The 144,179-nt window shown below is 43.3% G+C and overlaps 2 protein-coding genes, 1 long non-coding RNA gene and 1 other non-coding gene across 5 annotated transcripts in view; 1 reads left to right on the top strand and 3 right to left on the bottom strand.

The window, feature by feature from the left end:
• LOC138982076 (PAT complex subunit CCDC47-like) overlaps positions 1–23,752 on the top strand; it is a 23,799-nt gene extending 47 nt beyond the window's left edge. The window contains exons 1-14 of one of the 2 annotated variants that reach the window (XM_070355298.1): positions 1–30; positions 822–964; positions 1,532–1,644; positions 2,654–2,776; positions 3,378–3,552; positions 4,406–4,590; positions 5,289–5,390; positions 6,034–6,138; positions 7,249–7,331; positions 8,404–8,462; positions 11,377–11,486; positions 18,881–19,048; positions 20,482–20,568; positions 21,590–23,752. The exon at positions 1–30 is cut by the window's left edge and continues 47 nt beyond it. In XM_070355298.1, the coding sequence (XP_070211399.1) occupies positions 835–964; positions 1,532–1,644; positions 2,654–2,776; positions 3,378–3,552; positions 4,406–4,590; positions 5,289–5,390; positions 6,034–6,138; positions 7,249–7,331; positions 8,404–8,462; positions 11,377–11,486; positions 18,881–19,048; positions 20,482–20,547 (1,419 nt within the window). In that variant the 5' untranslated portion in view covers positions 1–30; positions 822–834 and the 3' untranslated portion in view covers positions 20,548–20,568; positions 21,590–23,752. Of the gene's footprint in view, positions 31–821; positions 974–1,531; positions 1,645–2,653; positions 2,777–3,377; positions 3,553–4,405; positions 4,591–5,288; positions 5,391–6,033; positions 6,139–7,248; positions 7,332–8,403; positions 8,463–11,376; positions 11,487–18,880; positions 19,049–20,481; positions 20,569–21,589 lie in introns of both variants that reach the window. The other variant, XM_070355296.1, reaches the window with a different exon arrangement.
• A 9,392-nt stretch (positions 23,753–33,144) lies between these two features.
• On the bottom strand, positions 33,145–120,925 carry LOC138982075 (telomerase protein component 1-like). Its single transcript, XM_070355295.1, has 56 exons — positions 120,633–120,925; positions 117,952–118,132; positions 116,438–117,117; positions 115,829–115,963; positions 115,139–115,300; positions 114,010–114,106; positions 113,232–113,467; positions 112,253–112,389; positions 111,824–111,981; positions 110,903–111,012; positions 109,558–109,648; positions 108,663–108,813; positions 98,208–98,391; positions 97,488–97,688; positions 96,378–96,443; positions 90,682–90,827; positions 90,220–90,291; positions 89,305–89,472; positions 88,273–88,449; positions 87,380–87,622; positions 84,191–84,304; positions 83,154–83,274; positions 82,324–82,506; positions 81,611–81,786; positions 79,938–80,091; positions 77,675–77,851; positions 68,133–68,225; positions 67,409–67,541; positions 66,878–67,067; positions 65,596–65,705; positions 64,725–64,813; positions 64,266–64,380; positions 63,513–63,618; positions 62,544–62,718; positions 57,878–57,973; positions 56,816–56,940; positions 56,206–56,355; positions 55,058–55,163; positions 52,030–52,149; positions 51,116–51,214; positions 50,799–50,946; positions 50,200–50,306; positions 49,578–49,735; positions 48,790–48,889; positions 48,090–48,215; positions 47,398–47,505; positions 46,400–46,544; positions 45,771–45,973; positions 44,943–45,157; positions 44,157–44,220; positions 43,377–43,504; positions 42,374–42,532; positions 41,713–41,854; positions 41,120–41,290; positions 39,831–39,929; positions 33,145–38,035 (listed from the first exon to the last, which is right to left on the bottom strand). Exons 2-56 carry the CDS (start codon positions 118,061–118,063, stop codon positions 37,895–37,897), a joined length of 8,172 nt encoding a protein of 2,723 aa, XP_070211396.1. The 5' UTR covers positions 118,064–118,132; positions 120,633–120,925; the 3' UTR covers positions 33,145–37,894.
• Positions 74,752–74,870, bottom strand: LOC138983418 (5S ribosomal RNA). Its single transcript, XR_011461153.1, has one exon. It is a non-coding gene; the product is annotated as a 5S ribosomal RNA (ribosomal RNA).
• Positions 92,038–95,816, bottom strand: LOC138982074 (uncharacterized). The gene is made up of 2 exons (XR_011460775.1): positions 94,334–95,816; positions 92,038–93,534 (listed from the first exon to the last, which is right to left on the bottom strand). It is a non-coding gene; the product is annotated as an uncharacterized lncRNA (long non-coding RNA).
• Positions 120,926–144,179: the final 23,254 nt, after the last annotated feature.

Raw genomic sequence — 144,179 nt, 5'->3', positions numbered from 1 at the left:
GAAAGAAAGACAAATAGACTAAAGGACAAGGTAAGCGTGATCAAGGTTTGGTATTTATTCTGTTGAAAAGGTTTGCATCAATCTTGTTCAGATCGGATCTATTTTGGTCGAGATACTGATTTTCCACAACAATAACGGCGGATCGTTAATCTGGCCGCTCTCATTTGCTTGTTAATGAGAAATTCGATTGATTTCTGACGAACATTCTGTCATATTTTCTCCACCACTCTTTGCGTTGACACATTGGTCTGTTCACAGTGTACAGTCGGCTTAAAGCCATCCGTGTAGAGACTCAGTGGCAGTCCTTCTCATAGGACTGTAACTTCGTTTGAAAAGAATAGGCGCATTACGACATTGGTACATTGTAATTGTTATTGAGATTATCCTGCGTGGTCTACGTCTAGCTGCGGCCGTTCATTAGGCTAGCAAAATTTCACATGCAACAAAAACATCAAGCTGCGTAGTTTTCCAGCTCAGGTGGTACTGGCATAATGATAAAGAGGCAGGTCTCTTTGACTGGCAGGACAAGATGCAGACTCGAATCATACTCACAGACCTGTGAAGAGATGCAGTTTTGTGCACCTGCTCGATTCATTTAATTTCATTTTCAAACAACAGTTTTGCATAACATTTATTAGATAAATTTGTACAGGTCTGTACCTTGTTTAAACTTAATTATGAATAGGTTCATGGGAATTTGTTGCACAGGGGCATATACACACATAACATTAACAGCTATGCATTCATTCTTGGATAGAACATGTATATAAACCTGTACTTGTAATGTAAGTATGATTTGTAATGTGTGTTTTGAATTTCAGTGTAGGTGTCAAGATGAATCGCTTGTTGCTGCTGGGATTACTGTGTGGGCTGGCAGTTGTGCTGGTCAAGAGCGCTAACCCTCATGATGCGTTTGTGGAGGACAATGACTTTGCAGAGTTTGAAGAATTTGACGAGGAAGAAGGTACCGTCAGTAAGTCAGAGTTAGACTAAGTTTATGTCTGTTTGTATACTTGTAGCTTTGAGTTTGAAGCCCTCTCTCTGTGTCCTCTGTTGATCCTCTCTTTGTCTTTTTTCATACTTTCCTATTTTGTTGTGGAAGGAAAGCATAATTAAACATTGCTGTGTGTATACTATGGTTTTAGGTTAATTGCATGATGAATATTGGTGATTTTGCAGTTCTGTAGTTATTTAGTCTGTCAAGATTTGTTACACTTACAGCTGTTAACGGAATAAGGGTATGGCTTTCGTTCACTAACCCCAGAGCACATCACAACCTGGGTGTTTGGTTGTTGTTAACTATTACATGTATGATAAACTATACACGCACACAGTGTGAGTGTGATACACTCATTCACAAAGGAAACATAAAGACAAATTTTAACTTATAGGATCTACATTGGCAATACATTTGAATATTCTGTAATTAAAATAACATTGGTTCCTTTAAGTTTTAACCTTGTGAAACCCATTCACCACCTTGTACCAAATGGTTAAGTTATAGTTATAAAGTTATAACTTATATTCACAGTAACAGAGGAAGCGGTTAAACAGCCTGATGCTAGTCAGCCCCAAAGAGAAGCAGAGGCAGAACCAGCGGATGCAGGGTTTGAAGATGAGGAGGAAGAAGACGGAATCATTGAGGTCAGACAAGGATTTTCATTTGTTTGTCACTTCTTCTTTTAGAATGAGCTTAGCAGTGAACAGGATTGCATGAATCAAAAAACAAGAATTGTAGGTTAGGAACTTTTGTTTTGTCGATAAAAAAAGTTCCATTGGGCCACACAAAAAAATAGTCTGTTTACGGTAACCCGACCGACCCTATTTTTTTCGCGCGACCCTAGACTTTTTTTTGGCATTTTGGAGAAGAAAAAAAATCTTTTGGTTTTTTTGCAAAATAACGTAAAAATATGGTTTTTTGGAGAAAAAAAGAAAAAAAAAATTCCCGACCTACCGACCCTATTTTTTTGGCCTATGTTACCGTAAACAGACCTTTTTTTTTTGGCCTTACCTACAATTCTTGGTTTTTGATTCTGAATTTTGAAAGTTAGCAATCTATCTGTTTTTGGATGAGTAGATTGCATGATTAAATCTGTATAAAGATCAACCCTGTCCCCTTCTGGAAGTAAGCAAGGATCAAACAATGTTGTTCCCAGACTCAGAGGACAATAGGTCATTTGGACGTGGACTGGAAGTATTTATGGGCCCGACTCCAAATCTTTGGCTATTCAAAAAGGATTGTCTTTAAATTGTCATATGGCCTCCTTTATGTCAACACTTTATGTCGACCGTCCAGGTGTGGGAAGAATGTGTCGGATAAAAAAAAAGTCTATGTCCGAAGACAGGCCTGAGGACAACACTGGTCAAATATGCTGTAATGTTTGTTTTGGTTCTATTCTGATTCAGAAATCAATACACCAGAGAAAATGAGAGAATAATTTCAATTCACGGATTTATTCCCAATTACATTGCATACATGAGAGCATCTGATGGTAGACTTGTTTGTGTACTTGAGTTTAATTTGTACGTTTTTTGGTTTTTTTCACAAGACGATATTTTGTTCTCATAGTCATTTTTACAGCATTTTGCTGTTCTCTTAAAGAATTCTCTTCCATTTTAAGTTAAAGTCATTTTGTTTTTTTTCTCTCAACAGTCTGAAGATGATGAGTTTGAACACCTGCAAGATGAGGAGGAGTTTGAAAACTTTGACAAGGAGAAAGGTTCCAGTCCCAAAACAAAGGGGGGAGAGAAACTGCCGGATCTTCAGATGGCAAAGGTGTGTATCATAGACATTTACAATACCTGTAGTTGTGTGTTGTCCTTGAAGCCTTTTGTTTGTTCGTTCATGGGCTGAAACTCCCACGGCTTTTACGTGTATGACCGTTTTTACCCCGCCATTTAGGCAGCCATACGCCGCTTTCGGAGGAAGCATGCTGGGTATTTTCGTGTTTCTATAACCCACCGAACTCTGACATGGATTACAGGATCTTTTTTGTGCGCACTTGGTCTTGTGCTTGCGTGTACACACGGGGGTGTTCGGACACCGAGGAGAGTCTGCACACAAAGTTGACTCTGAGAAATAAATCTCTCGACAAACGTGGGGACGAACTCACGCTGACAGCGGCCAACTGGATACAAATCCAGCGTGCTACCGACTGAGCTACATCCCCGCCCCTTGAAGCCTTTCAGGTTTACATTTTACTTTTGACCGTAGTTGGTGTCTTGGAATTACGGTACAATCGCATGTCATTGTATGCAGATACCCACCTCTCTCTCTTTCTTCCTTCCCCCCTCCCCTCTAACCTATCTCTGCTGTTTTTCATAGTCATTCTGACCCGGTCGCATAGTGCTTCACCCCTCCTGTGTGTTTGCTTCAGGTTCCTTTGCACCTGCGTACCAACTGGGACAGTTTTTACCTGGAGATGCTGATGATTGCCGGGCTCGGGGTTTACTTCCTCAACTTCCTGGCAGGGAAGACAAAAAACAGCCGTCTGGCAACTGCCTGGCTGTCAGCACATAAGGATCTTCTGGAAGCAAATTTTGCCATTGTCGGTCAGTGTTCTTTTTCTTCTTTTTTTTTTTTTTAAAGCAGAGATCTGCTTTACAAGTTAGTGCTTTAAGATTTTGGGGGGCAAACTTAGAAATGGTGCTGGAGGGGAACAGTGACTTATGGATAAAAATAAGCACAGGAAGGCAAAATCAATTGCAGATCAGTGCAGTGTAAGTGTAATCATGATTTATGAGGCAAGTCTTTCGTTTGCCTTGTCCTTTGATGTCCAAAAAGTATTATTTTGGTTGTTGCATGTGCACCTACATGATGCTGTTATAATTATTATGTCTTTAAGTTTAAAATGGTCTGTGGTTCATACCTCCTCTACTGTTATTGCTTGGGGATTAAGGATAAGAGTTTTTTCAGATTTACAAAGATCTCTTAGTCTTGTACAGGGGAACCCCACTTTTGAGACCTCCAACAATCTGAGAAAGTCAGGCAGTCTTAAATTGGAGGTAAATTATCAGAGGTTATTAACAGAAATTCTTAAATTGGAGGTAAATTATCAGAGGTTATTAACAGAAATTCTTAAATTGGAGGTAAATTATCAGAGGTTATTAACAGAAATTCTTAAATTGGAGGTAAATTATCAGAGGTTATTAACAGAAATTCTTAAATTGGAGGTAAATTATCAGAGGTTATTAACAGAAATTCTTAAATTGGAGGTAAATTATCAGAGTTATTAACAGAAATTCTTAAATTGGAGGTAAATTATCAGAGGTTATTAACAGAAATTCTTAAAAAAGGAGGAGGTCTCAAAAGGGGGTTCCATTCTAATTTCTACACATCTACTGTCTGACCATGTGCTGGTTCTCCTCTCCTGTGTAACCTACAGCTTTGTTTTGTTTTCCCCAGGTGATGATGGGACGGGCAAAGAACCGAACCAGGGAGTTCTGATGAAGGAGTCTGAGAACATCTATGCCCTGTGGTGCAGCGGTCGCAGCTGTGTGGAAGGGATGCTGGTGGAACTGAAACTCTTGAAGCGTCAAGACCTGGTCAACGTTCTCCTGCGTGTCCTCAAGCCCGCTGCTGACCAGATTGTGAGTTAGCTTGTTGGACGAGAGAAGTTAAAGTTTTACACCCTCACAGCAAAACCAATAGGGATTGGGTTTTACCCCAACTTTAGATGAGATGCACAAAGTGTATGGGTGTTATGTTGGTAACAGCCATCTGCACTTACGGCAGAATGACCGAGGTCTTTTACGTGCCACTGTGGTGACATTGGGGTGGGACATGGATACCTTTTTTGGGTCTGCACATAAAGTTAACTCATGTCCGTCCCAGCTCGGATTCCAACCCGTGACTCTGGTATCACAAGTCCAGTGCTCTACCACCTGAGCTACCCGAGCCCTTCAAGTTTGTCGGACATTGTACATTTGTCAGTTACAATCCAACCTGCCCTGGCGACTACCTCTCGATCATGACCACCTGCCCATTTGCCTCCCATGACACAGGAAGAAACTCCATCAATTTCTAACTTTTAAAGATTAAAGCGAAGTAACCACTGTGGGTTTTCCAAAAATATAAACGCTCTAACCTCACAGGAAGCCTGTAAAACTGAAACATGTGTCATAGGTAGCATTCTGTGCAGGTGTTGTTTCCAGTAGTCGCTTTTCCCATAACCTTGACTGCATTCAAATGCCCATTGGCAGTAGTTCATCTGCTATTTTTTTACTGTTGACAGCTGATGCTTTGCAGCATAAACAGTCCTTTTTGAAACTTTGTTTTTTTTTCTCAGGTGGTCAATGTGACGATGGAGGATAAGAAGATGGATAAGTTTGTCTTCGCTGTGGCACTGAAGAAGGCAGCGGCCCGTTTGCACAAAGACATGTATGATTTGGTAAGTCTGCATGGATATGGTTGTGCATGGTTGTGTGGATAAACAGGAAAGAGAAATGCTTAACAATGAGATTTTCCTGAAATTTAAAATCCCCAGCTGAAGGGTTTTTGTGTTTTGTCAGTCGAAATCGACGCTGAAAAGTAACTGTAAACTACAGCTTTTTTCACTATTGATAATTTTAGTAAAAATGTAGATTTCACAATCACATGCCCGAATCCTCTTTTAAATATTGCTTTATTTTTTTATTTTTTTGTGTGGGACAAAGAATTGAGATCCTTACTGTTGTTTGTTTACCTCAGGGAATATGTTTATCTTGGATGTTTGCCTTGCAGATAAAGAAATCACCCTTTATTTTTATAGTTAATACATACTGACTTGACTTGAGTTAATTCTTACTTCTTCTTCTTCATTCGCTATTAATTCTTAATGATGAAAAAAATGAGACGGGCATATGATATTTGTTTAAACTTGAATCATATTCTTTAACAAAAAGACCTTCTATAGTTCACAATAATAATTTTTGAGCAAACGGCATAGAGGAAATCTAGAACTTCCTGATAGAAATTATTTTCTAACCATCACTGCTTTCACTTGTTGACACTTTCAAAAGAACAATGCTTACTGATTTCTTGTTTTTTCGCAGGGTCAGTTTACAGAAAAGAAAAACGTGGACAAGTACGATCTTCCCCCCTCCTATCAGATCCTCTCGGAGACCGGAGAAGCTACCCTCGCCATTTTGGACAAGAAAGTAAGTGATCGGTTCTTGTCCTCGTGTCTGTTATTCTTTTTTTTTTTTTCAATTGTCGATTTTTGGAAATAATTCGGGATTTGTAAGCGTTGTGGAAAAGTTGCACGCCACTTTTCGCTTACATACAGGAAACACGTGGTCGATCAGTTAAAACTTCGATCGCAGCGAATAACTGACTCCGATGTGTATGTAATGCAGTGTCGAATCAATATGATGTCTTTTTCTTCCAAAAATCTGCACATTGGAGCCACGCAATGTCGATGGCCTGCAGCTCACGTGTCAGTTTCCTAAGTTGTCATGATCTCAACCTCAAGCGAAACTCACGTTACCTCAGGCAAAACATGCTGTCAGCTATCACTCGGGGCAAGCGATCTGGCATCGCCACAACAAATCGTAAACTCCTATGCATATATTTTAAAATAAATGGGGTCATATCCAGCGGACACTGCATAACCTACACACCAGAGTTATAGTTATTTCCAGAAAATATTTTGTTAAATGGCAAGATTAGAAAAATAGATATTTGTTTCCTAAGGGGAGCAGTGCAGGGTTTGCGGTAATCTTCGTGTTGACTCTTTATTTTGCTTTGACGTTCAGTTGGCCATGGATGAAACAATGCATTATGGCATTTACACTACTGTATGAACTAGGATACTATTTATTGTAAACATGTATTGCATTGTTCAGTTTGATGTAAAGCGCGGAGAGCGTGGGTTAACCCCATGGTTCGCGCTATATAAGCTTGCCACTATTATTATTATTAAAGCTTATTCCTAAATGGTAAATTTGCTGAACCAGTGCTCTCTGATAATCATTGGTGTGAGTGATGAGAATTTGTATTGTATGTAGTTTCATGAGGCTGTGAATAATACACTCAAACAATTTGTATTGTTTTTATTGACTCACCTGAGTAATTGGTGAGTATTAGGATTAATATGTGTCCGGTTGTATGGATGGCTGGCCGGCTGTCCATGGGGAAAAAAACTTAACGTTGAGGTTATGTCGGAAGTTTTTAAAGCTAGACCTCTGAAACTTTACATGACAAAGAAGAGTCATATAAAGCATTTGCTTTTCTTTTCTTTTTTTTAATTTTTTTTTACTGTTTTTCAGGTGTGCCAGGTGCTGACGAAGTTTGATGGGCTGATTGAGTACATCCACCTGTCAGACCAGTTCTCCGGCCCCAAAAGCACAGAGTGAGTCTTATTTCTGTTTAGTTTTATTCGTTAATTTCCGTCTTCAACCGGTCGGTATTTTTCAGCTTCATTATAACTTGAAGCTTCAAATTTCTTTAAAATGTTCTTATCTCCAAAGTTATATATCAAATAACCAAAGGGAAGTAATCGCTCTTAATGCATACGACATGTGTTATAGAGTAAGCGAGCATAAAGAGCGTTTACTTCCCTTTGGTTATTTGATATCTTAACATCGCTCTGCCTCATTCTGTTTGAAATTCCAAAGTTATAGTTTACTTTTTATCGTGAGGAAGCTTGAAAAAGGTGTCAGGTTTTCTGTGATAAAATGTTTCTCCAGAAGGCTTTAGCTGTCACAAGTTGTTTGGTTTACACCGCTTTAATTGCATAACTAATTGGATCAGAATTAGCCAAAAGTGTCAAAGATTGTAACCAGCTCTACAGCTGAATTTAAAACGAGCAGAAGCAAAATAAAAAACACATACACACACTCACAGAGGTGCTACATACACATACACACTCTCTCTCTCTCTCTCTCTCTCTCTGTCTCTCTCTCCAGGGCGGGACTAGGCTAAGAGGAGGGGGGGGTTGCCAGTGGTGGTCCAGGGGGATGTTCCCCCTAGCGGAGGCAGAGCCCCTTGTGGGGGTCAGGGGGCGAAGCCCCCTGAAGCTTATGGGTAGGTCTTATTCTGAGTTTGGAAAATGGTCGCTCCTTGCATGAAACGGCAAAAATAAACAATAATAAAAAAAAAATTAAATAAGTGAGGTACATGTTTAGGCTAGGGGGGGGGGGGGGGGTTGCGCAACCCCCATAAACCCCCCGGTAGTCCGGCCCTGCTCTCTCTCTCACACACACACACACACACACACACACACTACTTTGTGTAGTGCTGTGTTTAAGACAAGACAGGAAGTAGTAAGTGTATTTTAATGTTGATTACATTTTGCTACAGTATTATTTTCATGTTATGAACTTGAAGAATTTGTATGTATGAGTGTATGACAACTAGTGTGCTTTTTTTCCGGTTCACTTGTGTTGTGTGTGGCGTTTCACGTTATTCAATTGTTATTGCAGAGACACTCAACCCACCAAGCTGCCAACTGTGAAACCATGCCTCATCTTCTGCTTCACTGGTAGGTTCTGTGGTTTCTGTTTTTCACTGAGCGTCATATTTCCATGAGAATTTGTGAGTTGCAAGCTTTGCCAAGAAAGGTTTTCTACTCAGGACTACCCCCCGCGGGTTAGGGGGAGTCCCATATTGGTTGGGACGAGAAAGAATTTGCCCGATGCTCCCCAGCATGTCGTAAGAGGCGACCAACGGATTCTGTTTCTCCGTTTACCCTTGTTAAGTGTTTCTTGTATAGAATATAGTCCATTTTTGTAAAGATTTTAGTCAAGCAGTATGTAAGAAATGTTAAGTCCTTTGTACTGGAAACTTGCATTCTCCCAGTAAGGTAATATATTGTACTACGTTGCAAGCCCCTGGAGCAAATTTTTGATTCGTGCTTTTGTGAACAAGAAACAATTGACAAGTGGCTCTATCCCATCTCCCCCCTTTCCCCGTCGCGATATAACCTTCGTGGTTGATAACGACGTACGGGTAGATTGAACTCGGCAGCCCGGTAAAGCAATCAATCTAGGAGAGCGAACACTCTGATATAAAAACAAGCTGAAGTCGGATGTGCTGGGCCTGACTTGTCAGGCGCGTAACGGCAGCACAACGCATCTACGCTCACATGACAGACAACAACTGAGCGAACGACGAAGAAGAAGAACTCAGGAGTGAAAACAGTTGAATATCACACCCTACCTGTCAAGTACTTTTGGCCTCTGACCATAGTAAATGGCACAAGAAACCATAGTTGGGGATCAAAAACCATAGTTAATGCGTGGATCAGGATGTGGTTAAACGCACAAATTCAACTTCTCACGCATACACACTAAACCAATCAGTTTGTTTTTTGCAAACTAAAAGTAAAACACATAAATTCCTTTCTACACAAACTGCTCTTTATTTACCACTACATGTAATACATTTACACTGCACTCTTGTTCGTTCATTTTTGTTCTCACTTGTCACTTGTCACTTGTGTTCTTTGTTGTATTCATCTGTGCAAATCTTTGCTTTGTCAATCATGCTGCCAGTCACCTTAAAATCATGGCAGCATGCATCAGAGTTAATTTTGATCTGCAAGAAGGCAGTCAGTGTGTCAGCTCCCAGACTGTGATCCAGCACTTGAAGGTGTTGCAGGGTTTCACTGCCGGGGCCAAATGGAAATTTATTCAACATTTTCCTTACACAGGCCACGAAGAACTGGCGCACATCATGCCAGAACTTCTGTTGTGTGGCTGGTGCAAGCTCTTCCTCAGAAATGAATGAACGGCAGTCCATGCCAGCAAAAAAACAAAAACAAAATTAAAAAAAAAAAATGCTCAAAATGCGTATGGTTTGAGGTGTAGGACCCAAAAAACACCGAATAACCGTAAGAATTACGCAGAATGCGTAGGACTTGACAGGTATGTGTCACACACATGCATGTACACACACACTCTCTCACCCACACACCTTTTGGGAAAGTAAGAAAAATAGAAACAAGGTTTTGCATCGGAAACAATAAAGAGAAGAATGGGGTTTTTTCTCACACTATAATGAATATAAAACAACAGAATATAGAATATAATATAATATATACAGTGGTACTCCCGACGAACGACCCCCCATCAGAGACCCTCTCCCTTCTCAGACCTCATTCTTGCTGACGGATTAGTTTTGCTATATAAATCAACCCCCATGGCCGACTCCCCCCAGAACCCGATTTGCGACCGACTAGTTGTTACAATTTGCGACCTTGTAACGACATTTTCAAATCAAAACCTAACAAAAAATCGTAACGTTTTGCTTGAATCTCTGAAAAAAGATCGCAAAAATCACTCGGCCGGAAATATAACAGACGACGCGTTTAGGTCTCGATTGCGCATGTCCGGCGTTCACAATTTTACGATCCCAACATGCCCTTTTCTTTGTCCACTTCCTTTCGAAAAATCAACAAACACACGCGCGAGCATCAACGATCTTCTTCTTCGACCATGGCTTCGAACTCTCCTTCAACTTCAAACGCTCAATCGCGCGGAAAGAAGAGGAAAATTTTGACTCTGGAACAGAGGATGGAAGTGGTGAAACGGAGCCGTAAGGGCGAAACGGCAATTTCGATCGCGCGGTCGTTTGAGGTAGGAAAAACTCAGATTCAATCGATCGTCAGCGACCAAAACACTTCTCATCGATAAGCATTATATAATTCTTTCACTAATACTAAAAATTAAAACTGTCTCGCGAATTAGATTATCAAATTAATTCACCAAACCACAACTGTAATTATGCCACAACTTCGACGGACCCTGAAGGTATTTCTCTCTTTCTCTCTGTCACTGACTTTTTCTCTCTCACTGTCTTTTTCTGACCTGACCTCACCCCCCATGTAAGACCCCCCCCTTTTAAGACCTAAATTTGTCAGATTTTGGGAGGTCTTACATGGGGAGTACCACTGTAATAGAATATAGGTTGATCTCTTTCTTCATTTTTGTTCCACAAACAACTTACAATACAATGCTCTAATGTGTATACAATTACAAATAACACTAAGAGTGTTCTATTTTGATTTTGATTATTTTTTAATTTTCTTGTTCGTAAGATTTTTGTTTGTATCTGCACACAGAATATATTAACTTGAATGTATGACGTAGCAACACAGTGGATGCAACCGTGTGTACTTCACGGAAGAAAACATTTGAGTGAATCACTCCATGTCCTGAAAAACATTGAAAAATAATGTTTGGCTGTTTTATAACATGCATATCTAACTGCTGAAGTCTGGACGCCATCTTGTGTGCGGTTTTTGAATACATGACAGGTTGGCATCCAACTTATTTGCAATCTACAGGCATCACAGAGTTTAAATTATTCAAAACATTTTCTGAGGTATTTTTATGGGGTTGAGGTCAAAATGGGGAAATGACAGCCTGATTCACTAATGTTTGTGTGTGTGTCAGTGCCTGGCAAGGGCAAGTCTCGTCCCGCAGACATGGAGTCCATGAGACCACTGCTGCAACTGGTCTTCTACATCACGGAGAAGGTGTCGCGCTTCCAGCTCAGCAGAGAGGTCAGTTGTTTGTGGGTTTGTGGATATCTCAATTTAGGACGCTTTGAGTCATTTAAAAAGGTTCAGTGAGTACTATACGACTGTAGTCAAGGGACTAGACCAAAAGTGGTCCTTATGGAAAGATGAATCATATAGGAAAGAACTTAATGTCGGGGATCAGGGGGCGGTCATAATATACAGATGGTCATTTTTCAGAGGTGGTCGCCAGGACAGGTTCAACAGTATAGTTGAACTCCCCCCATTAAGACACCCCATTAAATAACATATTCTTACTACAACTCACATAAATAGCATTAACTTCAGTTTGATGCGTAAGACATTGAAGTACTAACCCTGGAAACAGGGGGAGGTAACCCCCAAATCAAAACAAAACCTTGACAACAAGGCCCTGGTAGTTACCTCCCCTCACCGGTAGCCCGCGCATGCGCGGCACATATCACCGGCAAACGCATTCCCTTCTTCAACACCGTGCTGTACAGACGTGTTGGTACTTGCTGGGCTTTTCAGCCTTGGGTCTCCTGTGAGGACGACCTTTTGACCCTGGTTCATCTTGCTAGCTGTTGGTGAGATCTTTCTGGTTTACAACGTTTGTTTATGGTAACTGTTCACTTGTGAAAATGTCTTTCTCCGTTTCTCGGAGTTTGTTTTGGTTTTCACTTGGGCGGGAGAGAGCTGTTGCTCTCTCAGACATGTTTTGTCTCTCCCGCTGAGCAGTTATTTTGTTGTTCAAGCCTAGTCTAGTGACTTATCTGTACGTTTTCTTGTTATAGCTTGTGCCGCCATTTGCATTTGTTGGTAAATGGCGTCATACTTTGTGCTCCGTCTTACGGAGTCGTTCTGCTTACACGGATTTTACTGTAGTGCTGCCAGGCGGGTGACTTTCGTTTTCCCGCCTAGCAGTTATTTTGTTGTTCAAGCTTAGTCTAGTGACTTATCTGTAACGTTTTCTTGTTATAGCTTGTGCCGCCATTTGCATTTGTTGGTAAATGGCTTTGTACTTCGTGCTCCGTCTTACGGAGTTGTACTTTTAACTCGGCGACTATTACTGTAGTGCTGCCAGACAGGCGACTTTCGTTTCCCTGCTGAGCAGTGTGTTCTTTCGTTAAGCTTAAGTCTAGTGACTTACTCCTTACAGGCTTGGTTGAGCTTGCGCCGCCTTTGTTCGTGTTATGTTAAAGCTTGTTCTCCGTTCTCGGAGTTGTAGTTTCAACATGGCGGTCTTTAGCGTTAGCTCTGTCGGGCAGGGTACTTTGTTACCTGCTGAGCAGTTTGATCTGTTGTGTAAGCTTAGGTCTTATGACTTATCTTTTACAGATTATTTTGTCTTTACCTGTGCCGACCTTTGTGTGTTGGTATTCTGTTTTTTACTACATGTCTCCGTCTTGACGGAGTTCTAGTCGTCAACATGGCGGACTTGCATAGTGACGTGCCGCCATTTGCGTTATTTTTTCTGCCGGTTGTTGAACTTTTGGCTCCGTTTTCTGGAGTATTTTGTTGCTTCAACCTAGTGTTGGCAGTGCCCGGTGTTACGGGTGCATGCCGCCATTTGCATTTTAGTATTTTGTAATTATTTTTGCGAAATTTTCGATCCTGTGAGCAAGGAGTCGTTGCGTGTTTCGATTGATCCTCCTGCTAGCATGCCTGTGTTGTCGCCGCAGGAGAAAGAGACTCAGGCGGTCTCGCGCGATGAATTGTTTGCTCTTTTTATATTTAGTCAAGTTTTGACTAAATATTTTAACATCGAGGGGGAATCAAAACGAGGGTCGTGGTGTATGTGCGTGTGTGTGTCTGTGTGTCTGTGTGTCTGTGTGTGTGTGTGTGTGTGTGTGTGTAGAGCGATTCAGACTAAACTACTGGACCGATCTTTATGAAATTTGACATGAGAGTTCCTGGGTATGAAATCCCCGAACGTTTTTTTCATTTTTTTGATAAATGTCTTTGATGACGTCATATCCGGCTTTTCGTGAAAGTTGAGGCGGCACTGTCACGCCCTCATTTTTCAACCAAATTGGTTGAAATTTTGGTCAAGTAATCTTCGACGAAGCCCGGGGTTCGGTATTGCATTTCAGCTTGGTGGCTTAAAAATTAATTAATGACTTTGGTCATTAAAAATCGAAAAATTGTAAAAAAAAATAAAAATTTATAAAACGATCCAAATTTACGTTTATCTTATTCTCCATCATTTGCTGATTCCAAAAACATATAAATATGTTATATTCGGATTAAAAACAAGCTCTGAAAATTAAATATATAAAAATTAATATCAAAATTTTTTTTTCGAAATCAATTTAAAAACACTTTCATCTTATTCCTTGTCGGTTCCTGATTCCAAAAAAATATAGATATGATATGTTTGGATTAAAAACACGCGCAGAAAGTTAAAACGAAGAGAGGTACAGAAAAGCGTGCTATGCAGCATAGCGTAACCACTACCCCGCTCGCGCGCTCTTCTTGTCAATTTCACTGCCTATGCCGTGAGCGGTGGACCACGAGTATACGGTCTTGCTGCGTTGCATTGCGTTCAGTTTCATTCTGTGAGTTCGACAGCTACTTGACTAAATATTGTATTTTCGCCTTACGCGACTTGTTTTTTCTACTTTCAAGGATCAAATGAGGGAGATGCTGGCAACTGACAGGGGTGTGTCTTCCTCCACCATTCCAGCTTTGCCTCCAGGGGTTGGCAACGCTTCCTCTTTGTCGAGGATTGTTCTTTCCGCTACGATTACGTCGGCGGACGTTGCTGTTCCTCAGCTTTCGGCTTCGGCCGATCAGGTACGTGTTCATGGAAGTTCGGGGTGTTCGGCGCAAATGCGTGCTGCTCATCTCGACGGTTATTCCACCCTTGACGCTGGGGCCGGTACGTCCGGTCCCTCGTACTCGGGTTCAACTGCTTCGGCAAAGGGATTTCCGGCCACAGGATTTCTTCCGAGAGATCGTGGCACTTTCATTTTGTTACCATCGACTTCCGGTTCACAGCCTACGGGGGTTCCGGTCGTTGGTGGTAACGGCAATCTGTTTCCTGCCTACGCTTCCGCTGAGGCGGTTGCGGACGGTGGGGGACAGGTTGGGTCAGCTTCCGGGTAAAGCACAGGTGTGTTCCGGTCGCCTTCCCTTCCGGATTGCCAGCTACCGCTGGTTCCGGTCCGCCGGTTCCGGGGTAGACTTTTGGAAGTTCGGGGCACTCAGCACACGAGCGTGTTGTTTGTCTCGACGGTTATTCCACCCTTGACGCTGGGGCTGGTACGTCCGGTCCCTCGTACTCGGGTTCAACTGCTTCGGCAAAGGGATTTCCGGCCACAGGGTTTCTTTCGGGAGATCGTGGCACTTTCAAATCGTTACCATCGACTTCCGGTTCACAGCCTACGGGGGTTCCGGTCGTTGGTGGTAACGGCAATCCGTTTCCTGCCTACGCTTCCGCTCAGGCGGTTGCGTACGGTGGGGGACAGGATGGGTCAGCTTCCGGGCGGAGCACAGGTGTGTTTCCGGTCGCCTTCCCTTCCGAATTGCCAGCTACCTCTGGTTCCGGGCAATGGTAGCAGCTCGGCTTTGCCGGTCCTCCTTGGTGTGGTTACACAGGGTTCCGGTACGGCGAGTTCATCAGTTCCGTTGCGGGGCAATGATGGTTCCGGTCATGATCGGGCTTCATCAGACATCTTTGTTGATGATGTGGATGTTGTCGAGGATTGTGATGACTCTTCCGAGGCGGAACACAACTTTCGAGTTGAGAGGAGGTTCTTGCGCGCGCTGTATGCCGCCGCTGAGGTTACCTCTCGATACTTTGCAGAAGGGGTGACAACTTCGTCTTCTCGTTTAGCGGCACCACCTTTCGCATTTGGCGATTTCCAGGGTGACAATGAGACTAGCGTTCACTTCCGGTTTCGGGAGTCGCCCTCTGTAGCCTATGAGATGGCTAAGGTGTTGAGTTCCGGTGCTGTTAGCATCTTTCCTCTGTTCACTGCTCATGGGGATGTGTCGGAGTCTGTTCAGCCATGGCTGGCTTCTCCGAGCAATTGTTCTCGCACGTCGTCTTTCATGCTTCGTACCAAAGCTGAACGGGAAGCCCAATCATTCTTTTGATCCTTTTGCACTTCCGAGTTCCCCCCTTCAGGTCACTCCTGCGTTGGGGGACAATCATTTACGGCTTCGGCCAATGATGGTTCTGGGAACAAGGACTCTTTGCCTAGTAGGCTTCCATGTCAACCCTTTGGGTTTCAGGTTGTTGGTGGTTTTGGTATCCCGTCTCTCACTTCTGTTTTCGGAGTGAAGGACTGTACGCATTAGCATCAACCCACACTGTCAAGGTGTTGCGGGTGTTTTGTACTAGGGATTTTGCCTTTTTCTGGTTCGTTTTTTTTTGACGTTCCAGGTAATCGTAGCACTTTGTTCTTGCCTGTCCGCAACTTCTGATGTCAACCCTTTGGGGTCCAGGTTGTTGGGAGCAGTGATGCCGTGTATCTTACTTCCTGTTCTGCTGCGGCTGTTTAGGATGGTAAGGTTTTGTACGTGATGGCATCTATGATTACTGTTTGCGTAGGTCCCCGCGTCTGACTTTTAGTCTCTCAGCGGATCAGACGCGTTCTGGGTTTTCGGCCATATTCAGGGTGTTTCTTGATTGGCGGCGAAATTTATTCCGGATTTTTCTTAAGGATGCTCCTTAGTTCACGACAGCTGTCGGTTTTTGAGCGTTCATCGTTTTTGTCCTCTCGAGGAGGTTGTTCGGACTTTCTTGTGACTTCCTCTGTTTTGACAAGAAGCGTCTGAAGTCAGTTTGGGGGCAACATGACGGCCGGTTTCGGCGACTTTGTCTTACCTACGGGTAGCGACGGTCCAGTTCATAGTCATAGTCATTCATTGGTGCTTTCTGCCACGACCCACGAAGTTATGAGTGCTTGTCTTTGCTAGACTTGGACTCTTAACGCAGGAAGTTTTACTGCGTCATTCGCTCGGTCTTGATTGGGTAGTTGCTCAAGCAGGTCATGCACCAGCAGTAGCCTACTTTTGGCTAACCGTTTGGATCATGTTGGGTTCACAGCTTGGTTCATTAGAGGGTGAGTGTTCTGGTAGTTTGGGTACTTCAGGAACACGTTTGCTCGTTCTTGAGATTTTTCTCACCGATGAGGGCTTGATATCTTTTTCTCAGGTATCACTTGTTTACGGTAGGAGATCGGTCACGAACTGACGTCATCTCCTAGGCCTGGCGGGCTTCACACCCTCCCAGGGTGTAACATAGCGACATTATGTTTTAACGGTCGCTACAGGGTTTGTCCTATTCAGTTCTGTGTTGACAAACTTAGGCTCTGATCGTTCCACGTTCGGCACTACAGCTAGCTCCCACTGTATGCTTGCTTCCTTTCTTGTCGATTAAATTTCATAGCTTATTGCTAGTGAGTATTGAGTTAGACTTTTGCCTCTTTCGATTAAAGTCGCTTTGGTTTTGATGAGCAATCTCGGTTCATCTCTTGATGAGAGGTTGCATTCTCGCCGACCTGCAAATTGTTGCCTTTGTTTTCGGCTTTAAGTCATTTGACTCTTTTGTGGGAGAGTCTAGCAAGGCCAGATGTTTTCCGACATTTGTCTTGCTCTATCCTTTGAACAAGGGGCAAGTTATTGTCTCTGGTTCATTGCGAACATTTAGCGTTTCCTCTTGGACTATGGTGCTGTGGTTTACTCAAGCCTTAATCTTTTAGTGCTTCACTCCGTGGAGGGTGTTTCACTTGTGGTCGTTTGGAACTTCTTGTTCTCTTCGAGGGGAGACGCAAAGGTTCGTTTTTTATTACTCGCTCGCCTCGGAGGACATATCTGTTTGTCTTCCGAACTTGCACGGCTCTCTTTTGAGTTAAGAGCTGTCTTTCTGGTCTAGCCGTTTGTAAGAGATTGTTCTCTCTTTTCGTCAGTCACGACCAAGACAGCGTATTTTAGGCCTTTTCACTTAGCTTAGGTCTCAACAGGCTTTACGTGAAAGGGGTTATTTATCTAGGTTGATTTTTTCTGGTGGTTTCTTTGCCATCATTAACTTTCTATGAGTGCAAATAAAAGGGGGGGGGCAGTCAGCCCTTCCTCCAGCACCTGCATTAGTGCAAGTTCTAGATTCTGGGCATAGGCTTTAGCATTCTCCAGTTCAGGAGGATGTTAAGACTTTCCACGAACTGTTGTTATCGTAGGAAGTCTATGTTTCGTTATTCTGGAGGAACGTCGTCAGGTCTTGACAAGTGGTAAGGGCCCTGCGTCCAAGCTTTTGTCTTTTGAAAATTAATTCCAACTTGGGATTTCTTTTTGTTTTTAAGCTCTTTTTTAAGAGCCATAGATTTGGAGACATGCTAGCCTTTCTCGATAGGAAGGCTCTCAGACCCCTTTTTGTCAGTGTTCACTTCCCCTTAAGGGTGTAGCGTTTTACATACTTCTGGGTCTTGCTCAAGGTTTTGAGTATTTGACTTACTTGTCTTGCATGGCTCCTTTTGGTTCTTGCGTTTCAACGGATAGAACCAAATTATTGCTAGGCAGCCCTGACTAGATGGGCTTTTACACTCATTAACAGGCTTATGAGTGCGGCAGTCAAATGGGGGGAGCTTTCTTTCTTCCTCTGGGTTGTCTAGAATTCATGGGGCCTGAGCTTGGACCCTTTATCTGGTGGTTCTGTTGCCAGACAATTCTCGTATGGCACCTCAGTGGTGTTTGGACGTCATGTTTAGACGTCTTTCTTTACTACTTTTGTGCGTGTTTTAGTACCCACTGCAATGGTAGTAGTTGCTTACCAATTATGGTTGAAGCAGGCTGGTTTCTTATCATGTTAAGTGAGATTCCCGCCACCTTATGTAGCAATCTGCTATTTATGTGAGTTGTAGTAAGAATATGTTATTTAATCGAAAATTTCTTAATAAATTTTCATTTAATTAATATACTTACCAACTCACATAGTTAATGCCCTCCCATCCTACCCCGCAATCGTTTTTTTGTTAATGGTTGAAGGTGGTGTTTCATTGGGAATGAGTTTGCCGGTGATATGTGCCGCGCATGCGCGGGCTACCGGTGAGGGGAGGTAACTACCAGGGCCTTGTTGTCAAGGTTTTGTTTTGATTTGGGGGTTACCTCCCCCTGTTTCCAGGGTTAGTACTTCAATGTCTTACGCATCAAACTGAAGTTAATGCTATTTATGTGAGTTGGTAAGTATATTAATTAAATGAAAATTTATTAAGAAATTTTCGATTTTAAGACTCCCTCCCTGTTAAGATCCTCCTGCTTTCTCAGACTTGTTGCACATAACCTCTGTAAAATTACCCCCATTTTAAGACTTCCTTCTTTTTAAGAATTTGCTCATATTTTTGGAAGTCTTGAGAAGGGGGTTTCAACGGTAGTAGCAACCATTCACGTTACTATCTAAATTGTGTGCGGCATAGGCACGCCTGAAGGGGGAGAAGAGGCGTCAGAAGGTGGAGGAACAGTTCATGAAGGCGGCCCACAGCCAACGCCAGGAGGCGGCCCAGCTGCGACGCGAGGAGAAGATCCGTGCCGACAAAGAGCGACTCATGGCTGAGGAGGACCCGGACAAGGCGCGCAAGCTGGAGGTAGGAATTGTCTGAATTTTTTGGCTGGTTGGGGTGGATTGATGGATGAATAGTTTGACCAAGAAAGGAAGTTCCCATCTAGAAATAAGGAAAACCTAATTAAAAAAAAAAAAATCCTGGGTTGTTTTTGTTCTCTCCAACCATTCATGGTAACAGAATTGTTCCATCTTTGTCTGGATTATTTGGTTGGGGGACTGGTTGGATGGATGGATGAATGGCTTATCCAAGGATAAAGATTTCAGGAATACCCAATTGAAAGATCGATTGTTTTGGTGAGTTTGATTGTTTTCAAGCTATTCAGGGTGTCAGAATTTTCCTTCTTTGTCTTGATTTTGTTGCTTGGTTGGCTATTTGGGTGATTTGATGGATGGATGAATGGTCTTCCCAATAATAGAAGTTTTCATCCGAAAATCAAGAATTCCTGATTTAAAAAAAGGATTTCTTGGTGGGTTTTCTTGTTTTTAAACCATTCAGGGTGTGGAAATCATGGAGCAAAACTTGAGAAAGTAAGAACCACCCTTTCTCTGGGCAGATGTTTCCTGATTTTGAATTTTGTCATTTTACATGTGTGTTTGGCTGGTTTGTGTGAGTGAAGGTATGCAGAATTTTTTTTAAAAAATGTTTAAAAAAAAGCTTATTAATTGATCAATCTATCTTCCTATTTCTTTATTTATTCACTTATTTATTATGTACGGCACATCGGTGTGTGTGTGTGAAGCACTGAAGGTATGTAGACATTGTTTTTCTTTTTTAAAATGTTTAAAACTCAGGAATAGGAACAACATCATACTTATTGGTCGATCAGTTAATTGGTTGATTTGTCTCTGTAATCATTTCTGTTTTTGAGTCACTTGAGAAAAAGTGACTATGTAATCGGTCAGTGTTAGTCTGTCCGGCCGGCCGTCCGGCCGGCCGTCCGGCCGGCCGTCCGTAGACACCACCTTAACGTTGGACTTTTCTCGGAAACTATCAAAGCGATCGGGCTCATATTTTGTTTAGTCGTGACCTCCAATGACCTCTACACTTTAACGATGGTTTCGTTGACCTTTGACCTTTTTCAAGGTCACAGGTCAGCGTCAAAGGAAAAATTAGACATTTTATATCTTTGACAAAGTTCATCGGATGTGATTGAAACTTTGTAGGATTATTCTTTACATCAAAGTATTTACATCTGTAGCCTTTTACGAACGTTATCAGAAAAACAAGGGAGATAACTAGCCTTTTCTGATCGGCAACACACAACTTAACGTTGGGCTTTTCTCGGAAACTATAAAAGTGACGGGGCTCAAATTTTATGTGAACGTGACTCATTGTGTTGTGAATAGCAATTTCTTCCTGTCCATCTGATGCCTCATATAATATTCAGAACTGCGAAAGTGACTCGATCGAGCGTTTGCTCTTCTTGTTATTTACTTATTTGTTTCTTGTTGCAGGAGCGTGAGAATCGTCGTGAGATGAAGAGAAAGCAGCCCAAGATGAAGATGATGAAGATCAACTGATGGATTGATCGATCCACAAGGGTGCGTCAAACAAGAATATGCCATCATATTTCAAAAGGAAGATACTTTACTATTTTGACTTATGCCTCTGAATTCCTATACGACGGGCGCAGTGGCGTGGTGGTAAGACGTCGGCCTCCTAATCGGGAGGTCGTGAGTTCGAATCCCGGTCGCTGCCGCCTGGTGGGTTAAGAGTGGAGATTTTTTCGATCTCCCAGGTCAACTTATGTGCAGACCTGCTAGTGACTTAACCCCCTTCGTGTGTACACGCAAGCACAAGACCAAGTGCGCACGGAAAAGATCCTGTAATCCATGTCAGAGTTCGGTGGGTTATGGAAACACGAAAATACTCAGCATGCCTACTCAACGAAAGCGGAGTGAAGCTGACTATGCTCTCAGAGCATAGTGTGGGGAACCCAAATGGGCAAACGAGCTCACACGTAACCAGAAAATTCTGGAACGCTGAAGAAGAATTCCTATAGAAACATAGGGGAGACAGAAATAATTACAGAGAATTACAATGTAGCATCAAGTAAGAATGAGAGAGGTTTCCCATAGTCCCATCATATCTCAAAAAGAAGATACTTTACTATTTTGACTTGTGCCTCTGAATTCCTGTAGGAACATAGGGAGACAGAAATAATTACAGAGAATTACAATGTAGCATCAAGTAAGAATGAGAGAGGTTTCCCATAGTCCCATCATATCTCAAAATGAAGATACTTTACTATTTTGACTTATGCCTCTGAATTCCTGTAGAAACATAGGGGAGACAGAAATAATTACAGAGAATTACAATGTAGCATCAAGTAAGAATGAGAGAGGTTTCCCATAGTCCCATCATATCTCAAAAAGAAGATACTTTACTATTTTGACTTGTGCCTCTGAATTCCTGTAGAAACATAGGGGGACAGAAATAATTACAGAGAATTACAATGTAGCGTCAAGTAAGAAAGAGAGGGGGTTTCCACAGTCTTAATTTCAAATGTTGGCTAAAATATATTATTAAAAGGCCTCTGTAGTTATTTGTTTTTTGTTGCAGGAACGCGGGAGTCCTCATGAGACTAATAGGAAGCAGCCAAAGATGAAGATGATGAAGACCACAGGATAGATTGATGGATCTATCTGTAATTATTTCCGTAGTTATTCGCTTCTTTGCTTCTTGTTGCCGGAGCGCGAGATTCATCGTGACATGCAGAAGAAGCATTACAATATAATGATGAAGATCAAGGCAATGTAGAGGCAAGACCAGCGCACGGCTCTCTCCTCGTTTCGGAGGATCTGTGTTACCGTCATATGTTCTTGTGGGCTTGTTATCTTGACTGTCAGACTCGTGAAGTGCGCTTTTGAACAAAGAAAGTGATCATGAGGGAAGGGGAAGTAAAGTGAAGTCTTCTGTGATGGTTATGCTTAGTTAGGGGGGACATTTGTGTGAAATGTTCTCTTGCAAAACTTGAACGTGAAGCATTCATTTAAGAAGAGTATTTCAATGCTGTTTCTAACTGACGGCCTGGCTTCATTACACGTATATTGTATTGTGATTGAGTACAAAAACATTTCTGATTAAAGATATGATATGTTTTAGGGATGGGATGGGGTTCATTCCATGCAGGGCATTTCCTACCTTACTTCTCTTTTGCGAGAATAGGAGGATGCAATTAAAGCTTGTGTAAATGGTCGGAAAGGTTGTAGTTTTAAATTTAATGTCATTTGTCGTGAAATCTTCACATTTGCCTCATGATCTCTTGTGTACTTGTGGAAACGAAAGTGTATTGGTGCATCTGGAATGATGTCAAACGCAGCTGAATCAGTTTCAAGTGTTTGTGGTATGCTAGTTTATAAGTGTGTGTGCTTATTTCAATGAACTGTGACTCCAAGAACTGACTTCATGTGCCGGCCACAAAGTGAAGGGAGACAATTCCGTGTGCCAGTGCTGCCGACATTTGTAACACAGTTTTTTTCTTCTTTGTCGTGTGTATCAAATGTAACCTGTGGGCGTCTTTTTCTACTCTGTGGTTTTTTTTATCTGGCGTGACAGTTATGATAAGTGTTTTACTTGTAAACTTTGACTGATTATGACTTTGTAAGCCTTCTTTCTCCTTCTTGTCCATCGCCTTGGCACTTGGAATCCAGCTCTGGATATGAAACTTGTGGTCTTATGTATAGAGCCTCCACAGGTCCATGCAGCTTACTTTGTAAGTGAAAGGGATAGTTTCGCACTTCAGACTTTGTTTTCCATTTAACTAAGTGTTGTTGTCAATTTGCAGTATGTATTCCCCACCTACATCACCAGTTTTACTTTTAATCAGATGTTGTTCCTTTTACCTTTGTAATTTACTTCAGAACATGTTGCATGGTCAATATTCAGTCAATATTACAGAGTTTGATTAATTGCTAATGTACAATTTGTTCTTCTTTTTTGGTCATGGTTCACATTGCCACATACCACTCTTCTAGTTGTCAATGAACTTTTTACCTTTTCTTTCTTAGGTGGTTGTTGAGGTCATGTTTTTGTTTATTTTCATCAAAACCATTGAACTGAATTTGTTTGTTTTCTGCTACACTTCTTGTTTATAAGAGTCTCATGTAAAGCTTATTCACTTGCCACTTATTTACTCACAGGCTTTGGTACTTGCTTTTGGCAAGACAGTTGTTGGAAATCAGTGGCATATGATCTTGCTACCATAAGTACTAGTATTTGCCTTTTTTTCATGGACCGTTATTCTTTTGTGCTCATTGGTCTCAATAACAAGCTTGTGTTCTCTTACAGTGGCGTGCATGCATTTGTCAGAATTTTTACTTGATATATTGTGATTTGAAGCCATTTAGAAACATCGCATGTGATGGTTCCTTTGCCTTCGATTATCATTTCACCTCCCTAAAATCTCCTTTATTTCTACATTAAAAAAACCCACAAGATAGATAAAATCTTTAAAAACAAACAGGCATAGTTTGTAAAGTTTGTTGATACATTTCTGCTTTCGGCAAACATCACACCCGTTCACATATACAGACGTAATCGTATTTATCCATTGTATGTCTGTGAGGGCATTTAAGTTTTTAATTTGACAGTAATATTTAATTTGTGGAATGAAATCATCCTCTTCCGTGTGTCTGAAGATGCATGAATTTAATATTCATTCAAGTGATGTGTGAAATGATGTGCAAGTGGGAACTGAATAAAGCGAAACTTGTGTGAAAAAAAGTGTTTCCTTTTCTTAGACAGTTAATTCATGGTAAAGTCTGGTTTTTATGAGGGAGTGCATGTATGATATGTGTGTGAGAGAGAGAGATTGAGTGAGACAGTTTTGATCTATCAGACATAGGACAATTAAGTCTCGGCATGAAGAATTCTGATGACTTGAAGATGAACCACAAACACAAAACACGGAACAAATACACTTGAAATAAATACAATAAGATCACTAAATATATCATGCACATCGCCTCAAACAGAGACACATACACAATCAATTATTTCACAGAGTTCCATGCATTTAAAAAAGTTTTTTTTTTACAGAGTTTATTTATGCATACACTCTTCAAAAAAAGTTCAGGATCGGTTGAAAAAACGGATCTAATTATAAAAAATTGCCAAAAAATTAAACATCGACATAATAATTAAAAGATTAATGTGTTTGAATTAACAAATGAACAATGAGTCTTGACCTAGAATTTTGTTTGGCAGGCAGAGTTATTTCCCTTTGTGGGACTTCTCAAAAGCTGCATTTTGGAAGAAAAAGGGTGTTTTTATAGCCCCATGAAATTTGCGGAACGCATGCCAGGGCAAAAGATTGTGATGCACGTGCTACAACAGGGTCCTGGTTATGAACATCGCTCACCAGCTTGTGTTTAAAGGTTGACACGCTGACACAATTATGCACAGTAGCAACATGTCCCCATGAAGAAAACAGCGATTTGGATAGAGGAAGGGCAATAGGATGGCTACAAGACGGTGTTGCTGCCAGGCAAGTGGCCCAGAGGCTTGCAGTTGCTCCCTCTGTCATCATCAGACTAAAACAGAGATTCCACGCAACTGGAAGAGTCGGTGCAGGAGCGACAACGTTCTGGTCGGCCCAGAGTCACCACACAAAGATAGGATCGCTTCATTCAGAGGCAGGCCATGCAACAAAGAATGGCTACGGCAAACAACATTAGGCAACGCCTAAAAGCTACCACCAACACTGTTGTTAGAAGTCAGACGATCCGAAACCGCTTACACAACTTTGGCTTGCGTGCAAGGCGTCCAGTCCGAGGAACAACCCTGACTGCTAATCACCGAGCAGCTCGCCGAGCCTGGTGCACTCATGTGAGGTGGCAACGTCAGCAGTGGGCTCACGTGTTGTTTACAGATGAGTCCCGCTTTTGCTTGGAACCTGCTGATGGTCGCATCCGAGTGTGGAGGCGCTTCGTAGAAGGCGCTGTTCTGGAACGACAGCGTTTTGGCGGAGGCTCTGTGATGGTCTCGGGAGGGATCAGCACATGTCTAAGGACACCTCTGTACCATGTATTGGGCAACTTGACCGGTGTCTGCTACCAAAATGAGCATTCATATGCAACCTGATCCACTCCATGCACCAACGATGTGTTGAATTAGCTGGCACACAACGGAGAGCACACGCGTTATTGACACTGATTCACATTGTTGTGAATTCCATTTTCGAGGGTTGTCACGTTTGACACACTCTAGCTAAATTGTCGCTGCCGCGTTCCATCTTTGCTTTGTTTGTCATTACTTGTCATTGGTTGTTCAATTATATAACTTTAAAAAAATGAAAGAATTCGGTCTTGTCCGTTTTGTGTGGCGTGCTTGTAAAAAAGTGATCCGTAACTTTTTCTGAAGAGTGTATACACATGTACATATATCATGAATTAACTGTCTTTTTTTTATTCTCAGACACTCCCGAAACATGTGTCCCTGGTCTACAGAAAACCAGTTCCAAGTTTTCATTCATTCAGGCAACGCGTCTCTCAACTAAAAGACATACCAACATTAAATAGCCGTGCTGCTTCGTGTAAACAGTTGAACTTATTTGCTGAAATAGTTTTGCAAATTGAGGCAGATGTCAGGTACGACATTCATTCAGCAAAATACTCCCACTCCGCACGGACGAAAAAAGTCAGGCCACAGTGTTAACTGAATTTGTATGTGTCCAAGTGTAATAATGCAAACAAATCATCACACACACACACACCAAAAGAAGTGAGCAAACAAGCAAGCAAAAAATACACAAACAAAAACATTCACGGTAAAACGATGTTCGGCTATCATTACTATTGCTGATCTACTTGGAAAGGATGGGACCTTTATGTTCATGACTGAAACTACCAGGAATGCCTCCTCTATATATACTCTTCACAAAAAGTTAAGGACCGGTCATAAAATGTTTACAATCTTTAAAATATTCGCCAAAAATCAAGGGTTTGACCATTTGATAAAAACATGCCTTTTTTTAATTAACAAGAAGGGCTGTGAGTCTTGGGCTAGGAACATTGTTGGCATTGACAGTTACTGTGTCATGCTAAACAGGCGTAAAAAAGTGGGATTTTCTCTAAAAAGGGGGCAGTTTTCAAAGTCCTATGAAGTCGGTGCAAGACATGCCAGGACAAAAACCAGTAATGCACGTGGGTTCCAGCCACAAAATGTGCTTATAAATGTGTCTTTGTAAACTGACACACTGACAAAATAATGCAATGAAACAATTAAGATGCCCCTATTATGAAAACGGAGCGACTTGGATCAGGCATGGGCAGTTTGATGGCTATAAGATGTTGTTTCTGCCAGGCAAGTGGTTCAGAGTGTTGCAGTGTATCACTTCAACATCATCAAACTAAAGAAATGGCTTCAAGCAATTGGCAGAGTAAAGTTAGGACAATGGTATGGTCGACCTACAGTCACCACAACAATGAAGGATCGCCTCATCCAAACGCAGGTCATGCAGCAAAACATTTTACTGAAAAGGCAGCAGGCATCGACCAAGAGCTGGAATCACACACGGTTGTTAGTAATCAACGTGTTATAAACTGCTTACACGCTTTCAACTTCAGTCAAAGACGCGGCCCAATCCGCGAAACAACGTTGACTGCTAACCGCATCCAGCTGCCTACCCAGCCTGGTGCTCTCAACATGCGAGGTGCTTACGTCATCGTAGGGCTCAGTTCTCTTTTACAGATGGGTCCCGCCTCTTCTTGGATCATGCTGATAGACTCACATCAGAGTCTTGAAGCGTCACAAAGAGCGCTTTGCAGATGGCGCTATTCTAGAACGAAATCGTTTGATGGGGGCTCTGTGATGGTCTGGGGAGATATCACCTTACGTCGTAGGACATCTCACTACCGATTAGTGGGTAGCTTAACTGTGATGATCGCTGCCGGGATAAGATTGTGCAGTTCGGCTTCGTTGTAAGAAATACAACTGTTGTGAATTTAAAAATTAAAGGGTTGTCTAGAGTAGCAAGCTCTAGCGTTGTTTTCGCTTGCATCATGTTTGATGTCACATTTTCTGGAGACAGTCCTTAGTTCTTCAATAAAACCGTAGGGGCCTACAGAAAAAATGAAATCATTTAACCTGGTCATTTTTGTATGGCATGCGTTTGAAAATGTGGCCCTTAACCTTTTTTTGAAGGGTATAGGGCATATTAGAAGGGAATAACATTGTAATTCGCTGAGTTCCACTCAGTCCAGTATCCGAGTCTATGGAGGTGGAGGTGGTCAATTAAATTTCCGAGAAGACTACTACAGACTTACGTTTAAGGTTGTTTTGATACAGTCTAAGCAGTAACCCTTCTCTAATTTCTTTTTGCACTGTCCACACGTACATAGACAGGCGGCAGGGCGCGGCCTTGGACTCCATTTATCCGTGAACGCTAACCTGACGCTTTTTATCCTACTTTCCTTATCTTTGCATACGTTTTCGAGCAGGTTCATTTTCGTACTGGACTGCAATGACTCAAAATGATCACATTTTATGTCTTCAATGCACAGTTTAGAGGCTACGCCGAGCAGTGCATTCAGATGTTTTAGACTGAATCTGTCGCACATCAGCAAGAATAGCATCTTGCTGGCGGGGCAGAGACTTGGCGGCGGGTACTCTATTTGTTCCCCGATGTAATTTTCGCATTTGAGGCGAAAGTGATCGACTTGGTAAAAGTCTGCAAGTGGCAGGATGTCGACAAGAACTCGTTCATCTGTTGAGAAAAAAAAGAGTGTGTTTACACACACACACTCACACATACTGACACACACACACACACACACACACACACACACACTCAGTGTAACTTCGTGTATGTATTTACACGTACCCCCCCCCCCCCTCTCTCTCTCAGTCTCAGTCTCTCTCTCCCTCTCTCTCTCTCCCTCGGTAAGGAAAGAACAACAGGCAAGTAAAGCAAAGGTTATCGTACACACCCATTTCAAACGAGTTCACAGGATACATCTGCCGAAGAAACTTGACCATAGCATCATACTTAGTATCCTTTATTTCAATCTCTTCGGCGTCCTTCTCCGCGAAATCTCCGTCGAACATTGCCTGGAACACGGGTGAATTAAGAGAGAGAGTTTTCTTGTCAACATAGAGTTTCTTTCCTTCCACAATCAAAACCAAGTCGGATTCGTAGAAAGGACTTTGGAACGGGTTTTCGCTGTCGACAGCAAAGCGTCTGCTCGAGGATGGGAGCTCAGATTCCTTTTCATCCTTGACGAGGACATTTTCCATCGAAGAAGAGCTTTCTTCTGCAGACATCTTGCGGATACGTTTGAACCTTGGGGAAAAAATAGAAGACTGACTGACTTGTGGTTACGATGGACATTTGATCAACCACAGAACTGAACAGAGAGAGAGATATCATAGTGAGACAGACAGAGACGGTGACTTAGTGGAGACTGACAGAGACACACAAGCCGGCCGAGACTGGCACAGGTATACAGACACGCAAATAGACTATGACAGGCAGGCTGGCAAACAGTGGCAACAAGCCGGCAGACAGGCAGAAACAGCATTACCCCCAGCCTATTAATTAACAGGCTACTGAATTAATTCATTTTCTCAGACTGAGGCTTTTTTGGGTTTAAATGCTGTTTTTATTGAAGTGTTAATTTAAAATACAGTTTATAGATAAAAATTGAAGGTACGTGTAGAATATAAGTAGCAATAAATCTGGAAAGCCGGTTTGTTACGAATTCAACAAAAGTTACCCGTCATGCTATTCAGTTATCTATTATGATACGCAGTTCGGGGTAAAAGCAGATAAAAACCGTTGGACTCAGAACGCCAAACCTGTACTATCTTGCAAACGCATGTAGACTTCCATGCTGTTCGGGGCTAGCTACAACGTAGCCTATTGAGTTCGTAAACACCGAAACACTCTGTTAATTCACTGTACAATATACTATGACTCGTATATTGCTATTTCATATGTTACATGGATTTCCATTGGTCAATTGGGCAAAATTGAGCTCAGTGCAAAAGTGATATCGACGACATTTCCGTCGATATCAGTTTTGATATCGACGACCTCTTTAATTATTGCTTCCCCACTTCAAACACAAAAACACCTAAATTTAAAAACAAACAAAAATATATGAAAATGTAATTATCCCAGAATATAGTTGAGCAAGTGACTAAAGACTTGACATTTTGAAATACTGAAAAGTACAAGAAAAGCGCGAACAAAAAGAAATAATAATCAGAGGGAGGGATATGGAACAGCCAAAACTGAGACAAATACTTTTGTAATTTCTTTACAGTAAATACAAAATGTCCAGAGAATTAGCAATATATCTAACATTGACTGACTGTGTGAAGATATCTTCTGCTATTGGTCTGTCAGTTTCGACTGTGATATCAAAATCTCGACCTCCGGTCTCGATTTTGATATCACTGTCTCAACAGACCATAGCAGAAGATATCGTCACACAGTCCGTCAATATTACCCATGATATTGCTATTTCATATGTTACGTGGATTTCCATTGGTCAATGTGTGACAGGGTGACCAGTCACCATAAAGTTTTGTTATTTTCCAGTCTAGTGTTTGTAGTTCATGTTGCCGATCGTTTGATGTTTTGTGTAATGCCATTATCTGTTACAAGTTAAATGTTGAGATGCACATGTCCAGTCACCGGTAGATCCTTTGAACTTAAGCCGCTCTCCTAGAAAGAGACGGGAGCCGGGGAGCCTGCAGGTGTTGTTACGTCTTATGGCGGCCTGCCTGTCTCAGTATTCCTCGGCTAGCTACATGTAGCAGTGGTTTTCAAGTAGGTGTGAATTTGATACGGAGAAGCGTGTCAGCTGCGGTTGGAAGGTCTTAATCCCTTACCCTCCCCCCCCCCTCCTTCTTCTTGTCTTTAACCAATGGAATGGCTTATTATCTTAGAATGTTGTGTTGCTAATAGTTACTAGGATTTTGATTGGATGTTTGTGACTCTAGCTAAAGTTTGATTATGCATGTGTGCAAGGGTGTGAGAGAACTGAGAGAACTCTGAAAGACGCGAGAGAGAGTGGACGTGTGTTGTTGTGAGATCCACTTTTTGATCGTTTTGTGCACAAGTGTTGTACACTGACTTCTGGTATCGTTAAAATAAAAGTCACGTTACTGCAACCCCTGACTTGGCGTCTCTATGTATGAATGCTTCCTGCCTGAGCACCCCTTCTTCTTCTCTACTTCACCCCATCACAAATTGGGCAAAACTGAGCTCATTGTAAAAGTGATATCGACGACATTTCCGTCGATATCAGTTTTGATATCGACGACCTCTTTATTGCTTCCCCACTTCAAAAACAAAACCACCTAAATTTAAAAACAAAAAAATATATATGAAAATGTAATGATCCCAGAATTTAGTTGAGCAAGTGACTAAAGTCGGACTTTTTGAAAGAAAAGACATTTTTAAATACTGAAAAGTACAAGAAAAGAGTGAACAAAAAGAAATAATAATCAGAGGGAGGGATATGGAACAGCCAAAACTGAGACAAATACTTTTGTAATTTCTTTACAGTAAATACAAAATGTCCAGAGAATTAGCAATATATCTAACAATGACTGACTGTCTGATGATATCTTCTGCTATAGTCTGTTTTGACAGTGATATCAAAATCTCGACCTCCGGTCTCGATTTTGATATCACTGTCAAAACAGACCAGTATACAGAAGATATCATCACACAGTCAGTCAATGTTAGATATATTGCTAATTCTCTGGACAATTTGTATTTACTGTAAAGAAATTACAAAAGTATTTGTCTCAGTTTAATTTGGCTGTTCCATATCCCTCCCTCTGATTATTATTTCTTTTTGTTCACTCTTTTCTTGTACTTTTCAGTATTTCAAAATGTCTTTTCTTTCAAAAAGTCTTTAGTCACTTGCTCAACTATATTCTGGGATAATTACATTTTCATATATTTTTGTTTGTTTTTAAATTTAGGTGTTTTTGTTTTTGAAGTGGGGAAGCAATAAAGAGGTCGTCGATATCAAAACTGATATCGACGGAAATGTCGTCGATATCACTTTTGCACTGAGCTCAATTTTGCCCAATTGACCAATGGAAATCCACGTAACATATGAAATAGCACTATACTCGTATCATGCGGTATAGAAAGACCACCCAACGCAGCATTAGGATATAAAAAATAGAACGCTCTAGCTCCAATGAACTGAGTCCTCGATCGTGTGTGTTGTCAAACATTCCACCCCCCAAACTGAACTCTGTAGCTCTTTTGGCGATTTTAAATCTGTACCTCTAGGCAACAGCGCGTGAAATACGGACTTGTATAACAAAGCGCTCAACTTACACTTATTTTTAGGGCATTCCTGGCGTGACATTATCAGTACAACCTCCAACCCGAATTCGATAGCCCTTGGTGCTATTAAAGATATTTTTCGACACTATATCCCTTTACGCATGTCTACATTAACTTGATACAGACTCACCGTCACTGGCAATCAGGCCAAACATATCAACATAGTTCATTTTAAAACTGTACAAAAAACACCCTTGGAAATCAAAAGTCTTCGTTTTATATAAAAAAAAAAATACTTACTGGCTTACTGCACTTCAGTGTAAATCGACGTATTGCAAATTAGGGTGTGACTTCTCCGCTTCAGTGCTAGCAACGCGCTCGTCTGACACGGTTGAATGCACAGAAGCACAACGCAACTCCGTTTAGCTTCCTTTCCCATGAAATGAATAGATCGTTCGGTATGACGGCTTACTGGTGCCAAAACCTGGGGTTACCCATTATCACGTGATAATTACTTATTAACGCTGTCAGTTACTGTTTTCACTCGTTAGTCAAGTTACTCATTTTCACGGGATAATTAGTAATTTTCACGGGAAAATGACTAATTTTTAGTTTTGGCACTAGCAATCCGTCAGGAAGTGAGCCGAAACTAAAAATTAGTAATTAACAGGTGAAAGTTAGTAATTTTCCTGGGAACATTAGTAATAAACACGTGAAAATGGTAATTATCAAGGGAAAATTACGAATTTTCCCTTGATAATTACAATTATGAGGTTTTGGCACTAGTAAGCCGTCATAGTTCGGCAGTCATACCTTTGTGTGCTTTTGGCAGTTTTGCATGACGACGCTGCGTGTATTTGCAGGTCGGGGGATATAAGAGTGGTAACGGTGATTATTCTGTGTGTCGGTGACGAATTTGCATATTTTGACAGTGTTTCTTAATTTGTTCACAGGGACGAGGGTCGGCCATCAAGTTACTGTGTGTTGCTGGTGAATTAGTTTGCAATATATTTTTGTCTACTAGATCTCTATTTTGTTTGCTATTGGCATTTGGCATGTGTGTGTGTTTGACTGAGGTTGAAGAGGGAATGGGGAATAAATGCCATGTAGGCTACAGGGACAAGGTCGGCTATTTTTCAGTGATTTTGCAATGAATGTTTGTACGGACCCACGTGGTTGTGTGTGTATGTGTGTGTGCGTGCATGTGTGTGTTTGTGAGGATGGGAAGGTGGACTGAGGTGTTAAGGAAGTGGGAGGATCATATCGATACTTTGCGGCGTCAGTGGTCAAAGCGGACGGCCCATTAAGAGGACATGATCCGAATGTGTATGTGTATAAGAGGTGTTATGTTATTGCATAATGCTCACCTGACACTGTGACACACTCAGAGACACACACTCACATCGACATCGAGAGACACACACGTAGACATTCGTCATTCATACACGCAGAAACAGACCCACAGAGAAATACACGGCACACAAACACGCACGTACCCACAAGCACCGGACACATGCACACACACACGTGTTGAAGCTATGCCAACCATACATACATCAGAAGTACAGAAAGAGGCAGCAGACAGACGGTCACAAACACTGAAAAAGTACAGGCTTTAGTATCTTAATTTGTCAAAGTTCTTTAAAATAGCCACAATATATCAATACGAAATGTGTGTGTGCATGTGTGTGTGTGTGTGTTTGGTTTGCGCTGTGTTTACGCATATCTGCAGCTTACTCATTACAGGGCCGGATCAGTTAGTTTGTTAGGTGGGGGGGGGGGGGGGGAGTAAAATAAGCTAAATAAGATAACTAAATATATCCTGCACATTGCATTAAACACACAGACACACAAACAATCAATTATTTCACAGAGTTTATTCATGCATATATTCTCAGATATTCCCAAAACATGTGTCCCTGGTCTACAGAAAACCAAAAAAAGTTTTCATTCATTCAGGCGACTATCCTACATCTTTTACACACACATGCATGCACACACAAACCTTGACTTCAACTTGTGATCAAATCAGTACTGTGATCAATCTTTCTCTCACGCCAATGCAATCATCACTCAATCACATGCATCTGATCAAACATTTCTGCAGCATTTGGAGTCACTAATACTGTGGATTCTCTTACAATTCTCTTTTTCTCACACACACACACAGTCACACACACACACACACACACACACACACACAGTCACACACACACACACACACACACACACACAGCAGATATGTCATTATGACACCCTTAGCTTTGTATTCACAACGAAGACAGCAGGTGCATAACATCAACATACTGAAGTATGGATAACATCATCTGCTCAACAATAGGAAATCAAACAAAACCCAAAAAAGATTTGTTTAAAATGTGTGATTCAGATAAACCTCAGTACAGCATTGCACTTGAACAAAAAGCCGAAATATTTATTTTTCTCATTTTTGTTTAAAGTACATACAAGGACAAAAAAAAATAAAGAAAAGAAAAGGAAACTTCCTTACAAAATAACATGCGAAATCAATCAGATGTCTTTGCACAAACACACAATGCATAAGCAGATTTCTATCAAAATTGCAAACACATTATCCTCACCTGTGCAAATTTATCATAATTATCACAGTTACACTGAGGTTTACCTGAACCAGACCATTCAGCAGCTTTATATTAAAGGTAACTTTTCCTTCCAGAAATGGACACCTTTCTAATTACTTGTCACTAGCTAATATAGGTGGGTTTTTTTTCTCAGCAGCTTCATATGAAATGTAACCCTTACTTCCTTCTATGAATAGACATTTTCTACATCTTACAGTCACTAGCTTATTGAACTCTTAGTCATTTTAGTTTCCCAAGTGAAAATTGAGTAAAACAAATTAAACATTCCTCACCTGAAAAATAAAACTGATATCTTTCAAAATGCTACTTTCTTCCCCCTCCATCCTGATTCAAGCTGCACAATAAACTTATGATCACAAACTTAAGTAGAAAGACTGCCAAATCGACTCATGTATATATTTCTCTTTCCTACTGAAAGAATATGTTGTTAAACCAGCATGATAAAATCTAACGTATCGATTGAACACTGGATTTCCCTTCCTTGTGAGGGGGCCGACAAAACTTCATATTTAGGCGGCCAGCCGAGACTACAAAATAGTGCATGTTCGTTTGCGTTCTATCATAAAAACTAAAAGGAATTCTAACCAGAATTGATCGATACATAGTGTAGTCTCGGAGGAATACCGACTGTCTCGAATCTGTAAAATGTCATATTTTGGTCAAAAATACAAATAACGTCTAATAAGAAAAAAAATTCACGAAGTGATTGTCTGATTTACTGAGTGCAAATGGAAAAAAAGAGTAATTATCAAAACTGTCAGAAAACACAAAAGGAAAATAAAACCTTAAAAAATTTAAATATAAATAAGTAAAGAGATATATAATTTATGTGGAAAAATATTTCTGATGGGGGTTTTAAATTCTAGGATGAAAAGCAGTAAGATGTAAAATCCATATCCAATCCAAGTTTTCGTTGACTAACCAAGAAGCAGTAAGATGTAAAATCCATATCCAATCCAAGTTTTCGTTGACTAACCAAGAAGCAGTAAGATGTAAAATCCATATCCAATCCAAGTTTTCGTTGACTAACCAAGAGGCAACAATTTAAATATTTATAATAAGTAAAGAGATAAATAATTGAAGAAATACAGAAACAAATACAAAAGTAGACAAAAAAGGATTATGTAAGTAAAGAAATGTTGAACATATCTTATACAACATCTACACTGATTTCTTTCTTTATTTGGTATTTAACGTCGTTTTCAACCACGAAGGTTATATCGCGGCGGGGAAAGGGGGGAGAGGGGATAGTGCACAATGTTGTTCGTTTGCATGTACACTTGTCAATTGTTTCTTGTTCACAAAAGCACTAATCAAAAATTTGCTCCAGGGGCTTGCAACGTAGTACAATACTGGGAGAATGCAAGTTTCCAGTACAAAGGACTTAACATTTCTTACATACTGCTTGACTAAAATCTTTACAAAAATTGACTATATTCTATACAAGAAACACTTAACAAGGGTAAAAGGAGAAACAGAATCCGTTAGTCGCCTCTTACGACATGCTGGGGAGCATCGGGTAAATTCTTCCCCCTAACCCGCGGGGGGTATCTACACTGATAAAATCTACAGAACAAAAAATAAGCAACAGCACATTGTAATATCTGCACATAAATCACAGAAAAAAGGTAAACCATACCCTGAAGTAGGAGTTTTTACTGTAATACTATGTCACATAAATTTACTGTGCAAATATAATAACAACTGTCTCTGTAGCACAAATCATACAGTATGCTCCACGACCTTACAAAACCAGAGAAAAAAAAAAGTGTGAAATCATTATGTAAATCAAGATCAACATATAGAACATGCAAAAGTTTTCACAATATTACAAATGCCATATGGAATCAATAATCATAATGCTTAAAAAGTATGTAAAGAAAACCTAAATAACGGTCAAATAAATATTTATCAAAATTGAAAAAAATGTGATGGTTTGCCATGCATTCTCATTTACGTTTCCTTCATTGAAATCACAGTGCCTCTCATTGCATGAGCATATGTGGACAATTTAGAAAGAAGCACATGACGCTTTCATGCAAGTGGCAAATGTGTTCGCAGTAAAAAGAGATAGAAATCCAAAAAATATAAATAAATCATCAACAACAAGTTATACTTTGTTAGAAAGTATGTTGAACAGCAAACATTCAGCAAATTGAGCAACAGTAGGAATGTCTATTCAAAACACACAATCCCAACAGTCTATATCTGTATTCATACTTTCACAAGGAGCAAAAGAGTTATCAACAGAGGACCTAACTGATTCCATACAATTGCACACCCACAAAACATGAAACTTTATTCTCAAAAGTTTATGTACACATGAAATAGCATGGAGAATCAAAGACAAATTGAAACAATTTGTTATAACCTGATATTTTCTACAAAAAAATAAAAACATAATACATTAACAACACAATCACAGAGACCAAACTTCTTCTTTAGTGTTCGATGCTTGAACGCCCTCAGCATTCCACTGAAAGATCTTGAGGTTGTAGTCGTTCACTTTACTCTGTCCCGTACCAGCTACATGATGGGAGGTCAGAGATACCAGTCGCTTAGGGTGGGCCCCTTTGAGGCACAGAGACCCAACAACAAACAGCACTCGGTCCCCTGCTTACATGCATAAACAAACTCATCAAATGAATTAACAAATATTAACAATATCAGTGGTCAATAACAATAATTATTTACAAGTGTCACATGAAAATCACTGCAGTTCTGACTGCATGCATGCCTTTGTCAGACTTCAAGGTGAATAATTTAAATATGTAGAAGAAATCATAACACAGATATTCTTACAAAAAGTATAGAAAAGCTTTCATTGTTTAGTTTAGATTTAAGGTTGGAGTCAACCAAAGTATCCTTTATCACAGACATGAAATCAATAATCAATATCCGTTGAGAAAAATGTAGGACAAAATTGTCCAAAGGTCTAGAAAACTGAGCATGTGATTCACACAGAGGTTTGGGATAATACTTTGTGACAATCATTAAACACACACATATTACACACATTAAGTACATAATATAAGGAATTAAGAACTGCACACACTGTACTTCTTGTGAATTAGTACACATTTTCATTTTCATCATTTTACGTCCAATGAAATATTTAACAGTAAAACAGAAAAAACAAACACAAAAAAAACATCCTATGTATGTACACAAAAGCACCTACTCTACAGTTTATCATACAACAAAGTTTTAAAAATGCAACATCAAGTTGCGAGTCTAACGCTTTCGCAGCCATGTACATTGCACAGATTGTCACAGTGATGAAAATTACCTGAGCCTATTTGATCTCTACATGTTTACACACACAAAATATTTACAATGTCCATAACTTTTGCCCACATCCATATACAATACAGTATCTGTAGGTATGTAAAGTATGCATTTTTGTAGAAAAAGATGTTTCAAAGCTCAAGTCCTTCGTCATGATTTACATCACTTTCAACATTTTAATCCCTACATATTTTCCTTCAGAAGTATTTACAGTGTCCATAATTTGTTTCATTTTTTCCTGATTTTTTTTTTTTATGGGCTGGGTAAGGGGGTGAGGGGTGTTGAAGGGTTTTGAGGGGAGAGGGTAGGCTGAGGTAAACGGGGGAGGGGGAGCCAACTTGTTTTTTGTGCTCATGATGTGAATCAGTATCTCCAGGTAAGCATGCAGATGTTCTAATGATCCACCATGATGTGCATCATATATATCTACCATTTTAAAACATGAATTTACACACAGGTAACTGTTTAAATTTTTCTTTCTTTTGCATTGTATTTGGGGGGACATGTGTTTCAGTATGTGCAGGTGTGTTCGCTCATGTGTGTATCATTATCTGCAGGTGTTTTCATTAATGTGTGTGTATCAATATCTACATGTTTGCTCGTGTGTGTCAGTATCTCCATGAATGTTGGCTCATGTGTGAATCAGTATCTGCAGGTATGTTCGCTAATGTATGAATCATTATTTCCAGGTGTGTTTGCTTAATGTGTGAATTGGTATCTCCAGGTGAGCAGGTAGATGTTGCCCAACTGATCCCCGGCCATGATGTTAGTCACGTCGGTGCTGTTGGTCCCCACAGTGCACAGAGAGGTGATGGGGGCCTGGCAGTAGAACTGACCCAGCTGCAACAGAACAAGCAATCACTCAGATGCTGATAGGATACATATTAGAAGGAATAATTGTTAGGAAAAAGAACACCCACTGCCTTATACTGTAAATCTTTTCATTTTAGTTTTTTTCTCTTCAGTTTCATAGTTTTATTGTCCCGTCGCTGGGAAATTCGGGTCACTTCCTCCCAGTGGAAAGCTAGCAGCAACAGAGTCGGGCTACCCAGGTGTGTGTGTGTTTAGATGTAATCAGCCACCTGCACTTATGGCAGAATGACCCAGGTCTTTTACGTGCTACATTGGTGAAACAGGGGTGGAACTGTCTGTGAGTCAGCACATAAAGGTGACCCGTGTCCATCCCGGCCCGGATTCGAACCTGTGACCCTAGGATCACAAGTCCAGTGTTCTACCAACTGAGCTACCGGGCCCCCATATTAGAAGGAATAAAGGGCGGGGATGTAGCTCAGTCGGTAGCGCGCTGGATTTGTATCCAGTTGGCCGCTGTCAGCGTGAGTTCGTCCCCACGTTCGGCGAGAGATTTATTTCTCAGATTCAACTTTGTGTGCAGACTCTCCTCGGTGTCCGAACACCCCCGTGTGTACACGCAAGCACAAGACCAAGTGCGCACGAAAAAGATCCTGTAATCCATGTCAGAGTTCGGTGGGTTATAGAAACACGAAAATACCCAGCATGCTTCCTCCGAAAACGGCGTATGTCTGCCTAAATGGCGGGGTAAAAAACCGGTCATACACGTAAACTTCTACTCGTGCAAAAAACACGAGTGTACGTGGGAGTTTCAGCCCACGAACGCAGAAGAAGAAGAAGAAGAAGGAATAAAGGAAAAAGAACATCCATGTCTTCCAGATGCATTCTGTTTCCTTGTTATGCTACAGAGTCAACTACAAATGTGATGCTGCAACACACAATGTTCTGAAGTGAACATGGAGCTTGGTCATCAAACCCTAGAAGTGTGTAATTTTGTTAGTTTCAAAGCTGTAGCTTCAAAAACGTTAAAGAAATCAATAATTTTCATTTCTATGACCCAAACTCGTCCTCGCACTGACCCTGAAATTTGACGAGGGTCGACCAGACTTGGGTCATGTCAAGAGGTTATCAAACCCTAGAACTGTATATATTTTCAAAGCTCCAGTTTCACAAACATCTGAGAAAACCTCAACGTTAAGGTTTTTGTTCAGGGCCGCCAATCCCTCCATAAAGAAGAACCCTGCTCATTACTATGACTCACTGATTACTCAGGTTAGCCAAAAATGGTGTGAGTATACAGTGGAGCACACATTTCAACACCATCTCCCTTTTATAACCCACATTTTGAAGATTCATTTCTCATTATAACCTCTGTAAATTATCTCCATTCAAAGACTCCAGACCCGTTTACCAAATATGAACAGTTGGTGTATTTTTCACAGAGACTTAGAGTATTTTCAAAATATTGAGTGTATTTTCTTACCAGGTAGAGGTGCTTCTTAATCATGTGACCGACGTAAAACTGTTAGCAGTAAAATTCCAATACAACGTCCGTCGCACTGATGATAAAAGTGTAAGCATATGACACTGGAAATAGTCGTACTTTCTTATCAACCAGCGTATTTATCGTTTTCTTGGAAACTTGGCGTACAAAATACGGTGAAATCGTATGAGTAAACAGGTCTGAGACACCTTCACTTTTAAGACCTAATATTTTCTCAGATTTATTTAGGTTGTAGAAGGGGAGTTCTTCCTTACAAAATTATAGCTAAGGCTGAAAAATGTTGTGCGGAGCAAGAGTGAAAACAGATAAATGATGGCGTACCTGAGTGAAGTCCTCTGACCACACCTTGACGGTGCAGTCTTGGGAGGCGGTGAAGATATGATGACCAGCCAGCACACCTGTGATACCTTGGCTGTGTACCTGCATGAACATCCAACACATTTATGATGGCAGGGGTAAAAACGGTCATACACTCCCACTCGTAAAATCCCACTCGTGCAAAACACACGAGTGTACATGGGATTTTCAGCCCATGAACGCAGAAAAAGAAGATATTTATTGTGGACATCAACTGTTTAATAATACATGCTTCGGATTACATTTTGAACGATTTTTACCAGTTATCACCCCCATACCTAATGGCTGTGTATTATAGTGAACATCAACACATTCATAATTAGGCACTGAATTCATCTCATATTCAGCCTTTATTTTCTGTGTGTAGCTTTTTCTACTTAACCTCTTGGATGCCCCAAGAGGTATGAGGTAATGATTTTTGGGATGATGAAAAAACTCAATACTCTGACAGGAGAAACAACAGCTGTATATTGCCCTTTGTAGTGCAAATGATTGCCTCCCCTGGATCTAAGATTTCGTCTAGTTGTTATACCTTGCATCGTATGAATTTTTTTATTTAATTTTTTAACTGCAGTCAAGAGGATTTCATTTTTTGTTTTTTGCATGTACCGTATTTTCCGGGTAATCCAGTCACCCATTGGGCGCAGGGGGCCGATAGGGCGCACCAAAATTGAAAAAGTATACCGGTAACAAACGGTCGAAGAATGAAAATAAGCTGCACATCAAAGGAAGAATACAGAGTGGAAATATGTGTGCTCTGTGTGTGCGGCGAGATCAAAGGCAGGTCCATTGTGATAGCTGGGTTGCCTTGTTTATAGACACTGACCTTCTTCCCAGGGGTCAATGACCCAGTTTTAGCTATGAGAGGTGGTTCCCCTGTCATATCTGAGAGAGGAAACACTTCCTGCACCGGGGTCAGTGACCCAGTTTAACCTATGGGGCGGTCTCTTTGATGTCTTGAGAGGAAACTTGGCCAGGGTAGTACCTAGTAGCTGAAACATGCATTATCACATGTTGTTTGACTGGTACTCAGGCGCTCTCTTTGATGCTCACGGAATTTAAAAAAACGACTATCGGTATTTGAGATGGAGGTGAGTTCTTGTCACGTTTTGTTCCCCATGGTTTTTTCCCAATTTTTTTTTTTCCTATTTCATACACGGATTAGGCGCTTTGTTATACAAGGCGCAGGGGTCAAACTCGAGGAAAAAAGTCGCGCCTTATGACCCGGAAAATATGGTACATAACAAATTTACCTTCAACTGCTTCTGCGTTCCGTCAGCGGTGACACAGGTGAGCTGACCAGAGGAATCTCCGGTATAACACCTGTCCCTCTTTCCTGGTGTGGCCATCGACACCCAGTTAGCAAGATGGGCATCGGCCTTTTCCGTTTGGATTGTGTCTGTCCACTCCTCCCTGAGTGACACCTGCAGGCAAAATAACATTTAATGCACGTTTTACCCTTAATTTTAAGCAAGAGTTCGTTTTCTTCAAAGAAACAGTTCTCAGTTTATTTAAAGTTTTTTTTTTTAACTAGAACGGCTTTTCATTGAAGAAACTGTTCTGTGTCTATTGTCCAGCACAAACGATGTACGGGACTGGAACAACATGTTAGGATCAAATGTGTGTGCATGCACAGAAAAACATTAGAATCAGGAAACACAAAAACACAGGACCACACACTCACATCCAATCAGTCACAAACATTCTCTCTCTCTCTCTCTCATTTTAGATTAATTAGTCCCTCACACACCCAACCCCACAGCTACCACCCCCCCCCCCCCCCATACACACACACCAGCACCATCAACCACCCTCCCACCCACCATAGAGAGACCAAACTATTTACCCGACTCTTTTCACTGAGACAGGTCCAAACACCCATGCGGCCGTCTGTAGTGGTCAAGAGCAGACGTCCAGCTGCGACTCGCACACTAAGTGGCCAGTCCTTGTACACAGGCCTGCTGCCTTTGGGCCTTTGCATCTTGCATCTGTGTCAAAAAGTCTTTCATTGTTAATACTGTACAATTTTGTTTTCTCTCCATGCAGTGAAACAGCAGAACAGCTATCAGTGAGCAACCTAAATCTATGCCTTTGTGGCAAACAACTATGACAAATTTCTTGTAGTTTTCTTTTTGATCCTTCTCCGATACAGAGGATAGATCGACACACACGCACAGGACTTTCAGACAAGATTACACCTGAAACCTGTGACATGCATCTGCAGCAAATTGTCATCCGTGAGACATTAATTAGCATCAATAAACAACACACACACATGCATGCATGCACGCACGCACGCGCGCTCACACACACACAAACACATAAAACACTCCTTATATCTTGCTCACACACACACACCTTTTCACACATCCATATTCACACACACACACACACACGCACACACATTCACACAAACACACACACATACACACACAACCCTCTTTCTATCTTGCTCACACAAACCTATTCACACACGAACACACACACACACGTCCCACAACTCTTACACTGGCTCTGAGACAATGGCACCGTTGTCGAGGTTCTTGTAGAAGACGGCACCATCCCAAGACGTGCCAATGACAAAAGTATCCGTGCTTCCAGGCATGAGTGACGGGTCCCACGTCAAGCTCGTGATAGGGGCATGCGCGCCAAACTCCTTCTTCTTCCTGAAATTGAAATGCATGCATAATACAAGTGAATATGTTTTAAGGTGCCTCAAAAGAGAAGGAGTGTTAGAATGGATGCAAATTTATAAACACTCTAAAGAGCAAGTTTCAGAGTAGAGGCAGTCTTAAAATGCATAGTTGAAGCTTCTGGTGTAAGTAGCTTACCTTTTCTGAAATTCAGGGTCTGTGCAATATTGTATCAGCCATGCAGTGTTGCTGGAGGTAGTCTAGACTAATCTATTGTGCAAGGCACTGAAGGCATGTGCCAAGGAAAAAGGAAACAAAGAGGGAAAGGCAGAAAGAGAAATTAAAAGATTGAGTGACAAATAAAAGAGGATAGTATTATTCACCTTCCAAGAAGTAACAACATTATTCTACACAAATATTACTTTTGACTTGCAAGTAAACCCCTAAGGCTACATCATCTTTGGCAATTACATAGTGCAAAAATATCTGAAACTTGGAACACAGATCTCGGTGAATATGTGTGTCAATGAAGCATGAAGACATTAATCCCCACCGCCCTTCCAGGTTCATAACTAGTACAGTGGTACCTGTGTTCAATGCCCCTGCCATGAGAGGACACCTCTCCATAAAGGACACTGGCTACTGTCCTTTTGTTGACATGATGTATACCTGCCATAAAAAGGACACCTGCATGTAGGGACACATTTGGCTGGTCCTAAGGGTGTCCTTTCAACACAGGTACCACTGTACAGTGAAACCTCCCTTTAAAGATCTCCAAAAATCTAAGAAAATCAGGTCTTAAACAGGAGGAAGTCTTACATTTGGGGGTCTTAAAAGGGGGGTTCCACAGTATTGTCAAATCAGAACAACAACTGACCTAACGATCAGCCCTTCCTTCTTCGGCATCATCTCCCAGACGGCAAAAGTCATGTCGTCGGAAGCGGTGACAAAGCGACTGCTGCTTTTGTTGACAAAACACGCACTGCCCACAGACTTCTCATGCGCCTGAAACAGCAAATCATAGGCAATTGATCTTTGCCCACACTGACTAAAAAGTTAAAAAGCATTCCTGACTTTCCAATATTCTTGAAAATATAAGCTGTCTCTGGCATGTGGTTCAACTTAGTAAACAAAATTGTAATGCCATGCGTATAAAAGTTGACACTGCATCTTTGTTTGAGCATTGAATGCTTTCAAACTCAGCATGATGGTAGGTCAGAAGATCAATGTCTAGTTGATTAAAACCAAGATTTGTTGTTGAGCCACATAACTGTTTTACAAGTCATCTCATCAGTTCACATACAAAACTACACATGCTGCATCACAGTTGAATTCTAATACATGTAGCAAGCAACTGTTGCGATTTATCAGGAAAATTATGACAAACCAGATGACACTAATCATAATTTATGGACATGTTGCAATGTTCCTATACAGTATTTTTTTTTATCAAAATCAAAATAAAACACAACAGCAAGCAGTTTTTGTAAAGTCTTCATCAAATTTTTGTCAGACAGTTGCAGACTTCTTCAGGATGGTATTTTTTTCGTTCAAATAGACTGAAAGCTGTTATACCTTTATTTGTATACACTCAGTGTATTGGTTAAATACAGATTAGCATGCCAAGTTAAGTATATTTGTTTAAAATATCACACACCTTGAGACTGAAGACACAGGAAAAGGTGTTGCCCTTGTTCTGCCAAATGTTCACCACACCAGATCTGCACACACAAGCACACAATGAGTATAAACGATAAAACAAAGCACACACACTCACAAAAAGAAAAAAAAAGAACTGCCACTGCTCCGAAAAATAAAGTAGGTAGCACATGCACAATCAACTTAAACCCGCAAAATCAAAGACAATGTACACATGCACACACACACACACGTGTACATACATACCCAGTATCCCTGCAACCCTCTACCCAACCACCTTCCAGATAATACCCCATTCGGCAGCCTCCTACCCCCTCCATCTGTTTCTGCATTGAACTGACTCGTTCATCCACATGAAGGATCCCCATCCCCGCATCATCTTCCACCCCCCTCCCCCCATACACACACACAAAGCCACCGCTTTCCTGTGCACCACCCTGCCTATCCTCCCAAAGATACCCCATCCTGCATCCCCTAAACCCTCCAGGCAACCCCTTCTGGCTGTAACCCACCTCCCTCATTAACATTAGCCCCTCCCTCCACATTCTCGTGCACCCATCCACCCAAAGATACCCAATCCTGCAAGCCCTGAACCCTCCACCCATCCCCTTCTACCTTAAACCCACCTTCCTCATTAACATTAGCCACTCCAACCCCCCTCTCCAACCTCTCCTCCCCCTTCCCCACTCCAACCCCCCATATCCACCCCCTCCACTCTTACACTAACTCCCCCCCATCCTCCACCCCGCCCAGCCCCATCCCGAGTAAAGACACCTGTTCGTACCTGTCAGCGGACAAGGCCCAGTTGCCATCCAGCCCAGGGGCAATGGAAGTGATCTCCACCTCATGCTGTCCAGTGATGTCCGCTTGGCTGACCAGCTTGGGTGACCACAGGCGCAGGGAGCGGTCAAGACCCACGGAGGCCACGTGTCCATCCTTGTCCGCGGCCACTGCCAGGACGCGGTCTGAGTGACCGGTCAAGCTGGCTAGAGTGTTGGCCTGTAATGAGAATAGTCGTGTTAAGACAATGAAGGATTATGGATGGGATTGTTAATTCTGCTGCTAAGGTTGACTTGTTAAGCTGTCTTACAATTGTTCTGAATGGATGAATAAAGGTATGGTGTTGTGCTGTGTTGCGTTGGGTTGTGTTGTGCTGCTCTGGTTCTGTCTGGTCTGGTCTGGTCTGGCCTGGCCTGGCCTGGCCTGGTCTGTTTTGTTTTCGGCACTTCACACACACACACACACACAGACACAGACACACACATATATATACACACACACACATACCCACCAACACACACACCCATGCACACACAAACACACACACCCATGCACACACAAACACACATCTACACACACACACACACCCCACACACAGAGACCCCCTCCACACACACCCATGCACACACAAACACACATCTACACACACACACACCCCACACACGGAGACCCCCTCCACACACACCCCTCACATACACCCCCCCACACACACACCTACACATAGACACCTCCCCCCCCACACACACACACCCCCACATACACACACACAGACACCCCCTCCCACACACACACCAACACCAACTCACACACACCACAATACACACACACCAACCTGCAGAGGTCTCCACAGTCTGACGGTGCCATCATCGCTGCAGGATGCAACCAGAACGTCCTGAATGTTCAGAGCCTTGCTCTTCTTGGCAGAAGTCTTCGTCTTTCCCTCCTGCTCTTCTCCCTGCATTTCTGCCTCCTCCACAGCATCTGCCCAGCTCTTCCCAGCATCCTCTGCTGTGTCCTCGTCACCTTCGCCAACGCCTGTAATGTGAAAGTTGTTTACTTACTGAAACTGCTGTACCCCCGCAGGATTCAGTACAAAATTGGTATATGTACACCAAAAATGAGCTAAAAAATGTACTGAATTTGTACCACTTGCCCAAAAATGTACCTCAAATGTACCAAAAAGATACTGCCAACGAAATTTAGTACATTTGCCATCCTGCTTAGGCTGAAAATCACAAGAACCATCAAGTATTGATAAATGATTTTAACACCCTGCTTTAGGTTCAAAATCAGGAGAACCATCAGGCAATCATTTTTTAACTCCGGAATTCCTGATTTTCATGTCATCCCTGCCATCAGAGGATGTTATGTTACATGCACCACCACTGCAATTTCTCCATGCGAGATAATGAAGTTAATTTGATTTGATTGATTGATTGATTGATCACTGTGAACTCTCACCACATCCATCGGTGGAGCTACACTTGATGTAGACGTCACAGCCGTTGACCCGCTGGGTGTGACCGTAGAGGGTTGTGATCTCCGTACCGCGGTGTGACCACACCTTCACCTGTCCGTCGCTGGACCCCGACACCACGCACCCACACTGTGTCACACAAAAATAACTTTTCATTAAAAGTCAAACACTCTCCCCCCCCCCCCCCCCACCTACCCCTTTTAAGACCTCAAGAAATCTGAAAAAAATAGGTCTTAAAATGGAGGTAAATTTAGAGAGTATATGAAGAGGAAATCTGGAAAACTGTTAAAGGTCTTAAAAAGGGTGGTCTTCAAAAAAGGAGTCTGAAAAGGGGGGGTTCTACTGTAGAGAAAATATATGCCTTCTATGAAAAAGAATGTTTGTAGAAAAGCTCCAGAAGATTGTTATTGACAGTAAAAAAGGAAATATGACTGTGTAACTTGAAGTGAAGACATGTACATGTGTTAATGTTTGCAACCTTGCTTTCCCCGAGAACCATTGTAACGCCCCCCCCAAAAAAAAAGTCTGTTTACGGTAACATAGGCCAAAAAAATAGGGTCGGTAGGTCGGGATTTTTTTTCTCTTTCTCCAAAAAACCATATTTTTTTATTTTTTTATTTTTTATTAATTTTTTTTCCCCCAAATGCCAAAAAAAAGTCTAGGGTCGCGCGAAAAAAATAGGGTCGGTCGGGTTACCGTAAACAGACTATTTTATTTGTGTGGCCTAACTAACAAATAGACAGACACAGAAACAGACAAATGAAGTTATTCTTGAAATAAATTAATGAACGCAGGCATGCAGATAGACAGGCACAAAAACAAAACAAATTAAAAAAAAAACCACACACACACACACAAAGAAACAAACAAAGACCGACGGACAAATAAAGAAGATCAGATTATCGTAGGATAAAAGACAGAAAGAAAGAAAGACAAGAGAGACCCACGGAGAGACAAAAACACACAGACTTGAGGATCTTACTCTGTAGGCCATGGTGTTGACATTAGATGTGTGTCCATGCAGCCTGAATTTCTCCTCGTTGGTCTTGACGTCCCAAACCTTCAGGTTGAAGTCATTGGAAGCTGTCACCTGTCATGGACACACATACATGCATTCAACACTGGTTGATTTTCACAGAATGTATTTCTTTCTTACCTTTCTCTCAATTTCAGAAACGTGTAATGTTCTTTTACATTTCTAAGTAGAAAGCTGGTTGGAGAGAGAGAGAGAGAGAGAGAGAGAGAGAGAGAGAGAGAGAGAGAGAGAGAGAGAGAGAGAGAGAGAGAGAGAGAGAGAGAGAGGGAGAGGGAGAAAGAGGGAGAGAGAGAAAGGAGAGAGAGGGAGAGAGGGAGAGGGAGAGAGGGAGAGAGAGGGAGAGAGAGAGAGGGAGACAGAGAGAGAGAGAGAGAGAGACAGAGAGAGAGAGAGAGAGAGAGAGGGAGGGGGGGGGGGGGGGAGGGGAAGATATGCTAAGATAAGATAATTTTGTGTATGTGTAAGCAATTACTGCTTATTTACAAAGAAAAGAAAACACAAAAATAATAAAAATAAAAAAATATAATGGTGGAGGTGAAGTTGCAAATGTTACGAACTGGAAAACTGGATAACTACAGTCTTAAAAGGGGACTCTACTGTATTTCCCCATCTCTGCCAAAAAGAACACACAAACTTACAATAAAGTCTGCAGTGTTGGACCACTGGCAAGCATTGACCCAGTCATTATGACACTGGTCCAAGGTCACCTCCGGAGCAGGGTCAGGGTCAATGAGACAAACATCGACATCCCAGATGCACACAGACTGAAAATAGATCAGAAAAAAAGTTGATCAATATGTTCATGCAACATTTAAAAAAATTTCAGTACAGGAAATATTTGTCTATACTGTAGTTGCAAACATGACTGGAGATACAGTATCACTGGTAAAAGCAATTGAGTTCAAAGAAACATTGTGTCTTGACAGAATATTGTAAACTTGTAAATGCAACAAAATAAAAAATTTATTAAAAAACAAAAACAAAAAACAGAACTTGTGAAAGTAAGTTGTGCTAAAACAAAAATTGTGTCTTATTTGAGTATCATAAACTTGCAAATGCTATGACAAAAAACTTAAAACTACATCCAAATGTACAACCTACGACTGCCCCCCCCCCCCCCCCCCCCCCCGCCCTTTTTTCTTTCCGTCAACTCTTCAGATGTTTCCAAATGCATACACTGAACATATCACAGCCAGAAGTGACCAATTTTGTTCCGCAGGACCAAATTCAATGGCAAAAAAACTAAAACCTTCATCCAAATCCATAACCAATATCCCCCCCCCCCCCCCCCCTGCATTCCATCCCCCTCTTCAGAAGTTTCCGAGTGCATACACTGACCATGTCACGGCTAGAAGTGACCAATTTCTGTGCCGAAGGTCCAAAACTGCAGCCTCCGACCGGCCCAGTATGACCCTTCAGCGTTGCTACAGGCTTGGAGCTGAAAGCAAATGAAACAAAATTAAAAGTCATATTTACAGTGGCATCCCCCTGTTAAGAACCCCCCCCCCCCCCCCCCCCACTTTAAAACTCCCTCTCTCATTAGACAATGTTTTCTCAGATTTTCTGGTCAAAACCTCTGTAAATTAACTCCCAGTTTAAGACTCTCCTTTTTTAAAGACCTGATTAAAAAAAAATTGAGGTTTTAAAAGGGAGATTACACTGCATTTTGAATTATCCGCGCTTTGAACAGTTAGAAACATTGAGCATTATTTTGTAAACCAAATAAGGTAGAGACAGAAGAAAACACACACAAACACACACACACAAACTGACACACACACACATGCATACAAAGTGAGTAAATGTCATGTGCAGCCAGTATCCTAACATTCAGACTAAAATGGACAGAAAAGACTTATATATAACCTTTCCTTAATTTGATGTAACAGACTGCCTTAAAAACAAAGATTCTGAGTTGTTTGTTATTTCTTGTGGGTGTGGGGCAATGGGGAGGGGGGGTGTCCTTGAAGCTTCTTCTTCTTTCATGGGCTGAATTAACTCCCACGTTCACTCATGTTTTTGCAGGAGTGGGTTTTTACGCGTATGACTGTTTTACCCTACCATTCAGGCAGCCATACGCCGCTTTCCGGGGAAGCATGCTGGGTATTTGCCTGTTTCGTGCTGACCTTTTTCTTGTCTTGGCCGTCTTGATAGGAGGGAAGAGACAACATGTGCAGTCCTCTGAAGTGGTGGCGACAGCCTTCCTGTGTACTGCTATGCTCAGCACAGCTTTGCTGTGTCCCTCGAGTGTTGACACTTTGGTTCCGTGGCTTGCCTCCAGAATCTGCACAGCAAATGGTAAATGTGAGTTGCAAGTATTACATGCACGTACACATGCATCTACGCAGGCACACACTTGCATACACAAACATGATATTGCACATGCACATTCACACGGCCGTGGGCACATCTGGGGTCCATTAAGGATGACCTGCTTGAACGCATGCTTTGGACCTGTATTTCTACCGGCAGTGACTGCTGGAATATCTATCACTTTCTCTTTCACACACACACACACACACACACACACACACACACGCACGCACACACACACACACACACACACACACACACACACACACACACACACACACACACACACACACACGCACGCACCCAGGCATGCACACACACACACACCCAGCTCCTCTCTCCACTTCCATCCCCTCTCCACCTTGTACGTTTCAATAGTAAAATGTGTACTAAAATGATCATAACAACAAATACATATCATTTAACAGTACTTACATGCACTTTAGTATCATCAGAGCCGGACAGGATGTAGCTGTTGTCACTGGAGTAGATGACAGCTCTGACCGCCATCGTGTGAGGCTTGGTTTCCCACATCAACACACCTGCAACATTAATTTGACACTTGAGCAAATCGGTGTAACTTTTATTTTGAAAATACAGAGGCCAAGTATGCAGTACAGTAAATGCAGATCAAACAAAAACACAGTGCCAGTGTTTGAACTTGAAAGTGCATCCCAAACACAACACAGCACAAACATTAGGGTAATTGATAAGGCAGTATATTTTTTGCAACATTTTTCAAAAAGTGTAAGACTTGTACAGACAGAGAAGCTCACACCTCCGTTCCCTCCCTTCCTCTCTCTCACTCTTTTAAACATTTATGAACTACAATGTTTCTATATAATACGCTTACGTACATAAACTTATACTATTTCACTAATTATGTATTCATGTAGTAGTAGTTATTATAGTAGATTTAGTCCTTCTGCAAAAAAGTATTCCTATGCTTATTCTGTTACCCTCGTAAAATAAAGAATTGTCATTGTCATTGTCTCTCTAGCATGTTCACTCACGATTTCAAAAAGAGCTATTACCTGTGCCAACATCGAAGACACGCACATAGCCAGTGTGGTAGCCCACGGCAACAGTGCTGCCATCTGGTGAGAGGGAGACGGTAGTTGCTGCTCCCTTGTCCTCAGAGCCTATGACATGGAGTAGTACGCCTAGCTCTCCAGACCACACCTGAAAATTAAATCGGCCATGTGTACCGTCAAAAGCTGTAGGTGTTACTTGTGAGGCCCCTTTTATGTGAGAACAGGTGTGTCCAAAACAACAAAGTACAATGTATTAAGTTCTTGTGTACATGTATTTTATTTCTCTATGTAAGCCCAACCTGCCATAGTGAACTAACCTTAATCTTGTGGTCATCACTGGCCGTGATCAGCTCCTGGCCAGAGGGAGAGAAGGTCAACTTGTTGATAGGACCTCCGTGACCTCTGATGTTGCCCACCTGTACATTAACACAACGTTTAAATGGAATCAAACACATGACTTCAGCAATCTTGAAAGAAAGCATGCAATGTACCTCACTACTGTGCAGTAAACGTCTTATCACTTGTAAGAAATAAGAGCCAGGTTGGTGAAGCAGAGAGAACGCATGGCTCACATGCAGATTGATTGAGCGAATGTGATCTATGCTTGAGGCACACACAGACATCTTTCTTGCTGAGCACAGAGTCGAGGACTTTTATGTGGACAACATTTTTAACTTTAAAAAGGAGATCAAGATTTGTTTACAAGATTTATAGTAACAAGTGTGAAAATGAGATTTCAGAACTTTCTTTATTTGAACTTGAAGTTCATGACATGACAGACCTCAATAATGACCACTTTTGGTCACAGGTTTGACGGGCTTGCACCTCTCAGTAACGACAACTACCCACAACGACCACCCCAAAGAATCCCCAATGTTTTATTTTATTGTATATAATGCACCTTTCCATAGCTGTCTATCGAGGTCCGTCGGTTGACGTCACAATTCATGCGTACTCGCCCTTGGTAGGCAAATCAGTGGTACATGACTGTAGAATATGCTGTCCGTAATATTAGTTGGCTCTTTTTGTTAGCACGCCTGGCAACTATCTCTTTTGTCTGCACGATTGAAGCATGTGCCTTTGCCAAACCAGCCCTCCAAATGACATTCAAACATAGCTGCTCAGGTACGCACATGACAGATCTTGATATAATGACCACTTTTGGTCAGTCCCAGGGTGGTCAATAGAAACAGGCTTAACTGTATTTAGAAGTGCAAGAACCACTGCTTACCTGTACACCTTTGGTTGCCGACCAGATCTTGACGTCACCGTCCAACGCAGCAGAGGCAATATGACAGCCATCACTGGAGTATGCCACGGCACGCACTGAGCTCATGTGTCCACGCAGGATCTGCACCATGTAAGAAAAGCAAAAGAATCATTTTCCCTGGAGTGTTCTTAAACACACAACCTGTTTCAATCAAGTTGTCTTCATTCAAAGCTTCTGATAACAAATTTAACAAACAAAACAAGAAACTCAACTCAACTCAACTCAAATTTATTAATCCATATGGAAATTATGTTGTAACAATACTCATTTCCAATCAAAAGAATAAGAATGCATAATAAAAAATAAAAACATCATAAGAAAATAAGTGAGTATGATTATTATGAGTATGATCACAGTCTCACTAACGCAAACAGTCATCCGTCAAGTCAAGTCTGCCAACACACAACTCACTCACACAACAACAACAGCAACAGCAATACAATTTAACAAAAACCATAATTCCAATAACAAAAAGACGTCCAAGAGTCCACCTCCACATCCACGCACACACAAGGTATACAAAGCACCACATGTCGACTAGAACACCGCACATTTGAACTACGGTAATACAGTTACTAAAAATACATACATTACAGATAACCCAGCAACAGAGTACAGTAATAATTATGACAGAGAAACATGATAGAGGCCTCTAACATGTGATTGGTTGAAAGCATGGATAGCTCTGGGAACAAAAGAATTGCGGAAACGTGACGTTCTAGCAACCATAGCCCTCAGTCTACCACTCCTGTCAATGCGTCGAGAGTCAAATTCAGGTTTCAGTGGGTGTGTCTCGTCAGCCAAAATTGAGGTCAGTCGGTCAGTCAGTCGTCTCTGGCAAACTGATTCAATGGTCTCTTGTTTCCTGCCTACAACAGATCCAGCCTTCTTGACTAGCTTTTCTAGCCTGTCACTATCCTGTTTACTAAGGTTACCCCCCCAGCACACACATGCATATGTCAACACGCTACCAACAGTGGACAGATAGAACATCTGCAGGATGTCATTACGAACAGAGAATGATCTAAGCTTCCTCAGACAGTACATGCGCGTGTGCGCTTTCTTCAAGATTTGGTCAGTGTTGGCATGCCAAGACAGCTTGTTGTCGATCACTACACCTAGGTAGCGATAGCTCTTCGGTGTCCGAACCTCCCCCCGTGTACACTACATTGGGTGTGCACGTTAAAGATCCCACGATTGACAAAAGGGTCTTTCCTGGCAAAATTGCTTAGGCACAGTTAATAATTGTCTACCTATACCCGTGTGACTTGGAATAATAGGCCGTGAAAGGTAAATATGCGCCGAAATGGCTGCAATCTACTGGCCGTATAAAATCTCATCTCACACGGCATCACTGCAGAGCGCCTAGAACTGTACCCACGGAATATGCGCAATATAAGACTCATTGATTGATTGATTGATTGATAGCTTTCAACCTGTTCGACTTCAACACCAGCTATCACGATAGGCTTGTGTGCTACCTTTTTTCTTCTAGTGTCAAAAATCATTTCTTTAGTTTTTCCTGTGTTCAAGTCCAGGTAATTCTCGTCGCACCAGTCCACAAAGCTGCTAACTTCTTGTCTGTAGTGTGTGTCATTGTCGTCAGTAATCTGTCCTGTAAGTCCAGTATCGTCAGCAAATTTGTCGATGAAGCACGACCCGTGAGAACTCCTGCAGTCAGCAGTATACAGGGAGAACAGAAAAGGTGACAATACTGTTCCCTGCGGAGCTCCTGTGTTGGTATTCAGTACACTAGATAGCACGGTCTGCGGAGCACCGGTGTTTGTGTTCGGGCCATTAGATGGTACTATACCAGCCCTAACAAACTGGGGTCGGTTGGTCAGATGGTCTGTGACGCACAATACAGTTGGAACGCTAATTTTCATCTTCAGTAGCTTTTCAGCAAGAAGGTGAGGCTGTATCGTATTGAACGCGCTAGAAAAGTAAAAAAACATCAGTCTAACACATGCTCCAGGTTTATCCAGATGAGAATAGATACTGTGCAACACATGTAAAACGGCATCCTCAACACTTCTACCCTTTCTATAGGCAAACTGCCACGGATCCATAAACTCCGCGGTAAGCACCTGAAGCTTCACTAATACTAGTCGCTCAAGAACCTTCATGACAGCAGACGTCAATGCTACAGGTCGCAGGTCGTTCATCACTTTGACCGGGGTTTTCTTTGGAACTGGGACGATGCAAGATGTTTTCCAAAGGGATGGGATTTTTGACTGTGACAGAGACATGTTGAAAATCACAGTGAGAATTGAGCAAAGCTGCTCAGCACAAAAATTTAGGACTTTTGGTGTAATACCATCCGGGCCTGCTGCCTTCTTAGCATTAGACTTCTTGAGCTGTTTCACAACATCTTCCTCAGTCACAGACATCACTACATCATGTAAGAAGCACAACAATCATTGTCCCTGGCCTGGAGTCCTGAGTTAATTGTTCTTCTTCGCATCATCCATTTTAAAATTGTCTAAATTAAATACTTTGAACATAAAGTTTAATAAACAAACAAAATAAGAAACTAGGTGTTTTTTTTTTTTTAAATCTTCTACAGTGCACACAATCATTTGCTTGGCTTTAAGCAATAGTTGGAAACATAAGGACTGAAAAGGACATTTCTTCATTTGTGAAACATTTCTATTTTCATTGCATATAGGTAGTTATACTTTTTTTCCCAGTTGCAATTATTTTGAGAATTTAGCCTTCACATACCCTTTCACCAATCCCTTTTTTGTTGTTGTAAATCTAGATGAAAACATTCTTTCAGGCTTCTCTAAATACTAAACCATCATACTTTTTTGAGGATGAAAGTCGCTTGTACATTTCAATGCTTGTTATTCTCTCAGCTAGTTACAGGAGACTGGTTCTAAATAACTTTCACTTTCTCTATTACACATGTATGCATTTAGAGCGCTTACTTCCCTTTGTTCATCAGATTACTAAACCATTCTTAAACTTGAAGAAAAATGGAACTTACAGCTTTGCGTGAACGGTGCAGAACGTCAAAGATTTTGATGGTGGCGTCCCAGTTAGCCGTCACGATCAGCTGGCCTTCTGGGTGGAACTTGACATCATTTACAGGACTGTAAAAACAACAACAAAAGGCATATTTTACCACTATGTAGACATATAGTACATTTATGGACAGGAGATAACTATTAGTCGGTAGCAGTGCTGGCTTGAAACCAGGGACGAGGGGCACGAACCCAAAGTGGGCGCCACCCAAACGGGGGAGAGAACAAACCGCGGGATCTGATTCGTTGAAATCACAACACATCTCTGTTTCAACCAATCCAACACTGCGGGTGGCTCCCGTTTAGGTGGTAACTTTCTAGTGCATCTCAGCCCAGTTATCGCTATCGGTGTGGGTTCAGTGTGCACGCTATCCCCAGGGCAACGTTAGAAGCCAGAATTTCCTTGAGGAAATTCCCCAAGAACAAGAAGATATGCCATACCAAATATACTGTATACAGTCACGTGTAGCAAGCACATACATCCTGCTTTTTCTTAGCCATGGTCTTTACCCACACGGTATCTTTAGAGTACATGATCGAGGCAATAAGCATCTACATAGACACTTCTTTTGGAACTTTTGCACACCCCTCAAAATAAAACAAAGGAACACAGGCTAAACACATGCTAAACACAGGCTAAACACAGGCTAAACACATGCTAAACACAGGCTAAACACAGGCTAAACACAGGCTAAACACAGGCTAAACACAGGCTAAACACAGGCTAAACACATGCTAAACACATGCTAAACACATGCTAAACACAGGCTAAACACAGGCTAAACACATGCTAAACACATGCTAAACACATGCTAAACACAGGCTAAACACAGGCTAAACACAGGCTAAACACAGGCTAAACACATGCTAAACACAGGCTAAACACAGGCTAAACACAGGCTAAACACAGGCTAAACACAGGCTAAACACATGCTAAACACAGGCTAAACACAGGCTAAACACAGGCTAAACACATGCTAAACACATGCTAAACACATGCTAAACAGGGGAACAGTGGAAACCCCCTTTAAGGCCTCCAATAATAAGAATTAGATGCGGAAAAAGAAGGAATACACATGGTCATGTGTCTGCAGTCAAAAGGTATAGTTACCATTCCAGATTGAAGAAGCAAATCTGTTCCCCAGAGCCAGCGTTCCACACACGCACCATGGTGTCCCATCCTGCCGACGCTAACAGCTTTCCGCTCCGATCAGCAGCGCAGGCATTCACTTTCCTGTTGTGGCCCTTCAGCAAGGCTATTCTGTGGACACCAAATGATCATAAGTTTAAGTATGACCAGCGTACACAGAGAAAAATAGATGCAATTTTTAATGAGTGAATCAGTCAAAACAGATACAGCTGCTGCATGCAAGTACCTCCTTGTTTAAACTGCCATATTGAGAAATATTGAGGATTGAGAAATATTGAGTATTTGGAAATACTGAGTACATGCAGCAGCTAAACTTTTAAACCTGCATCCAACAGCCTCATTCACATAAAAACATCATGAATGCATATATAAACAGCAAGAAAACCCAAACAAAAGAAATCTACATAAAAAAGCCTGCCTTTTCTGAATGCATATTATTTCCCTCCCAAAGAAAACCGTCCTTATATGTGTGGTCATCTGTACCAAGCAGAACATATAACCCATTAGACTGCCTGAAAAAAAAAATAAAAAAATAGATGATGTCCAAAAGCAAAAGTGTGCATGGGCTGACCTGTGGCCCTGCTCCACGTCCCAGAGACTGAGAGTTTTATCCTGAGAGGCGCTGCACAGCACCGAGTTGCTCACAAAACACACATCAGTGATGCTGTCAGAGTGACCCTGGTAAAATCGCAGCTCCTGCACAAACACACAATAATAACTACACAGACACTGAAACGCTAAGTCACAACTTTTCTTGGTTTGACTAGTTGAGGAAGGGGTGAGTTTATCCAGCAGGGTTTCATTTAGTAGTGCGCCTTGCGCCATTGGCGCATAACATCTCAAAATGTCCCATTGGAATTGCCTTCAGTGCGTCAAAGGGCGCACTGAGATTACGTACCACTGCGCCACCCCATGCACACTTTTCACGGGAGTATAACAATGTTCAGAATGAACTAGGGAAAAACGCACGCCAAGCCGAGCAACTTGCGAGTTTGTAAAATGCACTGTGATTTGCTTTTAAAATGTAGTTCATTAGTATTTAACCAATTCTGCGAACTATCTGTGCTTGCGCGATTACCTCAGCGATATCGATCGAAACACAGAGACAGACACACACACACACACAATAACCGGATACACTGGCAAGTTCTTATATCATCATATGGCACCAAATAGCACTATTTTGCATCTTTCAACAAAAGCATTTTTGGACCGCCTAGCCTGCTTTGTGCGTTTTGCCTTCGACTATGTAATGTCCCATCAGAATTTGGTTGAGGGGGACAAATGTCCCATTGTCTTTTTCTTCCAGGCTAAACCCTGATCCAGGGAAAAGGGAATCCGTGGGCTAGACAGCAAGCTCACCGTTACATATGTTTTGCTGCCCAAATGCTTCTGGTGGATACCTAACCAGGAGAGGCTTAACAGCAGCTGACACTAAGTGAGCCTGCAGCTGTTATTAGTGTTATTTCTACTGTGGGAGAGGATTGGCGCTACACATAGCTAAACCTGCATGCAGCTAAAGAGACAGAAATCAAGCCCTTGGAACAACCGCGTGCACTACTTTACTAAACATGAATGGTTACGTATGCTAGAGACACTTTGAAAATGTGCAGCATGGCATGTTCCTGTATACCTTTCCTGTGGCCATGTCAAAGAGACGAACCAAGCAGTCAAGACCACCGGTGGCAAAGTAGGTACTGTCAGAAGATACAGCAACACAGGTGGCAGGCTGCAAAGACATGAACAATTCATTTATTTTCTATTTTTGTTAAGAAAAAAATAATTTTTGAATAAACACCCCACCACATAGACGAGACATGTATTCCATCATTGGGGGATAATGTGGGAGCAAAATGGGCATGAAAATGAAAAAATGACTTTCATTATTGAGGATGCTTGTTATTCACTTTCTGGTGCCAGGAGATTGGCGCCGCATAACTCTTACTTATCTCTCTGATTCCCTCTCATTCTATCAACCTTCCCGACCACTCCGCTCCTCAAACGACAACCTCAAACTCAACATACCTCACACAAAACTCAAAACTGCAGAGCCTAAATCAGAGCAGTTGTAAATAGCCATGTACATAATTATTATTTGACATTTTCTTTTCTTTTTCATGCTTACTTCTGAGTGCCGTGTCTCTGTTTGTGTTGTTGCCTTGTCATCTTCATGTCATTTATGCGTAAGTGTATATGAGTGTGCTCGAGTTGTCAATGCGAAAGAATATGTATGAGTGCACCTGGAGTCGCCTTAATTGTGGTGAGATATGTGCGCGTTATACATTCTCAAATTATTATTATTATTATGATTATGTTGTATGCATTAAGAGCGCTTACTTCCCTTTAAACTACTCACTTATCGCCCCCCCCCCCCCCCCCCCCCCCCCCCGGCGCAAATCAAGAGCACACGATAATCCCAAAGAAATGACACTCCTCTTTCTCTCCCTCTTATTACTTACAGTTTATACTCACTCACCTGCGCGCGCACACACTCATACACCTGACACACACGCAATCACTCTCGTGCGCACATACATCACACATAGCCAAGTCATGTATTGATTTGGGCAAATAACGAGGGCAGTTTATTCAAGAGAATACCATCTGACAATGAGAGATATCATTGTGCAGTGATAAGTCCCAAATTAGAGGTACTACTCGTTATTCAGCCCAACTAAAGACAGTATACTAGGTTAGAGGTGGGAGGTTTAGGATTGTTGTGATGTTATACATGAAGGAGTTGCCTGGGCTACATGTGATCTGCAGGATGATCTTTTGTGGCAGCTGGTCTAAGTAGCCTAAGTACGCGTTGCTTTTCCAATCCCCCATCACCTTGACAATTTCCCCCGGCACACCACAACTCAACGCCCACGCGGCACCACCCCGCCGAAAGCTGTGGCTGGAGAAGTTTCCCCCAGCAACAGCGGTAGTCAAGCGCAGTTTCTTATTAAAGTCTGATCCTTTCATCGGGAAGACCTGCGCCTTGGGGTCCATCGGCCCCAACAAAGGTAACACAGCGGTCACGGCAGACACTGGACACAAGGGATGGAGTGACATTGCCGGGAGCTTAATTTCAACAGAGCGCTCTTTACGCTGAATCGTTTTGCTCCATTGGAGCGTTATTGACATGCCCGTACCCAGAATAACCACCTGGTCTCTTGTGAGCTGCTTACAAGGATCGAAGTTCCCGTTGTCCTGAAACAAGTTCGATCTCCGGAGAACTCCGAAAAAAAGCACCAAACACGCAGCCCAGAACACAATATCTTGCCTACACTCAAGGTCCAGCTGGCTTTTTATTATGTGTAGTAATTCAGGGGTGATTGGGGTTCTTATCAGTGGCACACCCCTTGCATTTTTCGATGCCCTTAAGTGTTGTCTGGACGTACCACGAGTCCCTGAATGGGTGCGGCAAGCCGCTTTCAAGATGAAGAATGCGAATAATGTTGATGTATTGCTTGATGGAGGACGGTTTCAAACGTCGGGCTAGGTACGCTGCGTATTGCGCAACAGTCTGCTCGTTCACAGGCACTGGCATTATGTCCATCTCCCCACAGAAACGTAAATACGAGGTAAGGTGGATGCGGTAAGTCTTCCTAGTGTTATCAGAAAAGGCACTTGCTCTGTAATCCAACACTTCTGCCGTCAGTTGCACCCCTAATGGGGGCTGCTGGTCTGAAAAACAAGGAACAACAGGGCTTGGTCAGACATATGGTCACACAGGTTGATGTCGGGGGGTCTCCCCCGGTGCCAGAATGTCAACAGACGCACTAAGTCTTCGCGCCGTCTGGGCTCATGGAGGCAGGAAATTGTGTCAGCCATGATGTTTACACTACCAGCCACATGTATCGCCGCGATTTTGCAGTTCACTTTTGCACATTCCCACGCCATTTTACGGAGCAGACTGTTCACATACTTATTAGTCGATCTGCCCTTATTAATGATAGCTTTTGCGACAGTACTATCGGTATGAATAATCACTTCTTGTCCGCACCACATCGGAGCCCATCGTGTCACTGCTTGCACCACAGCGCACACTTCTTTATAGTTAATATGTAGCTCCTTTGCTGCCTGCATGTCTTTTTCAAAGATGGTGTACTGCCAGTCACCTTGCCAAAAGGCACCCGCTGCAATATTACATGCATCTACATGAACATGCTGTTTTGCATTGTGAAAATAATATACTGTGCCGTTAAATACATGCATAAAAGAAAGCCACCATTGTACATCCTTATGAAATTCGCCAGATAGTTTCGCTTTGTGTCGCTGCTGCTGAAGGGGTTTAATCGTGTCCAGTATCCGCCGCAGAAAGAATTTTCCTCCTCTGACAGCCTGACAGGCCCAATTAAGGGACCCCGCTATGCTTTGTAGCTGAGTTTTTGTCGCGCGCTTCTTTCCTCGGATCTGGAGGAGTCGCTGCCGCAGTTGCTGCAACTTGTCACTTCCAAGTGACAGGGTGTTGTTTCGCGTGTCGATGTCGACACCGAGAAACGTGATACGTTGAGTAGGCCCCACCACCTTCTTCCAGCTAATGTTGAAACCCAGTTCCCTCAATAATCTAATTAAAGACAGTAACATGTCATTGCACTCTTGTCTGGTAGCTGCTACCAGAAGAAAATCATCAATATACGCTAACACACCTGGCATGCCTTTCCGTGCCATGCATCTGCGAATAGCTTGCGACAGGCGATGGAAGTGTGATGGCCCTACGTTGCTGCCAAAAGGCAGCCGACTGTCAAAGAGATAAGTAGGTTTCTTTTCACCTGTGAAATGCCATTTCAGCCCAGTCATACAATAATCGTCCGGACTGATGCATACTGACCGATAGGCGGACTGCAAGTCTACTTTTGCACACCAATACCCTGTCTTCGCTAGGGCGCACGCGTCAGATACGGTTTGAAATTTAGCTGACTCAGGTATAGAATAGTCGTTCATTGCCCTACCTGTGGGTTTGCTAGCGTCATGGATCAACCTGATGCTGCCATCATCCTTGGGAATCGCAGCGATAGCGCTTACCACAGTTGGTTTTCTACTAGCTACAATGTAATAACCTTTTTCTATCTGATCTAATAGCTCTTTTTCCACAGCTTTATGGTGTTCGTTCGATGACCTATGGTTTGTTTGCTCTACGTCTAGTACGCCTGCCCTACTCTCTTCTGTTACACGGAAACCGTTTCTTATGCCATCTAATAAAAAGGTTTTGTCGTGATCGCCTTCTAGCACCTTGTGCCACATTTGAGATTTAGCATTAATGGAATCACTATTTCCGAGAAATTCGCACTTATTGGAATCTAGCTGAGGGAACGGGCTGTTGAAGGTGGGGCCTACCGTTTTGTCGGCAATTCGTTGCGCTGTGTCCTAGGCTGGGGAGGTGGTAGCTGTCACTTTGTGGTCCTTGCCGGGGTGGCCCATGCCGCAGGTGTCGCAGACGTGGAGGAATCTGCAGCGGGACCCATAGGGACAGTCGCCTTTGTTGGTATACAATAAGCACACTTCCTTCCCGTTGGGTCCCGCTGGTCGCCGGGAACCGCCGCTGGCCGTCGTAGCCTTGCCGCCCTTGTTGTCTTGGACGCCATGCTGGAGCCGGTCCCGCAGGATCACCGTGGACAGGTGGGGGTTGGGGGTTCCCCACTTGAATCCGCTGGACGACTGGCGCCTTCTGTACTCGTCGTCGAGTACTCCCCCTTCTGTACTCCCCCGCTTCGCTTTTGCAGGGCCGCCACTGCTACTCTCAGCGCTACGTAGTGGCCACGCTTGAGACCCAGGCCCTCCAAATCCTGGGCAGTCGCATTTCTCAGCACATTGAGGGTGTTCAACTCCTCATCCTGGAGAACTTTAACCACCGTTAAAGGCAGATCTGTTGCCCACGCTCCAAATTCGAAGTCCATATTGCAGTAAGAAATAGTTGGCATATGCCCGCTGCGCCGCGCTGGTAAGGACTGACCACAATGTGTTGCTCTCCCGTTCTTATAGACCCCCGCTGATGCATCACACGTGCAAGCCCCCCGGCAACATGGACATTGCGGCTGGGCTATTCTCCTTGACTTTCACAAGTCCTCCTCTCCCCTCTCTTTCTAATTACGGGCCTAAGTGTTGATATCCTGCTTTACTACCCTCTCTTCCCTACCTGCCAACACTGATCCCTTTAGGCCTACCTCAAGTATCTAACATCCTCCTCCTCCACCCGCGGCTAATCTGTCTCATTTAAATAGAGTTTATCTGACGCTGTCCGCTCTATCTAAACTCACACTTGTTTTTCACAGCTTCTTTGATTTAGACTCTGCTGCAGGAGTGTGACGTACCTGTGAGAGATTGTCCAGGTGCAGGTAGCAGGGATCAGGTGTGTCAGGTTTGTTGTTCCAGTCCACACAGCCGCTCTCCCTGATGAGCTGCGCTTCCCTCAGTTCCCTCACCTCCTGGCACACAGCGCTGCCCTCCTGGCTGTTGCTGGCTTGCTGCCATATTAGGCCAGGGTGTCTGTACACAGAAAATGAAAATTCATGAACTTATTCTCCTTCTTTTGCCTTCGTGGGCTGAAACTCCTACACACACTCATTTTATTTTGTACGAGTGGGTTTTCACCGTGCCATTTCGGCAGCCATACACCAATTTTGCAGAGGGTCCTAGGGTACATGCCATGTGAGCTAGCTAGCCCCCTCCAATAAGAGGACAAATCCCCACAAAAGATATTCCGTATCGTTCCTGAATTATTCTCTATGCTTTATGAAAGGACACCAGCAAAATATGGACATGCGCTGGTTGGCCCGGAGGGTGGCTCCCTCTTACCACAGGTATCACTGTACAACACTCTCACAGTTCACAATGCTGAATCTGGCAATAAAGTACTGAAGTATAGCCAGTAGGAGCAAGAAGAGACGACACAAAAATGGACCAATCTGGTGCAATCTGAGCCAAGAAAATTCCCGTAATATAAATTATAGCTTCCAAATGTTAATTTCAGAAGACAAATTTGGATCAAAACAAGGAAAATTGACTGATCTGGTGCAACCTGAGCAAACAAATTACCCAACTACCTTCCAAAACCGTCATTTAGAAGACAAAGGCCGGTTTGATAAAAACAAGGAACATGGAGCAATCCCCCCCGTAGATCCGCCCCTGCAATGTGATCCATTGGGATTCCGGAAAACAGGGGACACAGAAAAAAAAGAATAAGAGAGCTTTAAGCATGACTGACATTAAACAATGAGTAGTAAAACAGGAAAACCAACGCTTGTTAATGGGTAGGTCAAGAACTGCTATTGATAACTTACGCAGCCAGGATGTGAAGGTTACAGGATACAAAGCTCTGGTACTCCTGCAGACGAGGTGTTGCCAGAAACTTGGCCTGTTCCTTTTCCAGCGCCTTGTTGCCACAACCTGTAAGTAGGAAAGACAAAACATTGTAAAAATCTATAGAGACATTGAGAACATTGTATAAACAGATTTAAGCACATGGTCTGGATCATGATAAACACATTTTGTTTGCCATGTTGTGCAGAAGTTTCAGGTAAGTATTTTCTATAACTATTTTGGCCCATATATAATGTATCCTAATTCTTTTCCGTGGAGAAATGTTATACGTTGTGACACATCACAGTCTCTCACATGAAGCAGTGCATGAGTGTGCTTTTCCTCAAGGTTAATTTTGATCAGCACATCCTCAGTCAAAAGATACATCACAGTATTCCACAGAAGACATTATTAGGGACTCGACTATTCCACAGCCTGTATATGCCACAAGAAGCTTCTGAAAGCTTTTTTTTCTGAAGTAATGTTTTTATTTGAACTAATCCACATCCAGAAAATGTCCATAGAACATTTAATAATGAAAACAAGCAGAGTGAAACTCCCTTTTTAAGATCTACCAATCTTAAGGCTCCCTCCATTTTAAGGCCGTACGTTTTCTCAGATTTTCTATTCGTAACCTTTGAAAATTGACCCCCATTTTAAGACTCCCTCCTTTTTAAGACCTGATTTTCTCAGATTTGACAATGTTTGAACAGGGGGGTTCCACTGTAAGGTACCTTTGGCGACAAAGTCATCCATTAGTTGTGTGGCATGCCCCAGCAGACACTTGGGGTAGATGAAGCGCAGACTACACAACACTTCCGCCAGATCCTTGAAGCAGCCAGCGCAGCTCTGAAACACACACACCATACTGGTTGACAATAAATAAGGAAAGGATGCTACAAAAATCAAATGAAAAGAAGAAGAACAACAATGACAGCATCGACAACACAAAAGAACACGAACAGGAACAAAAAGAAAACTATTCAATTACCACCCCACCCCCTCCCTAATGCAACAAGATCAAAAACAAAGCAAACTACATGTACCTGCATGTATCTTTGAGAACTGCTACACACACACACACACACACACACACACACACACACACACACACACACACACACACACACACACACATCCTCCCCCTCTCTCTCTATCTCAGTCCTCAATATATTTCTTGCTGATCAACTTACCAGATGATAAGGCAGCTCACTAAATGCTCTGGGGTTTCTTCCTTGCCATGACTTGTCTGTCCTGGGATCAGCCTGTCTCATGAAGTAGCCTGTAAAAGAAAACCACAACAAGGTGACAAACACAGCCCTTCATGGAAGTTATACAAAAATAAAATGTATAAACAAAGTGACTACTCCCCCCCCCCCCCCCCCTTCCCCAACCATTCTGTTCAATGCAGCAGCATAATCACACAAACATCTGAGAAACCTTAGAAATATGCAATAGAAGAAAGATATTGTAATTTTTGTCCCTGATCTTTACATTTTTGTTTGTTTGTTTGTTTGCTTAACGCCAAGCCGACCACGAAGGGCCATATCAGGGCGGTGCTGCTTTGACATATAACGTGCGCCACACACAAGACAGAAGTCGCAGCACAGGCTTCATGTCTCACCCAGTCACATTATTCTGACACCGGACCAACCAGTCCTAGCGCTAACCCCATAATGCCAGACGCCAGGCGGAGCAGCCACTAGATTGCCAATTTTAAAGTCTTAGGTATGACCCGGCCGGGGTTTGAACCCACGACCTGATCTTTACATGCCTAGCATTTATATGATATAGAAGAAGAGAGATTGTAATTTCTTTCTCTGATCTTTAGATGCTTAGCAATATGCCATAGAAGGAGAGACATTGTAATTTTCTACTTCAAACTTTAGATGCCTCACAACAGGCCTTACAAAAGGGAGGGTTGTGAGTGTCTTCTCAATCTCTGACCTTTATATGCTTTACAATAGGCTGTATACAAAAATATATATAAAGAAAAAAGATTGTAATTTTCTCTAGATTTCTTGCCAAAGGCCACTGAAAAGGGAGAACCAATCATCAACAAACCTGCCAGCAATCTGTGGAGTTGCAGTTCCTTCTCAGCAGCCGCACCTCGAAGGTAACGATGACGCACAGCGACGGCAATGTCAGGGTGAGCCAAGGTCAGGCGAACGTTGCTGCAACAAAACATTGTGATTAGAGGTTATCCAACTACAGTGGACCCCCCCCCCCTCTCTTAAGATCCCATTATCTAAGACTCCCTCCCTTTAAAGACCTTGTTTTGTCAGGCTTTCTGTTCATAACCTTTATAATTAAATGTGACCCTCCACCACGGAATGAGTCGCATGTCACCTTTGCATGATTTTTATATTTTTACATTTTCATAAAGAGTTTTTTATGCTCTATCCAGTGGTGAAAACCGTTTTAGAAAAGAGCGAACACTGTTTGAGTTATAAGCCTGTGACTAAGGTGACCCAAACACTGTTACCAGACACTCCCCGGACTTATATTAAGCCTAGCGCAGAACCGCGCGAGGTGACATGCGACTCATTTCGTGGTGGAGGGTCACAAATGTGCTCACATTTTTGGATGTCTCAAAAGGGGGATTCCATTGCATTTTCATTATTATTTGTATGTCTGTCAACTACAAAGACAACTAAGTAGACATACCTGCGAATAGTTTATTTTATCTATAATTTAATGTTTCAATTACTAAAGTTCCTTGTTTTTATTTTGAACTATTTTTGTTAGCTTATCCATCATACTCATCGCAACGTGCAGACAGGTTATCACAATAAAACCTGTTGGAAATCTGTGGCAAACTAATGCACAAAGTCAGGAAAACACGCTGTAAAGTTTGTGCTGAGGACTTTAGCATAACTAGCTCCATAGTATAAGGCAGATATATTAGCCAAATAATTCAATCTTTCTTTCTGAACCCAGAGCAAACAAGACACGTTCTGAGAATTTCCAGATAGCTTCTGACAGAACTGCCTTTTGTATTCATATACTCCCTGAACTCATATGCTCCACAATACTATTTGCCTTTAAAATTGCAAATATCAATGTCATCATGGAATTTTGGTGTAACTCGTTTTAAATTAATTTTTAGAAGAAGGACAATTTCTATTATGAAATAGTGTTTATATTCATTCCTGGTATGGATAGAAAAATAAAAGAATGTTAAATCATGCATTAATTGTTAATCTATTTAAGGGAATACTTTTCATGGAGAGTGATTTACTTAGTCTAAAGCTTATAAACATCAAAATCGCCAAGAATCGAGTTACATCAACATTCCATGATGACATTGATATGCAACAAGACCAAAGACAGAAGACAAACTTACCCAGAATCAGAACTGAGAGGATTGACGAAGGACTGCACCGAACGCTGCAAGAAGGCAAAAACAACAGGGGGCAGGGCAGAGGATTCTGGGAAGGCCTGATTCACCATGTCCAGAGGTTGAATCTTGTTGTGGTTTGCTGTCAGCCCTGCATGCCATGCTAGAAGCTCATGAAGCTCTTCTGCCAGTAGACCTGAAACGCATCACATTGTTTCAATTCATTTTCCAAAAACGTGGCTTGTTCCTCAAGTACAGAATGGTTGTTAAGGGGTTGGTACCAGCTTTGCTGGTTCCAACATTGCGTCACACACTAAACGCAGTAAAGTAACAACATCTCAGTAGATGAAGTAGGTAAGGTATCCTTCAGTCTCAGGATACTAGTAGATTTTGCACACTGGTTCTGTAGCAGCTTTGAGTTCAGCTGGACAGGCCGATGTGAGAATGATAGTCCCTACTGTACTGCAGACTACATGTGTAATGTGATGCCGGTCTGTCTGATTGGTTTTTTTTTTAATGAAGTACATAATTATTTACCATCTCGGGCACAGATGAGGAGGGAGAGAGTGGTAGAGACAACATCCACTCCATGGTCTGTCTCCAGTCTCTGCAGGATCTCCTGTAGCAGCTGCTGTGTGGTGTGTGACATGGACTTCAGCTTGCTTGTCACCTAGGAAATGACAGAAAGGGTGTGAATAACAGTCTCTTAAAGCAATCAAACCTTGTGTTATGTTACCCTACTCACGGCTCCAATTTGGTACCACTGTCTCTGTTGATTATCCAAGTTGAAAGCTTGCTTGTTAAGACAAAGAAGTTTCATTATAATTCCATCGAAACAATTAACCACAACAATTAAGTTTCGATTTCACTTTTGTTTTTTATCCTAATCTGTCATTCTCTTTTTGACAGGATAAAGCGAATCAAAGAAGTCTATTACCATTTATCTTTGTAATTTGAGAACTATCCAATTAATGATTGTCCAAATGTAAGAAGACAAACTGCCCCCCAAAAGTAAATTGAGTTGTTTGACTCCATGAAAAACTAAATCAGATTTGATGGTTTATATCTGGAATGTTTCGTCTTTTGTGCTTGTACAGCATTCATCTGGCTAAAATAGGCATTACACTGACACAAGCAAATACTAACGTACAGCACGTTGACAACAAGCAAACATACCAAAGAAGTAACACAAACAAACATACAGACAAATGTAACAGACAAACAAACAAACACTGAAATGAAAGCCAATTGGGAAGCTTACACTCTCAAATACACCAAAGACACGCAGCTCTTCACAGGCCATCTTCAAGAACAGGGGGTTGTGAGCCTCCTTCTTCATCATCAGGAACTTCAACTGCACATCAAGAGAAACATGAAATCATTGCTTGTATTCTCATAGTTTGCGAATACACTATCACGGCTGTTCATATGGCTTCATTTCTGCTACCTTAGCTGCAGGCTATTTTTAGTACCCAGCCTTTCTCCACAGCTCGCCAAACAGAGATAACACAGCAGCTAGTAGCTCTCTCAGTGCTATGCTGGGCTATTTTTAACTAATACTAAAAGACAAGCTAGGAACAGCATTGACTACCAGAGCAGTGTACTCATTTAATCAGTGAAACATGACATTATATGAGCTTGGTGTCTTTCTGTACAATTGTACATCTAACTGAAACAATAACTTTTCTCTGACCAAAAGACGGCTGTCATTTTTTTCTCACAGACACTTTCTACCTTGTAGGTAAGAAATAGTTTATGCAAGAAAAGAAATGAAAGAAAGAAAGACGGGAAAAAAAAGAAGAAAAAAATAGAAAAGAAAAACAGAAAGAAAGACAAAGAAAGAAAGACAAAGAAAGACAAAGAAAGAAAGAAAAACAGATACAAACAAACAAACAAATAAAGAATGTAAGGCTTCTTTTTAAGCCTACTGTCTATATGATACTTACCGAGACAGTACTATTCTTGCACATTATCTATTATAGGCCGAAAAAAAAATTGGACAAAACGCTGAGTGGGTACAATTATCTCCCATAACCATGCGCCACCGTGGATCCCAAGCACTGTCCGAGTGCTTCCCCCTTACAGGATGTAGGTGGCGCGTCCTCTTTCTTTATGAGCTGCAGACCCTCAAAAAGCCCATAACATATCAAGAGGGGAGGCGGGAGGGAAACTCTAATAGTACTGTCTCGGTAAGTATCATATAGACAGTAGGCTTAAAAAGAAGCCTTACAGTCAATATAACACTTACCTCGACAGTACTATTCTTGCACAGAATACCAGAGTGGTGTGAGGGTGATATGTAGAGTATTAAACTCCTTAATCAAAATCACTTAAATCCAAGGATTAAGATACCCAGGCAATTTTCGAACAGTACTACCGTAAAAGAAAATATACCCAAGAAACATACCTTAGACTGACGTGACCATGCTGGCAACCACTGCTGTGTGGTGAACTCAATGTCAAAGTCCAGGCCACTCAAAGCTTGAATACCACTGAGTCTACGGCAAGTGGCTAAAGCGATGAGGAACAATTAGTCTTAAAAATCAGCAACTTGATACTGATGCCTGCCAGGGGTTCAAACTCATTGCTACGCAGGAGTTTGAGGACCAGAAAGACATCCCCCTTGGGAAATGAAACCCGAGGTTTAGACACCGCTGCATTGCTAATACCCGAAAGGACATTAGCGATGAGGGAGGACCTGATCAAGTGTTCAGGTCTGCGACCAGTAGCGGCCGCAATCGTGGAAGCGATGGCAGATCTGTATCCAAGAAGAGTCTTAGAAGAAAGACTCTTCTTTTGATACACTTCCACCAGGAAGTTGGCCAAGTCCTGTGTTGAGGGATAAAGCGGCTTTATCCCCTTGGACAAGGCGAAGGTGGCCCAAGCTCTCCAGCGTAAGTCGTAGAGCTGATTAGTTGATCGCCTCTTAGCGTTCAAGGAAAACTCTACTGAACTCTTGTGCAATCCTAGTGCAAGCAGTTTGGAGCGCACAAGAGCCATGCGGTCAAGCACAGACTCTCTGGACGTGGATGAGGGAGGCATGATCGAGGCTGGAGCAGACCTCCCCCGTCCAGATCCAGAGGTAGAGGGTCTAAGTGGGTGAGACCGCGAAGATCTGGAAACCACAGAGCTGTTGGCCAGTAAGGCGCGACCAAAATCAGTCTTGGTCGTTCCTGCAGATATTTTGCCAGCACCCTCGGAATCAGAGATGTCGGGGGATAGGCGTAAGCATCGAGGAGCCTCCACAAGAGAGTGAATGCGTCCAAGTGGAACGCATTCATGTCTCGAAAGGGGCTGACGTACCTGGGAAGCCGAGCGCTGAATCGAGTTGCGAACCGATCGATCAGAGGACGGTCCCACCTTGCCCACAGACGCTGTAGAACGTTGTGGGCGATGGTCCATTCTGTGGAGAGAACCTGATCGCCCCGACTGAGAATGTCGACCAGGGCGTTCAGTTTCCCCGGAACGAACTGGACTGACATCCGGACCTGATTGGTCTGGCACCAGAGCAGAATCTCCTCCGCCAACAGGTAGAGGGACCGAGAATTGGTGCCCCCCTGGTGGCGAAGGTAAGCTAAGCATGTGGTGTTGTTGTCCCCGTTGAAAATCAGAGGGGCCAAGGACAGGACGAATGGGAGGGCCCGAAACTCGAACACTGTGCCCTCCCAAACGAACCGGAGCAGATGTCGGTACCCCGGGGCCACCAGGATGTGGAAGTAAGCATCCTGGAGGTCCCAGACATGGCCCAATCGTTTGGCCGGATGGCCAACCGGACCGACGAAGGGGTTTCCATCTTGAACTTGCACCTGTGAAGGTACAAGTTCAAGGTGGAGAGGTCCAACACCGGCCTGAACCGGCCGTCCTTTTTGGGGACGGTGAACAGGCGGGAGCAGAACCCCGGAGAAGGCTGAGAAAGGGGGTAGACCGCCTTCTTCTCGACCAACGAGTTCACCTTGTCCTGAAGAGCCTGCCATCTGGCAGGGTCTCGAGGAGGGGGGAACGTCCAGGGTAGAGCGGACAATGGAGGTTGTGACGACAGCGGTAGAGAAAACCCCGACCACACCACCCTCAAGAAAAACTGGTTGCAGACCAGTCTGCCCCACATGCCGCGGGCCCGAAAAAGGGAACCGACGGACGAAAGAGGGGCAACTTGAGGGGGCGTCAACGTAGGGCCGGGACTCACTGAAAATTCTGCTGGCGGGCAGGCGCAGGCTTGCGACCACCCCCCCTGGTGGTGCTGCTTCCCCTTACCTGTCTGAGCACCCTTCGTCTTGCTTGGGAACGCAACAGGCGCCTAAGAGGAGGAAGAAGGAGGCAGTGAAACTGGCTTCTTCTTCTTCTGAGGCTGGGAGCTGGAGGTGACTGTAGCACTTCTCTTACTCCCCGCCGCCGTCGCCGAAGCAGCGAGGCCAACCATCAGAGAATCAGTGTTCCTCTGGCGTGTGGACTCCACCACAGAACGAACAGTGTCCGGATGAAAGAGGGAAGAAGGCTGAGAAAACGTGTTCCTCAGACTCTTCCTCATATCCGGAGGCACTATAGAAGTAGGCAGAAAATGATCACGGAACAGGGCCAATAAAGTGGACCCGTGTTCCAATGGCCAATTCTGCCGCAGACGACACGCACGATCGCACGGCATGCAAAGCCCGATCCACTCGAACCGTGTCAAGGACCCGAGTGGAATCGGACTCTGCCCGATCGGGAGGGTCCAACAGTGTGGACAGCGTGCTCATCCATGTCAAGGCCTGTGATTGGGCCTCGACTGTGGAAGAAACGGTGGCCTCAAGATTGTGGAACGAAGCAGAGCTCAGTTCCACCTTCTTGACCGAAGGCACCTCCCCAACGAACACATCACCGTCAGCCCCACCCTAAACACTCGAAGTCTGGAAAGGGAGAGTTCGAGAGTCAAAGGGAAAAGGGAGGGACGAAACAGATTGGACACGAGGAAACAGTGGAGGTGCGCCTCCCGAAGGAAAGCATGGCACTGAACCCGAGTCCTCCCGAGGAACATAGGTCGCGTTTGCACGTGAATCTGTACTCCTCAGGCGATGTGCTGCCGCTTCCACCGTGGCACTAAGACTAGGGTGGAACGCGAATTGCCGGCGGACGGATCGTTCATAAAACGAGCCGCCGGCAGACGCGGCGTGAGCCTCCCGCGCCCGGGCCGAAGCGGACTCAAAGGACGAGAGGGCGTCTCAGGGAAGGACGTCCTGAAACTGTTCAAACGTCCTTCTAGCTGTGCGAGGACGAGCCTCCTGCCTCTCGTCCTCAGACCCCGGGTCCAGGTCCTGTGTGTCAACACTAGACGACAGACGCTTAAGAGAGGCATCCGTGACGTCAAGACGCCGCGTGATGTCTGTCATGTACTGTTGGAAAGTACGAAGCATAGCTTCGGAAGTTCCATCAGAAACCGGCAAGGGTAGAGGATCAGTGTTAACCTCAGGGCGACCCTGATCCTCCTCCCTATCGTCCTCCGACTCACTCTCCTCTTCACTTCCCGACAACTCCTCAAAAGCAGGAGTGTAGGGAGCTTGAGGGGGAAGAGCCGAAAGCGATGAAGCAGGCTGTGAAGAAACGCCCACAGAAGCAAGAGGCCGCGAAGACCCCTGCCCCAAAAACGAAACGTCTCCAGCAGCCGAAGGGGGAGAAAAACAACAACCCTGCGACTGTTGGGTCAGCCCAGCCAACGAACCCCCGCCATTTATAGACTGAACAGGAACCCATCGGGTCTGATCAGAAAAGAAATGGTCCGGTCCGGTCCGGTCGGGGGTGCCGATCCGGTCCGGTAGGGTGGTCCGGTGTTCCGGTCCGGTGCCGTACCATCCGGAGGTCCCGTTCGGCACCGAACCATCGTACCCACAGAAGTGTTCGGGTGGTTAGGTCCGGACGTGGACATACCGTACCATCCGGACCCGTGGTCCGGTATGGTCCGGTTCGGTGCCAGACCATCCAGACCAACAGAGGTGGTCGGGTGGTCCGGCACCGGGCCATCCGGACCCGTAGGTCCGGACCCGTAGGTCCGGTACCATCCGGAGGTCCTGTTCGGCACCGAACCATCCGTACGCACAGAAGTGTTCGGGTGGCTCGGTCCGGGCGTGGACGTACCGTACCATCCGGACCCGTAGGTCCGGTTCGGTGCCAGACCATCCGGACCAACAGAGGTGGTCGGGTGGTCCGGACCGGTCCGGTAGGGTGGTCCGGTGTTCCGGTCCGGTGTTCCGGTCCGGTCCCGTACCATCCAGAGGTCCCGTTCGGCACCGAACCATCCGTACCCACAGAAGTGTTCGGGTGGTTCGGTCCGGACGTGGACACACCGTACCATCCGGACCCGTAAGTCCGGTGGTCCGGTGCCAGACCATCCGGACCAACAGAGGTGGTCGGGTGGTCCGGTCCGGACCGGACCACCGGTCCAGTACCGGACCATCCGGACCCGTAGGTCCGGTCCGGTCCCGTACCATCCGGAGGTCCCGTTCGGCACCGAACCACCCGTACCCACAGAAGTGTTCGGGTGGCTCGGTCCGGACGTGGACATACCGTACCATCCGGACCCGTAGGTCCGGTTCGGTGCCAGACCATCCGGACCAACAGAGGTGGTCAGGTGGTCCGGACCGATCCGATAGGGTGGTCCGGTGTTCCGGTCCTGTGGTCCGGTCCCGTACCATCCGGAGGTCCCGTACGGCACCGAACCATCCGTACCCACAGAAGTGTTCGGGTGGTTCGGTCCGGACGTGGACCTACCGTACCATCCGGACCCGTAGGTCCGGTATGGTCCGGTTCGGTGACAGACCATCCGGACCAACAGAGGTGGTCGGGTGGTCCGGTTCGGACCGGACCACTGGTCCGGTACCGGACCATCCGAACCCGTAGGTTCGGTCCGGTCCCGTAGCATCCGGAGGTCCCGTTCGGTACCGAACCATCCGTACCCACAAAAGTGTTCGGGTGGCTCGGTCGGACGTGGACATACCGTACCATCCGGACCCGTAGGTCCGGCATGGTCCGGTTCGGTGCCAGACCACCCGGACCAACAGAGGTGGTCGAGTGGTCCGGCCCCGACCGGACCACTGGTCCGGTACCGTACCATCCGGACCCGTAGGTCCGGTGGTCCGGTGTGTTCCGGTTCGGTGCCAGACCACCCAGACCAACAGAGGTGGTCGGGTGGTCCGGTCCCGACCGAACCACTGGTCCCGTACCGTACCATCCGGACCCGTAGGTCCGGGGGTCCGGCAAGGGCCAGAGGTACTGTCCCGCACCGGACCCTAAGGTCCGGTACGGTCCCGTACCATGGGTCCCGTCCGGACCAAACCCGGAGGTCAAGTCCAGTCGGGACCCGTGGGTCCGGTTCGATCCCGACCCGTAAGCCTGGAACGTTCCGGACCCTTGGTCCGGACCATCCGTCACCCGAACACCAGACGCTAAGGAATGGCGTGGGGTCAAGACGGTCCGGTCGGAGGTGTCGGTCTGAGCAACAGAAACAATGTTCCCGTCGCCCTGACCATTCGACAGAAGTACCACGTTCTGTCGAACACCTCCACGTCCAGTAACTAGTCGGCCGGAGCGTCTTATCAAGAGGGACAGCCACCAGTCACACGGACGTCAGAGGGAACCGTAGTAGCAGTGGTCGTAGGCACGAAGCCTGAAACCCCTGCCCCCACAGGACCGCCCTGAACGGGGTCAATTCGCATCCCAACCCCAGCGGGGAGGGAATTCAGAGACCCCGTCATCTCCTCCGATCTCCCCCCCCAGAAGGCCGAAACTACTGTCGAAACAGCAGCAGACGACCCAGCGAGGGAGTTCAGAGGAGGACCCGTGTCCCTCCTGGCTTCCACAGCGGTGGAAACCGAGGAGGGCACAGGAGAGGCACCGGAAAAGAAAGATTTTAATGCCAACTGCACCCGGTGTTCCCAGGCGGTCACCCATCCAAGTACTAACCGGGCCCGACGTTGCTTAACTTCGGTGGTCGGACGAGAACCGGTGTTTACAACGTGGTATGGCCGTTGGCTGTCAAAACCTGAGTCTCTCCAGTAGCCCCTAGATCGGATTCACCAACCCCCAAAGAGGGTTGGGAATCGACCTGCCCCCGGATTCGAGCCAGGGAGGAGAAGGAAACCTTCCCCCCCGGCTTGAAACCGGGAGGAGCTGAAGCCTGAGACTGAGGGCCGGACAACGGCGTCGAAGGGGGGGAAGCTTGTTCCACTGAAGGAGAAGGAGAAAGAAGCTTTTTCTTTCCCCTCGACCTTCCCCGAACCTTCGACGGCGCAGCCCCGCCCGAAGTCCCAGGCTCAAGCCCAGCCTGTTTGAGCAAGCTCGCATTGAGCTTGCTCAAACAGGCTTTCTCCGCCCTCCCTCGCCGCAAACGCAAAGCGTTTGGGGAGGGAGAGTCGGAGCGCCGAAAGATCCCCTTCTCCGTGCGTAAAACATGACGCTGGGCGCCCGGAGAAGGGTTGCCCCCGGCAGACTCTGGTTCCGTAGAACCAGAGCCCAAAACAGGACGAGACATCCTACCTCGCCCTGTACGTACCCTTAAAGACCGAGAATTAACAAAATTCAAAGAAAATTTAGGTCAATACTCAAGTGAATGCGGCGAAACGAGAAGCAGACGACCGGTCACCACGAAGTAGGACGGGAGGCACGCCGAGTCCGCCACACAAAAACGGAGGCACAAGTTGAAGGAAACACAACGTAGCCTCAAGCCAGAAGTGGAATAACACACAATAATCCAACAGGTGATAGTCCACACAGAAAAGAAGCCTCTTAGTCCAAAATAATCCGGGAGCGTAGCAGAAACACAGCCGGTCTGACACGCGCGAAAAAAGAAAGAGGACGCGCCACCTACATCCTGTAAGGGGGAAGCACTCGGACAGTGCTTGGGATCCACGGTGGCGCATGGTTATGGGAGATAATTGTACCCACTCAGCGTTTTGTCCAATTTTTTTTTCGGCCTATAATAGATAATGTGCAAGAATAGTACTGTCGAGGTAAGTGTTATATTGACTAACATACTCAGAAACGATACACAGAAACATTAAAGACTGAGGCTTGCAAAACTGGGATAACAGAGGCATCACCCCTAAGGTCCCCCCCAAAGGTTGTATGTTTCTGGTCACCCGACCCTACCTAGTTTTTTCCCGCCGACCCTAGACTTTTTTCCATTGCACTTGTAAAAACAAGAAGAGCAAACGCTCGATCGAGTCACTTTCGCAGTTCTGAATATTATATGAGGCATCAGATGGACAGGAAGAAATTGCTATTCACAACACAATGAGTCACGTTCACATAAAATTTGAGCCCGGTCACTTTTATAGTTTCCGAGAAAAGCCCAACGTTAAGTTGTGTGTTGCCGAACAGAAAAGGCTAGTTATCTCCCTTGTTTTTCTGATAACGTTCGTAAAAGGCTACAGATGTAAATACTTTGATGTAAAGAATAATCCTACAAAGTTTCAATCACATCCGATGAACTTTGTCAAAGATATAAAATGTATAAGAATAAAAAATAACACCCAAACACCAAAATGAAATAAATATTTCGGAGTGAAAACTCCTTCTTCAGTAATCATGTAATGGAATCAAAACAAACGATGACGTAAAAACAGAAAGGAAATTACGTAAGAATACAAATGACGTCCTTCTAAAAATAGATAAAACACGTGCAAATTTGCTATTGTTCTCTCTCTCTCTCTCTCTCTCTCTCTCTCTTTCTTTTTTTTTTTTTTTGGCCTTAGGGGTGATGCCTCTGTTATCCCAGAAAATATAAAATAAAAATATATAAAGATATAAAGATATAAAATGTCTAATTTTTCCTTTGACGCTGACCTGTGACCTTGAAAAAGGTCAAAGGTCAACGAAACCATCGTTAAAGTGTAGAGGTCATTGGAGGTCACGACTAAACAAAATATGAGCCCGATCGCTTTGATAGTTTCCGAGAAAAGTCCAACGTTAAGGTGGTGTCTACGGACGGCCGGCCGGACGGCCGGCCGGACGGCCGGCCGGACAGACTAACACTGACCGATTACATAGAGTCACTTTTTCTCAAGTGACTCAAAAAAAGCGAAAAAAAAGCGTCAAAACGAAAGTAACAGACGGCAGACGACACAAGGGGGATAACCCCGCATCCCTTTTATCTCATTTGTTTTGTAATGTGTTGTCTTTCTCCTTGTATAGTAAGTCCAGTCTCTTTGCGTCACTGTATAGTTATTTTCTACCCTGACCAACAACAAAAAACAAAAAATATCCCAACCTACCCCACCCTATTTTTTTTTAGCCATGTTACCAGAAACATACAACTTTTTTTGTGTGTGCCTAATAACCATTCCACAACCAAAGCAAACTTAAAACAAGAGGCGAAGCCTTCAAGGCTCACGTAAGAAATCGACAAACAGTAACACAAACTCAATCACTCCGTCACACATACACACACACACACACACACACACACACACACACACACACACACACACACACACACACACACACAGTAAGCATAGGTGAAACTGTGCAAGAAAGCGAGACCCTGGATCTGCCAAGTAGTCTCGGCCCGCTCACAATAACAATGACCGAGACGTTCAGTAATTCCTTTGCGTGACGTCTAACCCTCTTACGTCATAATGTGACGTCTTCAAATAGTTTCTATCACACACGTCAAACACTTTTGACCGAGACTGACGTAATCCATAGACTCGGAAATGTTAAAGTTTCTATCACACACACACACACGCACGCACGCACGCACGCACGCACAGACAGACAAAGTTTATCATCGCATAGGCTACACTTACGTGAGCCAACCAGGCACAAACTCTAGCCCACCTGGTTGTTGAATGGCGTTTCATCCAGGGTCTTGCGATGAACGGCCAGAGTCTGTCTGACCATATCGGCTTTGTCGAACATGTCCAGCGCCCCAACGGTCAGAACCTCCGCCTTCAGACGAGCGAGCGACAGGTGGCAGGGGTCACCCTCCACCGCGGACACCACCACCACCACATTCTGGAAGGAAGAGCATCAAAAATAACATGTGTTTCCTGAAATATGAGCCATCACTGCCACGTTATGCAGGGAAGACAACAGTTACAGGGATCGCGTTTACCGGTAATTTACCGGTTAAGATTCGCCAATACCGGAAAAAAAAGTGGATGTCGGTCAGACGTACCGATTGTTATTTGGTTTGACCGGTAAAAAAAGTAGTAATTACAAAAATCGTTTGTCAGTACGAGGGAGAGAGAGAGAGAGAGAGAGAGAGAGAGAGAGAGAGAGAGAGAGAGACGGAGAGAGAGAGAGAGAGAGAGAGAGAGAGAGAGAGAGAGAGAGAGAGAGAGAGAGAGAGAGAGAGAGAGAGAGAGGGAGAGAGAGAGAGAGAGAGAGAGAGAGAGAGAGAGAGAGAGAGAGAGAGAGAGAGAGAGAGAGAGAGAGAGAGAGAGAGAGAGAGAGAGATTTGGATGGCTTGTTGTGACAGCGCTACAATGTTGCGATTATGTCTCCATTGATGACACTTGATGTCAAGGTGTCAAACATGACGTCAAAAATCAGACATCATACTTTTCGCGCCATTTCTTTGGTTCCCGGTCCATCGTAAAATCTTTCAGTTTATGTTAGGGACGGCGTCTAACTATAGCCGACATAGCTTCATACCGGGGAATCACGTACTCACACCAGCTTAGATATTTGTCTACATACAGTTGATTATTGTGAGGCGAGTCGATTGCGATGAAGAAGCAACGATCTTTACTGTCTTTTCTACCCCCAAGAGGTGAGAAAAGGTCTTTGAATGAAGGAACTGAAAGTGAAAGTACTTCACGGCCTAGTACATCTGCAGAGCCCGAGTCTCAAGCGGCGGCAAAGAAACCAACATCGGCATCTTCCACTGTCAAACGATTTCAGGAAAAATGGAAAGAGTTTCTGTGGTTGCGGACAGAGGGGGAGGGGGAGAACTTTCTCATGTTTTGTGAAGACTGCAAAAAAACACGTCCAAAAAATGGTTACACAAGAGGTTGTCGAAATTTTCAACATTCATCTCTCGAAGACCATTCAAAATCGCTAAGTCATAGAAATGCTGTTGGCTCTGCGCGTGAAAACTTTTTGACAACAAAGACTAGGCGAAAGTGAAACTGTAACAGTAAGTAACTAGTGAGTAAGTCTTCCAGTTGCGTGATTATTATTTGCTTTCCTATTTTATTTCGGAAGTCTCTCTCTCTCTCTCTCTCTCTCTCTCTCTCTCTCTCTCTCTCTCTCTCTCTCTCTCTCTCTCTCTCACTGTCAAGTTGTGCGACAGTTGCTTTGAGGGGGGGGGGGGGGGAACGTCCGCATATCACTGACATTGATTTAATGTATTGTAAGTCATTGTTTGTCTTTTACTGGTTGCCTTGGCAAGCTTACCGATTTTCGTGAGAGCCTTGTAGCCAGCTCATGACGTCATACCGGTTTGAAAAATACCTAGCGCGATCACTGAGTTATCACATGTTATTCTTTAAAATGATTCACCACGAAAACGTTCTGGAGGGATCAAACAAACTAAAGAAGTCACAAATAGAGGGTGTGATTGCAAAGGGAAATTGCAACTGTGTTATTAAAACTCAGACAAGCCTACAGACTGACAGACCCAACTGCCCAAGTAGACAGAAATATCCATCAGCCAGGCAAGCAGCTAACCATGCAGCCAACCACCCAGACAGGAGGGTAGATAAACAAAGCCAGCCAGGTGGGTATAGATAGACAGAACCAGACAGCTACCCAGCCAGGTGGGCAAATAGAACCAGGCAGCCTGCTAGACAGCTACTCGTCTAGCCAGCCAAGGGGACTATGCATGAGAAAGTGCACACTTAGATGGAATCCAATAACTGAGCTGGATTGGTTCAAATCTTCTCCAAAAAAAATCAAATGGTTACCAATCAGGACAATCCAGTCCTTGGGTCTCACCCACTTGGGTACTGTCTCGTGCAGACCGCCCCTGGCTGGCTATATCGGTACATGTATTTGCCTGACTGGCTGTTAATTGGGCACATTTCCACGCACACCAACACAGGTGGACAGCTTGGCAGACAATTTGCCAGACAGCCTGACCAATGGGTAGACATACCGGGGGCAGAGGATGAGGGAGCCAGGCCAGGCTGCAGGGCTGGTGCGTGCTGTCCATCAGGTACATGCCGTCCACAAACACAACCAGCGGTGACGCACTGCTACACATGCTGCCCGCCTCTTGCAGCAAACCGCCAAAAGTCATCACCAGATTCCTGCAATGAAACGAATATTTTAAAATGTGTTACTTATTCTGCAGACTCCAAGAAACAAAGAGATGTAAGTTCTCTACATATTGTCAACAAGAGTACCGTACTTTCGGGACTATAAGGCACAACTTTTCCCCTCAACTTTGACCCCTGCGCCCTAGATTGACCGGTGTGACCCCTGCGCTCTACTGACCGGTATCGCCTTGTATGTGGCTGGAGTAGAGTGCAAATCTACCCACATCGCTATACAAAGACACATAACACTAGTGATATGCATGTTTTTGTTACAATGACCTTGAATAAGTTTCTTCTCAGACATCAAAGGGGTTCGTATCATAGTTGCAAACGCGTCATTGACTGGGGTTAGCAGGTCAGTGTCTGTAAACTATAGTGTCTCAGCTGAAAATATTGGTCAATGACCCAAGGTAACAAGGCCAACCAGCAGTGGCTTTGATGTAACCGCACATTTGGGAGCAATACTATTTCCACTTTGTATAATTCCTTTGACTTGCAGCCAGGCCACCAGAAACGTCTATAGTATGGATTTGTCTCATTATAACCTTAAAAACAAGTCGCGTAAGGCGAAAATACAACATTTAGTCAAGTAGCTGTCGAACCCACAGAATGAAACTGAACGCAATGCAACGCAGCAAGACCGTATACTCGTAGCATCGTCAGTCCACCGCTCACGGCATAGGCAGTGAAATTGACAAGAAGAGCGGGGTAGTAGTTGCGCTGGGAAGGATAGCACGCTTTTCTGTACCTCTCTTCGTTTTAACTTTCTGAGCGTGTTTTTAATCCAAACATATCATATCTATATGTTTTTGGAATCAGGAACCGACAAGGAATAAGATGAAAGTGTTTTTAAATTGATTTCGAAAATTTAATTTTGATAATAATGTTTATATATTTAATTTTCAGAGCTTGTTTTTAATCCGAATATAACATATTTATATGTTTTTGGAATCAGCAAATGATGGAGAATAAGATAAACGTAAATTTGGATCGTTTTATAAAAAACATATTTTTTTTACAATTTTCAGATTTTTAATGACCAAAGTCATTAATTAATTTTTAAGCCACCACGCTGAAATGCAATACCGAAGTCCGGGCTTCGTCAAACATTACCTGACCAAAATTTCAACCAATTTGGTTGAAAAATGAGGGCGTGACAGTGCCGCCTCAACTTTCACGAAAAGCCGGATATGACGTCATCAAAGACATTTATCAAAAAAATGAAAAAAACGTTCGGGGATTTCATACCCAGGAACTCTCATGTCAAATTTCATAAAGATCGGTCCAGTAGTTTAGTCTGAATCGCTCTACACACACACACACACAGACAGACACACGCACATACACCACGACCCTCGTCTCGATTCCCCCCTCTACGTTAAAACATTTAGTCAAAACTTGACTAAATGTAATGAGGGTTTCTTCAGAAACATCCTTGAAGCCAGTTGCATTTGTGCCTTTACGATGACAAGAAAGAAAATGAGAACAAGACAGACACGTTTTTGCTTACTTGTAGTCTTCAGGAATGGGAACACTGAGGCCGAACGTGCGCTTCAATTCGTGGCTGAGACGCAGCAGTGTTGCGGCCAGGCTGCTTGACCCTGGTGCTGCCCCCACAATGTGAACGAGCACTCGACTACCGCTCGCACAGTGACGTGACTCCACATACTCGTGAATCACCAAGGCCTGTCACACACACAAAAATGAGGCGTCATACAAGAAGTCTGAAAATGTTCTAAAAGTTGCAGGACAAATATTTCTTATCTGAGAAATTGGGCCTAATCCCTGAAGCCTGTCAGTCACACATGACAGTAAGCATCATAGAAACAGTCAGAAAATGTTATGTAAGGTGTAGAGAAAATATTGCTCACTTGAAAAATTGGACCCAATCACTAAAGCCTGTCACACACATTAAAGAAGACTGAAAATATTGTATAACTTGCAGGAAAATAGTACTTATCAGAGAAATGGGACCCTATGCATAGCAATGATTTTTCATTTCCGTCACCCAGCCAGCCATTTTACATAAGTCTTTCAAGAGAACACATGTAGCTTAATTTTTCTTCACTTCAGGCCTGGACCACCAAAATAGTTTGAGAAAAAAAATAGGCAAAAATGTGCAATCTGGGGATCTGTAGAATGATATCTGAAGCTTTTAAAAGTGCCTGAAATCCCCCCAAAAGGCAAAAAAATCTGCTGATGAAAATCTTTAAAAAATCATACCATGAGGGAAGACTTTCCGCTGCCAGCTTTGCCGACAAGTCCAACAAGGCCAGAGCCCGTGGCGGCCAGCTTGTTCAGGCATTGCTTGACCAGAGCTTTTCGGCCCACAAACTGACCCTTCCTGCTGTCCACAAAGGCTCTGTGCAGGCGCATGATGTGCGTGTCTTCGTCCAGTACTGCATCCTGAAAGAGAGGAGACGGAGAAGGAGCTTGTTAAATTTTGTGTCTTTGATACCTATAAGCATCTGTTTATGTTTATAAGCTTTTCCTGCTTGTTATTATTCTGTATGTTGCTTAATTTATTTTGTTTGTTTTATTTGTTTGTTGCATAGTGATTGTTCGAAGTATGTGAATATAATACTAATTTAAAACCAACGTGTAAGACTAAGAGTGATTCAATCCTTTTCCAGTATAACTGGACTTGTGCGTAACGTAAAATCAGATTGTACGTCATCAGAACACCCCCTGAAGAACCTCTGTGGTGTAAACAATTTACATAGGACAGCCCAGCCGAATAGTTCTCTTTTCTCAAAGCTAACAACACATTTGAACACTGGGAAAATACAGATAGCTACAATTAGTGTCTGTCAAGCACCAATGCATCAAATTTTGTCCAAAACATCGCTCTTGCATTCTAATCCTTTCAGCTTGAAAAACTGCAAAATTTGATAGCTACAATGAGTCTCTGTTGAGCACAAATTCATCAAATGTTGTCCAAAACATCACTCTTGCACGTCATCATTCCATTTCCAACAATAAAGTAAAAGTCAACTAGAAAAAACGCAACTACTACTACTACTAAAGAAGTTCATCGCCAGAAGTATAGCTACCTCATCTGGGTACAACTGCTGCACGGCCAGCCAGAGGTTGTTGAGGGCTCGCTGACCAAACTCCTGCAGTCCTGCCACCATGGGTTTGCTGTCCACCACCCCGCCCCACTCACAAGGGTACCTGTCCAACAGAACAACGAGGTTATATACAGTGGTGCAGTGGAACCCCTTTTTTTGAGACCCCCTTATTTAAGACTTCATTCTTTTCAAGACCCTCTTTTCTCAGATGTTCTGTTCACAGCCTCTGTAAATTTACCTCCATTGTAAGACTCCCTCCTTTTCAAGACCCACTTTTCTCAGATGTTCTGTTCACAGCCTCTGTAAATTTACCTCCATTGTAAGACTCCCTCCTTTTCAAGACCTGATTTTCTCACATTTTTGAGGGTCATAAAAGTGGGGTTCCTCTGTATACAGTGGTACCTGCAATTTACATTTCCCACTAGAGGACACCTTTTGTAGTTGTACCTTTGCCTGTTACCTTGACTAAAATGTTATAACAGGCCATCTGCAATGAAGGGGCACCTTTCCATAGCAACCGCTTCTGGTAGGTCCCTTGGGTGGCTGTTACAGACAGACTCCACTGTACCCTTGCATTACAGAACAATCAATGGACCAGCAGGCAACAAAAAGTGTCATTTACTTTGGGGTTTTTCATCTGCTGGAGGGGCCTTATGTTACAGTTATGTCTAATTTACTAATGTAGTGCGCAGCCAAAAGAGAGAAAAGACTAATCATATATTATATACATGAAAGCTAGACTAAATTCACACCATTTCAGTCCTGTCACTCTTATCTTCAGCCCAGCCCCCCCCCCCCCCAAACCGCCCCCTCCCCTCCTCCAACCCCCCCAAATCCCCTTTTTACCAGTGTGAACTGTTCAAATCCCCCGCTGCAACAAAAACGCCCCCCCCCCCCCCCCCCTGACTACAAACTGACCCTCCCCCCCCCCTCCCCTCAAACCCCCTCATCACCACCTTAATACCAATGTAAATTGCTCTAATCCCCACTGCAGCTAAGAGGAGACACGTTTAACTCACTTGTCAAAGACCTCCAGTCCACTGGTGCGCACTCTGTTTTTCAGTTTGTCCAGTCTGGCCTTGTGGTCCTCGTTGTCGGCCACAAAATCGGTTTTGAAGCCCACCGGTATGTCCCTTTTCAAACAAAAAGAAAAAGAAAATAACATTCTGTGTCATGTGTAGTTTGCCTCAGTGTTTCTTTGCAAAAGCAAGAAAAACAAGAAAAACACCCCCGTCCTTAGCATTCTCACTGCCAACCACTGAGCAGGCACTGCTAACAAGTGTGGTTATTTCCCTTTGACCATTAATATGTCCCTCTATAAGTCCTTGTAGAATCTTAATCCACCAATAACTCCCTAACCGTGTGTTTGACTGGTCCCAATTTTTGTAAGGACCGTCTCAGGAATGTATAGAACCTGTTCACCAAGTTTGGTGACGATCGGTCCGTTCATTCTTGAGATCTATATGCAAACACAAACAAACAAACACATCGAGCGAAACCTATACACACCCCTATACCGGGGGTGTAACAAGGAAAGCAACTCTTACACAACCCATGAAAAGCCCACATAGTTATTTTCTGAAGTCATCTTCTGACTTACTTTCCTATTGTTTGCATCATTGTTTTTTAGGGGAGCAACTTTTCCGCAGTCCAGACAGACTTATGTCCCAACTTCTTCTTCTGCGTTCGTGGGCTGAAACTCCCACATACACTACGTGTTTTTTGCACGAGTGGAATTTTACGTGTATGACCGTTTTTACCCCGCCATTTAGGCAGCCATACGCCGCTTTTGGGGGAAGCATGCTGGGTATTTTCGTGTTTCTATAACCCACCGAACTCTGACATGGATTACAGGATCTTTTTCGTTGCGCACTTGGTCTTGTGCTTGCGTGTACACACGGGGGGGAAGTTCGGACACACAAAGTTGACTCTGAGAAATAAATCTCTCGCCGAACGTGGGGACGAACTCACGCTGACAGCGGCCAACTGGATACAAATCCAGCGCGCTACCGACTGAGCTACATCCCCGCCCCTGTCCCAACTTTATACAGTTCATTTCATTTTCATTTTCATTAATTTATTGTCCCATTGCTGGGAAATTCGGGTCGCTTCCTCCCAGTGGAAAGCTAGCAGCAACAGAGTCGCCCTACCCAGGTGTGTGTGTGTTTAGGTGTAATCAGCCACCTGCACTTATGGCTGAATGACTGAGGTCTTATAAGTGCCACTGTGGTGACACGGGGGTGGAACATGGATACTGTCTCTGAGTCGGCACATCAAGTTGACCCGTGTCTGTCCCGACCTGGATTCGAACCTGCAACCTTAGAATCACAAGTCCAGTGCTCTACCAACTGAGCCACCGGGCCCCCTAGTTGAACCTGCCCTCGCGACCACCTCTCGAAAGCAACCAACTGCCTACAACGACTACTCCCAATGATCCAAGAGGAGGTGTTCTTCTACGTAACAGACCTGTTTACCCCCCCAAATGAAAATCAGGAATGCAACTGGTACTTTTCCGTAATTTGAGGCATCTTTGAGTAATCTTTTTTATCAACTATAAACCAGCTCGAAAACGATTAAACGAAACGTTAATTCGCGCGCTACCATGTAAAACAAGTACAAAATTGATAACCATGTTTAACAGTATTGTACTACACACACAGAAGCTTGATCACACACACCACAAACACACAACACAAGACACCTGATATATATGCAAAGACAAGTTTACTTTATCTAAAAAAAACAAAAACAGTATTCGGGGGCGGAGCAAGAGGGCTAGAGTGGGGGGGGGGGGGGGGGTACAACCTGGGGTCTGGGGGTTGGGGGGTCTGGCTGACGAATTTTAGCTATTTTATTAACAATTTGTGGCTTATCCTTGATTTTAAACATGATAAACTGGTGTCAGCAGCCACTCGTTATTTCTTTTAAAGTTAGTATTAAATAATGGCTATTTATCTTCATTGATATCTGCTCCGGACAACAACAAAAATTTCACACACAGAAAATGTTTTTGTTTGTTTTTACCACAGACTGAATTTTTGTGTTTTTTGTTGCTTTTTTGACAGCAAGGGGGGGGGGGGGGGGGTCCGGAACCCCTGTAATATTCCCCCCCCCCCACCCCCCTACTCCGCCCTTAGACTATTTACAGTCAAGATGCATGTGAACAAAACCACCTTACATTCTGTCACATCAGACATCCTGCATTAAAACCAGTCATAATAACTCGATCTCTCCAGAAGCTACCTTTAATTATAGAGGACCGATTCGTTTATTTCATTTAAACATTTTGTTGTAAGTTTTTCGATTCAAAGAACTGTGATCTTTGCTATATTGGAGAAATATTAATGGAGATCAGTTTTAGACTCAGAAAGACTTGAATTTCGGCAACAGCACAAGTCACTGATGAGCGCCACCAAAGACCTACATCTATGTCTCTGGTGTGACTGACCGTAGTGAGAGATCGGTTCGCAGGTCTGGGAGACTGATTCTGTGGAAGTAGAGACCTAGGTCAAATAAACTCGATGCGAAGCAGGCTTATGTTTTGCCAAACATAATTTCGTGTTTTTGTTTGTTTCCATGTTCATTTGTGTACTGCATTTTGTTAAAACTAATGCTGCGTCTAACCTCGGGACACGTGCCGCGACGTGACTCTAGCTTTGTTGTTGCACTGATCTCAAGTCGATCACCAAAATGAATGTGGTTCGCTCTTCTTAAACTTCACCAGACACCGCCACTTGACTTAATAGTTTTGCCGATATTTCTGTACAACTTTCGCTTTTTTGGTTGTTATTTCGTCCCCACAGAGATCGGACCAATGTCGATCTCAAAACCGCGGAATCCGACAAATAACTTGCTGTGCACATGCGCAGAAAAGGCTGTTTCGGTCAGTCTTGAAATCACAGTCCTGGTGACTACCACAATTTCGACTTCGAATTTTCACGCAGGAAAAAGGTTCTCTCGACCGCAATTTCCGGAATTTTCGGTAGATTTCCGTAATACCGGAATTTAGACCCCAAATCCGTAATAATTCCGGACAATCCGGGAGGGTAAACAGGTCTGACGTAATATACCTTTCCATGATAACAAGCTGTCTATAGTGACCACTTTTGGTCCGTCCCTTGGTGAGTCGTTATATACAGGTTCAACTGTACATCTAATGCATCCACTATTCACAAAATAAACCAGTGAAAGCAGCAGCAGGATCTTACTTCTCAAAGGAGTCGTTGCGGATGAAGAAGAAGGCTTTCCCTCGTGACTCCTTGGTGTTTTTCAGGGCGCCAAAATGCATCTCCAACTCTGTGACGGAGGAACCGGGTTGGTACTGCCTCACACAGTCAAACTCAGGTGCGTCTGGCAGCTGGTACTGTGCAGGCACCCATCCATAACGGTTGCCAAGGAGACCAACAAAGAGCTGACACCGGCTCAGTTCTTGTAGGCAGAGCTCCAGCGTTCTGCAAGAGGAAAGTTTGACTTTTGTAAGCTGTGTATATTACTTGTATTATTATTTTTTTCTTTAAAGCACTATGAACCTGAAGCAGAATACAGTTCTGAAACATTGTAGTTGAATTCTTATTTTCTGTGAAAGGGTGTATGTATCTAAAAGTTAAGGTCTCAGATGATTGTCAGCTGTTTTGTTATTATGCAGATGCATGAGAAAAAGCAGAACAAAATGTGCACATGTTCATATCCTGATATTCATTCTGGGTGCTGCTGTGTGAACTTTAAAAGATTGATCACCTCCACAGTAATTTTGGGAAGAAGAAAGCTATAACCAGTCACATAAATGATCTCATACAGTGGAACCCTCTTTTAAGACTCCCAATTTAAAACTCCCTCCTTGTTAAGACTCTGCTTTTCTCAGATTTGTGTTCGTAACCTCTGTAAATTTACCCCCATTTTGAATCTCCATTTCTCCGAATGGGCTTCACATTGTTTGAATGAAATCCTGTTAAAAGCTTTTGCTGAAACTGTGGGTGCTGCATCTTACTCCTTTATCCTGTTGATGGAGAAATAAAATGATTTTCTCGGATTTTTGGAGGTCTTAGAAGAAGAGTTCCACTGTACAAATGTAATAGGCAAGTTTTGCCCTGGCACACCATACCTGTTTGTATTGGACGTCTCCTCATTCACTCCCCAGCGCAGGTCTACCTCAAACACGTTGATGAAATGCTGCCGTCCCAGGGCACGCAGCTCCGGAAAGACGAAGCGAGTCAGCAAATCTCGCTCACCGTGCATGTCACGGAACGTGGACGAGATGAACACTCGTGCAGTTCTCCATCTGCAAGCAAAATAGAATTGAGAAAATTGCTGTCACAATTCTGAAAGTGTTATCTGCCACACATGTTACATATGGTATAAAAGGTCACACGCCTGTCACAATTCAGTTTCTTACTGCAATAGACCAATTCTGGAAATAACTGTTTGGTTTTATGGGTAGTGGAAGAGTTGCTTTCCCTTGTTTGTTCCTTGCTTTTCCATGGAAACACTGAGGCAAGCTACATGTGACATTGTAGGCTTACTTCAGTGTTTCTACGGAAACAAGAAAAGCAACTCTTCCGCAAACCATACAAACTTTATTTTCAAACATCCTCCATTGAAGCAAGGTCAGGGTTATTCAGACTGTCAAACAAAAAAGACAAAAAACCTTGCCTAGCTTGCACCTGCGTATTGTATGTAGCTATACCTACCAAGACTACCTGAGACATTTAACAGGTTATATAATTTCCGATCACTTTAAATGTGAAAAATCAAAAACTGATTCCCAAAACATCTTTTGAAGAAAACAGATAAGATCGACATACAGACAGACGTATAGACAGGCATATAGAAAAAACAAATAAATAGACAGAAAGACAAACATTTAGACAGACAGACAGACAGACAGACAGACAGACAGACAGACAGACAGACAGACAGACAGACAGACAGACAGACAGACAGATAGACATACAGACAGACATATAGACAGGCATATAGAAAAAAACAAATAAATAGACAGAAAGACAAACATTTAGACAGACAGACAGACAGACAGACAGACAGACAGACAGACAGACAGACAGACAGACAGACAGATAGACAGACAGACATGCACGCAGGCAGGCTGCGAAGCACAGATGTTTCATATATTTACCTGGGCACCAAGGAGGGAATGGCGAGAGGTTTTTCAGGTGAGATGGCAGCAGACGCAGCCTTGTCCACAGCATCTAAACCAAAGGGCGTTGGGGTCAGGAGGTTGTACGCCTTGTCAATGTTCTCCACATGCAGGAGTTGACCACCGCTGCCACGCTCAGCTATGAACCTGTACACAATAAAACCTGGTTAAACAAGAAATTCCTCCGAGGTAGGAAAAACACCCCCGTCCTTACCATTCTCACTGCCACCAACTGAGAAGGTTATTTCCCTTTGACCATTAATATGTCCCTCTATAAGTCCTTGTAGAATCTTAATCCACCAATAACTCCCTAACCGTGTGTTTGACTGGTCCCAATTTTTGTAAGGACCGTCTCAGGAATGTATAGAACCTGTTCACCAAGTTTGGTGACGATCGGTCCGTTCATTCTTGAGATCTATATGCGCACACAAACACACAAACAAACACATCGACCGAATCCTATACACACCCCTATACCGGGGGTGTAATAAACTGCTAGAGTTGGTGTATTTTCATCTATTTTTGTTTTCACAACGTGAAAATAAAAATGTCTTACCCAACCCAAAACTACACTCTTTCTTCATAAAATGTGTTAGCACCTGTACGTCTTCAGCAATTTTAGCAATTATTATTTTCTTTGCAGAAAAAGAGAATCACGAGATAACATGCAACAGAGGAAGTATAGGTATACACCCTTAGACAAGGGTTTTGGTAGAGAGAAGAGGAAGAGAATTCACTCTCCGATTCAAGCAGCATTTCTGACTTTTTTTAGGCACGTGCAATTAACTCCTTTTGAGAGATAATTAATGCAATGTTTTCGGATCGCCTAAAAACATGATATAAAAATCAAAAACTCATTCTTTGAGCAAGCTTATACAAGCCTACCAAACTTACCTTAGAATGGCATCACTGAACCCAGAAATGTAGACATCATTCTCATGCTCAGCTCTGATGTCTGTGTTGAACCTGAAAAAGGTGACAAACAAACATAAATTCATATATACACACAAATAAAAACATTTGTTTACACAAAAACACACACACAAAAGAAAGGAATCATTCATCCAAGGCCTCCTATGTGAGATTCAATAAACAGAACTATTAAAAGTAACTGGTACAATACTGATTCAAAATGTAACCTTATTAAATTTATACCAACAAAGACTACTAAAATCCTGGTTTCACAACTTCACAAACGAAATGGCTGAGTTGAAAGTGTTACCACTTGACCAGTGATACAACTAAATCTTGCAGTTTCATAATTGCAAATACCAATGAAATGGCTATGGCCTTCTAGTTTAAATTCACAACTCTACTGATAAAGTTCACACTTAACCCACACTGTAGCAAACTTACTTGCACCCAGCTGCAGCAGCACAGATGCTGATGTAGAGAAGATTGGGGTTCACCAGGCGGCGGTACGGACGCAAGAAGTGACCGATCACGGCGCCAAGACTGTCTGTGGGTGCCAGTTCATAGTCCAGGATGACAAGATTGTCAATCTGTTGGAAAAAAAATAATAAACTTGAATAAAAGTCGCAGTCAACAATATCTCTTATCTTCATTTTAGTTTGTCTTGAAGGTGTTCTGAGGTCAATGCAATTATGCTGACTCAGTGAGTGTTGGTTTGCTTTCATTTCTCCAAATGGGCTTCACATTGTTTGAATGAAATCCTGTTAAAAGCTTTTCTGAAACTGTGGGTGCTGCATCTTACTCCTTTATTCTGTTGATGGAGAAATAAAACATTTTGTTCTTTTGTTGTTTGTTTATCTGTGGTTCTTTTATGGTTTTTTGTTTTTGTTTTTTTTTTTGTGTGTGGCTCCAGGCAAATTGAAAGCCTTGACAAATAGAAACAAGTCGCGTAAGGCGAAATTACTACATTTAGTCAAGCTGTGGAACTCACAGAATGAAAGTGAACGCAGTGCATTTTTTCACAATGACCGTAGTCCGCCGCTCGTGCAAAACTTAGTAAAACTGACGCGGTAGTTGTTTCGCTGTGCTGCATAGCATGCTTTTTTGTACCTCTCTTCGTTTTAACTTTCTGAGCGTGTTTTTAATCCAAACATATCATATCTATATGTTTTTGGAATCAGGAACCGACAAGGAATAAGATGAAATTGTTTTTAAATCGATTTCGGAAATTTGATTTTGATATAATTTTTATATTTTTAATTTTAAGAGCTTGTTTTTAAGGCCATGTGAGGGCCAAATCGCTATTTTCCATATATGATGATCAGCACTGTTTGTGTCGCTTTTGTTATAATACTGATGGTCTCTGAATTAAAAAACGTTAATGTGTTTGTTTATTGTGTATGTCGTTGCTATAGAAACAGGAAAGTAAACAGCAGCCATATTGGATTTTAGGAACCGTTTTTTCCATATCCAAATGCTCGATTTCTGTCCAATATTTTGCATAAATATAGATTTAGATCATATCTACAGATTTACCATTTATTTTTTCTGTGAGTATTACAGTTATTTAAAAAAATTTTTTTTTATCATAATGTTGAAATTTTGCGTAAAATTTAATATTAAAAAAATCGTAAAGCCAACATTTCTTTTCCGATTCATTATTCAAATGGTAACTCTGTAGATAGTATGTGAAAGTACAAGTATGCAGAATTTCACAGAAATCTAACCAGTAGATTTGAAATCATGTTGTTCCCAAATGTCAAAACATGCAAACTGAGGAAAAGGCAAAAACGCACACAATTTGTTTTGAAACCATTGATAGTTGTAATTAAACCCAAAATACATACATGTATCACCAAATTCCACACTGAGGAATGTTTTTCACACCTTAGAGACACCGTTTAAAAGTTAGGGAAGACATAAAACATAAGTTATTTCAAACATGTGCAGTACACCTGGAAAATTGTTTGTTCCGAGTTACAAACAATGCATACACACACTCGTACTCCCAATCACGCATGCACACCAAAAAAAGCTCGCTCACTCGCTCACATTCACACACACACACACACACACAAGCTAGCTCCAAATTACGAAACGTACCCAAGTCATCAATTGCACGCGTACAATAACCACAATATATATGAGATTGAGAATAATGTTAACCACAATAACAATGACAAGTCGCCTAAAGCGATATAAAAACATTTAGTCAATCGGTATGAAACTTAAATATCAACACCACAAACCAGTCATCACCAAGACTACGAGATACATTTAGATAGTCTCGGCTAACAATACCGAGACGGATCACGCTCGTCTCCGCAAAGCATGAGACCATATATATGTAGTACTTACTAAACCTATTTTCTGTAATTATGAGCACATTGTTAGAGTGAACATGACATTTCTATATATTTTTGAATTCAGGAAAAAATGAGGAATGCAATGCAGTCAAGGTTTAATTTGTTACTAAAAATTAGATTTTAATGACAACTTTAACAAGCAAACTCATTAATTTATTTTTAAGATTTTGAGCTGAAATGCAATACCATAGTCCGGACTTCGTCGAAGATTGCTTTACCAAAATTGCAATCAATTTGGTTGAAAAATTAGGGTGATACAGCGCTGCCTCAACTGCCTAAAAAAATCCGGATATGACGTCATCAAAGACATCTTTCCAAAAAATGGAAAAAAACATCTGGGGATATCACACTCAGGAACTCTCATGTTAAGTTTTGTCAAGATTGGTCCAGTAGTTTCCTCGGAATCACTTTATACACACACACATACACCATGACCCTCATCTCGATTCCCCGTCTAAGTTAAAACATTTAGTCAAAACTTAGAACATGCCTGCAGCATATGCAGGGCCACCTTCCAGCTGAACAAGTTCTTCCAGTCTCTCTGACTTGGCTGCCCACACTTTGTCTCTCCTTTTACTTTGCTTGTCTCTCACAACCTTCAGACTGTTCCGCACCCTCTTGTGCATCCTGGCTGCTCCAAGCCTCTTCATGTGATGTCCAGTCTAGAATCCGAAGAACTGGGCAGAGTCGGCAGCAGCAGCAGGTCCAAAGTTGAACTCTCTAAGAGCTGTACCAAGTCGTTTACTCACATGGTTCGCACACTCTTCCTTGTCAATGTGAATATCCTCACCATAGGGCTTGATGTCGTTGAGCTATGTAAAAGTCTTGGAGTCACCGTCCGACAGTAGTGTTGTGTAGCGAAGCTTGTTGGTGTTCACCGATCGACGCCATATGACACGGGCTGCTTCCACCTCCATCATCCCTGATGAGCCTGCAAACAAGAACAAAATAAGAAATGTAATTTGCAAACAGAGTATTTTTTAAGTGTGTGTGTGTGTGTGCGCGCATGTGTTATTCACAGTCATTGTCCAGCTAATACTTCAATTATAATTAATGCGGAAAAAAAATGAAATAAACATGGAATTACCAAATTACTGAATATTAAATTTCTAGCAGCAGGTATAGGTGCACTGAACATTGTTAGATTGTAAACGTTAAGCATAATGCATTAATTTATACCATTTGAACGTTTTTAAATACACTTGTATTGTGCCACACATACATGTACTATTTGCCATCCCCTGACCACTATTCTAGCTCCCTCAGTTCTGGGAAGCCCGTTGATTCTGAAGACTTGTGAATCTCTCTTGATGCTGTAGATACAGCTCTCTCTCTCTCTCTCTCTCTCTCTCTCTCTCTCTCTCTCTCTCTCTCTCTCTCTCTCTCTCTGTCTGTCTATCTATCTGTGTGTGTTTTCTTATTATTTTCATCACACACATGCACTCCCCCATGCCCTGAACTATTCAAGATACAAATTGGATTTTTACGCATGTGTTACAACTTTCATTATTATTATCATAAATTGATGATCTGTCTTTATGACGCTTTTTTTTTTAATCCATCATCCATGCCTTTGGTTTTGGTTTTCAGTTTCACTGGAATGCATGGAAAATAATATCCACTCATCACTATTACATTTACTTGTAATTTGCTATATATTATTTGAGTAAGTTGCTTAAATTTGAAATAAACTCTATTCAAATATGTCTGTGCAAACAGATATAATTTACCTTTATAGTTCACCTCACACTTGTCCAAGTGGTCCACGAGCCAGGCCGCATACTCCTCTGGCTTTTCCTGAAACAGCTTCTGCCCCGTAGACTCCACACCTGGCAGTAGGTACACATGACATGGGCATCAACACAGAGTCCAGTAAGTAAGTCCACAACACACCCAACTCCAATGTGCGAAGAGTGTCCACCAGTAAGCCAGGTGCCATCATAGCTCACAATAATGTTCAGGGTGTCGTCGACACCAAGAGTAGTGCCACAGTATCTTGCATGAACTTCTCGAACATATGCAACAGTGTCACTGAACACATGCTTCCGGAATTTCTCCAGTTGTGTGAATAGTTGGCTGGCATGAGTATGACTATGAAAGGTCTTGTGGTGAAGTCCAGCTAAATCCATGTTTTCACAGAAATTTCTGAATGTGGTGGCTCCCAGTCCACAAGCAAGTGAGGAATACACTGCCTGTCTGTTCATGTCGAACACTTTTGTCTTGGCCTTAAATTTTGTCGCAAGATACTGTTCATACACAGGCTCTTCGCACGAAGAACAGTTCACCTGGGCAAATACTGCCAAGCCACTTGTTGGTCTGGAGTCTGTGCAAAGAGACAAGCACTTGTTTTTACACTGTGGACAGCACAGACTTGCAACCATACTGTCTACTTCGGCAAAGTCTACAACACCCCTCTGGGTTTTTACCAGGGTTTCAGTAGCAGCAGATGACTTAGTGTCAACTCCACCGGACACAAACCTCTCATACGATTCTTTTTTGAACTCACTTCTTGTCTTCGTGCCGAGAATGTTTTCAGTCGAAGGAATCGACGCGAGCACTAGCAGACGACCCCAAAACCGGCACTAATTCTGCCACGTCAGCCAGCACAGAAGCTGATTGCGCTGATTTCTTCGCCTTCCATTGATTCTTCACTTGATCTGTCCTCTTTTTCGTAGATTTTGGGGCTCCTCTGGTTGTTGATGGCTTGGTGCGAACCATTTTTGCACAGGAGCGTGTGCTTTCACTGCTTGTAAACAAGCGCCATTGTTGTACCACGTGACCCCGGTTGAACGAATCAAGATCACATCATACGTCATACTCTCCGTATAAGGAAGTTGGCGTAGATTGACCTACATTGAAAATGTTCCGTTAGAGCCGAAGTAGTCCGGAAAATAACGAAACAACGGTCACATGCAAACAGGGGAGGCTATGTAGCAAGCAACGTCATGCAGTGTTCGCCCTGTCGTCTGCTCAAATTTGCTGATCAAGGTGTTGAAAATCGGCAATAATAAGGCAAGTTCAAGACAAATGAACGCAATCAGGCGAGGGTTGGTGTATTGAATTTATTTTTATTGCACAAAAAAAACATGTATATGCAACATCAACGGCAGAAATTGAAAGAAAAATGACCACAGTTTTCCAAACAGTCAAAATGTCTAAATGCCCAAATCTGCCCAAAAGCTCAAAAATCACCCCCGCACATCCCCTTAATCCAAATATAACATATTTATATGTTTTTGGAATCAGAAAATGATGAAGAATAAGATAAACGTAAATGTGGATAGTTTTATAAAACAAAAATGTTAATTACAATTTTCTGATTTTTAATGACCAAAGTCATTAATTAATTTTTAAGCCACCAAGCTGAAATGCACTACCGAAGTCCGGCCTTCGTCGAAGATTGCTTGGCCAAAATTTCAATCAATTTGATTGAAAAATGAGGGTGTGACAGTGCCGCCTCAACTTTTACAAAAAGCCGGATATGACGTCATCAAAGAAATTTTATCGAAAAAAAGAAAAAAACGTCCAGGGATATCATACCCAGGAACTCTCATGTAAAATTTCATAAAGATCGGTCCAGTAGTTTACTCTGAATCACTCTACACACACACACGTACACACAGACACACATACACCACGACCCTCGTCTCGATTCCCCCCTCTATGTTAAAACATTTAGTCAAAACTTGACTAAATGTAAAAACACATGTGCGAAAATAATGTTTATTTTGTGACCGTAGGGTAAAGAAAAGATTAAGCCGTCACATAACTTACCTGTACTCTGTCTCGCAGCTTCTCTCCAAGAATCCAGTACGGAAAATCACAGACCATTTTCTTTCTCTGAAACACATGGACAAAAAGTTGAGAAAATAAAAAACAAGTCGCGTAAGGCGAAATTACTACATTTAGTCAAGCTGTGGAACTCACAGAATGAAAGTGAACGCACTGCATTTTTTCACAATGACCGTAGTCCGCCGCTTGTGCATAACGGAGTGAAACTGACGAGCCTGTTCAGCGCGGTAGTGGTTTCGCTGTGCTGCATAGCACCCTTTTCTGTACCTCTCTTCGTTTTAACTTTCTGAGCGTGTTTTTAATCCAAACATATCATATCTATATGTTTTTGGAATCAGGAACCGACAAGGAATACAATGAAATTGTTTTTAAATCGATTTAGAAAATTTGATTTTGATCATAATTTTTATATTTTTAATTTTCAGAGCTTGTTTTTAATCCAAATATAACATATTTATATGTTTTTGGAATCAGGAAATGATGTAGAATAAGATGAACATAAATTTGGATCGTTTTATATAAAAAAAAAAATTATTACAATTTTCAGATTTTTAATGACCAAAGTCATTAATTAATTTTTAAGCCACCAAGCTGAAATGCAATACCGAAGTCCGGCCTTCGTCGAAGATTGCTTGGCCAAAATTTCAATCAAATGGTTGTGTCATCAACGATTGAAAAATGAGGGTGTGACAGTGCCGCCTCAACTTTTACAAAAAGCCGGATATGACGTCATCAAAAGTATTTATCGAAAAAAAGAAAAAAACGTCCGGAGATATCATTCCCAGGAACTCTCATGTCAAATTTCATAAAGATCGGTTCAGTAGTTTGGTCTGAATCGCTCTACACACACACACACTACGCACAGACAGACAGACAGACACACACACACATACACCACGACCCTCGTCTCGATTCCCCCTCTATGTTAAAACATTTAGTCAAAACTTGACTAAATGTAAAAATGGAAAAAGAAGGAAAAACAAAGCAAACAAAACAAAACAAAAGAAAAGGAAAAAGAAAGATAAAAAGGGTATTTAGTACACACACACACACACACACAGACAGACGCAGTGTGTGTGGTGTTTACTGTACCTCTTGCTCATCCCAGGTGTTGCCAGGCTGCTTAGTATTGGCTGCATCAAATTCGGTGTTAAGAACTCTCTCCATGTTGTCGAGGATGGTCCCCTTCTCCACCTCCACCGTACAGTACGAGGTCCCGTTGTACACAACCAGCTCGCTCTCCTCGCACGAGTACTTGCACATCAGCGCCAGGAGCAGTGACACTTCTGCCACCTGTTTGGAGAAAAAAGTCACACACGGTCAAACAAACAAACAAAGAAACACAGAACACACACACACAGACGGACAGACAGACATAATGCGTTTCGAAAAAAAGTGACTACATGTATATCTAACCACACCAAAAACAAAACAAAAAAGAAGTAAAGGAGTAAAGAAAATATAACAAATGTGCAATATGTAATGCAATTGCTTACAGAGATGAAAGCTCTTTAAGTAGCTGATTCGCAGAAGCACAAGTATACAGAGAGAGATAGAGAGACAAACAGAAAGACAGACAGCAAGTGGGACACACATGCAGAGGGAAGGGGCAGCGAGTAAGAGAAAGCAGATGAAAGAGACAGAGATGGAGACGAAGGGAGATGGGGAAGAACTGAGGGTGGGTTGAGAGGGGGGTGGGTGGTGTGGGGTAGAAAAAGTATGCATGCTGGCTACTTTATCTTTATATTTGTGAGCTTCGTAACCCTAAAAATCTCAGTGTCATTCCTCCATCAATCTTTTCACAGTACTTACTGTGCGTGGTTTGCCCAGTCCCTTCTTGGCCGCCTGGCACGGCACTTTCATCCTGTCACTCAGACTGCACAGAATGATCGTGCGCCCTCTGATTGGCTGGACATTATGCACTGTGGCAATCTTCACTGCGCTGTCTAAGGCCTTGCGGTAGCGCTGAATTATCCTCTCGTCATATGGAGTTTCCCTGCACAGCGTTCAGTTTTTAAGCAATTTTAAACTTGCAGAAAACGTGAATTGAAACTGAGAATTCAATCTGTTCATATACAAGATGGCATGCAAAAAAATGTATATTTAACTGATTTAGGTTGGATTTTTTTCTTCATTCCCTACATAGTACAATTATCTTTCTTTTCTTTATTTGGTGTTTAACGTCGTTTTCAACCACGAAGGTTATATCGCGACGGGGAAAGGGGGGAGATGGGATAGAGCCACTTGTCAATTGTTTCTTGTTCACAAAAGCACTAATCAAAAATTTGCTCCAGGGGCTTGCAACGTAGTACAATATATTACCTTACTGGGAGATTGCAAGTTTCCAGTACAAAGGACTTAACATTTCTTACATACTGCTTGACTAAAATCTTTACAAAAATTGACTATATTCTATACAAGAAACACTTAACAAGAAATTCCTCTGATAGGAAAAACACCCCCGTTGGTCAAAGGGAAATAACCATTCTCACTGCCACCAACTGAGAAGGTTATTTCCCTTTGACCAACGGGGGTGTCCGTCTATAAGTCGTTGTATAATTTTAATCCACCAATAACTCCCTGACCGTGTGTTTGACTGGTCCCAATTTTTGTAAGGACCGTCTCAGGAATGTATAGAACCTGTTCACCAAGTTTGGTGACGATCGGTCCGTTCATTCTTGAGATCTACTTGCGAACACAAACACACAAATACCGCCACAAACACACAAACACAATGAGTGAAACCTATACACACCCCTATACCGGGGGTGTAACAAGGGTAAAAGGAGAAACAGAATCCGTTGGTCGCCTCTTACGACATGCTGGGGAGCATCGGGTAAATTCTTCCCCCTAACCCGCGGGGGGTAGTACAATTATAAGACAGCCAATAGTCAGAAGAGAGTAATCATGCAGAGATGTAGGCATACATTTTGATTTCAGATCACCGACCACAATACAAAATCAAGTGCTACAAGTATAAATTATAATGCATACAGCACCTTATTTTGTGGTTGTTTTACATCCACTGCTGTGAATAACAAAGAATCATGAGCAGTTTGATATCAACTTATTCAGCCAGGTATATTGTTCTTTCTTTCTTTATTTGGTGTTTAACGTCGTTTTCAACCACGAAGGTTATATCGCGACGGGGAAAGGGGGGAGATGGGATAGATCGAGCCACTTGCCAATTGTTTCTTGTTCACAAAAGCACTAATCAAAAATTTGCTCCAGGGGCTTGCAACGTAGTACAATATATTACCTTACTGGGAGAATTAAAAATTTTAGTAATAAATTTTCATTTGATTAATATACTTACCCAACTCACATATAGCAATTAACCCTAGTTCAGTGCTGGATACGCTGTACGCGTCCCCTTGGTAACCAAGGGAGACCACTCTAAAAAAGAGAGTGCTCTATCCCATAATGCCAGACTAACTACTAGCCTGACTTCCGTATGCGCGCGCATACACCGCCATCTTATCATTCCTATACGAAGCCCAACTCACTCCTTTTTTAGACCCCCATAAATCCCACAGCGGGGAGGCGGGAGGGAATAAACGATGTGAGTTGGGTAAGTATATTAATCAAATGAAAATTTATTACTAAAATTTTTAATTAAATTACATATCTTACCCAACTCACATATAGCAGATTGCTATCATAGGAGGAGGGTACTCACCATATCAATCCACAAGAACCTGCCCTGCAGCCACCAAAGAGGGCAAAGCAGAGCTGCCATCTTGACGTATGCCAGCCACCTCCCGGAGATAGAAGTTTATAAAAACGTCTTCCGATCTCCAGTATGCCGACTCCAGAACTTCTGAAAGACGACCTGATCTCAGCACTGCCAACGACGAAGCCCACGCCCTGGCCTCGTGAGTCCTGGCAGCCGTAAGGGGCAACACCATTCTGGTATCCCCTAATTGTCTTTGCCACCAGATATAAGCGTTCCGAATGGTAGACGAAACCCATTTGGTTAGCGTAACTTTCGAAATGTCCTTCCCCCGAGCCGTATTGAGTGATATAAAGAGCAGTTTCTGAGACATAGAGCGAATAGGCTGAGTCCGGGACAGGTAGCTGCTGAGTGCTCGTACAGGGCAGTTAAAAACATCCTCATCTCCCGGGGCCAGGATTGTGCTCAAAGGGGGAATACGGATAAGAGGGGATGGTTGACCTGGTTTTTGGTTCTTAGCCAAGAAATTAGGCCTGAACCTAAGAGAAAAAGAACCGTCTTTCTCCCGGGAGATATCATTTGCCATTCCCGACAACGCGTGCACCTCGCTACCACGTCTAGCCGTAGCGAGTAAGACCAAGAAAAGAGTTTTATGAGTTACATTTGCCAGACTGGCTAAATGGATAGGCTCAAAGTCCTCTGACGCAAGAAAACGTAACACCAAAAAAACATCCCACGCCGGGAGCTTTGTTTTGTCACGAGCCAACTTAAGGGAAGCGCCCTTAATAACGCCGGAGATAACCCCCGACAAGTTAACTTTGTGACCAAGTTGCCTGAGAGTAGAGGCAATTGCCGACCTTCTAACCTTCAACGAAGAGGGAGAACCCCCTTGATCAGCTAGCCACGCCAAGTGATTCGCTAACTGCATAGACCTAGGCGCCAGAGGATTCACATTATTCTCAAGACACCACTTCGACCACGAAGACCAATGCGAAGCGTAAACAGAGTTGGTCGACTCTCTGTGAGCGTTTTGAACCAGCTTCAGAGTAGACACAGAGGCCCCTGCCCTAAGCAGAGAGTCTCTGATAACACCCACCCGTGAAGTTGCAGCATTTGCGGGGTTACGTGATGAATGCCTGACCGAGGCTGCAGAAGTTCGCCCTTCCTTAGAGCGAGCGGGATGGGAGGACGAACGGCCAGACGTACCAGATCCGGATACCAGTGCTGGCTGGGCCAGAGAGGCGCAACCAGCACTAGCGCTGGCCTTTCGAGGTCTGCTTTCCTTATTACCCTGCCCAGAATGCAGAAAGGAGGAAACGCGTAAGCCACCAGATTCGTCCAGTCCATCTCGAGTGCGTCCACCGCCCAGGCTTGGGGGTCCGGGAACGGAGACACAAAAAGCGGGAGCCTTGCCGAGAACCTTGTCGCAAACAAGTCGATGCACGGCTTGTCCACCTGAACCCAAAGGCGCTCCAAGGCCTGATGCGAGAGGGTCCACTCCGAATGGAGTATCTTGTCCCCCCTGCTCAGGGCATCCGCCAACACATTGAGCTTGCCCCTCAGTTAAGTTGCTGACAACCGAATGTGATGCGTACTGCACCACATCAGCAAGCGACATGCTCTGTCTGACAGAACCTGCGAGCGCGTCCCCCCCTGGCGATTTATATAAGCCGCAACAGTCGTATTGTCTGTATGTACTCTGACATGACTGCTCGCCAGAGAAGGAAGAAACGCCCTCAGGCCCAAGGCCACAGCCTCCAGCTCCAAGACGTTTATGTGCAAGGACCCTTGACTGACGTCCCACACACCCGCAGCCGTCTGATCCGCCAAATGAGCTCCCCACCCTGTCTGAGACGCATCCGTGAACAGATCGTTCTCCGGAGCCGGGGGAGTGATGGGGACACCCTGGGACACCCAAGGAAGAAGCCAGACACCTGTGGTGCTCCTGAACCAATCTCCCAACTCGACCTGACAACTCCAAGCTTGAGTTGCCTGATCCCACCGAGCCTGCACCGCCGCCTGAAATGGTCTCTTGTGCACTCTTCCCAACGGAACCAGCAAGGCCATAGATTCCATCTGACCCAGGATAGAATACAACTCCCGAGCCGAGGCCACATTCTTTCCGAGCAACTCCCGGATCAGCGACTGAAGTTTGTCCACCCGCTTTTGAGCAGGACGAACTGACCACTCCACTGTGTTGAACTCTATGCCCAGATAAGTGAACCCCTGTGAAGGCTCCAACTCGGACTTCCCCACATTGATTGAGAACCCGAGTTGACCCGCTAGGCTGAGAACCCTGTGCGTGTGTGTGCTGCATAAGGCCTGATTCTGGTGCAAAATCAGCCAGTCGTCGAGGTACGCCCTGAGGCGCACCCCCTCCTGCCTCACTAGGGCACAGAGCTGACGAACGACCATCGTGAAGATCCAAGGAGAGAGGGACAGACCGAACGGGAGAGCCCGAAACTGGAAAATCCTTTCCCCCCACCGAAACCGCAGCCACTTTCTGTCCGCTGTGTGCATCAGCACGTGAAAGTAAGCGTCCGTGAGATCGATGGACGTGGCCCAATCCCCCGGACGGAGAGCCTCTCTCACCGACGCCGGCGTTTCCATCGTGAATTTTACCACTCTCAGGAACCTGTTCAGACATGAAAGGTCTAGAACTGGCCTCCACGCACCCGATGCTTTGGGCACCACAAAGAGCCTGCCGTAAAATCCCAACGATCCGTGATCGCGAACCTCTTCGATCGCCTCTTTTTGCAGGAGAGCAACTACCTCCCCCTGCACAGCCAACTTGGCCTCGGGATCGTTTGGAAATCTGAAAGGCGGAGGTATCCTGGACAGAGGTGCCTTCTTCTCTGCCCAGAGTAGCCGGAACCCCGAACTGACCACCCCTAAAACCCACTGGCTGGCCACCAAGCGCGACCAGGTAGTGAGGGCCCTGGAGGGGCCGCCCGCCACCACGACGGTGGGGGCTAGCGGGACCGAAAGTTCGGGAGGGCATCATTGGGGGTGGGGCTTGCGCCCCGACCCCCTAGACCCGCCGAAAGAACCCCCCCTCTGAGAAGAGGAACCACGCCCCCTACCCCGAAAAGAAGAGTTCTGACCCTGAGTCTTGCCCGCCGGCGCGGACGAAGACTGAGTCTTGCCTTGACCCTGAGGTTTGCCTTGAGGCTTCTGAAAACCTTGACGAACAACCTTGGCTATAGCCAGATCTCTTGCTTCGTGCGTTTCCTTTTGCAAAGCATCCAAAGATGCGCGACCCAGAAGGGAACCATCCATGACGGGAGACACCTTCAGAGCATCGATCGTCACCTTGTCCCTAATTCTTGACCCCGTCAAAAAAGCCGACCTGCGAGAATACACGGCAAAAGTGTACAATCTAGCCGACAACGCCATTTGTTCCTGTGACACCCTGGCCAAAGTAGCCAGCAAAGTCATCACATCTTCCGAGGAAGCGTCAAACCGGAACTCAAAGGGATCGAGCGACGTAGCAATCGACCTCGACAACGATCTCTGGAGTGACTCTGACACAGAGGCCAACTCCATCAGAGAGCGTCCTGTCTCCTCTAAAGACATCAAAGATGCCTCCGTACAAGGGACAGGCCTTTCCTTCGAATAGCCATCTTCCCTCAGAGCCGTCAGTTCCGGTGTCACCGGTAGTACCGACATAGGCAAAGAGTAGGAATCAATCAGTCTGACTGGGTTGATCACCAGCTTGAAGTTGCGCATATTAGCCGAACAAGGAACTTGTTGACCAATCTTCGCTAACCACGGTACAGCCGCCTCGGGAGCCTCCCTGTGTTGTGCCAACAACGGAACAGGAGACACCCCCTTAGACCAACCCTTCACCAACACCTTCGACATCTCGAACGCCAGAGAAGGCGATTCGATGAACTTGAAAGAACCCTTCGTATTCTTATCAACACGAAAATCCCCCCAAGCCGAGGGCGGTGGAGCAAGCTGCGACTTGCTCTCCACCACCCCCTCTTCAAAGTACTTCGAAGCCGTTTCAGCTGCAAGCGCCACCGCACTTCCCAACCTAGACGGCAAACGGACACCGGCATCCTCTCCCAGAACGGAAGTGCCATCGCCCAGACAGTCGTCCTGCACAACTGTACAGTCCGGGAGTTGACTCCCCGCCTGACTGTCATAGTCAAACAGAGACCCATCTCCACTGCCTTCTTCCCCCGGAGGTGGAAGCAGAAGTCTCACAGACTGCCTAACGTCAAATGGCGCGGCAGAAAGCAACGAACCTTCCGTACGCTCTACAGTGTCCTTACCCCCCCCGTGACCGGCCGACAGAGCGGCGATGGCCAGGCGGGGTATCAGAACTTTCACCCGTGAGCGCGATGCCCGTGGCTACTTTTGACTGTAGACGCGCTACACTTTCCCCGGAGAACCCAGGTACTCGTGTAGCAAACATACCTTGTGACCGCGAACCACCAGGAGACAGACCACCCGACGAAAGTGGGATAATCTCATCCCCATCCTGAACAGCATGAACATCAGCTGTAGTCACCGTAACAGAAGGGCCCGCCACCATCTTTGCCAAAGATGACGGACCTGTCACCCCAGAAGGGAGTGAACGCAGTTCAGCCCGTGTAGACGAAATTTCTTCCGCCAGTGAAGAAACCTGTGAACTAAGTGCAAGCAAAAGAGAGGCCACGTCCGCGGCCGCCAGACCAGAAACAGCAGGAGCAGAAACCGCTTTAGCAGGTTTAGCCACATTAGTAACCTTATCCAAAGGTTTCACCGGCAAAATGGCCGCCGGCAAAATGGCGGCAGAAGGCATGCCTATCAAAACATCAACACATTTTTCTGAGTCAGATTCTAACACCCCCGCGACGGTTTGTTTAGATTCTCTATGCATCTTTCTGGGAGGGGAGGACTCAGCAGCCACCTGCTTAGAACTCTGCCTCTTCTTAACGTTATCAGCCATAGCATGTACGACTTTGTCAAAATATTTCAGAAAAAATTTTTCGAAAAAATTTCACAAGTCAAAAATGGCCAAACAACGCCTTTACAACAAGTACAAAACAAAGAACGATCTCACCTCAATACAGTAGCAAGGTAAGACGACGAAAGAATACCAAGGAGAAGAAACCCGGTCCCACAGACCAAGCAACATCGGCTGAACAACAGCCAGAGCGTACACAAATGCGACCAGCTTGTCTGATCGCTGAGTATGGAATGATAAGATGGCGGTGTATGCGCGCGCATACGGAAGTCAGGCTAGTAGTTAGTCTGGCATTATGGGATAGAGCACTCTCTTTTTTAGAGTGGTCTCCCTTGGTTACCAAGGGGACGCGTACAGCGTATCCAGCACTGAACTAGGGTTAATTGCTATATGTGAGTTGGGTAAGATATGTAATTTAATGCAAGTTTCCAGTACAAAGGACTTAAGATTTCTTACATATTGCTTGACTAAAATCTTTACAAAAATTGACTATATTCTATACAAGAAACACTTAACAAGGGTAAAAGGAGAAACAGAATCCGTTAGTCGCCTCTTACGACATGCTGGGGAGCATCGGGTAAATTCTTCCCCCTAACCCGCAGGGGGTAGGTATATTGTTCATTCTCCTTGTTCAATGTTTCCAGTGACACGGATTGACTGCTTGATTTAGGGGACAAATAAGAGTGTGTGGTCCAGCGTAGTTCTGCATCAGTACAGTCAAGCAATACAGTGTTTCAATTGGCAGTGGTACTGAAAGTTAGTTTCTATTATCAACTAGTTCTGTTTTGATGACAACAAAATTGAACACATTTATTTCTGCAAAAATGCGCACAGGTCTATTTATCATAATGAACAGTTAATGACTCACATGCCCACAGTATATGTTATTTCAATTTTAAACATTTAGTGAAAGAGTTCTTCTCTTCACTTTGGCTTCATACCTGCAATACTGGTAGTGGTATGTTCAGTGTTGCTTGCAGTTGCATGTTATTGGTAGTTTAAATGTGTGCTCGCATTTCAAGTGTATGCTATTTAATTTTGCAATGCTCCTTATCTTGTTTCCTGTGTAGAGCTATTTTGAGGTTAATCAGCATAATTCAACCTTTGTCAGTTGAGTCAATACATGTCACATTTATGCAAAATGATTTCAAAGTGTATGTTAATGTGGTGAGTGTGTGTGATAGAAAGAATGAAATCTGCTCTTGAATTGGAAGGAAATAGCAGCAGGTCAGATCATATACACATATTAAAATTCAAGATTCCATCCAGTGAAAACATGATAACAGAAAAACTGTTGCTACTGCTCATGTGAGACATTGGAATCAGATACAATACACCACAGTTTAATTAACACATTCTTTAAACAATTCCTTCATCTTTAAATTCAAGATTCCATCCATTGAAAACATAACAGAAAGACTATTGCTACTGCTCATGTGAGACACCTGAATCAGAATCAGATACAATACACCACAGTTTAATTAACATATTCTCTAAACAATGCCTTCAGTTCACCAGGCTGTGTTTATGCAGCACAGCAAGAATCACATGATACCAGTGCAAACATTGACAAGCCCAGATGATACAGTGACTATTTTGTCCAGTGTTACCACTTTTTCTCCTTCCCTTGCAAACAAAAGATCAGTCGGAATATCAGAGTTCAGAATTTTGTACTTTCCACAAAGAATACTGATAACTCGCTTAACATGAATTCTCAGATTAGCTAGTTTGCGTGTTGACTATTTCATAAGCTGTAAGCTGACTCTTCCCTCTTGTAAAGGCAGGGCTTTTCCCTTGTTCACCTCTCATAGCCGCTAGTTCATTAATGTCAAATCCCCTGTCAGCCAAAATCACATCATTTTGTACAATATTGTCTAGATACCCACTATTTGCAGTGATGTGCTTGTCACTTGTTCGCCCACCCCACCCTTTAGAAATAAAAGAAATATGGCCTTGAGGTGTAATTGATATTAGGTATTTAATTGTATTGTTGTGCTTGTAGTTTGACCAGGTGAGTGCACTAGCATCAACACTGGAGGGTCTCTCAATGAATATTTCAAAACAGTCAATAATGGACACTACTCTGTTCCATGGATAGGGAAGGAACTGTGGCGGTAAACTTGTCTTTATGCTTCGCCTGTCTGGCCAGAAAACAAGTGGCTGCAGTCTGTGGTACATGATATGCACAGTCTCGTGAAAAACTTTGCTGGCAGTTGTTCTTGACACAGAAAAGATGTATGCCAGGCGCATATGCATGAATGTGAGCATGAGAGCTTGAAACTGTGTCAGTGCTCTGCACAAGTGTGTTGGTAAATGCGGTGCAAGAAAATCAAATAATGTAACAAGTGTGAAGAAATTAGAAATCCCAGTAAAATATCGTACAGTGTCGTCATTGTCCCTCAAAGAATCAAGTGTCATTTTTTTCTTGGCAAGTTCGTCTTTAAGTTCCCGATTTTCTAGCACCAGCCTGTTTAGTTCATCCCGTAGCTGCTTTTCTTCATCTTTAGAAATCCAGGCAAAATTGTCATAGGTTTCAGTCTGGCAGTAAGTACCACCACAGTCACCTCTCTCGGGAAGAGGAGCAGCCAGTTCTGCTGTATCCGAAGTACCTTCACCGTCGCCATCACCAGCATCCTCTGCTAAATTAGGGTGAGAAGGAGTTGACTCACTCCCCACAAACTTCTTCCTCTCCTTGAGTCTCTGGTACCGTCCTTGTTGGCTGTCAGGCTTTGTCCCTGCACCATACCCAAGTTTCAAAGTAGGCGTCCAGATCGGACTGTTTACTTCCCACAGGGTTGATGGTTGCCCTGCAAAAAAAATCAAAGGCAAATGTATTGTAAATTATGGATTGGGAGTTATTTTAAAAATAAGTCACCCAAACAAAATGAATGAGTAAATCTAGACACAGATCTACCCTTTAAAACTTAACTATGAAGTTGTATCAACAATGACCATTTATTGTTCAAATAAATTCTGATGATCAAATCCAAGTATTTCACACATATGGCATTCTCACAAGTCATGGTTTTGGGCAACCATGATTATGATAATAAGTTGTTATAGAGAGTAAGTGTAAGACTGACTCACTCAGTCATAGACTGCACTCGGTGCAGGACTGACCGACTGTCCGCACACTACCATCACAACACAGCTTGCATAAAACATAGACTAACCAAGGCAGGTGTACAAAAGCATGAGTACTTACCATTGACAAAATGATCAGAGCACACGTATCTCCTAGCTGTTGATTCAAAGTTGAAATTCTTCAGCTGAAGCTGTGCCAACCATTCTCGCCGGAGTCGTGCAGTCAAATCCCTTGTCTCTTTGCCCTTTCCGTTGACAACAAATGGAACAGAAAAGAATCTTCTGTCCCTATCTCTATCTTGTCTGTTATGGCAATTTTTAACACTACAACTAGAGACCATGTCGATAAATGCGGGAGATTCGGAGTGCAGATTTCGCGTGTTGCCTTCTCGCGAGTTCCGCCGGAATGCCTGAGGCAAGGCTGGACAACTCTGCACACGACTGTGTGACGTCATCGCGTCAGAGCTCATTGGTACAAATAAAAATGAAGCACAGAATAAAATGTAATTACTCGGATTTGAGATAATAAAGTTAATTTGATTAGAAAACTAACTTTGGCTGGCCCTTGCCCTGCTTCTTCTTCTCCAGTTTTTTCTTCCACCAATCTTCCTTGCCGCCTGCGCCGCCCCTCTTGCGCCCTCTGCCGCGCGCCACGGCAATGGGGCGTGATGAAGTCGATACTGCCGCTTCCACCAGCTCCTCCTCTGCAACATTACATCACAGTTTTCAACACAGTACAGTGGAATTTGTCGATCCAGTCGATTGGAGAAACAAAAGCGAGGTGTCATGAAGAATGCAGCGTATTTAACCGCTTTTAGGTCAGTATGCTACTCTGTACCAGCAATCGATTAATCTCTCTCTCCTCCCCCCACATCTATCCCCAATGCACCCCCCCCCACTTTTCTCTACAGTAAAACCCCTTTTTAAGACCTCAAAAAAAAATCAGAGATAATCGGGTCTAAAGAAAGGAGGAGCGTTAAAATGGGGGGGAATTGACAGAGGTTATGAACAGAAAATCTGAGAAAACAGGGTCTTAAAATGGGAAGTCTTATATTGGGGGGGGGGGGGGGGGGGGGGGGGGGTGTGTGAGTCTTAAAAGAGGGGTTCTACTTGATCACATTGCTGGAAAATTTGGGTGGCTTCCTCCCAGTTAAAGCTATAGACAGCAACAAGAGTTGCGCTACCCATGTGCGTGTGGGGGTAATATCAACCGTAAGTACTTCTGGCAGAATGAGCAAGGTTGTTTTTTTGATGCACCACAGTGGTGATATGAAGGTGGGACATGAATAATGTCTTCCAGTCTGCACATAAAGTTAACCCATGTCCGTACCGGCCTGGAGTCAAACCCGCGATCACATTGACTGAAAATTAATAAATGTTTTTATCACTTCAACACAAGAGTCTTTTTAAACAGAATCACACAAACAAAAAGAAAGTTTGGCACTTACGGCTTTTGTGGTATTCTTTCTCCAAGTCCTGCAGAACTTCATATGCAGAGAAGAAGCGGAATGGGAACTGCTTGCTGTTGGACACTTGTCTCTATGTGACACAAACAAACATTCTTTCTTTCTTTATTTGGTGTTTAACGTCGTTTTCAACCATTCAAGGTTATATCGCGACGGGGAAAGGGGGGAGATGGGATAGGGGAAAGGGGGGAAATGGGATAGAGCCACTTGTTAATTGTTTCTTGTTCACAAAAGCACTAATCAAACAAGAAGAGCAAACGCTCGATCGAGTCACTTTCGCAGTTCTGAATATTATATGAGGCATCAGATGGACAGGAAGAAATTGCTATTCACAACACAATGAGTCACGTTCACATAAAATTTGAGCCCGGTCACTTTTATAGTTTCCGAGAAAAGCCCAACGTTAAGTTGTGTGTTGCCGAACAGAAAAGGCTAGTTATCTCCCTTGTTTTTCTGATAACGTTCGTAAAAGGCTACAGATGTAAATACTTTGATGTAAAGAATAATCCTACAAAGTTTCAATCACATCCGATGAACTTTGTCAAAGATATAAAATGTCTAATTTTTCCTTTGACGCTGACCTGTGACCTTGAAAAAGGTCAAAGGTCAACGAAACCATCGTTAAAGTGTAGAGGTCATTGGAGGTCACGACTAAACAAAATATGAGCCCGATCGCTTTGATAGTTTCCGAGAAAAGTCCAACGTTAAGGTGGTGTCTACGGACGGCACGGCCGGCCGGACAGACTAACACTGACCGATTACATAGTCACTTTTTCTCAAGTGACTCAAAAATTGCTCCAGGGGTTTGCAACGTAGTACAATATATGACCTTACTGGGAGAATGCAAGTTTCCAGTACAAAGGACTTAACATTTCTTGCATGCTGCTTGACTAAAATCTTTACAAACATTGACTATATTCTATACAAGAAACACTTAACAAGGGTAAAAGGAGAAACAGAACCGTTAGTCGCCTCTTACGACATGCTGGGTAGCATCGGGTAAATTCTTTCTCGTCCCAACCAATATGGGACTCCCCCTAACCCGCGGGGGGTACAAACAAACATGCAGGATGATGTACTGCAACACGCACCTAAACAAGCTAAACTCCCTGAAAACGCCTTTACACGTAAAAAGCACGAGAGTTTGTGGGAGCTTTTGCACGCTCAAAATGTAAACACCAGTACATTTTGGGCTACCGACATTTGTTAGAACATAACAATAAAGCAACTTTAAATGTCCCAGTCTTTTTACCTAAGGCTGCCACAAATATCTCATTCTCTTCCTGAGCCTAATGAACATGTAACTCGGAATGTCAATTTCACCAACCTGATCTGTGAGCCTGCGAATCACAGCTGTGTGATGCTTGTCACTGATGCCAGCTTTGATCAGATTGCGAAGATTACGCAGCATAGCCATGAAGGGCAGTTTCTTGTGGTCTGTGAAAGTAAACGCAAACAACGAGTGGTATGGTATATACATCAGGGCAGCATGCACCATGGAATCATTCTTTACAGTGGAATCTTCCTTTTCGGATCTCTCAAAATCTGAGAAAATAAGGACTTAAATAGAGTAAAATTTACAGAGGTTAAGAACAGAAATCCAAGAAAACAGGGTTTTAAAAAGGAGTAAGTCTTAAAAAGGGGGAGGGGGGGGGGGGGGGTCATCGTCTTAAAAGGGGGTTCCAGTGTATGTCAATTGAAAGAAATGATCAGATCTTAACCTTACTGAACAGATAAGCGATACAATCCAAGCTCACAGAAACCCGTTTGATTTTTTTGTTCTCTACTGCAATACCGAAGAATATCAAGTTCTCCCTCCTTCAAAACATAATGGTACATGTCCATGTAATTTTAAATTCCTCCAAGAAGAGTGCACCTCATAAATAACATGTATATTTGTTTTCCACTAATGTACGAATTATTGCGAACCAAAGCATTACTGTCCAGAAAAGACATCTACATTTAAAGCACTCTTTTCTCTTGGTCCCAGGATATACTGTCTCTTAGGATTCAAAATTACTTGGATGAAGCTGACTTCGTGAAGTCTATTTTAAAAAGCTAAATGCACATAGCTTTGGCATGGAATTTTTGGTAAAAAGCCCTGGCACACTCGACTGCAGGTCAATGAAGGACAGCTTTCACTGCAGCTACAAAAGTAACACTAACCCACAGAATTGTTAAAAGATTTCATGACCACACACACACACATTCAACAGAACAAAATAAAACAAAACAAGCAAAATCCTACCGAGCAGGTCTTGCCAGGTCTCTGCCTTGTTGCCTTTCAGCGACACCTGAGTTTCCCATGTCTCTGGAACGGGCAGCTTCATGCGTTTACCTGCCCTCTCCTCCTCCCACATACCTGGCAGACGCCGCTGGTAAAACTCCTCAGGTGTCAGGGGGTACCTGATGAATTCAAATATTGTGTCAGAAATGATGGTGAGATCTAACACAGTCTATTTTTTTTCCATAAGTTAGTCAAAAGGATAGGCAATGCTGTGTTTGGGCATAGTTAGGAATTAACCCTGTGGAAATGACGTCAAATTCTGAAAGAAGAGCATCCGTTTGAGATTCATCGGGTTATTGCCCTGTGTTTGAATATGGGCGTTCACAATATTCCAATTTGACAAGAATTGTACAGTGCACGCCTATCTGTAAGAAAAAAAAAATCACTCACTTTTTGCCAATCAGGGACATGACATGATCCACTGGTTCTGTGATGTGCAGTTTGCGGATGAGCTGTTTGAGCGTGAATGTCTTCAGCTGTCTCTCCTCCTCCGTCTCACTCTCCTCATCATACTCTACTCCGCTCACCTGTGAAAGAAAGAAAATTAATAGTACTTTTTTCGTACAACAAATGAAAATCCTTGCTTTTCTGTCTTTTTTTCTTCTTACTTTTTTGAAAAATTCAAAGACTTCTCTTTCAGTTTTTTTTAATCAAAGAGGGCTAAAGCAGGTAGTAATTAAGATGCTAAATATGCACAGACACACAAACACTGCCTGACAGACACAAACTGTGAGTCATTCCATGTACACACACATATATATTATGCGGAGCTATAATCCCAAGACACACAAAATCAAAAATGGGTACCCACACAATCACACAATGACTCTCACAGTCACACATCGACACCCACACCAATACCCACACAATCACACATGAACTTTAACACAGTCACACTCACACATCGACACCCACACACTCACACATGGACTCTGACACAGTCACACATCGACACCCACACAATCACACAAGGACTGACACAGTCACACACCGATACCCACACAATCACACATGGACTCTGACAGTCACACATCAACACCCACACCGATACCCACACAATCACACATGGACTCTGATACAGTCAAACATCCACACCCACACCGATACCCACACAATCACCATGGACTCTTGCTGACACAGTCACACATCGACACCCACACTGATGAACACACAATCACACACAGTCACCCACACACAGGCAACTACGTACACCTACACACACACAATCATAAACAGACACCTGTACACAAACACTCACACATGGACATCAACACCAACACACAACCAACAAGACCACACAAAAGCATAAAACAGAGACAACATGACCATGCATGCACACACACAAAAAACAACAACAACAACCTCTCACCTGTCTTTTGATACCACCATCTTCGTCATCATCGTCATCATCATCACTGCTGGAGTCGCTGACGTCACCTTTCCGCTTGCTGCCAGCAGACATCATTCCTCCTCTTGCACCTCCTCGTGCAGCCATCGCTCCTCTCCCGCGACCCCTCATTCCTCCTCTACCTGAGGCTGCACTGTCATCAGCCTTCCTCTTGTCTTTCTTTTTCTTCTTTCCAGATTTGTCCTTGTTGTACTTGGCTGTTGATGAAAAAAAAAAGAGTTAAAATTGTGAAGTCATGAAATATAACGGAATCCCCCTTTCTAAGATTAACCTAAGTCTTCCTCCCTTTTGCTTTTTAAGATATTCTGTTATATAACCTCTGTTAACTTTCCTTGATTTTAAGACTTTGTCTACATTAAATCCTGATTTTCTCAGACTTTTAAAGGTCTCAATAGGTTAGGTGTTCCACTGTAGTTGAATTCCTAATTTTGTAGTAGCAGAAATGTTGAAAAATGTTTCCTTGACAAAAAGAAAGACATCGACAGACAGAAAGAAAATGTGCAATAAAAAAAAATCAAGAAAAAACCCTCTTTCTCCCCTCCTCACGCCACAGTAATAGAGAGAGAGAGAGAGAGAGAGAGAGAGAGAGAGAGAGAGAGAGAGAGAGAGAGAGAGAGAGAGAGAGAGAGAGAGAGAGAGAGAGAGAGAGAGACGCACACATACACACGCATGCATATATATACATGCAGAGGACCAAATAAAAAGGCATTTAAGTAACATGGTAATGTTGTGTACTAACCAAGCTGGTATTTGTCAAAGTCAGCGAACTTTGTGACCATGACCTTGCGCAGAGAGGCGGGCAGTGATCCAAAGTTCAGGTTTTTGTCTCTGAACGCCTGAAAAAGATGCACACATAAATCAAAAGTGCAATGAATCAATATCGTATTACTAGAATTCTACACACAGGAATGGCATACTCGAGATACAGTTGAACCTGTCAAGGTGACCACCTCTAAATAACAACCACTTACTCACTATGACAACCTGAAAGTACCCCCAAAGAGTCAGATTTTTTATAATCTATATACTTCAACTCTCCATAGCGACCACCTGTCAGAATGACCACTTCTGATCAGTATCTTGGGTTGTCATAATAGACAGGTTTGACTGTAAGAGGAAACTTCTACATGATTTACAAACAGTTGGAGATGTATGACCTTATTGTGTTTGTGCGTCAATGTACAGGCGTCAGTGTTTCTGTTTGTCTCTCTACATGTGTGCATGTGTGTGTGTGCTTGTGTGTGTGTGTGTGTGTGTGTGTGTGTGTGTGTGTGTGTGTGTGTGAGAGAGAGAGAAAGAGAGAGAAAAGGCGAGAGAGAGAGTGAAAGAGAGAATGAGAGAGAGAGAGAGAGAGAGAGAGAGAGAGAGAGAGAGAGAGAGAGAGAGAGAGAGAGAGAGAGAGAGAGAGAGAGAGAGAGAGAGAGAGAGAATTGAATTGAACTGAACTTTATTTAACAAGGATTAAGATTTAAGGCTACGCTTTTTCTTACAATCTGTCCTTGGGACGCACAGACACACAATGATAAAATTGAAAAATTAAAAAGTTAAAAAGTTTACCAACAAAAGGAGGTGAGAAAACTTCAGCACGTGATGATAAAGATGACGATGATGATGAGGCATGAAGAGCATGAGAGAGAGTGAGAGAGAGAGAGAGAGAGAGAGAGAAAGAGAGAGAGAGAGAGAGAGAGAGAGAGAGAGAGAGAGAGAGAGAGAGAGAGAGAGAGAGAGAGAGAGAGAGAGAGAGAGAGAGGTAAACATAAAGTTGAACAACAAGCCATCATTGGTGTGTCCGGCGCCTGTTATTGACTGAACGGCCAATCACGCTTTAGCATTCTTGTTTGATTCTGTTACAATGACAGTCAACCTACCTGATACACCTCTGCAACCTCAATCCAGTCGGAAGGCAGCATGATGCTGGCAACGTAGTATTTGCGGATAAAAGGTCGACACTCTGAGCGGTTGGAGGCAAGAGCCAACAGAAAGTTGGTGGTTGTGCGGATGTTCAACTCACGGCGACAATACAAGGCAACCTGAAAGTAATTTTCAATGAAGATATTCAAGGAATCGAAGAAACAGGAATTAGTTCAACTATTTTGATGACATATTGACACAGTGGAACCGCCCTTTTAAGACCGTTTTCTCAGACTTGCTGTTCATAACCTCTGTAAATTTAATACCCCCCTTTTAAGACTCCCTCCTTTTCACGACACGATTTGTTCAGTTATGAAGAGGTCTTAAAAAGGGAGACTTTCCACTGTAATCCATAAATGTTCTGTTTCACATTTTGAATTTTAAAGTTGTTAGACCACCTAAAATTGAGAATATATAGAAAGCCTAGAAAAAAGAGGCTGTGTCAAAATGAAGGCAGATTTACTGGTTTAAAGGTACAACATTTTTTTACTAAGTAAGGTCAAACTTGACACACACAGACTCATAGCCGTAACAGATTTGTTACCACACTGACTTCTGACAGCGCTTGCGCTGCCTTCTTTCTGGTCATATTCTGTCTTATCTAAGATCTGTATTTGAAGTTGTTCAAGAGCACCCTTGTGACTTACCTTCAGTACAAACTCTGGGTCATAGATGACAACCTTCTCAGTGATGGTTATCAGCTGTCTCCTAGCATTATCTTGTGGGTCACGGAAGTTCGGAGAACACAGCAGAGAGGCGCTCACAGCGTTGAAGAGGCCATTCTGTCAACAATCAATTTGCAATTGAAAATAAGAGGGATACAAACATGCGAAGGGTGAAAAATTACTAAACAAAGCATGTTCAGGACACAGATTCTTCACACAGCTCTTACTTAAAAAATCATATTAAACATACACTGAAACTAGAAAACAATATTTGGGAAGGGAATAAAAAGGCCAAATCAAACAGAACAAAATTAAACATAGAAATGAAATATATATATATATCAGTCCTGCCCCCCAAAAAGAACTTTAAAGTTAGATCATAGTATGATGTACTTGGACAGCAAAGAGTAAAAACACCAATACAAAAAAAAAAGCACTGTATGTAAGTTGTCATGCCATGTACATTAAACAAGTAACAAATACAGAAGCAAAAAATAATTTTACAAAAAACTTAAACACCTCCAAACTATTAAGTCATGAACCACAATCAATCTTTTCCTATTACAGGCGACTGAAAGTCACCACCAATACCTTCAGGCCCTCCACGTCCTGGAGAGAAGATGACACGTCACCCATCAGATCCACATCCTTGTCCGGCGGGATGAAAGTGACCAGCTCCATTGGCTCGTCCATCACCTCGTCTGTCCGCAGGTCGTACTCTGGCATGGCCATTCTCTCATATGCCCTCGTTCCAGGGGTGACGATCTTTCCCTCCAGCTTCATCTTCTTTGTCCTGCTCTTGCCCAGCTTAGATCTGCTTTCATCGACCTCCCGAGTCTTCTTGGCTCGCATCGGGCTTCTTTGTCTGCGTAGCGGCTTCTCTGTAATTTTTGCATCCGTACTGATGCCGAGAGACGGTTTTGCTGTGCTGCCACTGCCGCCGAGTGACAGGCCTCCAGAGAGGTGAGAGAGGGGAGCAGAACCGCCTTCCTCCAGACGCAGTTTGGACAAAGGGGACTCCAACCTGAGAGAGAGTCCCGTGGAGAAAGAAGAGAGACAAGAGTGCGCAGAGAGTTTGGATGGGCCCAGCAGAGAGCCGGAGCTCAGCAAGCCCTTGGAGAGGCTGGACGTCAGAGCTAGGCCTCCAGTCAAGGAGCCGCCAGTCAGCATACTGGAGCCGCCCATTTTGGACTTTTTCTCTCCAAGAGCATCAGAAGGGACCTCTGCAGGTTTGCATTTCTTTGTATCGTCATCCGTTATGGTGGCAGAGCCTGAAAAAACAGAAAAGTTCACAGAAGATGCCAAATCAGAAAACAATTTTGACAAATTCCATTGACATTTTGCAGACCAGTACAACAGCAAAATGCCCCTCTAATGAGACGTTTTATAATGAAATGGGAAACAATGAACCCTATTATAACTTGAATCGTGTTTTTGGCTCACGTAAGTGTAGCCTATGCGATCGTAACTTTGTCTGTCTGTGCGTGCGTGCGTATGTGCGTGCATGCGTGCGTGTGTATGTCTGTGGTAGAAACTCTAACATTTGAAGACGTCACATTACATTGACAACATTTGAAGACGTCACATTACATTGACGTCACATTATGACGTAAGAGGGTTAGACGTCACGCGAAGGAAGTACTGAAAGTCTCGGTCATTATTATTTTGAGCGGGCCGAGACTAGTTGGCAGTCGTGTCCCTGTAAGTAGGCTACATGCAGACAGACAGATCTAGATCTAGTGTCTCGCTTTCTTGCACAGTTTCACCTATGCTCTTTCTCTGTGTGTGTGTGTGTGTGTGTGTGTGTGTGTGTGTGTGTGTGTGTGTGTGTGTGTGTGTGTGTGTGTATGTGTGTGTGTGTGTGTGTGTATGTGTGACGGAGTGATTGAGTTTGTGTTACTGTTTGTCGATTTCTTACGTGAGCCTTGATGGCTTCGCCTCTTGTTTTAATTACCTTACTTCTTTGAACGGAAACTTGATGGATATTTCAAGCAACGTACACACACAGACTTGTACATCACATGCACACAAAATATGACACCCCCCCCCCCCCCCACACACACACACATACACAGAGTTAATTGCAGAAGAAAACACACACTCACCTAAAGAGAAGGTGCAAGTGCTGGACAGCAGAGAGGATGGACCAGTTGACCATTTGGCCAGCAGAGAACTGCTGGTACCCAATAGGTCCTTCTCCTGTCTCAGGCTGGACATTCTGCTGACCTGTGGACAGTGACCTCCAACCTACAGCTGTTGTTGGCACCTTGGCCTGTTGAACGTTGTCTGAAACCAAACAAGAACTCATGAGACCAGTTTTCTATGTTTTGTGTCAAGAAGAAAAAAGTGTTTATTAGTTGATAGCACGTTAGGCTGAAAAGAAACAACAACACCAACAATCTGAAACAGATACTGAGATAGGCTGCTTAACTTCCAAAATGTAGAATAAACAAGTCGTGTGAAGCGATATAAAAACATTTAGTCAACCTGCCGGCATCAAAGTAACAGATTAACACCATAAAACAGTCATCGCCGAGACTATATCTATATAAACTACTCACAAAAAGTTAGGGAACACCCTTCATTTTCAAGTGTTTTTGCAAATCGATGCTATTGTCAAAACTTTGCAAGCTACAACGCTGATCTTACACACACGCACAGAGTGGACTCCTGCCTTTGTTGTACAGGCTTGGTGTGCTGCACGTGCTACTCGAGCGTCAGTGGCTGAGCGTTGAAAATTGGTGAAAAGTTGGAAAATGTTACCGTTTTATGCTGACTCACCATTTTTTGACCAGGGCACTACATCACGATGGTCGGACGACAGAAGTTAAGCCTGCTGGACAGAGGAAGAGCCATAGGGTGGTTCCAAGACGGTGTTGGCGTACGGGAGATTGACAGAAGGCTTCTGTGGTGTGGTGGCAATCTCCCGTACGCCAACACCGTCTTGGAACCACCCTATGGCTCTTCCTCTGTCCAGCAGGCTTAACTTCTGTCGTCCGACCATCGTGATGTTGTGCCCTGGTCCGCCCAGGCCCTGGCTTTTATTGAGTAACCAGTGACCAGTGTTCACAGTCAAAGCATCAAGCTTTCACGTGCAGTGCATCATTTTGTCAGAAACACGCTATAAAAAAAATGGTGAGTCAGCATAAAACGGTAACATTTTCCAACTTTTCACCAATTTTCAACGCTCAGCCACTGACGCCCGAGTAGCACGTGCAGCACACCAAGCCTGTACAACAAAGGCAGGAGTCCACTCTGTGCGTGTGTGTAAGATCAGCATTGTAGCTTGCAAAGTTTTGACAATAGCATCGATTTGCAAAAACACATGAAAATGAAGGGTGTTCCCTAACTTTTTGTGAGTAGTTTATATATATACGTCTAGTGTCTGTGTGTGTGTGTGTGTGTGTGTCTGTGCGCGATGCGCGGCCAAGGTTCTCGATGGATCTGTTTCAAATTTGGTGATCATATTCAGGTACACCCTGGACACAACCTGGTCGATGAGATATTTCAATACGTGCTCTCAGCGTGCAGCGCTGTGCGCGCGCGCTGAACCGATTTTTTTTTTTGTGGTCTGGATCCACTACCAGTAACTCTTCCTTATCTTCTCCAGTGTTTTCAGCCGCGATTATCTCCCTTCCTCCATGTGGCGTCAATCCATATTCCCGTTACTACGTTACTATTTTTAGAAGGTCACTGCACGTTACTATTTTTAGAAGGTCTCCAGTGTTTTGCGCGTTTATCTCCTTTCCTTCGTGCGCTGGTATTCGGCTCTACTTCTTCCCGGCGAAGCCGGTACCCGGCGAAGCGGGTAATCATCTAGTTAACATATAACAAATTTGTCTTTAACTAATGGGGCTGGTACAGTGTTCGCATTAAGCAGACATTGTAAGCATTTTATTCAAGACTCAACTCAACTTAAGCTCTTATTCAGAATATATCTTTAAAACATCAACATTGTTAGTCGCATACTGAGCTGCGCCCTATTTCAACGGACTAGCATATAGTAGCAACTAAACAAGTTCAAAGTTTATCATTTTTGGGTTTTCCATGTGTTGTGTTATGTGTAGCATACATTCAAAGATTCGACATAAAACACGGAGTCTTCGTTCCATGTGCTCGTATCTTAGTATGCAGGAAGCAAGAGAGGAAGTGGGGAGAGTAGTCTCCCTGTACATCGAATAGCCTAGTGCTCACTCTGTTGCTCAATAATGTAACACTATGATTTGTTATACTTCCCTGTTTGACTAAATAATTGACTTGAAAACTAAAATGGACATGACAATCGACATATCCTTGTTTGATATTTTCTGAATGGAAAAAAATGTGCACTACATTACATATATATACAGTGGTACCTATCATGAAAACCCCTGACGGCCTTAATTGGGACAGGCTGCAGGGAGCCTTATACTTAACCGGTTACACTAGCTGATAGAGCAATAATTAATTTTAATTAATTTTTTGATTGCATGAGTCGTGACCAGACAATTGATTAATCACCTTGCCTGTACGTGTTCCTTTTTTTGATACAATTAAGTGCAACGTCTACATATATAGGCCTAGGTGGTTCATGTTTTTAGCCACTCACACACATGTTTTAATCGGGAACCAACGTTTCGCATATGAACTTAGATGGTGGCGCGCGGCAACACATATATCTGATCAAATTCGACATTTTCAGTCCGGTGTCCGGCTACATAACATGTGCGCTCTTGCTACACACATTGAACCGCGGTGAAGCAGATCTGCACAGCTGCCATAATTAACACAACACCGTGAAAATTACCTGTGTCTGCAGAAAGCTGCCTGTTGTTTCCACAGTTGTCACACCCACACTGCAGGTCAAAATCAAGCTTTCAATAGTCTTTGCAGCACATGCACTAGAAGTAGTACAGTCAAAGTGGCCAGTGGCCCAGTGGGGAGCGAAACCCTGCCTACAAACACGTACGGAGAACTTTCCAAGAAAAGAGAGAATTAGTTACATTTGTACTGATGAATCGATGCTTTGGGAAATGCAGAGCAAGTTTCAACCCATTTCGTCACGTCTATGCGACGTCGGCATATTTCATGGTTAACCCATCCGAGTCGAGCACAAACAACTTGCTCAGTTGCTATTTACAGCTAAGCTTATTCGAAGCATAGATATCCGTGCGAAGGGAGACCATCCTGAAGCACTCTTGTCTTATACAATTTTTGTTTTTAGGATGGTCTCCCTCAATCATCGATTTGCTGTGGCTCGCTTTACCATGACCTTTGATCGCACGGTTTCACTATGTTTGGCAACATGCACTCGAAGCTCACAAGATAATGTTTTCATCGATACATGTACCTTTCACTTCCCTTCACTTCATTTCGCGCGCGTGTACGCGTGTGATGTGTGTGAGCCGGTAGCCAGCTTTGTTTGTGACTGCGTTATTCTCAAAAACCGAGTTTTCAAGATTACTTCCAGCGCTCAGTAAAAACCAAAGGCTTTTCGTCGAAAATAGACACAATTTTGAAATTTCCTTCTTTCATTGGTATTATAGTTGCTTTCAATGTATGTAAACTTAAAGAAAACAAAAACGCAAATAAGCATTTTATCTTATTTGATAAATTAAGTGGAAACTCACTGAGTTAGTTGCGAGTCAGTCAATCTTTTCTTGTCGTCGTTTTAAAGACAGAGTTGTCAGTTGTTTGTGTAACTGAATTGAAGAAAGAGTAGCATCTTAAGAGAGAGAGAGAGAGAGAGAGAGAGAGAGAGAGAGAGAGAGAGAGAGAGAGAGAGAGAGAGAGAGAAAGAGAGAGAGAGAGAGAGAGAGAGAGAGACTGACTGACACGTGCCAGCCTTAGTGTGTGTAGGGGAGACCGGGGGCTAGTCCGCCCCCGGGGCACATCCGTCTTTGTCTGTGTATTCTTACGTTTGCCACCTTTTAGTCATTCACACCATGTGAGAGTGGTGTCCCTTCTTCCCGCCATATCAGTCCTGCAGAAGTTCAGAGGTTGCGCGCCCATATATCGTGAGTACAGGTCACAAAAAGTGTTTTTCTTCATTTTTGTAACATGAATGCATAGGAGTTGACTTAGGTTTTGATGCATTACCTCTGAGAACAAATACTTAGTCTTGGTGTCGAGTGAAAGTGCGTTAATTAAGGTCGAGTTCTGACGAAAGTTTTGCTTCTTCCTTCCCATGTTGTGCTCGCTATCTGGCACTAGAGTTGCCTGCCCGTGCGGGGGCAAGTCCGCCTATTTGTCATGGGGCATGTTCGCCATGAAGAATGTGCAGGTGTGGGGAACAGTCCAGTTTACATCTGCCATAACTGTGACTCTGATGGTGACTCCATCTATTCTCGATGGTAAAGATTGCAGATTCATGTCTAAAAAAGACTGACGCCGATTTGTGTTACATTCTTTCGACATTCTTTTGTATTTTGTCATTGGCATTTTTGAACCTAAATATTGAAGGGAATTAAAAAAGCTTTCCCACTGATCGGGTGCTTGTTTGACTGACTGTGTGTGCGTGCGTGTGTGTATAAAGCTTGCCCACTACTAGTCTTGTACCTACTATGGGATGAGAGCGGCGGACTTGCCCCACCCTGTAGGCGGACTTACCCCGACTTGGGGCAAGTTCGCCTACGTTAGGGTAGGTCTACTTAAAGCAGTATGTACAACAAATGTTCATGCGCACATAAAAACTGTCTGCACATTGATATCAGCTACACATTTGTCTTGATGTAAAATAAAATATCAGTCTTCTAGTTCATCAAACTCGCCAGTTATGCTACCAAAAGCATAAAAGTAGGCGGACTAGCCCCGGTCTCCCCTATGTGTGTGTGTCAGCCTGTTTGTCCGAGTGTGAGTTCGTCTCAGGCCGCACGGTGTGTGCCGGAGTGTGTGGCCGGGTCAGTGCGGGGTGTGCCTAAAAAAACCCCAAAGCGATAGTTTTATATCGAGTTGTTAAAGACCAAATCAGTGTGTGTGTGTGTGTGTGTGTGTGTGTGTGTGTGTGTGTGTTTCAGTGCGCGTGTGTGTGTTTGTAGCCGGTGTGGTGGAAGGGAACTAACATACAGTCCAATTCATGAACCTTTCAACATCAGTTAAAGGTTGTCTCCCTTGCTGGCAAGCATGCCACTGATCTCAAAAAGTAAAACAAGTGAAGCTTGCTTCTATAGTTTGTTTGTCACTGTTTCTGTCTCAAAATCTCTATGTGTCTGTCTGTCTCATCCCGCCCCTCCTCGCACGGCCCCCACTGTCCCCTCCGTCGCTTGTGTGTGTTTGTGTGTGTGTGTGTGTGTGTGTGCTGATACGTCCCGTTGAAAGTGGAGTTGCGTTTTGCAATTGTTAGCACAATTTGTTGCCTCTTTCATACGTTCATTTTGTGTTCAGGCAAGGAGACACTTGGAGTAATGTTTGACGTGACCTGGGAGATGTTTATTCGGACTTTAGATAAACACGATGATAATGACAAAGTATACTTCCTTAAAACAGAAGGGAATTGGGTTTGCTTTGATATTGGCTCTGAAGTTGCTAACACTGATACACGCCGCTAGTTTTACGGTTTTACTTACAAAATATCAAAAGCAGATAGAATATTAATCCAATTAATAACAGATAGAAAAATACTCTTCAATCCTTTGTTGTGTCAGTCAGTAAACAAGTTGATATTTCAAATAGCAACAGTAAAATCAACATATTTTGAACCTTTTTTCGTTTCATGAAATGTTTGTTTTAGGTAATTTACCACGTATTATTCTGTGCATAGTTTACATGGGGTCGACCGAGCCCGCACATTGAAATGTGCACAAATCATCATGGTGTCTTTCTCGAAACTTCGACGTTTTTCTCATGAGTTGAAGCTGTTCTCAAATCAAGCGTGCTGCACGTGATTTAGCGACGTGTTTTCAGCAGCAAACCCTCAGTGTGTTCACTGGACCGCGGAGAAAGGGATGACATGTCACAACCCCGTTCGCAACTGGACATGAGCGAAAAGAGCAACCTGTCTATCCTTGGATGTTTGCTTTTTCAAGAGCCGTTGCATACCCGTGGGAAAATGTGTGAAACTGAAAGTTCGCCATCTATATATATATACGACTAGTGTCTGTCTGTCTGTCTGTCTGTCTGTTCGCGATGCACGGCCAAAGTTCTCGGTGGATCTTTTTCAAATTTGGACACCGTATTCAGCTACACCCCGGACACAACCTCATCGATGAGATATTTCAACACGTGCTCTCAGCGCGCAGCTGAACCAATTTTTTTTTTGTTTTTTTGTTTTTTGTTGGTCGGGATCCACTACCAGTAACTCTTCCTTATCTTCTCCAGTGTTTTCAGCCGCGATTATCTCCCTTCCTCCGTGTGGCGTCAATCCATATTCCTGTTACTACGTTACTATTTTTAGAAGGTCACTGCACGTTACTATTTTTAGAAGGTCTCCAGTGTTTTGCGCGTTTATCTCCTTTCCTTCGTGCGCCGGCGAAGCCGGCGTACACCTGGCAAAGCCAGGTCCCAGGCGCAGCCTGGTATTCGGCTCTACTTCTTCCCGGCGAAGCCGGTACCCGGCGAAGCCGGTACCCGGCGAAGCGGGTAATCATCTAGTGTTTAATAAACATGCTCGATCCTTTCAGTGTTGTTCAGTGGGGCAAAATGGCGTACGTCACGTCACGCACGTGTTTAAAATTGGAAACCATGTGGGACCTATGTGCACAAATGATAATGCTTTCTATACTGTTCAAAAAAAGAAACGCATAGTTGCTACTTGCCAAATTTGTTTTATTTGTCGAAAAAATTAACAGAAAATCCAATATTTAGATTATTTGTTTGAAATTTGGTATGGACACAGTTGAATGCACACACAGTTCATTTGCATCTTCAAATCAATCAGTCAATCAATACGATTGGGTGCCGAGGCTGTCAAGTCAGTAGGGGGTGTGACTGCCTTGAGCAGCAACAACTGCCCGGCACCTTCTGGGCATGGACTGGATCAGATGCCGGATATCTTGCTGTGGGATGGTGTCCCACTCCTCCTGAAGTGCCTGCAATAGATCGCGGTGATTTGCCGGCGCTTCTTCTCGCCTGCGCACACGTCTGTCCAATTCATCCCAGAGGTGTTCTATCGGGTTCATGTCTGGCGACATGGATGGCCAGGGAAGCACCTGGACATGGTGGTCGGTGAGGAACTGGGTGGTGAGTCGTGCTGTGTGCGGGCGAGCGTTGTCCTGCTGGAATATGGCATCCTGGTCAGCCAGAAGAGGAAGGCCAAGGGCGTGTGGGCGCAGAATTTCCTGCACGTATCGCTGGGCAGTTATGCGCCCTTGGACGTGCACCAGGGTGCTCCTTCCAGCGGTATTGATCGCCCCCCACACCATGACGCCTCCACCACCATGAACGGGTGCCTCATCCACACAGTTGGGCGCGTAACGTTCGTTTACTCTCCGGTAGACCCTCCTCCGACCATCATGTCGCTGGAGCAGGAAGTAGGACTCGTCGCTGAACCACACGTGTCTCCAGTGATTCCGGACGGTCCAGCGAAGGTGCTGGTTGCCCCACTGCACTCGGTTCTGGCGATGGCGGCGGGTGAGGACAGCTCCTCTGTGAGGTCTGCGAGCTCTCAAACCAGCTTCATGCAGGCGGTTCCGCACGGTCTGGTCCGATAATCGGTGTGGCCCGGGGAGAGCCTGGACAGAAGATGAGGCCGACAGGAAACGATTCCGGAGGTGGCGGAGCCGTATGAAGCGGTCGTGAGCAGCAGTTGTCGCCCTTGGTCTTCCCGCTCGTGGCAAGTCAGCAACGGAGCCAGTGGCTTGAAACCTGACCCACAGTCTACTGATGGTGCTCTGGGACACGTGGAAGTGCCTGGCGATTGCACTTTGACTTTGGCCTGCTTGTAAACGACCCAGTGCAATTTGGCGGTCTTCTCTGCTCAATCGGGCCATCTTTCGTCGCTGAATTGTCGTCTGATTTCTTTGTGGCGAACAATCCGCTTTTATGGGTTTTGGAAGACATGGTGAGAGCTCAATATTCCCCGAGTTTCACGAGATTACACTGAAGCATGACGAGTGGTCATGCCAAATGAGCAATTTTGACATTGTAGCCACTGATAACGCATGCGTCACGTGCAGAGCTCACTTGTGGCAATGGACGAAAGGTCGACGACCAGATAAACATTTTCTGCAGTTTGGTGGATATCCTTGTAGCCATATAACTAAATTAACCAAATATTACAAGCTATGCGTTTCTTTTTTTGAACAGTATAGTAAGACTTTAGAGGAGTAACCGAAACTGTTGAAAACGGAGAGCCGGTGTAATACAACATTTTTACTCCACGACTTGAAAAGGAAGAGGAAGAGGAAGAGGAAGAGAAGAGAGGGAGAGGGAGAGGGAGAGGAGAAGGCTGGCAGGGCGTAAAGAAAAGACAACTAACGAGGATTCGCAAAGAACAACTATCCTTTGCGGATTATGACTTTATTCAGTTATTCTGCAGAAAAAACAGAACTGCTGGAGAAAAACTCTCAGTTTCTGCAGCATTTCTGCATAATGTCATCTTTCGCGAGAGCAACGTTTTTTTCTGCAGTCAAGAATGCTGCAGTAAAACGGTGATGTTGTTTTACTGGAGAAAAACTGTTCACACTTTTTCTTCAGCATGTTGGCATTATTCAGTTATTCTGCAGAAAAACAGAAATGCTGGAGAAAAACTGTCTTTTCTGCAGCATTTCTGCATGTCATCTTTCGCCGAAGCAACGGGTTTTTCTGGAGCAAAACATTTTACTGCAGTAAAATTGAAATCAAGAATGCTGCAGTACAAAATGCTGCAGAAAAAAAATGTAAACAGGTTTTTTGCAGTAAAACAATAGCACCGTTGAAACATCGGCAAAAGATGACATTATGCAGAAATGGTGCAGAAAAGAACGGTTTTTCTTCAGCATTTGTCTTTTCTGCAGAATAACTGAATAAAGTCATAATCCGCTATGGATAAACAACCGCTTCCAATTTGCTCCTTGGCTTGATTTTAAATTTACTTTGTACGACCGTCAAAATCTAAGAATCAGAAGATCTAGACCATTCGTGTTTTTCTGAATGTCATTGATGACTTATTATGACTTACTAAAGGGAATCAGTGCAAGAGGACCGGCTGTGGTTACTGCATTATTTTGTGTTCTCATAGAATGTCGGGTCATTTATATTCTGTGGACAGATATACAGGACATTGTAGGTCCGGCAAACCAGGTGGCCGCACAATATTCGCCACCTGTTTTAGACCCGAAATTTGGTTAATTTCGAACGACTTATTGTGGCCGCATTTGTGTATACCAACAGGCTGAACCCAATCATTTTTTTGGAGTGGGCCGAACTTATGGGGTTGTTCCGGTGTCACGAACTGAAACCTCTGCAATACAATCCTTCTCATTGCAGTCAATGCGCATGCACCAATCTTGGACTTAAAAAATGCGACCCTTTGACCGAACGAACCATGCATGGGTTAGGGTTAGGGTTAGGATTAGGGTTAGGATTAGGGTAAGGGGTATGGTCATATAATATTGGTGTATGTCCAACAGCACCAATATTAGCTGAACCTCACCTAGGGTAAGGGTTAGGGTTAGGTTGTTCACGACCTGATTAATCTCCCCATGTTAGCGCATGCGCATTGACCGCAATGATAAGGATTGTTCAGGCAGAGTTTTCAGTTCGTGACACCGGGACAAGGCCGCACGAAACAATTTTGAAGCTCTGTTCCGGTACTTTGATAACGGACGCTACGGAAGAGCAGTATAATTGTATGCCTTCGTGACATCTGGGCGGAACAACTATCTTGACGGGACCGTTCGTCAATATTAACAGCTATTGTGTTTTCAGCGTAGCAATTAATAGGGTCCGATATTTAGACGAGACAAGTATAATGCGACGAGTCGAAGACGAGTCGCATTATACTTGTTCGAGTCTAAATATCGGACCCTATTGCTACGCTGAAAACATAATAGCGATTATATAGCTGTTATGACCTTGATTTGTTGTTCCAAACTTACAAAATGACAGTTTTTGCGTCGATGCGTTGATCTCAGGTTTTGATAGCAGACAAACTTCTTACGCGCATCATGTTCGCGCAGACATGCACACCGCTACACGCTTTCTGACTTTGGAAGAAAAACTGACTCCAAGTGCATTTGATTTCACAACACAGTTGTTGAAACAGCTTTTTAAGTTGTCAGTGTATGCTGTTGTCAATAGAAACATCGCCGCGTGGTATAGATGTGTAAACCGGAACCATGCGTCGGCCATTTTTCTCAATATGCTTTTGGATATTGAGAAAAATGGCCGACTTCGGCAGCAATATGCTTTGATGATCAGGAGAGACCATCCAATCACAGCCCCCGAATTCCCCCACGTGTTCATCAGAATAGCTATATTACCCAATATTGACAGACTGTGTGATGATATCTTCTGCTATGGTATGTTGAGACAGTGATATCAAAATCGAGACCGGTCGAGGTCGAGATTTTGATATCACTGTCGAATCAGACCAATAGCAGAAGATATCATCACACAGTCAGTCAATGTTATATATATTGCTAATTCTCGGGACATGTTGTATTTACTGTAAAGAAATTACAAAAGTATTTGTCTCAGTTTTGGCTGTTCCATATCCCTCCCTCTGATTATTATTTCTTTTTGTTCACTCTTTTCTTGCACTTTTCAGTATTTTCAAATGTCTTTTCTTTCAAAAAGTCTTTAGTCACTTGCTCAACTAAATTCTGGGATCATTACATTTTCATATATATTTGTTTGTTTTTGAATTTAGGTGTTTTTGTTTTTGAAGTGGGGAAGTGATAATGTCGTCGATATCACTTTTGCACTGAGCTCAGTTTTGCCCAATTGACCAATGGAAATCCACGTAACATATGAAATAGCAATATACACACAGATCAAACCGGTCATGAGGTACGTACGTTAAAATCAATGTATCACTTTTTGTCGTTCGTGGACGGGGTTTTGATAATGGAAACGTGAGGAGACATTCTTTTCGTCGACTTTCCAGGTGAAATCATATGCATGTATTAACATTCGAACGATACCTTTTATTTTTGGTACTGTTAAGGTATGTAAACGGGGTTATTTAAATCACCCCGTCTCTCTTTTAACTTTGCACCCCCCTCTTTCCACGACCTTTGCTATCTGCATTATATTATCCCCAAAAAGCAAACCCTTTTTCGTGTAGACACAGTGATGGCGCTAATATTTGTTCAAACTGGTACACAAACTTTTATGATGAAAACTATCCAGAACAAAAGGTAGGCTGGTCATTGGAACCAGTAAGAGTCCAACTCAAAGTACTGGTTTTGTTGTTTTACCAGCGAAAAAAACGGTAGTTCTTAAAATCAACCGGTAGGTTATGCCGGCAGCCAATTATGTTCCGGTATTTTCTCATTTCAACCGGTAAAATACCAGTAATTACCGGTTAACGCCCATACTGGTAGACATGAAGTTTGTCAGAGCATTGATATAAAATTGAAATAACGAAATTCCGAAGATTTCCTGTATCTTTATATACTCCAGATATTGCCCTGTGTCATTTGAAAATCATAAGGAAGGAAAGAAGCAGACGGGGCTATAACAGGAGTATTATAAAGAGTGCCGGTGGAGTTGGTTTTCCCGTTACTAATTTTGTAGTACCCATTCCTGTTCGAGGAATCCAGAACCGGAACGGTTTTGAACCATTTGAAGATTGAAACGACGAGGCTATATCTGGAGATTGCCACGGAATCAATGCAAGAGGACCGGCTGTGGTTACTGCATTATTTTGTGTTCTCATAAAATTTCGGGTCGATGAACGAAAATTGTAGCATATATTAGTACTGACGCTTTTGTCTCGCTCAATCATTTGTCAAAGCAAGTGGGTTTTTTTTTCAAGCACGAGCAGGTATATATATGTATACTTGCAACATATTTTTTTTTCAAAGATGTTGGGTTCTTAAATGATGCAAAATCGCATTTTAGCAGCGGATTGGTAAACGTACACATGAATGTTTCTATCATTTAATTACTGCAGCAACTCTTTTTTTTGCAAAATGGTAACACGAAATATGTCACAAGTTCCAGCAATTTTCGAAAGTTTAAGACAGTTCTTGACGTCACAATATTTCCATCATCAAAATTTAAAAGATCGGCAGCTCTGCCGCTGGCTGGGACGGCAAAGTTTCACCAACTACGTTTCGCCGACTACCTTTCGCCTTCTGTCGATGCTAAAAAAACATCCATGTAATATGCTACCCGTCAAGATAAAACAGATGCGGATTCTGTTTGGGAAAGTATGTGCCATTATGAAATGGTTTTGATTCGAATGACGTCTTAACATTCTAGGAAGTAAAGGGCCTGTTACAGTTCTGAGGATCTAAGACTGTACTGAACTTAAATCAGAATAGATGTCAGTGCTCATTCGGACACGTGAGCACAAACATTTTTACTTGCGATTAAAGGTTCCAGACAGCTTCATGGACCTTGATTGATCAGTGTTTAGCTGTTCACCCTTCGAATAGCCTGCTTCGCCAGAAGGGGAGCGACCATAGTTGTCTACGCTTGGAAATGATGGCTGGCTAACGAAATTGCCGCCCGCCCGCCCGCCCGTCTTCCGGCCAGGGGACTTAATTCCTTCGGCACAAGGTCCTGACCTAATTTCCAGTCCTTAAATCCTTCTCCTGATTATTTCCCGCCTCTTTCCCATCGGCTCTGTCGCTTGGCTGCACGTAGAGGTGAGTGACATTATTGTCGTCTGCTTCAGCTCATTGAGCGGATGGGATTGCTCTCCCTTGGCTCCTATTTCCTGTCCAAACTATTAACTCAAACCTCCCACGCCAATTCAAACTGTCGAGTTTGATTTATGACTATTTGCCTGTAATCAAGAAGCGTAAGCTTGTTTTAGGATTTTTGTAACCAGATATATACGTGAATCCTCGAACCCCATGTGTCTGATTTATGACCGACTGTAGAGCTTGATCAAGATTTGAAATGTAAACTTGGTTTTTGAAGCCAAATATGCGTTCATCTTCGAGTGCCGTGTATCTAGTTTATGGTTCTTCTTCTTCTGCGTTCGACGGTTGTGTCTAGGGTCGTAGTTCCGCTGCTGTCGTGAACTGGAACGTCGCTTTCAGGTCTTCTGACGTTCCCCAGAGCTTGGTCTCCAGTGTAGCTCCTTCTGGCTAGTTTATGGTTATATTGGGGTAAAGAAAAGAATATGAGTACGCCCTGATTGACTAACCCAGGCTATAGAAGCGTATTCCGAGTCAAAATCCGGTCATCCTCGCCAGTTGTTCAGGTAATACAAAATTACAATTCTTTTATTAAAGTCTCAGTGAAATTTAAGCTTGCTCGAGGATATTTACAAAGAAATGAGCGTGCTTTCTCGCATTCTCTGTGCTCTGAGGGAGACAGATCTTTAGATAAAGTTGGTTGTCTTTTGCAACTTCACCATATGTTGTCCATGCATGCGTAGCGAGGCAAGGCCACATTTGTGTGTGCGGTTTTAGGTTTCTACTTATAACCTAGGTTTGGTATCGTCCATCAGCGAGTGGAGATGTGCAGTCCTGTAGTTTCTTGTATTCTGTTTCATCTGCATTTCTGCAACGGCATGTCATCGACAGAGTTTGGCGGGACTTACTAAGCGAGTGCTTTGCTTCAGCCTGTAATGCTAGCTAGTTCTTGAGGGGACCATAGCTGACATATTCTTCCGTGTCTAAGGACGATTGTGGCTATATGTGCAATTCTGTGCAGAGCCTTGATCTTGTTAATCTTTGTATTGATCATGATGGCGCGCGCTATTCTACATGTTGTTCATCATCTGCTCATGCTCAGTTTTGCCACTCGGTCGGCACTTCGTTGCCCTGTATGCCTCACAGTGAAGGTATCCCATGCAGCAGTGTCCTGAAACCATGGATGTTATTCAGGGCTTCTTCACGACAGGTCAGATTTCCACCACACACTGCTTGAAGCATAGAAAGCGCCTGAGCTGTTTGTTTGCTGTCTTTAGCGTCTTTCGAAGCGACATGGCTATCCTTTCTTTCTCAGTTCACACGACAGTCTTCGTGTTAAAAAGCGCCAGTGACGTCCCCTGTACCAGCCTTTACGCTGCGGTCGACGACGTTCGCTAACGTTTACCGTAGGTGTCAAGTTCATTTTCATGTGGTTTACCGGGGCTTCAAGTTTTACGTTGATGTCGTTATGCCTCAACGCTACGCCGATGACCTTTACCTAGCTTTGCATTTGATGGAGTGAAGGCCTGATGACGTTGCCATCTCCTAATATACAATTGCCCATTCGGCTACCAGATGGTTCCAATGTTGATCTTGTTTGACGACAATCATTTCTGCTCAAGTTTGGACCAGGAGCTAGCGTTGATAGGTTGACACACTAGATAAAGCAGTGTTTTGGGGAATGATCTGCTGTCTTTTTGAACTACCGGTGACTATGAAAATGTCACCTATTGATACATATCTACGGCTATTTATCTAATGAATCGCAATTTCAATATCTATTTATACGGCATAATCTTTAGTCTTCGTGTCTCCTTCACGTGTGTAACCGGCACGGTTGGCCTAGTGGTAAGGCGTCCGCCCCGTGATCGGGAGGTCGTGGGTTCGAACCCCGGCCGGTTCATACCTAAGACTTTAAAATTGGCAATCTAGTGGCTGCTCCGCCTGGCGTCTGGCATTATGGGGTTAGTGCTAGGACTGGTTGGTCCGGTGTCAGAATAATGTGACTGGGTGAGACATGAAGCCTGTGCTGCGACTTCTGTCTTGTGTGTGGCGCACGTTAAATGTCAAAGCAGCACTGCCCTGATATGGCCCTTCGTGGTCGGCTGGGCGTTAAGCAAACAAACAAACAAACAAAATCCTTCACGTGTATCTGAAATGACACAGTACGTCTGATCTGACTTATGCGGTCATCACGCGCACTTTAAGTATCATTCGCATCACATAAATTAAAGTCTTTTGGTGACCTCGCCCTTCTCACTCCAGCGGTCGGGATTCAGAAACGGCGCAGAGCAGGCCTCGAAAAGACACTCAAGAAAATTGGTTTAAAGAGAAGCTTAGCACGTGCAGCGTAGAATTGCACGACCAGCTAACGTCATCTCCAGAGCTGATGCTGGGTCAAACCAAGCGAGTCGTTTCAACGCTAGTCGCCTGCAGAGAAGCCTGTGAGATCGATCGATCACCTCCTCCCTCCCCCCACTCCTACATCCCCCTCCGATACCACTACTCCTGCCTCCCCCTGTTTGGCATATATACTTTCACCTTCCGCCTCTGCCAATCCCCGCCTCCGAACTTTTAAGACTGCTTAAAACATTTTTGACATGGCCGCTGCCAAAGTTGTCGCGAGTATCTATTAATTCCATTAACAACTTGGGGGGAAAATTCAATGGACTTAAATACGATGTACTAATAGCTGCATGGTTTCCGAGTGATATTGGTAATGTCAATGTGTATCTTAAACGCACTTTAAAGCACAAGAAAGTGCGACTCTAGGAACGTGCACCAATGAGAATGTCCAGCTTTTTGGTATGCCAAACGAATCATTTGGTACGTTGCTCTTCTGATGGATGAAAATTGTAGAAAAAAACACCAACAACAACACCCAAACAAGAAGACGTGATAGCCTAATTAATGTTTCACGGAACCTTTAAAGGCTGTGCCAATTAGATACTGCATGTACGTTGTTTAACCAAGTCGTTGGTGGTTTTTTTTATTAGAAAGAGAAAGGGCAGGTTGACCGACTGTTGCAGTCAGTGCTCATAACATCCCTCAAATATTTATTAGTGATAAGCAACACACTGCCAAGACGCTCAGGTTCCTAATTCATAAGACGAAGGTCTGCATAAGATTAAACACAGTTTTGAAAAATACACATGTGTTCAATAAGATGCACATATTTGTGTTTGATATTTTTGACTATTGGGAACCCTTTAAAAAGAAAACGGATATAAATAAATGCCCTTGCTGACCCTTTGGGTTGTGTGGGCAAATTTAAACCCCGAACAAAAAACAAATCTATTGAATGTTCTGATTTAACTTTTGTGGCAACGGCTGACTCCAAAATCGTGACTTTGCCTTGTCGAGAAGTCAGTCACACTTTAAATGGGAGGAATTTGGTTAAACTCTCGCTGCACTTTTATCTTAAACTGTCCCAAAGGCATGGGAAGGAGGAGTTCGGTCGTCCTTGACAAGGATCTGACAGGGAGTAACCTGACGAACACACATCGTGGGGTTCTGTAGAGCTTGCGGACTGGCACCAAGGAGTAAACAGCCCCCCCCCCCCCCCTGCCCGTTTTACTCTCTCTCTCTCTCTCTCTCTCTCTCTCTCTCTCTCTCTCTCTCTCTCTCTCTCTCTGTCTTAGTCTCTCTCTCTATTGTCTGTTAGTTTAGCCATAGTAGATTGATCCCTCTTCAGGGCGAGGGCTATATTCAAATCACCATATCTTTGCTTATTCTTGTATCCGCGTTAAATAAAGTATTGTCATTGTCTTTCCCCCCTCCCTCTCCCTCCCTCTCCCCTCTCTCTCCCCCTCTCTCTCCCTCCCTCCCTCCCCCCATCCCTTCTTCCCCCTCTCTGTTTTACTCTCTCTCTCTTCTCTCTCTCTCTCTCTCTCTCTCTCTCTCTCTCTCTCTCTCTCTCTCTCTCTCTCTCTCTCTCTCAAAGTAGCAGGACAGAAATAGTTGACAGCAATGTGGGTTGACTTCAGATTGAATTAAAAAGAATGTGGAGAACGAGACTCCCAGACAGTAGACTGAACGTACTCTTGAAGAAAAGAAGCTGTGTTTTCATTGACAACATTGGATCCTGCAGCAGCATAGGAATGACGGTTATCCACCCCTGACTGAGGCAGCAGTGTTACTCCAGGGCAGGAGTTAAGTCCCTTGTTGCGTTTCTCCCAACCCACGAGTCTACAAACACGAGTTGTCACGAAAACCAAATCGAGGATTTACTAGTGTCTGAACAAGACGTGAAATGGAGGCGTGGATAAAAGAAAGCTTAGGAAAACAAGAATGTAGGTGTGGATTGTTTCAGCGTAGGTTCTTTAGACAAAAAATCAAGTCCTTTTCAGAATTTGAAGGTGTCGTGCATTTTTTTAACATATAGATTACAGAATCAAAAAACAAAATGTATCGGTCATTGGAACATTTAATTATTGACAAAACAAAACGTTACATTTACAGTACGTCGACCCCGGGGTCTTTGAAGTAGACATACAGACAAACACACAAAATGAACTTATATCAAAATCGTCGATGTGAGTGAGCATAAGTATCTTGGTATGCACGCACACGGGATAAGACCTTCCCCTGTGGACATATTTTGTATTGTCTTAACTATGAACATGTTTTGAAAGTGAATCGATTACAATGAAGTTGTGTAATGATAAATGTGTTTTGGCCCCGAATGACCCTTCGGGGTTACAAGGGGTTTATTTCCAAGAATATAGTAATGAGCGAGTAAATACTTATTTATAAACATTGATATCATCAAAGACTTTTTCTGAAAATATATTACAGTTTTCTATTAAAGTATATATACTCGTGTGAGTTGGCAAACATGAGTAGCCTAATTATTGGATAGTACCTGAGGAAAAAGGCCTTCAGTTCTCTGTTATGCGCAACGGGAGAGAGATAGCACAGGTTTGTTTTTAGACGCGAGGAAGGAGTGCTGACTTGAAGCCCTTTAGCGACCCCACACGCACAGCCGCCTCAGGCAGCTTGTTCCAGTCAATCACAGTCTTGGGGAAGAGCGAATTCTTATAGATGGCTGTCCTGGACTGTACGAGTTCAAAACTTTGTGTTATTGATTTCTTGTCTTTCGATGATGTTTGTAGAGACACAGTCAGTGAACCGTTTCGCTTTTCTAAGGCGTTTACTACGAGAAGGGGTCAGATACATGTGTAAGGTTTGAATGTTATCTATGCGTTGTTCTGAAAACATCCATTCGACTGAATATTTCTGTCTCCTCGGAAGTAAATCCAATGCGCCTGTGAATGAGTGAGCATAACTAATTGAGATATTGAGTGTGCGTTCGGAAGTGATGAAACATTTTCGTTTGGATATATATATATTATACTGTTTTGGCCGTGGAAATGTTCCTGAAATAATCAGATTACAAGGTAGAGTAAAGGAAATGTGTTTTGGTCCAAATTGACCTTTTGGGTTTGAAGGGGATTATCTACAAAGATAATAGTCATCAGTCACTTGACGTGTAATTATGTATTGATTTTAAATGGCATCGATGACTTGGTCTGAAACGGTACAATCCTCTGTACGTAAGTACTACATTACGGTTGTCTGGTTAAATAACATGCGCGGCGTGTGACTGAATGAGCATCTGTAATTGAGTGAGAGAGTGTACGCGAGCGTATGATGGGACTTCCTCGTTTAGACATAATCCTCTTGGCTATGAAGCTGTTTATAAAGTGGGCACTATCACAAAGTAGAGGGAAGAAGAGTGTTTTGGCCCCGAGCGACACTTCGGGGTAACACGAGGAGAGATGGAAATATTATGTTTATTTCAGAGGGAACTAACGTATAATACTTAGGGGCTGGCTGTTAAAACAAAAGCATTACCATTTTTAATGATTGAATTTTGATTTCATGTTTAGGTGCAACAAAGTGATTATCGTCATAGTTGTTAAGATTGTATAATGACCTCAAAGCTGTTTACATACAAAAAACAACAAACAAAAAAACAAACAAAAAAAAACTAGAGGAGAGCTGGCTTGGTGAAGAATTCGTTAATCAGTTTGACACTTATGTATAAGGATTAAATGACATCAATGACTTGCTATGATAACGTGCGTTCGTGAATGAGCATAAGACACGGTTACTTTTCTTGTTAAAACATGCGCGTGTGAGCGAGCGGGCGTTAGTAATTGAATGTGTGCTTGCGTGTGATGAGACCATCCTTTTGGGACATACGTTTATCCTCTTGGCTGTCAAAATGTTTCTAAAGTTTCTAAATCACAAAGTAGAGTGGAGGAAATGTGATCTGGCTCTGAATGACCCTTCGGGGTTGCAAGAGGGTTTTCTACCAAGAATAAATAGTTAGTTTCTAACATTTAAAATGATGTTCCCTGGAAATGTAGAATCTAAGTTTTAAGAAACCTTCAATCTTTTATTGTGGTACGCCTTGTATGTAAATCGTTTTTAAAGGCTAACCCAATTACAAAACAGAAAATAAGGATCCATGCTGAATCTGTCTCGTATGACCCCTGGGGTCTCGAGATAGGAATCAACAATTAACAAACAATGATTTGTTCCGAAAACGTGTGCGACTGAATGTTAAGGTTTTCTATGAAATCACACGCGCATTTGTGTTGGTTAGTGAAAAAAGGTGTTTAAGAGAAAGAGTGTGCGTGAGAGCGTGGTGAGAACTTGCATTTTGCGTATAGCATCTTGGCTATGATAATATATGTTTAGAATAAGCCGATGACAAAGTAGTGCATGAAATTGTGTTCTGGTCCCTAATATCCCCTTTGGGTTGCACGAGGGTTCTCTACCACCGATATGTTCGTCAATTACTTGACATTTCTGTATTAGACTTAATATGTCACCGAAAACTTGTTATACAAATGTGCATTCCAAGGAATGTTGCTGTTTTATTTTAAATAACGTGTGTGTGTGTGTGTGTGTGTGTGTGTGTGTGTGTGTGTGTGTGTGTGTGTGTGTGTGTGTGTAGGTGTGTGTGTGTAGGTGTGTGTTTGTGTGTGTGTGTGTGTGTGTGTGCGTCTCTCTCTCTCTCTATTCATGACTGTGTGTGTGTCTCTCTCTCTCTCTCTCTCTCTCTCTCTCTCTCTCTCTCTCTCTCTCTCTCTCTCTCTCTCTCCCATTCGCTCTCTCTCTTCCCCATTTCCAACTATGATTTGCTTGGTAAAGTTAAAACGCAGATACCTCCGGCCCGTGTCATCTCCGGACACAGGATATTTATTTTATAAAAATTGAACGAGTGATTCTGTAATCAAACATAGCCGCAGGCTGTAGCGTTTTTACTCTTTCTGAAGTCTTCTGTTATGAAAATAAAAAATTGACAGGGAATTCAAAACGAAATGATCACGAGCACAGCTCCTTATTCCCTTCCTTCTATATCCCCTAATGACGCCTCAGTCTTGTGAAAAGGCTTAACTCAAAGGAGAGAAATGAACCTGTCGTTTGTGATCAGCAGGATTTTTTCTGGATATGCAAACTGTTTGTCCGGAGAATGCTGCTTTGAAGATTTTGATGAAAAGTTTTGATTTTTGTGTGTGAAAGGAACTATGAGAGTAAATCTTACACACCTCGTCCGCACAGTTGAATAGAACAGAGAATTCAAAATGAAGAAAAGAGAAACCGAAACTCACCAAGGATAAGGATTTAGCTGTGATCTTGTGGTTTCAAAGGAAATGAAATGAACTCTATTTTGTGTGATATGCAAACATGTCTTAAAAATTGAGGCCTATTTGAAATTTATCCGATGTTTTCCTGATATGCTTCGTTTAGTTGTGAAAAAAGCGTAGGAAGTTGCAACTCGCTCGACGTCCCCCTTAAAAAAACGCTGATTTGTGTCAGCTTGACATCTTTTGTAGTTTTTATTCTGTTAACTGTCAATACCAACATATTTAAATAAAATTAATATTAGTTCAGAAGATTTTTGTGTGAACGTTGTTTTATGAAACAGTTTGGTGGTAATAGTTTTTAACTAGATTGCTATTAGAAAGAGGAAAAAAACAATTGAAGACTCTTAGAACTTCTGTGTTTTTTGTAGGTTGGGTAATTTGAATGATGTGCTCTCAAGGATGCCTTCCTCCATGGTCACTTGTGTGTGTGGCAGGTTCTGGATTTTGAATTTTGGTCAACGGGAACCAACAGTCCCCGACAATCGTAAGCTGGGGATGTCGGAGCTGCATGAGCACTCGTCTTGGTTGGAGTTCCTGATTCTGCAGAGGCGGGACAGGAATCGAGAGTGAATGGTATTCGATGGTTGGGCAACCTGTGACGTTGCTTTGGAGTGTACCAGTCCACGTCGTATGGGCACTTGTCTGGTTAAAGATGCAGTGCAGGTCACAACACTGCTGAAGCCACGATTTGCCTTGTTGTCGCAGATTACAGTATGAACATTCAAAAGCTTTACACAACTATCGCACAGATGACAACACATATACCTTTAGTGTTGTCAGCCAAACGAAGTTGTATGCGGTTTTGTCATTTCTCATCTCCCGCAAAATGTGGGCGCTCGCTCGTCTGGGAGGGAGATTCTGAGTTAGAAGAGCTGGACGTGTGTCAACGCGTACTCACTGGTCTCTGTAGGCTTGGGTTTCCTGGAGGATGATTGTGCTCTGGCATTCATGAATCAATGGCGCATAGACACTCTTCTGTGGGTCAGAATCTGAGTACACAGAGGTGGACCGGGACATGCAACTTGCTTTTACACATAGCCTGATTGATATTCATGGGTGGGATTTTTCCGGTCTATGCCGGAAATCCGGATTCGTAATGTCTGTGATGACGTCGTTTTGGTTGTTAATTATACAAATCCTTCAGCGTCTGGGGGCCCCCAGACCACCCCCCCCCCCCTTAACATTCTTCAGGATTCATGACATTTTTCAATCCCACCCATGGATATTTAACTGAGGAAAAAGAACAAGTTTAAATCGGTCCTGAATGACCCGCCTGGGTTCAAATGACAACATTGTCAAGGACTAATCAATCGCCCAATCACCATGTATGGTACATTGGCATCAACAAGTCGAGTCAATAACTTGATCTCAGTCTGAAGATGAACTCTTGAAATGTGGGATGCCATATCTTCTGCTGAAGTGTTAAGCCGATTTCTCTAGGGCGAGTGAAAGCAGATGTGTATTATTAATATTGCTTTGCTTTATACAGGACAGTTTTTCCTCTGCCGATGACCCTTCGTGTTTAACAGGCACAACAATTACCACAACAAAAATTGCTCATACAAGACTTGCTGGTCAGTCTTGGAAACAAAATGTGTTTTGAAAGCCATGTGATATATTTATCATTCTTGAAATGATGACATATCTCTTGTGATCACGCTTCTAATCAATGCCGAGTTTAACACTTGAACGAGGAAACAAATACGCTTTGGTCCTGAATGACTCTCTTGGGCTGGAAGGGAACGAACGGTCAAGAAGCCATAAGACAACCTTTCTGAGTTTTCATGGAAAAAAAATGTGTAATGGCCCGGATATGACCCAGTTGAGGGTGTTAAGCCTTCATGAATCACTATCTCGCGCAGCAAAAACAAAAAATCTGTGATGTGCCCAGGATGATCTTGTGTGGATTATGAAAAAAACACCAATTCGCGAAATCGGCCATCCGCTACATTACCCTTTTTTGTGTGTTAGTTATGATGAAATGTTAATATTTTGTGGGCAGAGAACAAACATTAATTTGAATAAGTTCGATGCTGAATCGGTCCCGCGTGACACCCTGGGTTCTCGACACAAAAAGCAAACAAGTTAAGCTGAGTCTTTGACTTAATGGAGTACGGTTTTGCCAAGTGTGCTGATAATAAAACACAATCGTTGCAAACATTTTAGCGAACAGCCTTGCAGGTCCTACTACATGTATATTATGATTGCTTTAAATCTTTGAGGAAGAAGTGCATTTATTATTTGTCTGTAAAAACAAAAAGCTATGTGTTTATAAAACCTCCTTTCAACTTTGGAATGTGAATATTCTTATTTTTAGTGAACTAGTTAAAAAAAAATGTGTGTGTGGAGGGGGGTACAGGAATGTCTGTTGCCCCTCAATTACCCTCTCATGATAGAAGGCCACTGAATGTCTAGACTGACTGACTGAATGAAGAAGAGAACCAAACAATTAGTCGGTCGGTCATTTCAGGCTGTGATATGTCGTATCTGGTCAAAATATGGGTTTAAATAGGCTGTATTTGAAAGGAGCTATGTAAGCAGTGTGCGACGTGCGTTTTTATCCTGAGCGGTTGTCATGATCTGAAGTAGGCCACAATCAATAAGTTAATCACTAACACGGTATTTCAGTCGCTGATGATTATTGTTCAATTTCCTTAAAGGACATAAACATTTTAAACAAGATTTGAAGTAACAGGTGGTGAATTTTTAGAACCTTCATTTTACTGTGATATTCATTCATTTCAAAAGTTTCAAACACGGAGACCAGGGAAAATAAAACAAAATTGAATCAGTCCAAAATGGCCAAAAAAGTTGAAGGGACACGAAAAGCCATCAACCAACTAACCCACCAATAAACCAACCAACCAATACACCAACACACACACACACACACACACACACACACACACACACACACACACACACACACACACACACACACACACACACACGCACACACACACACACACACACACACACACACTCTTATCTTAAAAAGATACCCATGGCTCACTTTCCTGTGCAGAATCTCGCCCCCCTCTTTCAGAGGCTGATTCCTATTTCGCTCAGGGCTTGTTTATTTGTTATTTTTGTGCACGTGTGTTTGGGAGGCGAGCAAAAAGGGGCGATTTCGCAAGAAGCATCCAGGGTTGTGACAATAGGCCACGCCACTGAGATAAGAGTTCCAGATTAATCTTTTTGAAGGGAGGGCTCACCACAGGAGGGCTTGTTTGCCAAACCAATCACGAAAACATTTCCCAGTTCCAATCTTGGGGCTAGAGATTTGGACAGCAGTGAAAATGACGGACTCCAATGTAAGGAGGGGAGGGTCGTGGCACAATCTCCTTTCGATGTCTGGTCTTCATAACGTGAAAGTTCCCTTTGCCCCTCTGGCAAATTGCTTTGAAAGGTTGGATTCTACGGAAATGGATACTTTTTCTTGTCTCTCCTTTTCCTTTTAATCGGTGCTTTCTCTTTCTCTCTGTCTCTGTGTCTTCGTATATGACTCTCTGTCCCACTTTATGTCTGTCTGTCTGTCTGTCTGTCTGTCTGTTTGAATGTCTGTCTCTCCGTCTCTGACACATTCCAGTGAAATGCGTTCCACTTATGAAACTTGATGATAGTGTAACGGCTTCAAATACTCACTGGATTGGGAATGGGTGGACAGGGTTGGGTAAGGTGGGGTGTAGGATGGAGCGGTAATCTAGCATTCGCTCACATGAAGAGTGTTAACAGTCAATTACCAACAAAGACGAATCAAAGTAGTTTCACAGCTTCTGTCGATCGAATGCCACGTTATCGCCAAGACGCAGAAAGGCGTTGCAGGTTTTACGAGGCAATAGGAGAAATTGGGCTTTCGACTGAGAATCAGATTAGGATGAAAACGAGCATCGCGTGCGAAAGTGGCGTGACTTATGCGGGTGTTTGAAAAAAGGCAGTGTTCACCAGAAATAAAATCAACAAAGTAACAAACAAATAACAGAAATAATTCTGTCAAAAAACATAAAACCGTGTAGTGAAACATTATGTTTAAGGTGCAGATTATTTTGATTCTGTGATTATGGACATGTTTCAGAAATTGTCTAAAGACAACCTTTGACAACTATCACGCAGTAACGCATTATGCAAGCTCCAGACCGATCATAGACTAATGGGCTCATAGCGCCCAATAATAGAACAACACAACGAAAGCATGGTTAGTAGTTTGACACAAATTTACATTTGTGTCTGGTGAACGTTTGACTGGGTTTTTTTTTTTAACCGTCTCTCCAAAATGTGATACAATGTCTTGAATTTGGATACGTTGTCAAACTTGGTCGATTTTAAACTGAGTAAATGAGAGTTTATTTTGTTCCTGAATGACCCTTTGGGGTTCAAAGGGCACAACATCCCTAAAGAGTTAATCGACCATTATATACTCTCGGAATAAGGTCTGTTCAAAGAAAATAGACGATTTTTGGAAATAACTCCGTCAGGTTTGTAGGGGTAGTGAAAGAGTGAATACCCTTGCCTTAAATTTCCTCTCACAAATAACTTCACTCGTGCTCCAGTCCACGTGTTTCCGACACACCCCTCGCTAGTGATTGGCCACTCTAATCATGTTTGTCCGAGTAAACAAAGCAAGGGCATGCATTCACAACCCATACAAACCCGAAAATCAAAGCAACTTTTATATAGTGCTTTAAGACTGAAGAAAATGCGTTGAGGAGGATTAGTACCATCTTGTGTTTTAAGGGTTAAGTGCTACTCTGAACCGTTTTGGCTCTATCCTGGTAATTGTATAATTGAAACGACCAATTGGAAAATGTCAACCCCGGACAAACGTCAGTGATGCGCCACACTGAAACAACCTTACTTACATCGGTCTCGAGTAGCATTTACTGCTGAAGAGACTAGAAACAATAATAACCAACCAACACAAACGTCAGTGATGCGCCACACTCAAACAACCTTACTTACATCGGTCTTGAATAGCATTCACTGCTGAAGAGACTAGAAAGAATAATAACCAACCAACACAAACGTTAGTGATGCGCCACACTCAAACAACCTTACTTACATCGATCTCGAATAGCATTTATTTGCTGAAGAAACTGGAAACAATAATAACCAACCAACACAAACGTCAGTGATGCGCCACACTCAAACAACCTTACTTACATCGGTCTTGAATAGCATTCACTGCTGAAGAGACTAGAAACAATAATAACCAACCAACACAAACGTCAGTGATGCGCCACACTGAAACAACCTTACTTACATCGATCTCGAATAGCATTTACTGCTGAAGAGACTAGAAACAATAATAACCAACCAACCACGCGCAACACTTACCTCTCTAGCCAGTCAATTGTGGTGCCTGCACGCTTATAAATGATCACACCTGTCAAGATCTGTTTCACTGCATTCGCCAGTCAGGTTCTGTCCAACGAGCGTGACAGTTTTACAAGAAGCACGAGAGTTCAAACGAATATATTGCAATATGACGGTGAGCGTTTGGTTCTTTTCGGGTATACATGTGACGGTTTTTCTGTCGATTTGTGAAAATGTACGTGCACAGGGCTCAAACCGCAATAGCTTGACACAAGTCATTTGAACAGAATATCCGGTTGTAGCCTACACATATTTTAGAAGTTTATTGAAGAACTTATTTTTCGTATTTTTGAAATTAAGGTTATTTTGAAAGTGAGTGATGCTTTATTTGGTATGCATACTGTAATGGGTAACTTTTCTTCTCAAGCGCCTGTGATAATAGTTTTTCTGTGAGCCATTTTCTCACCGAGTGCGCTGATCTGTATGATCTACTAGTGAAGTATTTTGACACTTCTAGCTTGAAACATATTTTTACAGAGGTCAGCTCTGCAGCTCTCTTTGGATTTTTAAAGGAGTCTGGCCTTTATTTTAAGATTTGAATTTTAAAAATCTTTGACACGTAGGGTTTCGATTTAGCTTTTATGTTCC

The sequence above is a fragment of the Littorina saxatilis genome, linkage group LG12, assembly GCF_037325665.1.
Source record: "Littorina saxatilis isolate snail1 linkage group LG12, US_GU_Lsax_2.0, whole genome shotgun sequence".
Classification (NCBI taxonomy): Eukaryota; Metazoa; Mollusca; class Gastropoda; order Littorinimorpha; family Littorinidae; genus Littorina; species Littorina saxatilis.
The sequence above is the reverse complement of the archived record's forward strand: the minus strand, read 5'-3'. Positions and strand labels throughout refer to the sequence as shown.

What these genes read in the sequence shown, in the direction of transcription:
- LOC138982075 (XM_070355295.1), bottom strand. Translation starts at nt 118,063, where the DNA reads ATGTCCAGCCTGAGACAGGAGAAGGACCTATTGGGTACCAGCAGTTCT. An exon ending in GAAAGAATACCACAAAAGCC is followed by an intron (nt 108,814 to 109,557) that starts GTAAGTGCCAAA and finishes GTAATGTTGCAG; the next exon opens with AGGAGGAGCTGGTGGAAGCG. An exon ending in TGCACCGTTCACGCAAAGCT is followed by an intron (nt 52,150 to 55,057) that starts GTAAGTTCCATT and finishes TACATGGTGCAG; the next exon opens with ATCCTGCGTGGACACATGAG.